The sequence below is a fragment of the Drosophila takahashii genome, chromosome 3L (assembly GCF_030179915.1).
Source record: "Drosophila takahashii strain IR98-3 E-12201 chromosome 3L, DtakHiC1v2, whole genome shotgun sequence".
In the NCBI taxonomy this organism is placed as follows: domain Eukaryota; kingdom Metazoa; phylum Arthropoda; class Insecta; order Diptera; family Drosophilidae; genus Drosophila; species Drosophila takahashii.
This window is the reverse complement of record NC_091680.1, coordinates 17,989,445-18,131,865: the sequence shown is the minus strand read 5'-3', so window position 1 is coordinate 18,131,865 and position 142,421 is coordinate 17,989,445. Positions and strand designations below refer to the sequence as shown.

The 142,421-nt window shown below is 40.1% G+C and overlaps 8 protein-coding genes, 7 long non-coding RNA genes and 6 other non-coding genes across 25 annotated transcripts; 9 read left to right on the top strand and 12 right to left on the bottom strand.

Moving 5' to 3' along the window:
- Positions 1–7,997: 7,997 nt before the first annotated feature.
- SP (Sex Peptide) lies at positions 7,998–8,331 on the bottom strand. The gene is made up of 2 exons (XM_017148945.3): positions 8,183–8,331; positions 7,998–8,126 (listed from the first exon to the last, which is right to left on the bottom strand). Exons 1-2 carry the CDS (start codon positions 8,310–8,312, stop codon positions 8,074–8,076), a joined length of 183 nt encoding a protein of 60 aa, XP_017004434.1. The 5' UTR covers positions 8,313–8,331; the 3' UTR covers positions 7,998–8,073.
- Positions 8,332–10,676: 2,345 nt separating this feature from the next.
- LOC108063480 (uncharacterized) lies at positions 10,677–10,979 on the top strand. Of its 2 annotated transcripts, none has more exons than XM_070215624.1 (2): positions 10,677–10,838; positions 10,885–10,979. In XM_070215624.1, exon 1 carries the CDS (start codon positions 10,700–10,702, stop codon positions 10,829–10,831), a length of 132 nt encoding a protein of 43 aa, XP_070071725.1. In that variant the 5' UTR covers positions 10,677–10,699; the 3' UTR covers positions 10,832–10,838; positions 10,885–10,979. The 2 variants fall into 2 exon arrangements, with proteins under 2 accessions (XP_070071725.1, XP_017006083.2); XM_017150594.3 differs by having other exon boundaries at positions 10,680–10,838; positions 10,895–10,979.
- A 1,698-nt stretch (positions 10,980–12,677) lies between these two features.
- Positions 12,678–14,581, bottom strand: LOC108059508 (putative nuclease HARBI1). Its single transcript, XM_017144836.3, has 3 exons — positions 14,196–14,581; positions 14,004–14,119; positions 12,678–13,532 (listed from the first exon to the last, which is right to left on the bottom strand). The coding sequence occupies exons 1-3, from the start codon at positions 14,530–14,532 to the stop codon at positions 12,717–12,719; spliced, it is 1,269 nt and encodes a 422-aa protein (XP_017000325.3). The 5' UTR covers positions 14,533–14,581; the 3' UTR covers positions 12,678–12,716.
- A 1,266-nt stretch (positions 14,582–15,847) lies between these two features.
- On the top strand, positions 15,848–16,090 carry Sfp70A4 (Seminal fluid protein 70A4). Its single transcript, XM_017150596.3, has one exon. The coding sequence runs from the start codon at positions 15,873–15,875 to the stop codon at positions 16,041–16,043; it is 171 nt and encodes a 56-aa protein (XP_017006085.1). The 5' UTR covers positions 15,848–15,872; the 3' UTR covers positions 16,044–16,090.
- A 1,964-nt stretch (positions 16,091–18,054) lies between these two features.
- LOC138913128 (uncharacterized) lies at positions 18,055–20,319 on the top strand. The gene is made up of 3 exons (XR_011418743.1): positions 18,055–18,069; positions 18,260–19,892; positions 19,978–20,319. It is a non-coding gene; the product is annotated as an uncharacterized lncRNA (long non-coding RNA).
- Positions 20,320–21,546: 1,227 nt separating this feature from the next.
- LOC138913129 (uncharacterized) lies at positions 21,547–22,089 on the bottom strand. The gene is made up of 2 exons (XR_011418744.1): positions 21,854–22,089; positions 21,547–21,766 (listed from the first exon to the last, which is right to left on the bottom strand). It is a non-coding gene; the product is annotated as an uncharacterized lncRNA (long non-coding RNA).
- Positions 22,090–29,373: 7,284 nt separating this feature from the next.
- On the bottom strand, positions 29,374–30,132 carry LOC138913110 (uncharacterized). The gene is made up of 3 exons (XR_011418701.1): positions 29,995–30,132; positions 29,603–29,801; positions 29,374–29,539 (listed from the first exon to the last, which is right to left on the bottom strand). It is a non-coding gene; the product is annotated as an uncharacterized lncRNA (long non-coding RNA).
- Positions 30,133–35,280: 5,148 nt separating this feature from the next.
- On the bottom strand, positions 35,281–35,592 carry LOC138913022 (uncharacterized). Its single transcript, XR_011418589.1, has 3 exons — positions 35,563–35,592; positions 35,390–35,501; positions 35,281–35,305 (listed from the first exon to the last, which is right to left on the bottom strand). It is a non-coding gene; the product is annotated as an uncharacterized lncRNA (long non-coding RNA).
- A 2,987-nt stretch (positions 35,593–38,579) lies between these two features.
- Positions 38,580–38,661, bottom strand: TRNAL-AAG (transfer RNA leucine (anticodon AAG)). Its single transcript has one exon. It is a non-coding gene; the product is annotated as a tRNA-Leu (tRNA).
- A 735-nt stretch (positions 38,662–39,396) lies between these two features.
- On the bottom strand, positions 39,397–92,185 carry caps (capricious). Its single transcript, XM_070215746.1, is given in 4 exon segments — positions 39,397–42,764; positions 68,123–68,180; positions 82,300–82,350; positions 91,766–92,185. A coding segment is annotated over 1 exon segment (2,397 nt). The 5' UTR covers positions 42,640–42,764; positions 68,123–68,180; positions 82,300–82,350; positions 91,766–92,185; the 3' UTR covers positions 39,397–40,242.
- TRNAD-GUC (transfer RNA aspartic acid (anticodon GUC)) lies at positions 70,274–70,345 on the bottom strand. The gene has a single exon. It is a non-coding gene; the product is annotated as a tRNA-Asp (tRNA).
- On the top strand, positions 72,317–74,042 carry LOC108063483 (uncharacterized). 2 transcript variants are annotated; one of them, XM_070215410.1, is made up of 2 exons: positions 72,317–73,074; positions 73,140–74,042. In XM_070215410.1, the coding sequence occupies exons 1-2, from the start codon at positions 72,422–72,424 to the stop codon at positions 73,954–73,956; spliced, it is 1,470 nt and encodes a 489-aa protein (XP_070071511.1). In that variant the 5' UTR covers positions 72,317–72,421; the 3' UTR covers positions 73,957–74,042. The 2 variants fall into 2 exon arrangements, with proteins under 2 accessions (XP_070071511.1, XP_017006087.3); XM_017150598.3 differs by having other exon boundaries at positions 72,319–73,074; positions 73,125–74,042.
- On the top strand, positions 83,477–87,549 carry LOC138913158 (uncharacterized). 3 transcript variants are annotated; one of them, XR_011418798.1, is made up of 5 exons: positions 83,486–83,588; positions 84,717–84,826; positions 85,746–86,175; positions 86,243–86,973; positions 87,027–87,547. It is a non-coding gene; the product is annotated as an uncharacterized lncRNA (long non-coding RNA). The 3 variants fall into 3 exon arrangements; XR_011418797.1 differs by having other exon boundaries at positions 86,243–87,548; XR_011418799.1 differs by lacking the exon at positions 84,717–84,826 and having other exon boundaries at positions 83,477–83,588; positions 86,243–87,549.
- A 14,225-nt stretch (positions 92,186–106,410) lies between the features above and the next one.
- On the top strand, positions 106,411–109,593 carry LOC138913065 (uncharacterized). The gene is made up of 3 exons (XR_011418639.1): positions 106,411–106,610; positions 106,829–107,759; positions 109,277–109,593. It is a non-coding gene; the product is annotated as an uncharacterized lncRNA (long non-coding RNA).
- TRNAL-CAA (transfer RNA leucine (anticodon CAA)) lies at positions 108,297–108,421 on the bottom strand. The gene is made up of 2 exons: positions 108,384–108,421; positions 108,297–108,341 (listed from the first exon to the last, which is right to left on the bottom strand). It is a non-coding gene; the product is annotated as a tRNA-Leu (tRNA).
- A 1,061-nt stretch (positions 109,594–110,654) lies between the features above and the next one.
- Positions 110,655–110,726, bottom strand: TRNAP-AGG (transfer RNA proline (anticodon AGG)). The gene has a single exon. It is a non-coding gene; the product is annotated as a tRNA-Pro (tRNA).
- A 776-nt stretch (positions 110,727–111,502) lies between these two features.
- TRNAP-AGG (transfer RNA proline (anticodon AGG)) lies at positions 111,503–111,574 on the bottom strand. The gene has a single exon. It is a non-coding gene; the product is annotated as a tRNA-Pro (tRNA).
- A 262-nt stretch (positions 111,575–111,836) lies between these two features.
- On the bottom strand, positions 111,837–111,908 carry TRNAP-AGG (transfer RNA proline (anticodon AGG)). The gene has a single exon. It is a non-coding gene; the product is annotated as a tRNA-Pro (tRNA).
- Positions 111,909–113,567: 1,659 nt separating this feature from the next.
- On the top strand, positions 113,568–114,621 carry LOC108063478 (phenoloxidase-activating factor 1-like). The gene is made up of 2 exons (XM_017150591.3): positions 113,568–113,655; positions 113,792–114,621. The coding sequence occupies exons 1-2, from the start codon at positions 113,610–113,612 to the stop codon at positions 114,619–114,621; spliced, it is 876 nt and encodes a 291-aa protein (XP_017006080.2). The 5' UTR covers positions 113,568–113,609.
- A 76-nt stretch (positions 114,622–114,697) lies between these two features.
- LOC108063477 (CLIP domain-containing serine protease HP8-like) lies at positions 114,698–115,914 on the top strand. The gene is made up of 2 exons (XM_017150590.3): positions 114,698–114,964; positions 115,074–115,914. The coding sequence occupies exons 1-2, from the start codon at positions 114,919–114,921 to the stop codon at positions 115,907–115,909; spliced, it is 882 nt and encodes a 293-aa protein (XP_017006079.2). The 5' UTR covers positions 114,698–114,918; the 3' UTR covers positions 115,910–115,914.
- Positions 115,915–131,505: 15,591 nt separating this feature from the next.
- Positions 131,506–132,462, top strand: LOC138913107 (uncharacterized). The gene is made up of 2 exons (XR_011418695.1): positions 131,506–131,811; positions 131,874–132,462. It is a non-coding gene; the product is annotated as an uncharacterized lncRNA (long non-coding RNA).
- Positions 132,463–142,421: the final 9,959 nt, after the last annotated feature.

The window sequence follows — 142,421 nt, the reverse complement described above, 5'->3', positions numbered from 1 at the left end:
GGCGCTTCGTTTAGGCCCTGTGTAAATTTCATCAAAATAAATACAATTTATAGCGCAATAAGCCAATTTATGCCCCATGTTCGTTCTCGTCTCACTCCACTCACAATTTGCATAAATTTAGCAAGTCAGTTGGAAGGAGGGAGGGTCAGAGGCGGTGGGCGAGGAAATGTTATATGTGTAAACAGCAAATAAATAATATTTGATTACTGTAACGGCGGGAGGAGCGAGGGTCGCCATAATTTAGCCTACTGAATTATTGTTTAACTTGCTGTTTAGAATTCTAATGTTCGTTGGTATTTTCTTTTGGCAGCTTGCAAATATCCTCTTTGTTTTAACATTAAAAATTGCTCTAAATTCCAATGGCAAATATTTGGCAAACTAATGAACTTCTTGGCATTTTGACCGTAAATAAATCGAATTCAATATAGAGCGATTCATCCGATCAATCTTAAGCGATTCCATCAAGGAAAATTGTCTTAAATGAAAGATAAAAGAGTGGAAAAACAAATGAGTGTTGAAGGAAACCAATAAAAGCAACTTGAAAATGGGAAAAATACCACAAAGTGAGAGAAAGAAAATGGAAATGAACCCGGAAAATGTAAAAATACGGAGAAAAATGGCGAGAAGCAAAGCAGAGCGAGAAAAAGTGTCACACAGTGCGTATGTGGAACATTTTTTAATTGCTCCACATATGTTCAAGTAATTGCTGCAACAGTTTAGCCGAAGAATTCCTAGGGGAGAAGAGTTCAACAGAGAGAAAAAATTCTTTATACCCGAAATATCTTGCAAGTATTCTCCTCCCTTTTAATAATAAAAAAATATCCACTGCCTATAGTAAATATTATGATGTTTAAAAAATTGTTCAATTTAAATCATAAGATTTCTTTCCAGAATTTCCTGTACCTTTTAGTATTCCGATCGAATGCTTTCAACCGTTCTTGGCATTGAACTTAAGTCCTATACCTCCGAGTTCAGCTCACAGTCATGTCCAACTTATAATCCTTTCACAAACGCTCCTTTCCCGGGCAGTGGCAATAAATTTTCAGGGAACAACTAGGCTCAGTTGAGAGTGTAACAAGCCCTAAGTGAAAAATAGAGAAAAATGACGGCTACACAAGATAAACAACACGGCCGAGTGCGAGCGAGCTACATAAAGTAAAACTGTATTTAATTAACCGACATTGCAATTACAAATTCTGTGCAGCGCGGCGAGTGGAAAACCCAGGACTGGGACCGGGGCTAAAACAGGACACAGGAGCAAAGGAGCAAGGGATCCAAGGAGCCAAGGAGTAGCAGCTGCTGTTCGGCATACTAAAAAGACGCCGGGTAAAAAGCGAAGCGCGGCCGGCGACGTAAAGCAAAACAATTTCATTTTGTGCACAGCCGGCTGACTGAACTTATGGTCTGGAATGGTGAAAGGAGTTGTTGGGATGTTGGGCTGCTGGGAGGCACAAGGCGCCATAAACGTGGCCGTCAGATGAGGGACATGGCACAGTGTATCTAGTATCAAAAGAAATAATCTTAAATGCCCCTTTCCTAACCAGATAAAACTAGAAAATCAATGTGAAGAATTTTAAATGGCAAACTGGTCCTTCAAGCCGGATATTGGGTATTATATTCTTCAACTATAAGAATGAGTTTAAGAGACTGCAGGACATGTTTCGTAGTACTCCCAACAATTTTCGGGCATTTCCGTTTAAAATACATTTTCGCATGATCCTTGCCCACTGTGGTGACCAATCGGGGCTAACTTCTGCACACAATGCAGCAGTTTCCAAGGCGGACAAACAAAAGCGCAGCAGTAGCAGCTGACTTGGAAGAAATGAAGGAAGATGTAGCCAGGACACAGCAATAGAAATCGAGGAAAGGACTGGCCGGGGCCCGAGGACGGGGCGAAGCAGCCTTTTGTTTATGGCTTTCAGAATTTACACCTTAAAGAACTGGCAGTGCGAGCAGCTTCCTTCTTTTTTAGGAGCCTGCTTTGGGACTCGGGGGCAGAAGGAAAATTAACGGTAGCCAGTTATCATCCGGCAGCAGAAGCCTTTTCCCCACCTCACCTCACCGCGCCCCCAGCCATCGGTCCTTATCGGTTTTGTCCTCCGGCAACAGACGGAGTTGCTACAGAAAAATAAAGGAAAGGAACGTAAAAACTTGTGCATAACTCAAAAAAGTCTTAATGAATTATGAGCCCAATGTTGCAGGGTCCTGTCTCGTCTGATGTCTCGTCTGTTGTCTGTGAACTGGCAGTTTCCAGGACCGAAGTTCCTTCAAGGACTCAAGGATTCACTCCGCCCGTGGGCGAGCGCATCTGTGTTGCGGCCGATGATGGCTGTGATTAAGGCGGTAAAGGTAAGCCAGTTGAAAGTCTTGATTGTGGTAAATGATTATATTGCCTGGCCTTCGGTTGGGCCTCGTTTTAATCGCTGCTCGTTGGAAATGGCTTTACATTTTAACGATTTAAAGGTAGAATTTTTTTAATAAAGATGTCAGGTCGGAAAAATATAATTTTTAGTCAACAACTAAGAAAAAAGGTTCTCCAAAATTCGGTGTTATTATAAAATAAAATCTAAAATGTGTGTTTTTTATATTTGGATTTGAATATACTATCCCATGTTTGCCTTCACTACAATGCCCATTCAAATTCATTGCTTTTGATCGCCTAACACTGGCGTACTCTGCTTACTCACCACTTCCTTCCCGCAGACTTTATAAACAATCGGATCCCCACACACGACACCGCATAGCAGTCCATTTATTTTAATTATTATTGCCATTATTGTCATGCTGACCAACTGAACAACAATGAGTTGGAGCGGAGCTGGCGAAGTATATACAAGCAACTACATGAACGTAAATAACACGAGTGCAAGTTGGCGAGGAGTCTGCGATAAATAAAACTGCAAAGCATAAAATCTAAACAACAGAAATGAATGTTGCCAGGCAACTGAAATGGCAACAGAAAATACCAACGGAACGGCAAGAACAAGCAAACAAATAATTTCATGTCACACAATGATGAAAGTTTTGTAATGTTTGACGCTCCTCCAGGAACCCCCATATCTCTCGGTTCCCGCTGCTTGCAGTTGCAGAAAATTAAGCAATTTAATTTAATAGGCACGGGGAGCGGGGGAAGTGCAACTGGAACTGGAACTGGAGCATATCCTCGGCGCTCTCTGCTGCTCCTGCTGTTGCAGGACAATAATTCAACACGTATTTAAATGCATATCCACCGCCCGCCCCATCCTCCCTCAAACACCACCAACTGTCTTGCAAATGAAAATTTACTGTGCATGTTGCCCCTGCCAGGACCAGAATCAGAACCAGAAATATATCCAAAGCCAGAGACACAACCGGAATCAGAGGCAGAAGAAGAAAGAAACCCCGACTTTGGGGACGGAATCTAGGAATACCCTGGCTAACCTGGTTTGTAATATTTTTTATATTCGGGGCGCCATATGATATAATGTCAGACATTCCTCAAGTAGCTAACTCCTTTTTTGTTTTTAATTTTTGTAATTATGTAATGCAGTATATAATATCTTTGGACTGCCTGTATCGACTCCATTTTGACGAGAACTATTAAAGCTTTTATATAAGGTTAATTTCGGAGAGCTCTATAAGCAACAATTTCGAAATATTGCAATGGCCATCTGAAAATGCAAAGTTTTCATACCTAATGGACTGATTTCTTTCATGTGAGGCAAACTTTTGCCTAAAAATATAGTACCCTCTATAGACCGACTTTTCCTTTCCCGTCCTAAAATATTGTTTGTGCCAGTTTTGGGTGTGTGTGTCTGTGAGCGTTTGGAAAAAGTTTGGCCAACAACTGGGAACTGAACTACAATTGCAGGCAAAGCGGCCAATCGAAAAGCTAAATCAAAAATGTTTGCCAGCTAGTCCGACTCTAAGCAACTAATTTCAGCTTAACCCAGTTTGGCCGCATTTCCAAAGCAATTACCGTGCTCGGGGCTTGATCTCTGATTTATGAGACCGACGACTGGCGCAACAATACAGCATTTTTGTCATTTAATGCAAGTGGAAGATAAATTATCGCAAACAATTCGGGTTGGCGGTGGGCCGGCCTATTGGAATATTGGGTTATTGGTTGGCCTGTCAACGGGGCGGAAATCAGGCAACATCCGCTCCATAAGCGGATATCCGGTTTGTTCGCACGTTCACGCTGTGCTGTTTCAGAGGTCCTGGTAAACGCAGGGGAATATGAGGGACTTTAATTTCGGCCACATTCCGCGCTCCGTTTGGCCCTTTGTACTCGGTTAAATGAAGTGAGAGATGAGCAGCAAAAGAGGGCTTAAAGCCAGCAAAAGGCTTGGCATTGGACTGGAATAAAGTTAACAAAATATTTAAAGATCAATCAAAACATATATATTTGCTGAAGGATAAAGAAAATCAGAAACATAATATGAATAGTATGTTTCTAAGGATTTTTTTTTATCATTGATATTTTTAATAAAGTTTCTTTAATTGAAGTTAATTTGAATTTTTTTATTCAAATAGTTGTCATTTACTACAATATAAAATGTAAATGGCTAAATCTTTTTTTTACCTTTTCTTAAATAAACTTATTACAGGATACTTTAAGGCAACTTTTCTAATGATTTCAAATCACTTGAGATTTGCTTGTCAGCGCAATTCAAAATTAATATCCAGTTATGTACAGAAACTTATTGCACGAGGGAGAAAAGTGTAGGAAAAGCACAAAAAAATCGACGAAAAAGGGTTTTCTTTCGAGGGATAAAATACCAAAAGCGAAGCATTCCTTTGCCTGTTTGCGCTTAAAGCAGCAAACCGCTTGTCTGTCACCCTCGCATGTCTAATTCAATTCCATTGCGATTCCTATTAAGCCCGACATCCTCGAGACGCCCATCGAAGTCACCATTCATTCAGCCATTCATTCAGATTTCGGCAAGGGAAACGCCCACTTCCCCTTTTTTTCACCCGGCCAAATGGCAAACAAGCGCAAATCGAGATTGCCGAAAGACGAGACGAGACGAAACAGGACAGGATCGGCTGAGTTATTACGCAAATTTAGCATCTGAATAGAAAATCGAATATTTCAAGTGGCTGGTAATGACATTTCAGCTCCTCGAGCATCTCGACGAAGCTGCGAGTTGTCAGTCGTCGGCATTTTTGAGGTAAGCATTGCCTTGGCCGGGCTGTGGTAATTGAAGCTGGCATGTGATTTATTAACTCAATAATGGCACAGATAGCTCAGCATCATCGCCCCACGCCCTGTTCGTTAATGCCAAGAAAAATTGATGCAAATTTTCGCCGAATTCCGGCTCACACCCCCAGCAGAATTCCACTTAAATTCCGCGCATAATTCGATTTGCATTCAAAGAGGGAAATAAGCAAATTTGTATTAATCGAAATGTATTCAACTCGAAGAAGGACAGGCCGCGAGCATATGCCTGCGGGCTTGGGCCTGGGTTCGATTCTTTTGTGGTTCGTTTTGGTTTGGGGCGTAATTGAAATATTCCACTAAGGGTGGTTGGGAAATTTTCGGGATGGAGACCCAGACTGTCCCCACAGCTCTTTGGAGTACACGGAAAATAAAAAAGGATGATCCAATACAAAACCTTTAATACTGTCGCGGGATCTCTACTTCATCTTACCAAAAGAAATAATATAAATGATTAAAAAAAATAAAATAATAACAATTTCTTTATAATATATTGTCCTGTACATTAAGGCTTGGCCTCCCTTTGTTACGATTAGCATGACCATTCCCTCCATCTAGACCCCGATAATTTATGGATCCTTTGGCGCATTGTCTTCTTTGTCACTGCCATTGGACAATTACGCAATAAGCTTTCGGCTTTCTCCCAGATTTGCTGTCTATCTGGGGTTAATTATTTCTTAATGCCCGTCTGGGCAAGAGGCAAAAACATTTCCGCTTCCGCTGTCAGCCGACGCCATCATCAATCTATATAAGTATAAGTAACCGAAAGTCCCCCACTGCCCATTTCCCCGAAATTTCTTGGGGCATTGTCCAATATCTCAAATGGAAAGGCTTTTAAGTAGCTGTTGGCATTTTCGATTTACGACAACCACTGCCCTCTATATTGTATTAGCTGCAATAACAACCATAACTAAGCAGCTCCCCACTCCAAACTGGAACAATTGGTTTGCATTGCCAACAACCAAATCTCCGCCTGCCTGCACTTGGGCAAACAAATTACAAATAATTACATGGCAAGGGCCATGGCACAGGTGAAACAGTGTAGTCCCCCGGTTTTCCCCTGTCACCGAAACACTAACTGCAGGTGTAAACTGGCCCACTTTGTTGCATGTGCCGTTTGTTGTTAACGTCTGCGGCTGCTCCTCCTCTCCTTGCGGACCTCCTGATGATGATGATGATGGTGATGGCGCTTGTTGTTGTGGCTAACTGGAACTGACTAACTGTCTCATTGGTTAAAAGGCCTTGGCCAACGTCCTCGGCCAGCCCACCGCCCACGCCCCTGTTTCCCTTCGGCATCTCCATTATCAGGAGCTCGAAAACTCGAAGGGACTGAGAGCCATCTAATCAGAAATGCAATTATAAGGGCAAATGACATTGCCCTCGGAGCTGCAGGAATGCAATGGTCCTGTAACAAAATTTTTACATATTATTACAATACTAAAGTCAAGGATAAAATGATTATAAATGATTAACAAATAACATTAACGATTAATGTAAATAGATTTATATTTTGTGATTGATTTACAAAGGCTTAAAATTGCTAAGAAAAAAAAAAAATATATCGGTAAATTTAAACCGATTGTTCTTATGGCAGCTATGGGATAAAATCGTAAGGTTTTCAAAAATTTTAAGTACTCTATTGGTCAGTCTTAACCTTTTTAGATTGAAGATATTCACCAGACAGGATATTGATATATATTACTTTCTTAAGCGCCTTCTTTAAGTTCCAGCAATCCAAGTGCGAGTTTAATGTCCTTTTGTGTGCCACATTTGCATTGTCTTCGTTTGTTTGCGCGGTGATGGTGATGGCGACATCACTGCTGTCGTAGTCTCCTTGTTGGGCCATTGTCCGGATTCCGGACCCCGGACTCATTGTTGGCCCTTTGTTTTTGCGCCTCGCGTGTCTAATAAAGGCGCATCACAATGTGGGTCATTGTACGACTACACAGGCCAGTCGCCATCATATGGCTTTGCATTTGTCAGCAGCATGCAACTGCTGCAACATCAACACATAAAGCGCTGCTAATTGCAAACACACACATGCAGCACAACGATAAGCTCCAGAGAACCAAATAAGAAACAAAATATAGGAATTAAAGATTTTTAATGGAGTTATTAAAAACTCGAATGTAGAAAATGTTAAAATCTTCAAAAATTTCATGGGTTCAAAAGATTGCCTTCATATCTAACAATCATTTTTCTACTTTTAAACTTGTACAATTTAATTAGAAATACAAGACAATACAACAAGTTGAGTCATAAAATAAACTTAAGAAAAGTATTAATTTGTTATGCTAACAGAAAATCTTTCAGTGTCGTCTCTCGTCAGACTCTTTGTCTGCAAAAGCTGCAAAAGGAGATAGGAAGGGAAAAACTATGGAAAGTATGTCAGCCAAGCAAATCGATATGGAATTCTGAATAATTAATTCTTGGATTAATTGTGATTTTCTTCAAAGATTTCCTACACCATAAAGTGCTTAAATGCAATTGAACGACATATACTTTTGGGCCGCTAGGAGTAATACAACTTTCGCTCCAAAAGTAGGCAATGAAAATATGCAGAGCAAATTATCTACGTTGTTGATGAGTAAGTAGATAAAATGCGATTAAATGTAGAGAATTCTAAAATTTAAATATTAATTAATAGTACTAGTATTATTTAAATACTAATGAATTATATGTAACATTTTTTATTTATGCTTTTTTTTTGCCTAAAATTTTTTTTAGGTGACATTCTATGTATATTATATGCATTTTTGAATGGCTAAAGACATTCTAAATGCTATACATAGAAATATTTGTATGTAAAACTTTTGTAACATAATTATTATCGGGACAATGAAGCTGTAATGTAATAGTATGTGAAATATATTCTAGCATCTACCGCCCCAAGCAGGACCCAGATTAAGACGGCACCATTTATCGCCTGGGAAATAGATCGGTTAGACTTAAACAGTCGATTCTAGTTAGTGAGGAACTTACGAGGATTAGGGTTTGGAATCGGGAACTGGGGTCTCTCCCAGGGCTTCTTTTGTGTTTGCCAAGGCCATTCCCAAGATTTGACCAACCCAACTATGCAAACCAGAACCAAAAGCAATGCAAATGTCTTCATTTCTGTACTGAAATTCAAGCTAATCATCTTTTTATAGGTCTGAAAGGTGACTAAATGATTTGCAAGGGTTATAATAAGATTACGGATGACACGGTTAAGTGTTGATACACTCTTATCATAATCACTATATCAAGGAACCTTTGACATTTTATATCTATTTCAATTTATTCCAATTATTTTTAATTAAATAAATATATTTATGAAAATATTGTAATTTAAAAATGATTCGTTATGGTGAATATTTAATTTTTTTTTTTTAATTAAATGTATTTAATCTATGAACCTATTTCAGAAAATTTGTAATGACATAATCACATTGGCTTGCTCAATCTATATTTTCTTTCCATACGGTTAAATTAAAATATTTTCCACATGACGAATATAGTAAACAAATTTAAACGTTACCTTTACCAACTCTACGCCTTATATAATGTAGGCGTATATGATTATGAAGGTGGCAAATAAATATTACAAATGTCAAGGTTTTTATTGTTTCGTTATTGCCACGTAATGCACAACGTTCGTTGATTTGTATGCCATCCTGCCATCGTGCCAGTATTAACCCAGAGCTAGGAGCCCCAGATAATCACCATTCAATGACCACAATATGTCTTCTTTGCCGGGCAACTGACATTAACATGCAGGGGTAATCACTTCGCTCCGGGCCATGGAAATCATGAAGGTTTGGTTGCAGTCCGATGGTCCGGCAACCGCAGCTCGAGGAGTGAAAGGCCGGCAACGAACTTGCAGCTGGTTTCTGCTCTGATCTGGTCTGGGATTTCTAACCTGATTCAATGAGCCTAAAAATCTATCACTTCCTCGGCATACCAATTCTTTTTCTTTTGCAGCATGTGGACCTTTCTTTTCGCCACATTTTTGCCCATCAAAATGCTAAAACTTGATTGACCAGCAGCCAACCTTTTCCTTGTGTGGGGATACTTTCTAAAGGCCAAAAGACAAATTGGAAATATGTTTCAAATGGGCCTGGGGCAAATTTTGTTTTGCATACACATTCTTAAGCTCGAGAAGCTCCATAGCATATTTACAAAGCTTCCCAAAAAACAATGCATCATATTTAAATGACGTGGTACTTTTAATGATCCTACCTTTAATATATTATATATTCTACATGCTTTAACCAAACTTACAATCCTTTATTCCTTATCTACGATATATATTTATTCTAACAGGATAAGGAGATTTTTCTCTCTTTTCTGTTTTAAATAATGTCTCTTAATGAAACAATTAACTTACTTATTCAGATTTAAAATAAAACGTTATGCATTTTAGACGTGACAAAACCAATAAACCTTTTCATTTGAGATGATGTAATGTATTCGGACTATAAAAAGAGATGAGGTCCAAAGTTAGCCCAAGAATGAAGCCCCAGCTGTCGATCGTACTAGTCCTTCTTTGCCTGGTGGGAATGGCCCCTGCACAGGAGCTTTGGATTAGGCCGAAGCCTTATCCCGACAGACCACCACCATATTAGCATCAGTGCTATAAATGGTTCCCAATCGAGTAAACAACGAAGGAGTATAATCAAAGTTACTCCAAAGTAGTGTCATCTTGATTGAAAGGAAATCGGCTTAAATGATGTATGGAACCTTTCACAATTTAAGGCCATATCATTATTAAAGAATAAATGACCAACCCATATTTACTACCATTTTGTTTAAGTATCGTTATCGTGGGAGTAAGGTTTTAGACAAATTCGAACACGCCTCCGTCCTAGCCAAAAAATAAATGTTTTTAAAAAACTATAGTTTTAATTGTCCAAAGGAAAAAAATCATGAATAGAAAGTTACCTTCTCAAAGAAAAAGGTTTATTTTTTGTTAAATGCTCATTTTAGAAAAGACTAGAAAGGCCTTTTTTCAGTGAAATGTAAAATATTTCGAAGAAAAAGCATTTGGAAATAAAATCATATACATATTTTAACATTAAAATAAGATACCATAAAACTCTATCGGTTCAACTCAAAATCGGCCAAAAATTGTTTTGAAAAAGACACACATAAATTGTGAGCTTAAACGAAGACGCCTCCGAATAAAAATGTTTCTAAAAAATCGATATTTTTGCTTAGTTGAGAAAATCTTTCCTCTATTTTATATTTCTATCAATTACTGAAGAGTAAAATATTTAGAAAAAAACATTTGGAGATAAAAGCATATACCTTCAGAATATATTTTTCATATTTCAATAGAAGTATTTATTTCAGCATCTTAATATTTGTGACGTTGACAGTTTTAAATAACCTAACATTTTCAAATCCAATTTAATTTTTAATGGGGATTAGGCGTGACAAAACTAATAGAAATATTAATTTTCGATTATATAATATCAACAACTATAAAAAGGGGTAGTAAGTGCAAATAAGAACCCAATAATGAAGCCACAGGTGTTGCTTGTAGTGGTCCTCTTTTGCCTGGTTGGATTGGCCCCGTCACGGAGACCGCCAAAGCAAAATATTGAGCTTTGGATAAGGCCGAAGCCTTACCCCGAAGCCAACCCTAATTAGAATCACTGTAAGTGCTTTTCAATCAAGTAAACAATGAAAGTTTCTTTTTAAAGTTATTCTCAGGTTGTGTCATCTTTATTGAAAGGATACGGTCTTTAATTATGTATGGAATCAATATATACAAATAAATGAGCTTGCATTTTGGTTACATTTTGTTTTATTATTTATATAATGTGGATGCACATTATATATTTTTTATTTATTTACAAGAGCCAAACAGAGCCTTGTAGTCTTGAATAATGAATTTTAATGATATTGCCGGGACGTTTACAGTTTTAAATAACCTAAACCTATACACATTTAAATAAAACTGAAAGCAGTTTAGACGTGACAAAACTAGTATTTATTTGCAGTTCTATAATATTTGACAAACTATTAAAAGTTGTAAGTCCTACTGGCAGCCCAATAATAAAGCCACCACAGTTGTTACCTATAGTCGTCCTCGTCTTATTTAGCCTGTTGGAGAGAGACCCCTCCTAATTGTTATTAAAGGACTTTTAGTGATGTGTGGAACAATTATAAACCAAATGAATAACTAAAAAATTAATGTTAAAAAATATATACTATTATGTTCTTATTCGTAAATTGTGTTTTTATACCCGTTACTCGTAGAGTAAAAGGAAAGTTGGGATTACCCACTCATATTCTTGGGCTTCCTACGCAGCGCAAGTTTATTTTAGTCGAGCGCCACGCCCCCTCTAACGCCTACAATCGCCCACAAACGATTTAGAAATGTGTCTGGCGACTACATTTTTAAAGATTTCGGAGAAGTATAACTGCAATTTTGTTGTGTTTATTTATACCTATCGAAATTTAAAATTTTTTTTCAAATTTGACCATTCGTTAAAAAGTTTTATATATTAATTTACCTCGCACTCCCTTTAGCTGACTAACAGGTATCTGATAGTCGGGGTTGTTAAAAATAAGAAAAAAAAACCTTTCTTACACAGGTATAGATAAGACATGATATTTATCTATCCTTTCTTGTTACCTTTAAGAGTAACTTTCTGGCATTTAACTTGTTTACTGCTGTAAATAATTATACCCGTTACTCGTAGAGTAAAAGGGTATATTAGATTCGTGCAAAAGTATGTAACAGGTAGAAGGAAGCGTTTCCGACCCTATAAACTATATATATTCTTGATCGGGATCACTAGCCGAGTCGATCTAGCCATGTCCGTCTGTCCGTCTGTCCGTCTGTCCGTCTGTCCGTCTGTCCGTCTGTCTGTCCGTCTGTCTGTCTGTATGAACGCTGAGATCTCGGAAACTATAAAGCTAAGTACACACGATGCAAACAATTTGCAGCAAGTTGATTGCTGCAATCAAATTTGCACGTATAAACACTAGTGCAACCATTTTGCTGCAAACAAAAAACTTGCAAATTTTGTTTGCTGCCATATTTTTTGCTTGTCGTCTGTATACTTTATTTTACAGTTATCTTGGTTGCGTCAGTTGCTTGCTTGTTTGCATGTGCTGTTTGCTAGTAGTCGCAATATTGCAGCAAGCAAGGCAACATGTGGGATCGCGAGAAAACAATAAAATTAATTGAATTGTACGAGAATTACTCTGTTTTATGGGATTTCTCGTCACCAGACTATAAAAATAAGCATAAGAAGCAAAATGCTTATCACGAAATTGCTGAAAAATTAGATAAAAGTGATGATGAAATAAAAACAAAAATTCATCATTTGCGCACTCAATTTTTGCAAGAGGTGCGCAGAGTGAAGCAAAAAAAGAGTGGTCAGGGTACATCGGACAACTATACCAGCAAATGGGAGTTTTACGATGCGCTTAAATTTATTAAAAATGACGACGGAAATAATTATAAAATTCAAAATTTGGTAAGTAGTACAATTTATTAAACATTTGGTAGTAATTACTTATTTTATATTTGTTTATATTGCCATGACACTTCACCATCAGGCGAAACAAAAAAATTTTTAAATTCTTCACGGATATCTTTTGCTTCAGTGGAGTTTTGCGTACTTCTTTGAATTGGTATGCAGTTTCCTTCTAACGTCAGATCGTTACGCCAAGTACCTGGTACCACTTCTCCATCAACTTCTTTGTCGAATGTTCCATTTGGAGCATATTTTTGTTTTGACTCTTTCTTGGCCATCAACCAGTTATGTAATGCGCAAATTGCAGAGACAACATCTATAGTCTTTTCTGGCCCAAGTTCCAATGGCTTTCTTAAAACCCGAAATCTATTTGCCATTATGCCAAAAACATTTTCTACCACTCTTCTTGCTCTGGAAAGACGGTAGTTAAAAACACGATTTGGAGCTGGTTGATTTCTAAATGGATATGGTTTCATTATGTATTTTTTCAATGCGAAAGCATCATCCGCTACAAGTACATATGGCACCTTTAGATCTCGACCTGAAAGTGGCTGCTCCTCAGGAACATTGAGCTGTTCATTTTGTAACGCATATGATAGGCTACATGCGTTAAAAATTCCACCATCAGAAATTCTTCCTTTGCCTCCTACATCGAAGTATATTATTTTATAGTTTGCATCTGCTAACACCATTAGCACAACGCTGTGCGTGCCCTTATAGTTGAAGTAGGTACTACCACTGTTAGACGGAGCTTTCATAACTACGTGTTTTCCGTCTAATGCACCGATACAATGAGGAAAGTTCCAAATACTTTCAAAATCGGATGCAATTTTAAGCCACTCGTTTGTAGAATTGGGAACCTAAAAAAATTCAAATAAATAATTAATATTTTGTTTACATTTTCATTTCACATATATTTAGTCTCTAACTGAAAGCCCCGGTAACACAATAGAAGAGGCACCATGTTCGTCAATAACAACAGATGACGTACCAAGTACATCGAAGGCAAAAAAAAGAAAACGTGACGAGATAGAATTTAAAGACGAAGATCTGCTTATTAAAAAGGCAAGTGCTTTACTTGATAAGCCAGCGGATGACCATCAGGTGTTCGGTGATTTCGTTGCATCTGAGCTCAGATTGTTGAAATCACACCAAAATAGACTTCTGCTTCGCAGAAAAATTCAAAGAGCTATTTTGGAAATATCGGAAATTGATAGCGAAGGCACTTTTACTTGTCCCACACCTAATACCGTGTACTCGTCTAACAATTCGCCAGTTCTTGGCTTTTCAGATGGTAAAAAATTAAATGCAACTATTATTTACATACTTACTTTAAGATATTCCCTTTTCAGGCATTTATATAGAGCTCGACAAGTCTCCGGCACAATGCTTGCAACCGTACTCACAGGAAAGCGAAAAAGAAACATGAGAGAATGATATGAATCACCTGTAAAAAATTGAATTACATAAATAAACATAATAATTAAAAGTTCATAAAAATGTTAATAATATTTATTACATACCCGTGGCTAAGAAACGCAATGTCAGGGCTAATCGCTCATTTGGTGGAATCGCAGGACGCATTGCAGTGTCTTGTTTAGTTATGTAGATTTTTACTTTTTCTAATAAAAAATTAAAATCACTGACTGTCATGCGAAAAAAATTGTAATATGTTGCTTCATCGCCATTTTGTAGCTCTTTTAAAAGGTTCTGATGCAGCCCTTTTTCATCTCTTTTGGAAATCCACTCTTTCACCCAACACTTTCTTTTTTTTGCAGATTCTAATCTTCTCACTTTTTTACGTTTAATTAAAGTTGCTATTATAGCTATAGCAGCAACTCTCGATTTTTTTGCCGACATAATAAAAACACGCCGTTATTCCTCGACATTCACAAAACAACTGAACTTGCAAATGAGTCTGTGTGTTAATGAACGAAATAGAAATAACGAAATAGAAACGTGTAGACGTTAACGAAAAAATACAGAACGAAATAGAAATAACACAGAAAATACAAAACAACGGAACTTGCAAATGAGTGTCACTCGCAAGCACTGCAAACAAAAATTGAAAATACGTGTAGACACTAACGCAATATATTGCACGAAATAGCAATGCAAAAGTTTGCATGCAAAAGAAAAATTTATTGAAGCAATAAATTTTCTTGCAATATTTGCATAGGTGTAAACATTTGTGCAAACTTTTGCTGCAAATTATTTTCCACTTGCTGCAAATTGTTTGCATCGTGTGTACTTAGCTTAAAAGCTAGAAGATTGACATTTTGCATGCAGATTCTAGGAGTTCCTACGCAGCGCAAGTTTGTTTCAAAAGGGTGCCACGCCCCCTCTAACGCCCACAATCGCTTATATACGATTTTAAAAATTTCAATATTTTGGAAAAGTAAAAATGCAGTTTTATTGTGTTTATCAGTACCTATCGAAATGTAGAAGAAATTTTTTAAATCGGACCATTCGTTAAAAAGTTACGGCGGATCAAAGTTTTTCTCCATCTCTTTCGCACTCCCTTTAGCTGAGTAACGGGTATCTGATAGTCGGGGCACCCGACTATAGCGTTCTCTCTTGTTTTAGTATTGGAAATTACCGGAGCATATTAAATGTTTTTGTTGCGTAACTAATACCTGCGATAAATAAATATATTGTAGGTTAAACAAAAATTTATTGATTCACTAATGAAGTCCGTGCTACTGCTGCTATTAGCTATATTTGTCTTCCTTTGCCTGGTGGAAGGACGGCGGAGGGGGAGAAGCAAGGGGGAACCTGAAGTTTGGATACGAACAGCTAAATACAATCCCCCACCAACACTAGAGTGTGAGGGCTGGGACCCAATGTGCAATTAAAATTAAAACTACAAAAAATATTTTCAACACTAACGGAATTTGCAATCGATTGCTGGGGAGCGCTTCATGAACTAGACAAAACCTTTCGTCTCCATAGGTGCTATTATAAATCCGGAATTTAAAAGTTCGGATCAGGAGGGATATTTATCTAAAAGATTTAGCTAACAAGCTGGTATAAATTAGTTTAAAGCTTTTAACGGGTTTTGGAAATTACCGAAGCAAATTAAATGTATTTGTTGTGTTGGCTTATCCAACTAATGCGTGGCATATCTAATACATTTCTCAACGGAATTAAATTAATATATATACCATATATTGGATTTTCTATAGATTATTGGCTCAGTAATGAAGTCACTGATATTGCCGTTGTTGGTATTGGTCCTCCTTTGCCTGGTTGAAGGACACAGGCGACCGAGGAGGCAACTTGAAGTTTGGGTACGACCAGAAAAAGGCCAACCGCCACCAACACGTGAATGTCAGCCGTGGGACAGGTTTTGCCGACCAGGAGGCTATTAAAATTAATACACCTTTAAATAAAAATTTTTCAAAATGTTTCCTTAAAATCGCTTAATTTTCAGAAAAGTTACTTAAGAGAGTAAATTAGTATCTTTACATACCAAAAATAGTGCAAGTCTTGGCATTATTTTGTATTACATATTATTATTTCATGTTTATTAAATCTAGAAAACGTCTTCAAATCGGAGGACTGCTACTAGGAGTGCGTTGCTAGAGATATATACTTTTTACAACTCTTTCGCCCCCCTCTTCCCAAATTTAGCATGCTACAGAACCGCAAAACTTTTCGTAAAAGTTGTCTGTGCAGTCGAAGAATAAGTTGCCGCCACGCCCAGTTATACTCTCATTATCTTGGCATGTAATTCCCAGCCCTTCCCCGCTGCCCTGCGAATATCCCCACATGTGTGTCAGTTTTGTCGCTCGCGGACAATGGCAGAAGTTTCTGTTTCGGCTCGATAAAGTATCTGTTAGATACAATTTACAATATTTTCCGCTCCGCATCGTCCTGCTCCTGCTGCTGCTCGCCAAGCGAAAGTTTCGGCAGCAAAGTATGGCTTTAATGATAATGACTTTAGCTTCGGCAGAAAGTAGCGCAAAGTTTAGAATACGCCAACGCAACGCTTTTGGGGATTTCGCCGGAGAACTCCAAGTGTTCTTGGTTTGAAGAAGTTTTCCCCTCGTCCACATACGCGAAATAGAAAGAGTTTGGTGGGTTGGGTGTGCTAACTTTTCCTACGTGTTGGCCGCATGAAAATGATAAGGAAAGGCAGCTAAGTGGGACAAGGCCAGGCTGTCTAATATGGAATTTGAATGGGATGTAATTTGATATCAATGATGCTGTAGTTGTAGCTTTAGTTGAAGCTAGTTAGCTAGGCCTGGAACTAGACTACCTTTAGGGCCTGCAGATCGTGTCCCAGCATTGCCAGCGATTTACTTTTATCACAATCGCCGCAACAACTTCGGACAATGTCGGCGATTTATTGCATCAGCTCCAACTAACAACACGGCGACCGACAGACACTTGGTTACGTTGTAATCGGCCAGAGCGGCAGATACAGATACCCGGCCACAACAACAACAAACAAGCATCCTCAGCAGCCCGTAGCTACCAAAAACCCAATTGCCCGTTCTCATTCCCCATCCCGATTCCGATCCCTTGGATCTCATCAACGCGACTAATCTGCACTGTGAGACTCGCTGATTCGGTTAGCTAGGTGAAGGTGCTAACTAACCATTGCTTAACCATTAAAAAATATGTATTTAAAAGCAAAAGCAAAACCATGCATAGTTAAACATTTTTATTTATTTCCAATACCAATTTTTCAAATAGAACCATTTATTAAGAAGGTTTGAGCAATTAATGGAATTCATTTACTTCATAAATATCCTTATCTCCCTCGCACTTGCTTTAGCTGAGTAATGCGTTTCTGATAGTTTCTTAATATTACCATTTGCAGTAACCAATCTATAGATGTTAGAAATAAAGGTTTTATAAATTCTGAAAGCTAGAAGCAAGATCATTTCACAAAAAATCGATATGGCTATGCTTTTGCCCCAGTGTATCTGCAGTTGCTGTTGTCAACTTCTTTGTTGTCGTCGTCGTCATCTCCTCCTCATCAACATCAGTGGACCGCAACCAAAGTCTTCTCCCAGCCGCGGCCAAAGTTTCGACTGCAGTCCCAGGCTGTTAAGAGTTCAACTCGTGATGTTTAAGTGGTTTAAGCCAAGGTAACGATTTCCTCATTGGTCTACAATTCTCCAGTTCAGCTCGCTTTTGCTGTTGTTGCCGGCGACATTCTGTCATGCCACGATCACGAACCATTCGTAACACATTTGTTGCAATTTTCGTCGCTATTTGTTAAGGTTCAGAGGAGGTTGCAACTAGCAACTTGCAACCAAAGGGACACTAGTCGTTGTAAAATATGTACTAAACGGCAGGATAAAACGGTTGAATGCGAAGTGCCTGCAACTTTAGGATCATTTTGCTGGCACTTGAATCTTAGTATAATTATTTACAAGCAATATCGTAGGTCTTTTTCGCATTGTTAAAGTAATAAAAAAGTTACCACATATTTTTGTTTGTGTTTCTCAAAATAAAAGGATACGGCTTTCTGGTTCGCTAAAGTCGTAAAAATGTTAAATTCTTTAAAATGTTTGGCATGCCCAATTAAATTATACACCTGTTATAACACCATATTTCTCATTTATATAAATAGGGGGATAGATTGTGATATAGCGACAACAATGAAGTTCCAACTATTACTAGTACTCGTAGCGGCCCTCGTGTCCCTGGCCCAAGGAGGAGGAATGGAAGTTTGGGTTCGACCAGATCAAGTCTATGGTGGAGGAGGTGGAGGTGGAGGTGGGCAATGGGGTTGAATACGTGCCAGCAATCAGCCTTTACAATAAATACTTACAATAAAGTTGGTACGATACATTATTTTCTTACTGTATGTATTAAAAATGGCTTTCTTATTCAAGAATGTTTTATTCTAACTATTTCTAACAATTGGAATTCTAACTGTTGGAATTAGTTATTCGGAGCCCATTATGAAAATCGGGAATGAACGGTGTTAATGGCCGCCAGCTTAAGCGTACTCGCATTAAATTCACTTCCGTTAGAGGAGCAACGTCTTCCGCTTTAGAAGGAGATGTCAACGGTGGGGATAACAGGTGTAAACTGTGACGCCGCCGACGGGCGACATCGGAACTAATTTGCAACTGGCAACCAAAGGGACACTCGTCGTTGTAAAATATGTACTAAACGGCAGGATAAAACGGTTGAATGCGAAGTGTCTGCACCTTTAGGATCATTTTGCCGGCACTTGATTCTTAGTATAATTATTTACAAGCAATATCATAGGTCTTTTTCGCATTGCAAAATTAATAAAAAAGTTACCACATATTTTTGTTTGTGTATCTCAAAATAAAAGGATACGGCTTTCTGGTTCGCTAAAGTCCAAGACATTTTACAATATTTAGCTTAAAAGGAAGAAAGTCCTTGGTTTCGTAAAAATGTTAAATTCTTTAAAATGTTTGGCGTGCCCAATTAAATTATACACCTGTTATAACACCATATTTCTCATTTATATAAATAGGGGGATAGATTGGGATATAGCGACAACAATGAAGTTCCAACTATTACTAGTACTCGTAGCGGCCCTCGTGTCCCTGGCCCAAGGAGGAGGAATGGAAGTTTGGGTTCGACCAGATCAAGTCGGTGGAGGAGGTGGAGGTGGCCAATGTCCATGGGGGGGTTGCGGTTGAATACGTGCCACAAATCAGCCTTTACAATAAATACTTACAATAAAGTTGCATAGGCAAAGAACACATCAATAAAATGGTGGGATACATTATTTTCTTACTGTATGTATTAAAAAATGGCTTTCTTAATGATGAATGTTTTATTCTAACTATTTCTAACTATTGGAATTCTAACTGTTGGAATTAATTGTTCGGAGCCCATTATAAAAATCGGTATCGAACGGTGTTAATGGCCGCCAGCTTGTACTCGCATTAAATTCACTTCCGTTAGAGGAGCAACGTCTTCCGCTTTAGAAGGAGATGCCAAAGGTGGGGATTACAGGTGTAAACTGTGACGCCGCCGACGGGCGACATCGGAACTAATTTGCAACTAGCAACTTGCAACAAAATATGTACTAAGCGGCAGGATGAAATGGTTGAATGCGAAGTGTCTGGCACTTGAATTTTAATATAATTATTTACAAGCAATAGCATAAGCCATTTTCTCATTGTAAAAGTAAGAAACAAATAAAATGACACGGCCTTACGCTTCTCTCATGTCCAAGACATTTCAGTTTGAAAGGCAGAAAGTCCTCGGTTTCGTTAGTATGTCAAATTCTTTAAAATGCTTGGCGTGTCCAATTAAATTATACACTTGTTACAACACCATATTTCTCAATTATATAAATAGTTGGAACTTTAATATCAGAGTCTATTGATATAGCGACCACAATGAAGTTACAACTACTTCTAGTTTTCGTAGCGGTCCTCATTTGCCTGGCCGAAGGAAGAAGAGGAAAGCGGGAGATCGAAGTTTGGGTTCGACCAGATCAAGTCAGTGGTGGAGGAGGCGGCAACCAGCAATGCCCATGGGGTGGTTGCAACGGATAAACTATTTTCCAAATGTATGTGTATAAAAAAGGGCTTTCTCAGTAGAGAATTCTAACTATTTCTAAGTACCAGGAAGGTATAACCTTCCCTAACTGTTAGAATTAATTATTCCGAGATATAAACCCATTATACTAATCGACAACGAACGGTGTTAATGGCCGCCTGCTTAAGCGGTTGTCCAAATTGCACTCGCATTAAATTCACTTCCGTTGGAGGAGCACCGACTTCCGCTTTAGAGCGAGATGCCAAAGGGGCAGGTGGGGATAACAGGTGTAAACTGTGACGCCGCCGACGGGCGACACATTTGGCAGCTATTCAAGTGTGATAACAACAATGTGCCAAGCCCGATAGAAAGGGACACGGCGAAGGATAACAAAGCGAGCGAGCGGGACGGGGTGAGGAGGAGTAAATCAAATTGAATAATTGTTACATGCCGAGCGAGGGAGATGGCCAGATGGGGAGAAAGAGACAGCTGGCAGGGCCATATGATCGAGGCGGCAGCAGCAGCAAAAACAAACGCAGCCTAACAAGCCTAGGCAACAATAACAATAACACTGAAAGGACATTCGCCCATACAATGGTCCTTTGCACTGAAAGAAATTAATATTTTGTATTGCTTTATTTCATTTAAAGCTCTATTGGATTGGCTATTTGCTCTCTAAAGCCATACACATAATTATTTTATGAAATGGAGAAAAGATATCTCCTTCAACGCATGAAATGAAAAATAGTACATTTTTCTCAGTGCTTCATTCCATTCCGCTGCGATGAGAAGCGCTGCTATGCGACTTCAATTCAATCAATTGAACGTGCCACGAATGGTTAGCAATAACAAAATACACTCCAGTGGTCTGAGTGGGTGGCGATGGGAAGGCAAGGGGCGCGAACGAGGACCAAGGACCAAGGATACCGACGAAAAGAGAGAGAGCAGACCAACTGGCGTGTGAAATTGACAATGCAGCTGCAAAAAGGAAGATCTGTGGGAGGACTGGTTGTGGAGGCAGTTGGAACCATTGGCCACTGAGAAAATCTATATCGTGTGTAACAAATAGGAACATTAACTAAATTAGCATAATCTTATTAACTAACGAAAGCAAGTATTTTGAGAGATATGAACAAAATCCATAGATAAATAAAGTAAATATAATATATGAGTTATTTGTTGTAAAACGTATCAAGAATAGCAAATTATTGTTTTATCTAGATTTTTTCATAATCAACAGAAAATATTAAAACAAAATTGTAAAACTTTTTTTAAGATTGACAAAATATTTTTGCAATAGTAGTTGAATTTTTAATATTATTTAATTATACCATATAAACGTAACGTATTATATTAAATATTTTTAAATTTAGAAAAATAGCTTCGCAGTGTATGGAAAATATTTTTGCACGCGACAAACGGCCAACGTGCGGGATTAAGAGCCATTTCCACCTGACACCCATCGACGACCGTGGTCCAGCCTTACCTCCTGAAAATGTCCTGTCCACCGTCCACCGTCCGCCGTTCCCGGACTACGTGTCCCATTGATTGACTGGGACACACACCTGCACACATCGGCGGCTGACATTTTTGCATAAAACTGAGCCTGGGAAAATGAAGCAAATAAAACTTATTTAGGTTGCAGGAACGGACCGACCGACCAGTGATTTTCAATATTTGCAGCGGGGCTTACCGGGCACTGGCCCGTGTGCCATAACAGGTGTTGATATGTTTATAGACTGCCTAATGGGCGGGATTGGGTTGACGGGGGAAGGTGAATGGGGGCCGTGAATGGTTTCGATGTGCGTGCAATTTGCACAAATTGCAGACAGACCGCATTGAGGATGCGAGACAAGTTTGTGGTGGGATTTGCCTGGTTATCAATTAAACAATTAGCGGACCATTATTTGAATAGACGCAGAGGTGGCGACGACGAGTGCTCTCTGCCCCCGAGAATCACGGTTCCCACTCGTTCGCTTGTCGAATAAACATTTCTCACCCATCGCGATTGTTTTGCCCCGACTGCCATTTACCGTTGGCTCCCGCCTGGAAAACCTCTGGAGCCCCTGATTGCCACGCCCACAAGATGCAATCAAGCTCTTGCCTCGAAGTATCTCAAAGATGCACCTATTTTTTATTAGTGGTGGGTAGGTTACAGTTACCTAAACAAGCACGATAATAACACTAGTTTACAGCCGAAATGCTCCCCAGCAATTGATGGCAAATTCTGTTAGATTTGGACCCCTAGATCACGAAAATAGCACTAAATTTTTTTTCGATGGCACAGTTTTTTTTTAAAGATTTTTTAAAGTTTGAAATGTTAAATTTCTGACTTTTTTCGAATTTCTTCTTATATCTCGGCAGATATCCACTCGGTTGGGCCAGTTTTAGTTTTATTTTAAAGTCAATAGATCAGAGCTTAACTTTGCCATACAGATCAATACGATTGGATGAGTAATGGCAGCGCAGAAGCTCGACAACGAGGTAAAAAGGGTTTTTTGGTCGTCTGTAAGTCGGCTGTATATTTCGTAAAAACTCGAAATAAATCCGTTGAAAAATCATAATGGGTACAAACTTAAAGTTTACATCCTACCGAATAAAACAAGCCGTATATGGCCCAAATCCATGGAAATCTGGATTTATGGTGGATTTTTAAAGTTCGGATTTTTCCACTTTTTTCGGTTGACAAAGTCCAAATTTAAGATTTATCATAGGCGGCGACATGTAAACAAAAATAATTGGTGTTGGCAGCCGGGTCACTAAATAGCTAAATCAGATATTTAAAAGCTAGAAAATTATTAAAGTGAATTTAATTTTTTAATTAAGGTTACTTTTTTCATAAGAATGAACTATCCAAATGGATAGTACTTAGTTAAAAATACTCACAGTCATAACGCAAGCAATTTTATATTTTTAAAAGAATTTTCAGAAATTAAATTTATTTTATAATTTTCTAGCTTTTAAATTTAGCTATTTTTTGACCCGGCTGCTGTCACCACTCATTTTTGTTTAAATGTCGCCGCCTATGATAAATCTTAAATTTGGACTCTGTCAACCGAAAAAAGTGGAAAAATCCGAACTTTAAAAATCCACCATAAATCCAGTTTTCCATGGATTTGGGCCATATCCGGCTTGTTTTATTCGGTAGAATGTAAACTTTAAGTTTGTACCCATTATGATTTTTCAACGGATTTATTTCGAGTTTTTACGATATATACAGCCGACTTACAGACGACCAAAAACCACATTTTTCATCTTTGTCGAGCTTCTGCGCTGCCATTACTCATCCAATCGTATTGATCTGTATGGCAAAGTTAAGCTCTGATCTATTGACTTTAAAATAAAATTAAAACTGGCCCAACCGAGTGGATATCTGCCGAGATATAAGAAGAAATTCGAAAAAAGTCCGAAATTTAACATTTCGAACTTTAAAAAATCTTAAAAAAAAAACTGTGCCATCGAAAAAAAAATAAGTGCTATTTTTGTGATCTAGGGGTCCAGCACTAACAGAATTTGCCATCAATTGCTGGGGAGCACACCAAGAATATTATTTTGTAAACTAGTGTAATTATTTCAAGTACTCATAAACTATGTTGTAAAATTACTAATTCATATCAATATTTTAATTTTTGTTTTTGGATATTATATTTACAATAGATAGTATTTATTTAATCTGTGTATTTTTTATATTTTTTATTCTTAAGACTTAACATTACATTTATCCTTAGCACTTAAGCTTTTTAAATAGCTTTTACCAAAAGAAAATAACACCTTCCCATCGCTAAGCTCAAGAGCACACATGTCAGGCCGAATTACAAGCGATCCCAGCAGAGGCGCGGTTTTTTAAATTAAAAACTAAAATCGATTGACATTCAATTTGGGCAGGCAGCTCCCCGACTAAAGTCAGCTCTTCCCTGCCCGATGTCGTATCTCAAGTCAACATTTGTCGCTATAAATTTGCCAGTGCCCAAGTTTTGCACATTTCCTTGACTCTGCCACGGATGTTGGATGCTGAGGAGCTGGGATGTTGGATGCTGGGATGTGGATGCCGAGATGCGATGCGTGTGCGTGCGTAAGATGCTCGGAGACAGATGGGAGCTGTGAGATGGAAACTGGGAGTGCTTCTGGCTTGGATGCCGTTTCCTTCCTAGCGACAACCTTGGCAGCTGATATAGCTAAGGCAGCCAGAGGCGACATTCAATACCCGCTGACATGTGCGCCACCCGATGGCTGAGGAGGGAGGGGCACTTGAATTCTAGTGATCACAGTGACTGGAGTTAATTACTCGCAAAAATAAATAGGAAATATTTGAAATAAAAAAAAATATTTAAGAGGAGAAAAAGGAATAAAATCCATTTTATAAACAGACATTTGCCAAATATATACGTTTCCAAGATTACGAATATAGTATATATAATCTTTAAGTGAGAGTACCATATTTTAAGAAAAGTCTTGTTAAAGTTGATCATTGTGTATTTAAAAACCCCTATGAATTATTGTCTAAAGCCAAATTAATGGATCTTTCTCAACAACCAAAAACCACCGACTCACAGCTGGCGTGACTGTCATCGCACTGCTATTTGCAGCCATCACTCGACTTGCGCTCCGTCGTCGCAGGTTCAACTCCGACTTCAACTTTGGCTCCTGTGTCGCATCTATGTATCTGTATCTGAATCAGTATCTGCGCTTCGGTATCCACATCCACACACACGACGTATCTGCTGCCATGTGGCTCTTCGCGTTTGCGTGCAAATTTTGTGACACCTCACCCACGGGAGCGTTTTTTGCAACTTTGGCAGCTGGGCGCTGATCTGAACTCCCTTCAGCTTTCTGCACTGCTCCTTCGCTCTATTAATCCTTGCTGACGCTGACAAAGTGAGACAGGTACACAGCGAAATAAAAAAAGCATATAAATACGGGGTTTTATTTTATTTACAGAGCTTGTTTTTAGTTCAAACTTGCTATTAAACACGCAGCAAGCAGATGCGAAAATTTCGCTTTAAAATTTCAAGATAAAAATCGTACATTTCAAACAAAAGAATTCTATCGAGTTAAAAAGACTCATCTATTTATTTTTTTCAGGAAATAACTAATTAAATTTCCAGCTTTGCTGGTAGTCAACCCTTCATTAAGTAATTCTCAAAAAGCAGAGGCGGCGGCACCGATGGCGTGTGCATAATTTCCTCGTCCGAGCGGAGAGAAGAAATACTGAAGAGTTGATGCAACAAGTTGCAGCCGCTTTTAATTGATATTAATTTAATTGACACTCCAGTTGAGTTGTGAACTCGAGTGGCGTTTTGGGCTCGTTCTGGTTCTATGTACCCACGGTCCTCCTTCCCTTTTCCTCCGACTAATCGCGTGGGCTTAGCCCGACTTGTCAGCCGGCAAAGTGGCGGCTTCAATGAGCTTGGCTGTAAACACAGTTCTGGGGGAGGGGAAAAAGAGGGGCTTTGGAGTGCATTTTATGAGTTTCCATTTAAGTTCAATTAGGTTTGCACTCGCGATTAGCATAATGAGCCAGTGGCGTGAAAGAGTTGCAAGGGCCCGTCAAGTAGTCATGCAAAAGCCTGAAGCAAGTAGATGGTGGCGTCCTTATCCCAATAAATGGTATATGGGTACCGACATGGTAACCGATTCTAAAAGAATGCTATACAATGTTGAGGAGAAATAAAGAAAAACTCTCAACGCTACATATATTGCTGATTCAGGAAGATCTTTTGCATACATAATAAATAAATATAAATATAAAAATATTTATTTTAAATCAATTTTAATAATACTTAAATAATATTAAAAAAGTAAAAAAAAAAACGTCCAACTACCAATTAACATATTATTTAAGGAATGGTTTCTAAAGAACATTTTATTGTGCGTACTTTGTTATTGGAGTAATCTTTAAATTAGGCTGGAGTCCACCCTTAATATATTTGCATTCAATCCGCTCCCAATCATAACGGTTCCACGGACTGCAGTCTGCATTGATCCTCTGTTTGTATCGTGCCTCCATGCCATCATCATCATCATAATCATTATCATCTTCATCATCCTGGTGCGCAGACGCTCTAATCGCTCATTAAACGTCCGCAATTTTCCCGGTCGGCGTTGCATTTAAATTACTTTCCCATTGACTTGGCCAGCGGAATTGGCTGAAATTTGTTTATGAGGGCCAGCGCAGACCTTTTAACTAAAACTAAAGCTCATAACTCTGGCAATCCGACTGGGGGTCTGTCTAGTCCGTTGGACAATCGAGTCGCGTGAATTTCAGCAATCAGGCAAGGCCCGTGGAAGTTCCGAAGTCGCAGCTGAAAACTCTGAAAACTCTTGCCTTTCCCCCCAAAAACCGCCTTGGACCCTCTTTGTTGTCGTCGCATTCATCAAAAAACGCTAAAGTCGTGCAGTTCGGTTTCTCAAATCTATGCCCCACCCGCATCCTCGAGTTCTGCAGTTTCCCCCAGCCCGTTCCCTTATTGCAATTGGCATGCCAAGCTTAAGTTTTTCCTAGTTTTTCTTTAGAATTTTCCATGCTCTTTAAGGGGAGAGAGAAGCCTGCTGACCGACGTGATATTATAAATTTAGTTTTGGCCCAGCTCGCTTCCTCTTCCTTGTCCACCCATGGGAAAGAGCTTTCTGCCTTGTTTTCGACTTTCTCTAATCTTTGAGAATCACCAGAACCACAGTTTCAGTTATTTCCTGGACTAAACTGATATATTTTCTGATATATCTGGGACATGGGAACTACGCAGATTTTTTAATATATTTTAATACGCAGAAAAATAATTAAAATAAATTATTTCTAAGTGAAAAAATAATTAGAACTAACATTTTATTACTACACTTTTTCTTACCGATGTCAAAAATCACACAATAATAAACACTCGAGTTTCCAGACCAATAGTTACATCTTTCTGATGTTCTGCTTGGATGCTGATTTGAGTGTTTGAATTAAATCGATTGAAATAGACAAAAATAAGTACATATCACAACAATCCTCTTTGGCTGCTGACTCACATTCCCCATTCCACCACTCGGGCACTTCAAAAGGAATTTCAAATATTTATTAACGCCCTGCTCTCGAGCAGGCTCATAACTGTTGTAAATTACTTGGCCAGGCTGTAAATATTAATAACCAAAGGGTGAAGCGCCGGAATCCCCGAAATAGAGGGTCCACCGAACGAAGGGGGAAGACTATTTCGAGCTGAGTTGAGGAACCAATTAAGCGGATTTCAAGTGCTACGAAAATAACGCCGCACAATCGAAAGGTGACGAAGCGAGCTCGCTGCCAAGGAGGAAAACTCCGGAAAAACTCGGGGGAAACTCCACTCGTCTATTACATAACGCAGATGCTGAAGAGGGTGATAGTGCGGGATAATATAGAATGGAAGAGCGGAATCGGGGGACTGACATTGAAATGTTGCGCGTGCAGCAGTGCAAACAAAGTTAAAAATAAAATAAGAAAAGTCGGAAGGAGGGAATACGGTGAGGAAAGTTGCGTCTGCAGCATAAATTAAACTGCATTGCTGCATTAAGAGATCAAACACGAGTGAGGAGGAAGGGGAAAGGCTTTCCCAGCAGGAGGCTGCATCTGCTCCTCGAGCATTTAAAATGCTGTAAATTTTAATTAGACGAGATGCTCGCACTCCGAATTCGAAGGGCGCAAGCCAAGCAATGCACTACAAGATTCCTCTGCTAAATATCTGAATAAAGATAGCGATAAATAATTGAGGCAAATTCAACAAGGAGATATTTACCTAGGTTGTTTTGAATCTAATAAATTAAGTAAGCGTGTGATTGCAAGGGGAATGATACAAATATTTTCAGAAGTAATAATATCTATTCAAATATTATTTTGGATATTTCAAGATTCTAGAATATTTCATACCAAATAAATGACACCAACCATTTTAATTTGAAGCTAAGGCTGCTTTTAACTTCCTGGTATCAACTGCTGAAGATCCCAGAACAGTCGCAGTTCCAACTCTCAGGCCTTCGTCAGAGTTGGCCATAAATAATAACACTGTGCAGCATTTTTAGTGCTTTTTAAATTTACCTCGATGGATGCTATATTTTTGGATTCGTTACGAATTCCCAAGTTAAACTGCGTTTTCCAAAAAGTTCCCCGACGCAAGGATTCTTAGCAAAAGGACCTCAGAGTTCGAAAAATGCTGAAATTGGCCAACTTTGCGGAGCTCTCAGAGGCAAATGGATTCATGGTTTGATTCGATGTTAAAGTTTTTTAAAAGATACACCCTTTATCTTTTAAACCCCATACTTAAAAAATTTTTAAGATTTTTTTTAAGGCAGAAACAAATTCTAGAAAACATAGTCAAAAAACATAAAAGTATACAGCTGCGGTCAAAATGGTAGTAGTGTTGCCGCCCTGTGTATTTAAAAGTTTGTTGTTGTAATTGATCTTTTCCTGGTAATATTGTATTGATTATAATTTTACTATTAGACTAATTGGATAAGAAAAAATTACAACATCAAACTTTTAAAAACACAAGGCGGCAACACTGCTACTATTTTGACCGCAGCTGTATGTTTTTCAGTTTTTTGACTATGTTTTTTGGAATTTATTTCTGCCTTAAAAAAAAATCCTAAAATTATTTTATGTATGGGGTTTGAAAGATAAAGGGTGTATCTTTTAAAAAACTTTAACTTCGAACCAAGCCATGCATCCATTTGCCTCTGAGAGCTCCGCAAAGTTGGTCAATTTCAGCATTTTTCGAACTTTGAGGTCCTTTTGCTAAGAATCCTCGCGTTGGGGAACTCTTTGGAAAACGCAGTTTAACTTGGGAATTCGTAACGAATCCAAAAATATAGCATTCATCGAGGTTAATTTTTGATGCTGCATAGTGTAATCATGACAATATTTCGCCCGGGGCAATATGAACTTTTCCGCAAAAGACCCCAGACTGCAGCCGAAAGTTGAGGGCAACTCAGCTCGATTTGATGCCAGGCGATTCGAAATGAATCGCGGCTCTCAAGGCCTCCTTTGTTTTTTGTTTGCCGCTTTCGGCAAACTACAGGGAATTCTGTTGACATTGGCTGGATGTTTGGGAGCTAGCTTATGGCTAGTATCTAGCTGGATTTACTTATAGTCAAAATAGATCTATAACAATCTAGCAGAATAAATTGTAAGATTGAAATATATAAATCAGAGAATATACAAATTTTGTTCTCAAGGGCTTTATTTTTGTAGTATATAGAGGGTTACTTATTTTACCATTAAAGTTATCTAAATTTGCTTTTATTATTATTGTAAATAAATTATTATATTTTATATATATCAGTACCTTTCTCATCACTGGCCCTTCTTGAAGTTCCATGCCTTTTAGTCGGCTTATCAAAAATTGCTTGGCATTGCAACAGGCTGGGAATGCTAGGTAAGAAACATTGTTCGACTACGCCTCGGCGGCAATAAACGAAACAAAATGAAACTTACACTTTTCAGTGGGTCCAGGTCCATCCCCCTCCGAGTTGTCGGCATAGCCACAATTCCTGACATTCGTTGGCTGAGATTAATGCGCCTTTGGTTGCAGCCGCCAAGTCGGCGAGGGCAGGTCAAGGGCCCGAGGTCTGAAGCGTCTGGGGCCGTAAAAAGTTCTGCCCTATACTCTAAACAGTCGAGAGTTCAAGGGCTGCTGGGAAACCACATAAATAGTGCTTAAGTTATGCCAAAGAATTGAACGAATTTATGATTTCGTAAACAAACATTAAGCAGGTTTAAAAATGTAAGGGAATTTCTTTGGGTTATAAAGGGGAAAGGGTAAATGTATTTACTAGGAAATTACAATAATGTTATATTTTTTGCGAGGATTTTTAAAAATTTCTTACCCAAGGGTATTCGAAATTCTCCACTTCCCACTCCTTCTCAGCTTTCTTGCTCTTTTTTTGGGCCTTTCTGTCGACCTCAGCCACAGTTTAAGTTCCAGTCTCGGATTGCGCAATAAGAGCCCTCGGAAAAAAGAGAATAGGACTGGAATGGCAGAGAAGGAGCCACACAGCAAATTGTTAAAAATAATTTATATTAAAACGCAGCACAAAAAGACATTGCAATGAAAATTGTGCAAACAATTCGAGACCGGAGAAAAAAGCAGCGAGGAGATGCCAGGCAGATCCAGCAATTGCGATAAGCTCAGAGCAGCCGGGAGGAGCTGGAGATCCGGGAGCATAGCCCAGAGCTGCAAACAAATGTCCAAATGATATTTTGTCATAATAAATGGCACAACTATGATTATTTATGACTCGAAATGCGATCGCTCCCTCCGCCAGCTCGCTCAATTTAAGTCCCATAATCAGAGACGAGACGAGGAGCTCTGGTCATGATTTCGATTTCTTGCCGGCCATGTAATTTATAGTGCCAAGAGTATTGAATACCGCTGGATTCTCTGGCTTTGTTTTGTTTTTTCTCTTATTTTTTTTCTGTGCCTTCCTGCCCCTTTTTGTGGCAATCAAAGCGAGACTTAGGCCACGAACTGACTGCGATAATGCCGTTTTTCTCCGATTCCCCGATGTTGATTTGCTGGCTTCGGCTTTAGCTTCTCTGCGGCTTCGATTTCCTCTGTTTATTGCTGGCCGAGGGTATTTCTGTTCTAGGTCTCAATTGTGGCTGATTGTTGTGAGGCATCATTAGAAGAACGTAAATCAAATAGTTTTTTCGCTTTATGACTTTTTCGCTGAGAGTTGAACCATTTATGGGTAGAAAAGGGGGACGGTTGTGAACTGCAAGACAGTTTTAGGGGGCAGATTAAGCCCGGAATGTTGCAGGCTAATTTGGAAACGCTTTATAGGCTGGCTCTTAAGTATAGTGATCATCGGCAATAATGTCGGTTTTTGTAAAATGCCACAGATGCCACGGGAGTCTATAGTTTTTAACGTCCAAGGGGAACTGCTTAAAAAAACACTCACCGAATAGCAGACTTCTTGATCACAATAAAAACCAACTAATTATAAAAAAATACAAGCTATGATATATTTCTATCTTTTAACAATCTTTAATATTGTATTTTCCGTGACATTGTCCTAATCCATTTTAATGTTTTTGACGTTTTTCCTAAAATCAAATGAATACAAATTAAAAAATTGCAGTTCTAAACGTTACCCAAATTAGAATCCGACCACTTTAAGCTTAGAAAATAAATGATTTCAATCTATTGATCATTTGTTTTTTTTTCTCCCAGGAAACGAAAGACCATTTTGTTGGCATTGCTTGACTTTAAAGGATTCTTGTGGCCATTTATTGCCACATATATATTTCGGTATTTTCGTAGAACTGCCAACTGTCAATAAGTCTTTACACTGTCGGCACACATGACACCCGTTCCCGTTCCCGGTTCCGCTGCCGCTGCCATCACTTAACCTCTTCCAACGCGCCCCGTCCGCATCCTCTGGTTTTTTGTGCTCTCGTTTTTTCCAGCGTTTTCAAATTAAACTTAAACTTTTTTCATTTCCATTCAGCACACATAGAAAAACTCCCGACCCACCGATTCTGCTGCGCACATGCGTTTCAATTCCACTTCTCTGGGTTTTTTTTTTGTAGCTGGTGGGTCTGATTCCTGGTATGCCGCGTGCTCAGCGTGTTGTTTGCTTATTTGAAGTTTCCGCAGGGAGCTGAGTTTTCGGTTCAGTCGAGTTGAGTTGAGAGTTGAGCTGTGCAGGGAGTTATCGGGGAGTTTCGGGGGCGTTACGGGAACCGGAGGGCCGCAGGGGCGGACGGAGCCAACGAGCGCGCAATATTAAATCGTCTGTATTGTTTACAATCAGAAAGCGTTTTATAGACTTTATATAGACGAACGAGTCAACAGAACGAGTCAAACGCAAGCAGGGGAAACATATCGATTCGAGCTCCTATTCTCCAGAATTCTATGGACGCGGCCACCAGGGAGTCACAGTTGAGCAACTTCTGCTTAGGGGTTTTGCCTTGGCGAATTTTTCGAGTCGGCAAAAGTCACGTTTTAATCGGCGTACGTATCGCAAAAATCATTAATCAAAATTAAACAATAATTATTTGCCCGAAATCACAGTCTCGGGTCGCGGGGAGATATGTCTGTGTGTATTTCTTCAGGTGTTTGTGGGTGCGGCGAAGGCTACAAAAATATACTTTGAGCGGTTTTAATTGAGCTTTAATTATGCCTAATTAAGCGTGGAAATAAGTTTTTTTCCCTTTGCTTTCTTAGTGGCTTTTTTGCATATCACTTTTTCTTTTTTCGGCAGCGTGTGAACACCATTAACATACTGAAGACTGTGGAAAATGATCCAAAGACTACCCATATTCGCAAAATAATGAAGACGTTTGCGATGATAATTAGTCATTCTGGGTTAATCCGAAAGGAATTATTTTAATTTACCCCTTGGAATAAATATAGATTTAATTATAAAGGGTCAATATAATTTTTGTTATTGTTAACCTTTAATATTTGAACGACTCAAGTAAAATCTCTGCTCTGATTCCCCACTGCCCCGAAACACTTCAACTTTTATCCCTGACTCGTCTGCTTTTCGTTCTCATTCAAAAGTTCTGAAACTGCGTCGATTGCCCCATAACTGTAATCCATATAGCACATATCAACTATGAAGACCAACAAGAACTCGATTTTGTTTGATAAACAGAAAGGGAATGCCAGCACAATCCCCGCGGGGACTAAAAACACTGAAGGAGAGTGTGGGGCCAACACAAAGTAATTGATTGTTTATGGTCATACAATTTATGTGTGCCACAACATCGGTGGAGATGGGGTAGTGGAAAATATTGACCATTTGCAAAACGATAATTCAAAATGTTAAATCGACAATTTCAATTTGAGTCGAGCTGCGGGGATGTGCGGCTCCCCAGAGAACTGAAACTACACTTCGCACATGACTCCCCGGCTGTAAATATAAACATAAACTCCCCACTTAATAAAGGCGAGTGCCCTGCCACGCCCCCCGTTAACCCCAGCTGGCCCCATCGCGCTGGAATCAATCGAACGTGTAATAAAATGCAATTTTTGCAACGCCGTCTCCAACTCGGCCGATAAAACTGACTGCCTGGGTTTTTCCTTGGCTCCTCTAGCTCCAAACGCATTTTATCGACCTCCGGGGGGCAGGGGCTCAGCCCTTTGGCACTTTAGGGTTCAATTGCTGTGTAAATGCTACTGCTGTCGATTCTCCGCCAAACGCCGAACCCCTCCTCACCTTTGGGGGGCCAGTAAAAATTGAAACAGTTACAAGTTTATCGAGCCAACGAGAAGAACAAAACCAAATTATACTCCCAACTGCCGGTCATTGTTGTTGCCACTTGTTTGTTGTTATTATTTACAAGCAATTTAACCAATCTGTTTGCTCTCTCGGGCTTTTCCCATATTTTTTCATAGTTAACAGCCATGTAAGACCTTGATTTTTATTGTTTTTAAAAAATACCATAGATTAAATAATTGTATTTTCTGCTTGGACAATCGATACTAACAACAACATACCAATATAAATCGGGAAAAGTTTCAGAACAATATAATGTCACTATATTACGCGAAAAAAATATTCACGATAAGAAATATTTGTGTTATTTTGTAAGGATATATTTAAATATTAATATTAATCTCCAAATAATCTTTTGTATACCTTTTAAAAAGCATCTACTTAAAAACCATCTTAACCATCGTTTAACAAAAATGCGTTTATAAATAATGGCTTTTAATTCTATACCTTTCGTTCCCTCCGTTCTCCGCATCGCAGCAAAAAATTCGCAATAATATTTTGGCACACTACTCCTGTAGCCGTCCCGGCTTGTCCGCTTATATAATCGATTAGTCACGGTCGATTTCATTAATTTTCATAAACAAATTTGTTCAAGCTCTCTGCCAGCACTCCCCAATTCTCCCGTCGACCCCTGATTCTTTTGGCAATGTATTGAAAAGTAAATAATGCAATTTGCTACGCAAAAAAAGAGAACTCAAGGAGAGACCTTTTGTGCCTGACTTCCGGATCTGCTGCAGTTGAGCAATTATGTAATTTTTAATAGTCGCCATCGGGGTCCAAAAGCGGTACGAATTTTACGAGCGCACAGAGGGGTTGCTTGTAAAAGTCAAAGTATAATTTATGATTGTCAGTAGGAGGAGAGCTATAAAATGATGGACAATGTCAGCAAATTTGTCAAAAATTTAATATTGTTGAAATTAAAATGGGCTACAGAATTTTCTATAATAACTTTACTCACTCAAGGATTTGAAAAAGTATTTTAGTAATTTTCTTAGCAAGAGAAAATATAGAAATAATTGCAAAAAAATCTAAACTGCTTCGAATCTCATTTTAGATTCAGCTTATATAAGATATCGGTTTTGAAAAGTCCAGAAAATAATGGGGATGGTAGTGAAGTATCTCTGATGTGACGCATGACACGTGCAGCACTTCACGGATTTCATTCCGCACTCACGTCCTTCGACTAACCCACTTCAGGACTTTTCCCGCTGCCCACCCTACGTGTTAATTGTGGCAACTGCTCTGCTGTGACTTCTGTCCATTCAACTTGGCCACTTGTACGTGGGGCGAGCGAAAAAACTGCAAAGAAAACTCGGAAATAAAATATGACTGACCCGAGCACATGGGACAGCGCACACATAAACTTCGGGTAGCTGGGGGTTAAGCATTTTCGGGAAAGCGTTTAGTGCTCGATGCGCCATAAACATGTGGATTTAACTGGCTGGCCAGAGAGGAAACAGTGCAAAAGGACCTGGCACAGATGCTTTTCTTCGCCTTTAGATTGGAACCTTTTTAAATCCGGTTTTAAAACATCTTAAAAAGTAACGAAAATAAAATATTTCACATAGAATTGTTTAAATTTGAAACAAGCAAATTTTTTTTATTTTACGGAATGGACAAAAATTGGAAATATACATTTGGAAAAAAAAAAAGAAACTCCAATAAATGGAATAACAAAAGTTATTGGAATATCCTTTTGACTAAAAATATAGAATATATTTGGAAAAGTCCTGATTTTACTTTTTCAGTTGTTACCGATTTTAAACACTTTTTTTCTGAATTCGTCTTTAATTAGCGAGGCTGTTCCTGCGGGTTATCCCTCCCACTTGAAGGACACTTGTCAGCACCTCCCCGATGGAATCCCCTTTAGTAACCAGTCGCAGTGAACCTCGGTCGTTGCCCCATATACGGGCTAAAAAATAAAAAATAAAAAGTGAGCAACGGAAAACAGGAGACCATCAGCGGGTCCGAAAACCGAAACCATTCCCGTTCTTACTGGGAGGCGGCTCCACTTGAGCTGCGCTTTTTCAACTTTGTTCGCGGACTCTTTTATGACGGCGATGAGGATGAACTGACCACCGACTGTTCCCCGGCTAGTTGGGTTCGCACTACTTGAAATGAAACCGCAACTTAATAATTTTCGCTTCTGCGGCAATTAAAAATTTTTACCTTATTTGCTCCAGTTTTTCAGCTCTGTTTTTACGGGGCCAGGACTCGCTATCTGCTATCTGTTTCAGCTGCCTCAGTGCAACATTTTGTGCATGGTCATTTACTTTTCGCCCTCGGCCGCTCCACTCCGCCAAGTTGCGATGTTACTAATTAAAAACGCAAATGGGTTTATGATGTTGCACAAGTTGTGGTTGCCCCGGGGGGCGGGGGTATTATTTTTTACTGCTGTCGCTGCAGAATTGTAACATGACAAAAAAGCTGAAAAGAAGTTATAAAGAAAAGCATAAAAAGAGCGTGGCATTAAAACAAATTTTTGCCCGCCTTTTTTTCGGGACAAATACAAAACAAGTCCTGGGTTTTCCAGTTTTCCCCCCATGCGGTTGCTTGCGGCTGCTCCTTTTGTTGGGTTTTCCGGCCCAACTCCCTCCTTGGCCGGAATGTCCTGGACCCTCCATGACTTTATCGCCATCCATCTCGGCGGTCTCCTTGCCGGCGAACTGCGGACCCCTCCGCGCTTTTCACGCTTTTCACATTGCTCTGGCATGTTTTGTGTTTTGTGTCAGCACTTTTTACGTTCTTGTTTTTCTTGTTTTAATTTTTTTGCTTGTTTTAAGCATTTCCCAGAAGTGGTTGACTTTATTTTTAATACCTTGCGAAATACATATTTGTCACAGCACAAATGAGATGTTAAGTGCCTCAAAGAAGAATTTTGGGTAGCCAGCTTTTCATTAAAAACTCCAGTTTCTAATTTCCAGCTTTGAATGTGCTATAAATTATTTTTGGCAACTCTTTCGTTAATCCCCAGCAAAAAGGGAATATTGCTAGCCGTTAGTTTCTCATTAAAGATTCCTCCATCGGCAATTCCCTTAATGGCCAGCAGCCCTAAGCCCCAAGGCCAAAACCAAACCCAAGCGAACCGAGCTGACCGGAAATCCCCAACAGCACGAGCCGCCCCCCAACCACGCCCCTAGGCTGCCATTGTGTAATATCCGTTGACTATTATTCTAATTCATGCTGAAAATTAAAAAGCTGCCTATGAGCCTCTGACCAACCCCAACCCCAATCCCAAATCCCCTTGCCGACGTGTTTTTGTGCCGGTTCAGCGAAAATTTCATGCAAAATAAAACCCAAAAAAAGGAAGAGCCAAACCGAAAACGCCTTTTTGAATAGACGATGGCATTATGTTGTTTTTCGGTGCGGGGCCTTTGGTCGGGAGCCATCCTTTCCCGTTTTTGTATTCAAAATAAAGCGACCACATCAACGAAATATGAAATAGCACAAAAATAATATTCGGTCTGTGTGTGGAAATATGAAATAAAAAAATTAACATATAAATTAGCAAAGCAGACAAAATGTTTGGGGTGAAGGTTTTTTGAGGGAAAGACTCCTTTTGTTTTGAAAACAATTTTCGTGGCATAAATTTACGGACGGCAATTAAAAATATTTTGTAATTCTTCTTAGCTGAATGCTCGGCTGAATAAAAATAGGGGGAACAACTTTAATTAAATGGGATACAATGTTTAAAACAAAGGAGTTGAATGCACTTTTGTTTTATCTAATAAGTACCTATATTTAACTTATATTTAATAAAAAAGTTCCATTATTTAGTTACATATTATCTAAAATGTTTTCAAAAGTTAAGGTTAGTTTTTCCAGGAAAATACATTTATTCGAATATTTTATTGAGTACATTCCACGAAATTTCGCAAATTTTGGCTTTATTCAAAACCATTTAACCCTGATCCTTTTGCACCTTAATTTTAAAGCGATAACCGCACATCCTTGGCAACTTTCTGGCTTCCCGTTGTCCTTAACTCGGTATCCACATATTTACGGCCGCAACAATGTGCGCCTTGTGAAACAATTTATAACTTTTGCGCTTTTGCCTAATAAGTTGGCATGTTGTGGCCAATAAGTTGCGGCAACAGCAGCGGACATGCAGCGGAACTCGTTTCGAAACTAAATTACAAGCACAGCAGCAACAACAGCCGCCGGCAGCGGGATAGATGCCACCCACTTTCCGCCCACTTACACCGCCCGCTCGTCCTTGCACACCGATGCACATCTTGCCAGCAAGTTGAGCGTGTTGTTGTTGCCTTAACTACTGTTAATTCTTCTAATTGTGTGTACGTTGTTTGCGTGCGCTAATGTCGCATATGCACAAGCAGCACAACATCAGCAACATCAGTTGAAGGCACACTGCGGCAGGAGGGGCAGGCAAATGTGCAACTGTTTATGCCAGAGCGAACTATATATGCTTCTCCCGCTGGAACCTCTGGCGATGGCAGCGTGAGGGAAACCCTATCAAAACCCTATAATAAAAAGTAAATGGGATTCAGCTTGCATAAATTAAACAACAAAAGGTTTCAGTTCAATACCAAAAAAATCGGAAATTAGTTTTAGAAAATCTTTTAATAATTTTCTGTCAAAAATAAATGAATAAATCTTAAAAAAAAACAATTTTAGTTATATATTGATTTAGAAAAAATTGTAAAAAGATGACTCATTTGTCAATATTTTAAAATCCCTGCAATAAAAAAGTAAATGATATCTTTTATTATCACAGTTCGTGTCACCACTTCAGCTCCACTAGTTCGCTTTAGATTTTTGCCGAGTGTCGCATCGCTTGACAACTTGCATGGCAGCAGCAGAAGGGGTTGGGGTGGCACAGGGCGTCGAAAGGGGGGCTGTGGGGCGAGGGTGACCCTGTCGCTTATTAGCGCAAAACGCTGCACGTTGGGAGCGTGTGTTGGGGCATGTGTGCGTGAGCCCGTGTTTTTGTTATTGTTAAATGTAATTAAATTATGCAGATGAGTGCCAGGCGCTCCCCCTGCAGCTTCAACTCTGTCGCTGCGGCATTAACTAAACTGCCATGGAAAAGTGTTTTTAGGTATTTGCATTTGACACCGACAAACACACTAGTTTCCCCAAGTGCCGGCGACCGGAATCGTTGGCAGACTGCTGAACAAGCTGCAAATTGTAGGAAACAAAAAAGAAAAAATAAAAATAATACCAGCTGGCAGCGGTGGGATTCGAACCCACGCCTCCGAGGAGACTGGTGCCTTAAACCAGCGCCTTAGACCGCTCGGCCACGCTACCCCTTAATTTAGAACGGGAAAATTGACGTACAAACGCAAACAGCAAGCGAGAAATCCACAGCGAACCTATATAATAAATTGGGCAGAAAAGAATTACATAAATGTATCTGAATCAGCCCCCAAAAATTAAATACAACAATTTTATTGTTAAGTTTGTTCTTTATTTGATTTTATCTTCTAGTTCTTGAACACTGTTGAATTTACCATTTCTTCGCATTTGTATTTTTCCATTACATTGAGAGAATTCCTTGCATGACTTGTTGATTTACTTCTGGTTTTAATGATACGATTAGACGCTGATCCACAAATGTAGTTGGTTTTCGGCTCAATCTATGATGCCTCGTTTATATTCTTAGCTTGTTTAACTATGCTTGTCCCTTGTAATTTGCTTAAATTGTAGTTCAAATTGATTTAATTTAATCATAGTTGCTTTGTTGTTGTCGTATAACTAGATGAAAGATCTGCTTCGTTATGAAATATGAATATGAAATTTGCGTTTGAATAAGTTTTCAATTACATATGGTAATCTTTGTTTTTCGTTTATTTGTAGGTTACTTTTAACTCCCTTGTATTGGTTTTGCAATTTGTTCCATTAAGTTGTTAAATATGTACAATCGATCAAAAGTGAGGCCGACTCGATGCAGTGAAAATCAAATCAAATTCTGAAATAAAAAAATACAAGTCTTCAGCCGAGGCTGGGAAAATGATAAATGCGAAATGAAAACAACGCAAAATGTATGTTTTTTCGAGCATAGTCACTTTTTTTTATTTACACGCATAATTCGTATATATATAGATTTACTTTGTGTTCGTTTATGTTGCATAAATTGCTTATTCATATTTGTGAATGCGGCGTAGATTCTACATGAATATTTCGGAGTTTTCAATAGTTCAGCTATTTCCATTTTACACTGCGTAAACATCTTCTCTGTTTATTATTCCGATGAGTAGTTTATTTTTTACTGAGTCTATTAACTATAAAAATCTGCTGTGTTCTATTTTAGTTTTTGCATATTTATTTCCCTTTTATTTTCGACTTTTCTCATTGTTTTTGGAATATTTTTTGTGATAGCTTTAGGCTAAATACATACATAGTTTTAATGACTGGTGCTTAAGCGCGTAGCTTATTTGTTATTTTATAAGGTAAAATTATTTGTTATTATTTTTTTTTATATTGTTTTGACGTTTTATTGATTTTTAGAGAAGCTTCTAATTATTTACATTAATTGAAATGCTTTAAAGCACAACTTAAATATTAAGATCACTGTATGCAAATGAAATGGCCGCACGGCGGGTTGGTTATTTAATATTTTTATTTTATTTTTTATTTTTTAGCCAACCTACCAACTGCCTGCCAAATTGTGCGCAAGATTTCCTTATATACACCTGCGTTTTTCCTGCGCTTTTCCTGGTCGGACGACAACCTCTCGAACTAAATTCTAATTTATACAAAATGCTTTCGCTTGAATACACGTAACGTAGGAATATACAACTAGAGTATGAATATTCGGGCCGCTTTTGATTATCGCGATAATCAAATGGAACCCGATTAAATTAGATCAATCAATCCCCTTTCCGTCTTTCAACCCTTGTAGAAGTAATGCAGCTCGATTTCCGGTTCCGGCCTGCTTTTGATGAAGTTGCGCCCCAAAGTGCCGCACGTCTTGGCCGAATATCAGTGGTACCGCCTCAGACTTCCATTGTTGTTGCCGCCGCCCACTGCCACACCCACTCCGCCCCCGTGATGATTGTTGTTGGTCAGGGTGGACAGATTATTATTGTTGTTGTTGAACGATCTGCGCCCAGTGGTGTTGCCGTGGATCAGGGCCATGCCCACCCCGTTTCGCAGCGGCAAGGCGGGGGGCGGTGGAGTGGGCGTGGGACTGGGTGGCAGATCGTGATCCAGGGGCAGCGAGTAGTGCGAGTTGTTGTGGATATATCCCGGCTCGGACATCGCATCGCAGGGTTTGGCATAGACGCCTCCATAGTGGTGATTGTGGTTCTGGTAACCCTGCTGTCCCTGCTGTCCTGGCTGATTGTGATTGAAGTGGTCCTGGGTGAGTCGAATCCCGTTGGCAAGTGGCTGGCTGTAGTGCGACAAGGTGCTCTCCTGCACCTGCAGCTGCACCACCGGCGGTCGGTGGCGTGGCAGCGAGGTGGCATTCATCGGCTTGCCCCCGTTGCAGGTGAGCAAACGCATGTCCTGCTGCGAGTGGTGCATCTTCGAGGAGGCAGACGACTGGCCGTTGTTGGTCATGTAGTGGATGTGGCTGAGCTGGGCGAGGGAGTTGGAGGCCTGGTCCACGGCACTGGGAACGGTGCCACCATTACCACCCCTACCCCGCACCTGAGGCGGGGGTGGTGCCTCCAGCTATAGCTCGGTCACGGGTATTGGCCGCGTGCTGCCCGCGAAGTAGGGATATCCACCGGCGGCAGGGTGAACTCCACCGCTACCAGGTGCCGGCCTGGACATGTACTCCTCGTCGGAGAATGTCTTCTGGTACTCGCGCTCCTTCCTGCCCAGCGCAGAGTGCCCTTTCAAGAGCTCTCGAATTCTCCTTCGGCAGGTGTAGAGCACCAGGGCCAAGGTGGTGATGAGGGCGGCACAGGCCACCACCAGAATGCCGATGATCGCCTGCTTGCTCGCCGCTCCATGGGCGCAGCCCAGCAGGGGTTCAGCCAGCTGGGCCAGGGGCAAATCCCTCAGAGCCGTCGGATAGGCGCACACAACCTGGGCAAACTGACCCGTGGCATTGCGGCTGACCAGCAGATGACGCAGCCACAGCAGCCGGCAGTCGCATTCGAAGGGATTCTCCGAGAGATCGAGGGTCTGCAGATCGGCCCAGGGCACCAGACCCTCGTCCAGGCTGCTCAGCTGATTGGCCTTCAGCACCACGGTGCTGAGATGGGGCAGGCCACCCAACGCGATGGCGGGCAGCTCACTCAGCTCCTTGTTACTCGAGAGGTTGAGGTGCTCCAGATTGGTATTTCCGCCAAAGGCACCGCTCTCCACGCGCCTCAGTCGCGGAGCTCCCGTGAGTTCCAAATGCCGCAGCTCCCGGAGACCAGCAAAGGCCCCCGATGCCACCACCTCAAAGTCATTCTGGCCAATATTCAGCTGCTCCAGGCGACCTAATCTTTGTAACGCTGCCGTGGGAATCGCAGGCAGGTGATTATCGGAGAGATCTAAATAGCGCAGGGTCTCCAGACCCCGCAGAGCCTCCGCCGAGATGTTGTGCAGGCCAGCTCCATGGAGATCTAGGCGGGTCAGTCCCTTGAGATCCTCGAAGGCGCCGCCGGGAATCGTCATGAAGGAGTTGGTGCCCAGGTAGAGTTCCGCCAGCGAGTGCAAAGCCTGGAAGGTCAGCTCGCCGGGAACTGTAGTCAAGGTATTATCATCTAGATACAAGACCCTCAGGTTGTCCAGCCCATCCAAAGCATGCGGATCGATGTGACTGATGCGATTCTGGCCGAGATTCAGCTCCGCCAGCTTGGTCATAGGAGAGAAGGTGCGGTACTCCAGTTCGGCAATCAGGTTGCCCCTCAGATTCAGGACGCTTATAGTAGATAGACCCTGGAAAGTCCTGTTCGACACCTGGCCAATCTTGTTGTGGTCCAGGTGCAGCTCCTGCAATTTGGCGTGATACGAAAACGATCGCTCCGGGATGGTCAGCATGTCGTTAAAAGACAGATCCAAAAAGGTTAGCTGCGCATAGAACTGCATGGAGGAGTCGATGGTCTTCAGCTTGTTGTTCTTGATCACCAGCCGCTGGATGGCGGGATTGAGGGCGATGGGCAGGACGTCCAAGGTGCCCTCGCCGCAGTTGACCATCAAAGTGTCGTCGTCGCACTCGCAGCCATTCGGGCAGTTGGCCAACCCCCGGGCCCCCTGCAATGTGGCCAAGACGAGAAAGAGGCCCAGACCGAGGCCAAAAGCCTGGCCGAGATGGGACATGGTAATTGCCCGTCGTCTGCTCATTACACGCTCGCTGTCTTCTGGCTTTTCGCCGCTCGTCTCTTCGTTTGCTGCTCTCCTTTTCTCCACGTTAACTGCGTTCTGGCCAAGTTCGCCAATGGCTCTGGAGTTTAAATTCCGGCATTCGCCTGCAAAAAGAGAAAAACAGAGGAGGAAAACGTGGTTAGCATCGCTTCAAATTGATTTTCCATTAGAGTTCAAAATTGCTTGGCTTTTCGATTTCCATTGGATTTGGCAGCTGCCGAGCAATCGCATTGCCCCCGTCGGGAGTTAATCGGTAGTTTTGTGGATTACTTCTAGCTATCTGTGCCCTGCACTCTGTACTCCCCCCAAGTTTGTCTGCCATCCGACTGGCGGGCAGTAAACAAATGAAGACAATTTAAATGGCCACGGCCTGGACATTAGGAGCGGAATTAGCGACTGGCTAAAAGCAAATGGAAGTTGTTGCAAGTTTCACTTTAACAGTTGCCCGCCAGTCTGCTGCAGACCTAATGGTCGTCAGCCAGTTGGCTCGAATCGGTTCGGAAGTCTGGGGTTGGGCTATCGATTGGATGGAAGCAGATTGCCCAGGAGTTACTGACCTTATAGGAAATATGTAGTAAGTCCATAGATTTCATATTCAGTTTTACAATTTTACGCTTTGATTTTAGCGCTTTATAAAAATGAAATAGTCAAGTTATTTTAAGGATTTTAAACTTTAATATTTTTAATGTTTTTTATATCTTATTCTGTTTCATTAAATTCAAAAAATTTAAAGTTAATCTTGCTAACACCTAATCTAATATATTTCATCTTAATTTAAGTATTTTTAAATTAAATCATGCTATTTATGGCTTTTATTTTTAGGTCAAATATATAATACGAAATTTTGTTGTTTTATATACAGGTTTTGTATTAGGAAGTTCTTTATTAAATCTGTTTGTGGTACTTTTGGATTTACTTTCTAGATAGATACTTTTTACATTTCTAATTTTCTAAGATTCCTATTTCCAAAAACTTTATATTAAGTGCTGCTAATTCATATAGAAATTGTAGGAACTAGAACTCATACTTTAATTTTCTTTTGAATCGCTTTAATTAGATATTTTGCTGCAGAATTTAGTCCTTCGTCGGCAGCAGCTTCCTTTGAAGACCCAACCCCTGAAACGTCGTCAAAGTCAGTTCTTCACCCCACATGTCAGACAATGGGCCAACCCCAGCAACCCTTTGTGTCAACTGGCAGGTCCCCAAAGTCAGAACCCCCGGCCCCGAAACCCAACCCTTATAGATACCACTCCCCAATGGATCTCCGGACAGGCCAAAGATATGCCGCATAGTTGGGGCCAAACTTAAAAAACAACTTGCACTTTGTTTGCTTTGGGGACATTTATCAGCTTCGGGGCTGATGGGCAAAAGAGGAGGAGGGGGTGGGGGGGGGGGGGGCTGGGATCTGGGGACAACTGGCAAAACAAAACTTAATTTAGCGCGGCAACTGCGAGAAGTTCAAGGATGGGGCCCAGAAAAAGGATATCGGCACTGGGCTCCCCAAACGGGCCATAAAATAAATAAAACAAAAGCGAAATTCTTTTTTCCTTTGTTGTTTTTTTCAAGCGGATGGGAAGGGGTGTAAAAGACAAAGGATGTATCGTCCCCTTTTTCATATTTTTCAACTTTACGCAGAGTGGGCGTGGCCTCCATCCCCAAGGCGCTATGAAAATAATCATAGATGTGGGTCAGAACTTCAGCGGGGAGGAGATCGGGGGAGAAGGATATAACTTCCATCCTTTGAACGGCGAAACTCTCGCTTTTTATTATGTAAATATCACATAAACACCCGGGAGCAGCCATCATATGAAACGAGGCCGCAAAAAATGGCGCTCGTGGAGGGTCCTTCCTGGCTTTATCCCAGAGTTCCGACTCCTCATCATTACCATGCATATGCCATAAAGCAACTTGTTGAGGCAGGGACCACCGCCTCGAAGAACAAACAACCGACAACATTTTCGGGCGAATAAAAACAAAAACTGTGAAGTTTTTCCTTTGTGCGCCAGCAGCTCCAGCTGCTTGGAATGCATATGGGGGATTGGGATGGGAAAAAATCATATTTAAATTGCTAAAATCCCGTTAAATGGCCAACGCGATACCGCAGGCCTGCTTTTCAATGAGCTCGCAGCCACGACCTGTCGAGGAGTTCAGAAGTTATCAGTTGGGTTAGGACGGGTCGGGGGTTCTCGAGCACCGAAGGCGATGATCTGGGGCGCAAAATGGTGAGTGAAATATGTAGGGATGGTAGGTTACACTTAAGAATTCAGAGTATAAGCTGGTTTTTATATTGTCTACTTGACATGCCATTTGGAAATACTTTAAAGTATGTTAAAGACATACAATTTCTTCTGTTAGACAAATTTATCTCTTAATATTCTTAAGATACTATTTTTTAAATATAATTATTTTTCTACGATATTCAAAAATCAGTGGACTAACTACCCTATTTAAATTGTCACTTGAAAATTTCTCTCATTCGGCCCTTTCTACCTTTCAATCCCCTTCCATTGAAAGTATGCTCTTAATATTTTATGGTCTGGCGCTGTGATTTAATTTGGTAGCCTTTGTTCCCTTTTTAGGACATTTTTATTTGGTTTGCTGCTGTTGCTGAACTCATTTATTAGTTCCGTTCGTGTCAGACTTGGACTTTGTGACCCCTCGTTCGGTCTCCATTCCCCTCCCACGACGATATCTTTTCGACCATTGTTGCAAAATGTTTGCCTGCCGGTTAAACTATATGCAGTGCAAAAAATATCTAGAAATGTTTGCCAATTAGACATGAAAATAATATAATTTTTACTAACAATAATACAAATTTTATTTAAACATTGAAATAGTTTCAATATTTTTTATCTCCGAGAAAGATATTTCCTTTTCTTCCCTTTAAGCTTTTATTTAAATTTAAAATATCTGAGTTAAAGTTTATAAATTAAAATTAGTAGGTTATTTGGCGAATTCAAAATGCTTATAAGGTAAAAATAGTCAAGGGTCTATTTGCAGACATTGATTTTTCTTTGTGTGATTGTGAGTCCAACAGCCTTGCGGCCATGGCCCAAAAAAAGAAGGGGGTTGGTCAGTTAGAGGGGGTGTTGGGGTGGGCAAACCTCTTTTTATTGTATCTGTCTGGTGCCGTTTTCTGTTCCGTCTTTTGTCGGTTTTTGGTCCCCGGATTTTGGTTTTGCTTTTGCTGTTTGCCCAGCGCTATGACTTCCGCTTCACCTCCCCTGCCCAAAACACCACTCCACCCACCACCTCCTTTTAACACTTTCTGTTGCTGCTTTTTGTTTAGTCTACAGTTCTTTTTTTGCTTTTTGAAAATTTGCCAGCACACAAAAAAGAATCATTTGCCACAACTTTTCTGTTGCAGTTGGTGGAAATTGCTAAATAAATGCATGTTTCTGATTTAATGGTAGACAAAAGAGTGCGGGGGAGGGGGTGGAAATGGGAAAGAGTTGGCAAGTACAGTTGTGCTCGTAGCGAACTCACTTTTCCCCGTTTTATCTGCGGCGGGCAAAAAGTTTGGCGGTGCTTAAAAATAGCATCGGAATCGACGGGTCCATAATGGTTTCCAGGTTTCAGTTGGCCTGGCCCAATTTCCCTCCAGTTTTTTCGAGGGACCCCTTCGCAAAAAACTTGCCCAACTCGAGCCATCAACGTCGGCAATAAACTTCAACTTTGCCTGTTTGCCAAATGTTTAATATTTCAAAGTAACGCCAGCCAATATCCTAAAACCTTAAACCAGAAACCCCGGGGCCCCCCAACCCCCTTCTGCACCCCCTTCCCTGGGCGTTATTTATATGACAATTTCGCTTGAGCGCGCGTTAAAATATCGCCGACAATATTTTATGCTCAATGCCTTGGCTCATGTTTTGCCAACAGCCCCCAAGTCCTGCCCCGCCCCCATCCGCACGCTATGATAAACTTGGCAAATTTATCCTGCTTTGTGCCATACGTCTTTTGGCACAGTTTCCGCTCGAGACATGTACTATTTGCACAGTTTACAGTTTCGACTTCCACTTGGATTTGGATTTGGAGAAGAGATACTTTTTGTGTGTGCAACTGCAAGATACGTTTTTTCTACCAAATATTTGCCATCGCAAGGAGACAAAACAAAGACATGACTGCCGCACGCACAGCCAGCTCCAAATTGGAAGCGGTATTTGGGGCACCACCAACCAAACTAAGCACCCACCACCCACTGAAGGCCATAAGCTGAAGGCTGTGTGCCAGTGAAAGTCGCCGCGGCAACAACCACTCGTCTGTGAAATAGAAAACGAAACAATAGACGGGTGGTTCCAATATTTGAGAGGGGGCGTAACAGCTTCCAGAGAGTGGCCGCCAGGGGGCGCTTGGCAATTGCGCATCGTCACACATGTTACTTCAATTTTCAGTAATGGTAATCGGGCACAAGTTCCCATTCCTCCTCTTCCAATCGTATCGGCAATTGAAACGGGCTTGGGCTGGGATTTCGATTCGGAATTTGGCTCACGAATCGAACGCTTTCTGGCTCTCTCCTTCTGCAGCTGATTTGTGTTTATGAACCGCAAAAGCTACATGGATATGGAGTCTATGTGATTGCGAGGGGGCACTATAATCAGTGCGAAGAGGCTAATTTCCGAGGGAGTCGTGGCGAATGGAAATACAAAATCACTTTCAAATAATGAAGAGAACTTGGAGGAGCGGCACTTGTTTGGGCTGGGAAATCGGATAGAAGGTGACCTCAATCTTGATTGTTAAAAAAACATAGGTACATGTGGTATTAAAACCTTGAGATGTGTAAAGGAAATATAGTAAAAATAATACTTTTGCACAAGTTAACTATTTAGGTTAGGATCTAGGTGCAAATATTATGTGATTTGCTTTGTTTCTTTGGTGACCCCAATTTTTAAAAAATGTGTAGCCCCTACAAGGATATATTTCAATGCTCGCTCGCTACTTTTAAAATTACCAAAAATTTCTTGTGGTAATTCCACTCCCAAAACGGGACTCCCCCACTTGGCATTCAGAATGAAATCCATTGCAAGTTCAACACCCCAAAATGAGCGGTTAAAGAGGAGCCCCAGTGAGCTGGCTCATTTGTTGGTTCTGTTCTGGAATAAAATGGAATGGAGTGGAGTGGAGGAAAAGTCCCTCGCCGGTAATCTCCTCCAGCCACCGTAATATCCGCCAAACAACAGGAGCAATGCGGTGCTTCGGATTCAAAAAGTATTTTATGGCTCCCTTGAACATTAAGACTAGGCGACGGCGACAGCGGAGGTCGGGAAAACAGAGGCTGATGATAAAGAGGATGATGTCGACGACAAGCCAAGAATTTGGCAAAGTTGGAACTACGACGATGCTTTTATGGCATAATTCCTAGCACCTCCTCCGCCATCCGCCATCTCGCTGCCCATTTTTGTTTGTTTTTACAGCCTGGCCAAAAAGTTGGCCCAAAGAGGAGGAGAGCGAGAATTGGCACTGCAAGAAAGTAAAGAGTAATACCCAAAGCAGTCATAAAGTAAACCAAATATTTTACATATAAACGACCGCAAGCCGACGTCGTCGTGGAGGTTTTTTCCTCGGCCCGCAGACGACGTCGCCATTTTAGCCATAATTTTCTAGCCATCTCATCTCTCTCTTTTCCCTTGGCTTTCTGCCCAGAAAGCGGCGACAGTCGAAAGTAGGTAAAAAAGTTTCGCCCATCGACCTTGCCATCCAGGCATCCAGTGGCCCGCCCTTTTAGCACTTCCGTGTCTGGAAGTTTAAAGCCAAGACAAAGTTATGTGTGGCAGACAATAAATCCCGAGCTATTGATCCTTGCTATATGTCTTAAACAAATTTATACGGCGAGCGCAAAACTAACCCATATATCCCCCGACTTATTCGGGATCTGGAGCAGAGTGGGGTGTGGCTTTTTTTGGTTTGATAAACGCGCATATGGCGCCATTACAGCATGTCGAACATAAACTTCGCCGGCGAATGCAGATGGCGAGGGGCTTTTCTGGGTTCGTTTCTAGGTTGCGCACCATTTAGCGTCGAGGGCTTTAAAATTAAGGCGCGATAGTGGAGATTTTACTACAAACACGGCTTAGGCAAGTTGAGACATAAATTCTGTGAATAGAGAATGCAAATGGGAGAAGGAAGATTAGGGAGGGAGGTTCTCTGAGGTTGCCAGAAAATTCCGAGTTAAAAAAGTGTTTTGGTCGTGTTGGAAATAATGCGAATAAAATAAGTACGTATACGCAGGTTTTTAGGAAAAAGGATGAGGTAAAATGAAAGATTTAAAAAAAATTGTATTATCTTAAAAAATTGTTTTAAATATTTAGTGAATTATTTTTGATTTTTATTTATGACATCTTTAAAAAGTTGTATCAAATGGAATTGTCTCTAATGTTTGTTTACAAATAACATTAGCTTAGACTCAGAGTTTCAGAGGTAAGTTAATGGATCCCATTCCACCTCCTCCTCCACTATAGCCCCCATTTCCTCACTGACTTTGTGTACTCAGAACTCAAGACCTTAAGTGGGCCTCGTAACTCTATACCCTAGATCCTTTCGGTCGAACTCCCATTTCAAGGGCCAAAAAGTTTGCCGAGCTTAAGCCAAAGCAAATTAAATTGCCATTGCCCAAGCAAATGATTTTTTCTACTGCTCGCTTTTGGCTTCTTTTCTTCTTCAGATGGGATTAAGTTGGCCAACTTTCGCCATCATTTCTGGTGCCGCTTATCGACAAAAGTCAGCAAACAGATCGGATTTGTATTTAAATTAAGCATTAAATAGTAAAAAGGTAAAGGGCGCTAAATGAAAACGAGCCAGCTTGATGGGGCCGAAAAAGTGTGCACTTGAAAATAATTTTTGCAACTTTAAGGTAAATTGAAGGATGATCCGAGTTCAGATGTTTGTTATAAATAATGGAATATCAAAATACTTTAAAATATTAAAAATCATTTGGTACATTTTAGATTGTTTATCGACTTGTATTCCATCTTTAATAATTTTTTTTAAATGTTTATTTTTTGTTTACTAAACTTATTTGGGGTTAAATAATTTTCTGAGTGTAAGAGATTGGTGATAACCGAGTGGAGGGACAGCATTAGAGCCTTACAACGGCATTTGCTGACAGGCATTAGGAGAGGACTCTTCGCGACAATGCCTCCCCCTCCTCAGCCCCTTTGTTGCTGACTCAACAAGCAGGTGGGTGGTTAGGTGGCGCCACATTGGGCGGTGGATTGTGGGCTGTGGGTGGTGCATACCTGCAGCTGGACTTAGTGGCCTGGACAGCAGCGCTTCCGTTTCCATGTCGGGGGCCATAAATCTTTCGCAAAATCGCGGCCAGGCGCAAAGTGCACCACAAAATGGTGAAAATTGCACGGCAAGGATATAACAAAAGGGAAAGGAAGTGGGGGAAGGACAGGGACAGGGACAGGGACAGAGACAGCCGGAGAAAGGAAAAGAGAGAGTGAGACAAGGATCTAAGCGGGCAGCTTACACTGCTCCACTCGGTTTGGGGTTAACTGGGGTTCAGGCTGGTTTCAGTTTCGCTCGGGTTTAGTTGGATGTGCGTAAATTTAGTGCCCTGGAAATTTAGTTTCACAGTTGCGGTGATTTACTTGGCCCGGTGCTGTCCCGTCTACAAAAAGGTACAGTGAAGCAAAGGTAATGAAATAGTCAGTGGAATGTTTTCTTCGGAATTCATCCAAAGTACTTGAAATTCTCTAACTGTTAGTTTTTCTAAAAATCGAAGATTACCAAGATATTGGGTAAATCAATTAGGGAGATGGGATTTATTTTAATTAGCCAGATAAAATCGTTACTTTTTGAATGAAAATGTTCTGTTGAATGCCAGATAAGAGTTGAGAAAATTACAAAGTTCGAACTTTTCACCTCTTTTATTCGTTTTCCATTCCACGGTGCATTTAAAATGTTCCATATTGTTTGCATTTGCTTTTAAATTTCCACGCTCAACATTGTACAACGATGAAGTACAAAAAAAGTATAAAATAAGTCTGAACTTTTTGCCTGCTGCCGCTGCCGCTGCCTCTGCTCTTCCGCTGCCCCGCTGAATTTTACATGAGGCAAGGCCGTTGGGGAGGGGGTCTCGGTGGGCGGCGTCACATGTGTGCAGAGTTCTACGTGGCTGAAAACCAAGGTAAAGGGAGTGGTCGGGGGGCAGGGGGCAGCGTGGTTTTTTGCTTTAAGCAGCACCATTGTTTATGCTCCGAGCTCAAACCGAGCGGGAACGAGAAGGAGATAAATTCACTCAAAGAAAAGTTTTTCCTTAATTAATTATCAATTTATTTGGTCTTAAATTGACCAAAAAAATGTTTTTTAATTTTTTTTAATTTGGCTGAGAATAAATTTGCAGCTAAAATATATAGGTAACTAATGAATTCAAAGTAGAATGTAAAAAACCTTCGCGTTTTCCATTTCAATTATACTTTGGAAAATACCAACTTGAACAATATTTCTTTCAGTGCAAGAATTGCGAGAGCTAACCAGACTCATTTAAAGAGAGACCCCGAGACATGAGTTAAGTGCGATGGCGAAATTTATGCGAAGAATGCAGCAGCAATATGTGCAACGGCAGCAGCAGCAACACTGCAACACGGCAGCAACATCAACTGAACCACATGGTCGGCAAGCATTTTTCTTCGTCCTGTTTGTTTTTGGCATCCCATGCTGGCTGCTGGCTGCTGGCAGCACCCAAAAAAGGACCAACAAGGGAGCAGAGCAGGACGATATTTTTCCTCATTTTTTCCTGGCCGTTGAATAATGTTTAACGTGTGTGTATGTTGGAGACAGGAAAAGTATTTGCGAGTGAAAAGTCTGCAGTTGCCTGTGTGATGTGTGAATAAGTAAGCTTTGTAAGAAGTTTTTCATTTCCCGCTTTTTCCTCTTTGTCTGCCGCTCATCCCTCATTCGCCACCATTCTGGCTCTCGTTCTCGGCAATTTTTCAGTTTCCCCCATTGTTCCAAAGGGAAAAGTGTATGGGGTAAGGGGGGCCTGGGCATACGGAAACTTAATAAGATTTTAATTGAAGCGCAAGAATTTAATTAATTTAATTATGAATACATAAGCCCAAGACGGCCAGAGGAATGATATATGTAAGTAATGGGGTGAGCAGTGCGAAAAAATGCTCGCCACCAAGGAATGCAATAAAATGGCAGATTTGATTACATCATAAGACATTTTTAGGAAAAGCTCAAAGGAGTAAATTGGCTAAGAAAATTGTTTCTTAAAAGGAAAATATTTATATAAGAGTTTGGGGTAATTAAGGAGATTACTTTTTAGTTTTTAAATACAAGAAAAACATTTACTTTCAAGATTTGCATTTAATATTTATTTCACACATAAATACGCCATAACTACTTATCGTGTTTTTAGTGCTATCGGCATTGTAAACACTTTTCAACAAAAGTCACGTTCTGAAACTGTTTTGTCAGCTAAATTCGCTGAGCGCGTTTCAGGCGCTGTTTTAAACGCGTTGCCATGGCTCAGTATATTTTTTTTGGCGCGTTTCAGGTTTCCCTACAAAAAATGAATTAACTTCCGCATTCTGAATGCAATGAGCGAGTGTGAGTGCGAGTTTGAGTGCGATTGCGAGTGCATTGGCCTGGGCCGAAGAATTGCGTGACAATTATGTTGCTCATGCCAGAGTGTCTACTGTTGTCTAGTTAGAGCGGCCAGCCCGTCATTCCTTGACTTAATTAAAGCCAGACTTTTCGCCGGAGTCGGGGAGTCATTAATTTAATTACTGCCTTCAATTAAATGCGTTCGATATGGCCGTCCTCAAAGGCAACTTCAGCTGCATAAATCAATTGATTTGGCTCGCATGTCTTCGATATCATCGTCATTGAGCTTGATTCATTCATTTGAACACTTGTACATCTGTTCGCCCATGTTCGTTTATCAATTATTGCTTTTCGGGGAGGGGAAATCGACAGCGTTTTCCCCTGCACAGTTGACCGACTTTGAGTTATTGTTGTTGCGCAGCTTGTTTTGTTTGATTTTCATTAAGTCTAGCCCCTTTGCAGTTTTCAGATCGCGTTGCAAGTTGCTGCTGGCAGTTGCTAGTTGCCTGCTGCTGCTGTTGCAATTACTTGCGTCATTAAACCGGCGACCATTCAGCCCCGAGTTCTCGAGTTCTTGAGTTCGGGCTCGAGTTCTCCCCGGGTCATTCCCCTGATCCCTTGGGTGATTTATATTACTTTGCCAAGTTTTCAGAGTCGCCAAAGATTTTCAATTGAGTTGCCCGCTCTGTTTGGCCAACATTAACAACTTGCAATTAGTGTGCATATGTTGTTGCTGTTGCTGGCTTCAAGTTGTTCTGGTTAACCCCAAAAAGTCTCGCAAAAGTTGCGTTTGATTGAACAAAATAAAGTACTGGGGACTGATTGCCTTTAAAAAGTATTAAATAAATCGCTAAATAAAGAAATTTATTATTTTATTTCCTAAGAATTGCTTTCGGATTTACTCAGATGTTTCATAATAATAGTTTACAAATTTGAATACCCATGTTAAACTTTTGAAATATAAATAAGTGCTTTCATTTAACTATTAATTAATTTCCTACAATAAATAATAATGTAAATAATTTAAATGTTTGTTTATTAATCTAGAAAAAAGTAATTCATTATTTCTGTAAATGATTAAAATACAAAAAATGAATCACCGAGACTGGTTTACCATTTGTATCATATTAATGTCATGGGCTTAATTCATAAGCCCCTTTAACATAACAAATCCTAACCGTAATCCTCAAATTTCAATGCAGTTGCTGAAAAAACAACCTGAAACCGAAACCAAAAAATTGCAAACGCAGTAGCGAGAAAAACCGCGTGCCAGCAAACCCGTCAGACGGCGCGTTTAAAACCGCAATGCGTCAGCAGGGGCGTAGAGGGGGGCTGGCAATCGTAAAGGGGTCTAAGGATTGACAGCCGACTGTCCCCAATTAATTGTTGTATTTAGCAGAAAATGAAATGAAATAAGTGACAACATCAATGCGAATTAAAATTATTGTCGCCGGTGTTGTAATGCAATCAGTTTCGATTTGATTACCTTTAATTGACTTTTCAGCACCGTTGAATCAGCGACAGCGGCGTCGGCAGAGGCAGCGTCATCAGCATTTAACACTTTTTGCCGATGCTCATTAACAATTCAAACTGTGTGTGTTTTTGACCCACTCCGCCCGGTGGCTTAATTTATTTTATTAAATTCAATTCCAATGCCGGAACTTGCCGTCAAACATATTGTTGATGGAGGGCCGCCTGCAACGAGAATAATGTGCAAAAAACCATAAATTATTTAATCCAGCTGCAGCATCGTAAATTTTTAATAATATGGCAAAGAGGTTTGTATGTCGGCAATTTATGATTTGCTTAAAATATTCATTTAAATGTATTTCGAGTGGAATCGCTCTGGGGACAGGCAATTTTTTCATAACATCCAATTTTTTTATCAAGCTTATTTTTTGCTCACACTTTTCCCTGGCCATTTTTCTTTTTAATTTCAATTTAAATTATTTATTTATGTTAATGCCTTAATAGTTCCATTGAACGGTGATATTCATTTTCCCTATTTCCCGAAGCACTTGATTCCATTTAATATCATGCATTAATTAGACTTTTTCTGACCTTGCCGGCCGATATCCGATTTTACCTAGATAAACTTTAGATAATTATTTAATATTCAATTACTCAAATGGCAATTTTGCATTTGAATAGGTTTCCTTTTGCCGTAAAAAAAGAGTTTAACAAATTGTCCGGGCTTAATTAATAAATTGTTTGCTCGGCAATTTGGTTGTGCAACTGTTTTCGCAGCTGAAATATTTCCGCAATTTAATATGCTGCAAAAGGAGCCACTGAGGTGAGGCAGCAGCAGCATCATAAAGCAAATGTGAGTCTGAGCCGCTGCTGGAAAATATATCTGAAAATGTGGAAAAGCGTATGAGGGAAAATGCAAAATGCCGGGCCTCGCCTATTGCCACTGGGAACTGTCCCTTGTCTGGGTCCCTGGGTCCCTTGGTCACGGAATTCCCCCGACCCACCTCCCCCACTTGATCCCAGCCAGTGTCCCTTGTCTTTTGGGGCTGCTGGCTCCATACATGGCAAGTGTTGTAAGTATGTGCTTAAATACGCATTTATTCATACAAATATGGCCAGAAGGCGTCTGCGGCAACCGCAGAAAGCATCAGCATCAGCAGCGGCAGCAGTTGGAGTAGCAGCCGGCAAAACAATAAAAGCATGTTGTGAATGCCAAACTAAAAAGGGGAGTCGAATGGGGAGTGTCCTGTAATTTGTTCACTTCGTTTAGAAGGTTTGATGACCAATATAAGTACGAAAAACTCAGGTGCCTTTAGGAGAGACTCGGAGAGGAGAAGTTTGCCCACACCTTCAGATTAGAAAATCCAAGTTTACAAAATATTCAAACTATTTATTTGTTTTTTAGAGAATTAAAGATTTGAATTGAATTTTTAATATAAAAATAAATTTAATTTAAAACATAGATAAATACAATATTATTATTATTTCCCTACAAACAAGTGATGCTAATAAATTACTAAAATATACCCTAGTTAATTTAATAGACTCACTTAACATTTAATTGCTTAAAAACTCTAGAAATTAAATTACTGAATTTAATAATTGTGTAAAAAGGTTTAATATTTATTGTTAAATCTCTTCTTTTCCACCATACCCTGTGATACCCTGTGGTCCACTCGGAATGGCAAAACGCAGAGCGAACGAATTTCCATGTCGTCGTCGTTGTCGTTGTCGTGGTTGTTGCTCGTTAGTTGCGCATCTGATTTGCCCGCCGAGGGAAGAGCCATGGAACAGGGTGGACCGGGCACCGGGGGTTACGAGTACTGGGGCCACAGGATGCGGACCCAATGCCGGACCCCTGGATGGTTGCCCCGCGGGCTCCTTGGCCACGCGAACATGGCGCAAATGTGACAAATATGGTCATGAAGTGTGCAAGTGACAAGTCCAACATACTTACAAATTTTCATGAGGACCCACAAAACCCGCTGGCTGATGGCAAGAGCGGAATTCCTCTGCGTTTTCAAATATATGTTAATGATGCCCGTGAAGGAGGTGGAGGTGGAGGCGATGGCAAGGGACTGGTGCGCAGCACAATGATTTCCAGTTTTTCTCCACGGCATTTTCCCTGTTTAGTTGGCCAAACGTATTTCCTGTCTTTCCGCCGCTTACCCAACACCTCTTCAACTGTTTTTATTTTAACGATTTTCCCCCGTTTCTTTTGCAGCCTTTGTTCGGCAAATAAAAAACTGATTTGAATATGTGCAAACTAATGCCGCCGTTGATGAGCTGGCGCTTTTTTTCGCCAGCTCGCTGCGCAAATTAAATTTCAATTTCAATTTTCAACGGAAGCGGTTGGAGCAGGGATTTCTTTCTTTCATTCTTTGGGACTAATGTGATTTAGATAGCTTTGGGGTTTTAATTGGCAAACGTCATCAGAAAAAGAGAAGAGCGATGATTCTTAAGTGTCATGGAAGTTTTGTAAAAAGAGCCATTGATTATGGGAAATTTTGGGAAGTTAAATGCATATCAGCAGTCATTTTTCAAAAGTTTTTTCTTCAGTGTGCAATCTCTATTTTTCAATTGAATTTACTTTCCCACAATGATTAATCGATTGACTTGTCGCAATCCTTAATAATCCCAGCAGGAAATGCGTGTCTCAGATCCAAACGAGAACGTCTTGAAAAGGGTTAGAATAAACGGCCAGAGAATCAGTCATCTCGCTGCATCCTCATGGCATTTGTCCATTTTCCAGCCTCGGACAGGAAATGACAACGAGCTGACTGAGCAAACAAGAAATCAAACAACTTGCGAGGCAGCAAAAACAAGGAGCAACACCAGCTAAGATTTCCAGCGATGGTCAACGGCAATCAACGTTGCATGCCACATGCAATGGGCTCCTAAAAATCAGACGGCCAAGTTTTCCGATCCGAAAACTCATTTAAAATAGGTACGCATGGGGAGAATTGGTGGGGGGTTTTAAAGTACTTTCGTACAGAGAAAATAAAGAAGTTAATTAATACAAAAAAAAAACAATATAACTTAAGATGTACCTTTCAAGTAGAGTGAAATTTAATTTTTTTGTTATTTTTACAAGAAGATAGAATTATTATTTTAAAGAATTATTTGAACATTTTTTTTAGCAGATGTAGAATATTGTTTTACAGTCAGTTAACTAATTTTTAAAAATAGTAGGAAAAAATAAAAAGTAGTCCGAATATTTACTACACTCTTCATATATTTCTCTCTGTGTACGCACGCACTTAGTTTTGTCTCCCCTCGTTGAAGCTCTAAACAACAAAATCCGTCACGAAAATTACATAATTACCTGCAATAAATTGTAATTACGGACTTTGGTAACATTTTGCTTAGATAAACGCTTTTTCATGTCGCTGTCTGGGGGCTCTGTTTGTTTTTGTTTCTGTTGCTGTGTCTCATGTTGTTGCTGTCTTTGTTTTGGTCTCTTTTCCATTTCGGTTTCATTTTGCCCATTACGACGACATTGACTTTGCTTCGTCCGCTGGCATAAATTAGACTAAGCAATTACAGCAGCAGACAGACTGAGGTGACAATGTCAAGGGGACGGGAAAAGGGGAGGGGAGCTGCACGTTTTGGGATCCACAAAATGGCTCTCTACATGTTATCCAACATCCAACATCCAACGCCCCCAGGCAATAAAGTCATTTATACCGATTTGTGGGTGGTCAGAGATTTGGTAAGCGGGCGAAATCATGCCCCGAGGACTTTGTAGAATAAATCTGTGTAAATTTATAATTTAATTTCCACGGCTGTGTCCTCAAAGTCGAAGTCTAGCTGTACAAAGCTCATTTGATCTGGAGCGCCTTTGGAATCACAGCATCAAAATTGTACACAGCCTCGAATGAATCATGCATCGGATCGAATGCCAAATTATACCACTAGCCCACCAGAGAGTGGCTGTGGAAAATATATAGTTGACAAATTGAGTTGGAATCGATAAATAATAATTGAAGCCGAGTGTGCCGGGGCCACAAAATGATTGTAGATTGTCGATTGAAGAGATACTATTTGGGGGACGAAAGCGAGGTAGACACTCTGTCTCGGGTTACCCATAAAAGCAATTTCAATAAATAAACAAATTGGGTCAATGCAACCGGCCGTCCAGAGAGAGAAAAACACTTGCACTCAAACAACAAATGTCTGCGAAAAATATTTGGGAGTGACCGAAATTTCGGACCTCATTAGGATGACCCACTAAAGCCATCCACCCACTTTGCTCTCATTTATTATGAGCATATAATGTGAGCTAAATAAAAAGTCATTTGGTCAGCCATTTCTGGGGAATTATGCATCCAAAAAACGTTGACCGTAAACTAGTTTTTGGCTCTTTGGCCAGAGACTGCATATTAAAGTTGTTCAAGCACCAGATTTGCATATTTTAACAAAAACATGTCGAGTAATCAACTTTGAACTATATAAATTAACGCTTAACATTTCCTACACACCAATCTATTTCATGCGGAGCTCTCAAATGAAATCACGAAGGAAATTTAAAATGCAAAATCAATGGGAAATAAATGCGCATAACGTTTAGCGTAATTACGGATCGGCAGCCAATGCAAATCCACCAAATGAATCCATGTAAACATGCATCTCTATATATGTAGTACTTGTATATAGCGAGGAATGTTTTGTTTCCCTTGATAAGCAGGCAATGTGAATTTTTATAAAAATTTATTGCTAAGGTTAATTGGGTGCTGATGTCTGTGCGAAGCGATGACATAACGATCTGGCTTTATATATAGACACTCATTTTAATCTTCATTCATTTCTGGTTTCACCTATCGCCGATTCCCCAGAAATCATGCATATTTTTTAGCATCCCAAGGTGTGCTCGTCGCTTAACAATGATTAATTTCAGCTTTGAACTTTTAATCAGGTGACAAAAAAACATTGCTAATTTGCATGGTGAAGTTTTCTTCAAAACCCTCTTTGCATATATTTTTGAGATTTTATTGGCAAGAGTTTATGCCCCGATAATCATTTTTTTAAAGAAATATTTTTCTGTTTTAAAAAATATTCTTATATATTTTCCTTATTTTTTAGCTAACTATTTACAAGTGTAACTATTTCTTGAATTCTGTTTTTTGTCCTTCGAAGTGCTGTTCATGTAGTGTTCAATGTTTTTGCAAGTCATATGTGATTTAGGCTCATTATACTAAGCCACAAATGAGTTGGGCTTATCAGCGGATTTCCATTTCCTCTGCCCGTTTTTTGCCACAGATATAATCTTCCGCTTCGTTAATGTCCGCAGCCTGCGATGGCATAACTTTTATTTGCAGGCCATTAAACATTTAGGACCACGCCCCTTAATGTCACTAAAAGCGCTGTTCTGTGGGCCGGCAGAGCTTTGCATAAATCGATCTGAGGTCTGAGTTCTGAGGTCTGAGGTCTGAGCCTGTCTCCGGCTATTTACTTATTTATCACAATGACCCAGCCCTATTCCCTAGACCACACACAGCGTAATAGTTCCCGGGCTCTTATAATTTTTTTTATTTTGCAGTCCTCAGGCTGGTCCTCCATTATGCCGCTGTTTGCCTTGATAATGTTTCCAGGGGGGAAATGGGAATGAAACTCCTCAAGTTGGTCAAGACATCGCTGCCTTTTTGTCATTTCAGTTGTGTTTACTAAGCGGAAACACGAAAAAATAAATATATATATGCGAGTGGGTATTTCTATACATATATATTTGCACACCTCCCCCAGGAGGCCTAGTTCTGACTCCCGACTCCTCCTCACCGACTGACTGCTGAGTCTGCTCCTAAGCAAATAATTTATTTATGGCCTTGTTTACTTGTTCCGGCTCGGGATCTGCGTCGGCTTCTTTTGTCATGTTTGCCAAGGGCTTAGTAGGTGGCAGCTCTCGAGTTCGCTTTATAAATAAGAAATCAATTGATTTTATTTACAACTCTTAAGGCGCTTAGCCATTCGGGCCTCGGCCTTTCGGAAATTGAAACACTCTATGATAAAGTCGATGCCACATAAATATTGTTTCTGGGAGCCAAGAATCACAAGCTGCTCTTTCGCTTTAATAAAACTGTTTATTTTTCCCCCTCCGATTCTGCTGCATTTGCAAACGCAGCAACCATTGAGTAATCAAATGTCGGCTGGGTGAAAATGTTTACGCCGGTTTTCTGGGAATAACTGTTGGGAAGTGCAAGTGTTGAAAATTTATCTGCAGGGCCATGCAAATTTCCCAGTTTTTATTTGCCACGTTTAGGTTCGCTGCAGAAACGGGGCCATCCCAGTTTTCCATTAGCAAATGCAACCACAAAAGCTCGGCTGGTTCTGTACACTCTATATCTACATCCCGCCTGTTCTCGGGGTCTCTCGCTCTACTAATTCCGAACCAATAATTTGCACTTAACTGCCAGAGTTTCTGGCTCTGGGTCCTCGTTCCGGGTTTTAGTTACTTTCATACAAAATTCCCTTTCATAAAACATTTTTTCCCTTCCTTTTTCCTCTCTTTTTTTCCTGTTCCACTGACAAATTCTGGCAAAAAGTTTGTGTTCGACGGGTTAACATTATGTGCCTGGCTCGGGATCGAGTTTAGTGCCTTCGATGGTTACAAATAACCGACTGATGAAAGCCCATCGAACTTAGAGTTGGGCTTTCCTTACATTTCCATCTGGCATTGATTGGGAGGGGGCGGGAAAAGCTGTGTGGATTTCCGTGGCCATCCTGCTCGATTTTGGCCCTGACACCACACATAAGTTATTATTTACTCAGACAATAGTGGAGTGTTCGGGGCGAACGGATGCGGAGGTCCTCCAGCTCCAGTTTGCCACTCAATTGACGCTCGATGCCCATTTCCCAATCCCCCAGAATTTCCCCCGGGCTGTTGTCGACCTGCCAAGTGTTGTCGTGTTGACTCCGCTCCCCAAACTGACTTGGTCCCTCACTCGCTCGATTCTCGCTCCTTTTCGTGTTCCTTCTCCTTTTCCATTTTAGTTTTCCACTTGATAGTTCCCTCAAGTCCAGAGGGCTACTCCTAGTTGTTTTCATGTTTAATTTTTACTTGCTGGGTGGAAACACCACAGAAATCGATAATTAAAGTGGCACTTGTTTTGTAAGCTAAACAAATAATTAAATATCTTTAGTTCTTAACATTTCCTAAATAATTTGTTTTATTTGGAATTTTATGGGATATATTTGATATTTTAAAATTGTAAATACCTACAATATGATTTTAGGAATTTCAAAATGTTTTTCTCTGTACAAAATCTATCATTTAGAACTTCTCAATTCCAGCAACTTTTTGCAGTTCCCTAGAATCTAGCTTTGTTTATTTTTTTCCAAGGGGCACTCCCCCTTTTTTAAGGTTTAAATAATGGTTACTTTTTGATTCCAACCCATAATTCAAAGGCAAAAGGCAGAAATCGAAGTAACTAAGCCAAGTGCCGTCCAAGGCCGGAGGGAAGTTGTATCTGCTAGTTGCCCGAACTATCTGTATCTGTCGGCTTCGTTCGCTCTTTCGAGTGGCGCTACGTTGACCATTTTTGGGTGGCCCGAGTTTCGTCTATAGATTCAATGGCATGAAAGCTGCCAGCACGCGTTGATGCCGTTTGTTGTCTGCTGGCCATAAAAAGTCAGACCAGTTCCATGGCGACGCGTTGCCATTGCAACTGCGGTGGGATGGCTTTTTGTGGCGTTCTGCCGCTCCGGCCTGTCAAACGTAGCTGTTAGATACAATTACAGTTAGCTGCAGATAGCCGGGGTAGCTATGCGAACGGCGGCACTTGTTTGAAGTCCGCTCCGCCGCCTCCAGGTATGTATCTTCATCTTCGTTCTCATCTTCATCTCGAATCTCTCATCTCGCATCTCCATCTTGGCCTTAGTCATGTGCGGTCGCCAAAGCTATCGGATGCCAGTCGAGACTTTCTGATCTCCATTGTCTCAAGTGCAGAGATTCCAGCTCTTCGCGTAGATATCTGCATCTGGGCATGCGGAATTCGCTACATATCCAAGTGGCCGGGAGGCGTGTGAATCATCGGATATGGTCGTTTGGCCACGGGCAACTGGCCATTAAAGTGCGACAAGTGTTCGGGGCCGGTGGAAAATTGCATAATTGCCATGTTGGGCATAATTGCCGCCGATGAATCATCCCACAGACCGCCCGATCTTGAAATCAAAAGACGTAGGGGGAAACTGGTCGGGGATTAATGGGCACCAATCAATGGGGAGGTTCAGATTTTTGGCATAATTATTGTATCGAATGTTTTGTGAAGACATAAGGATAGCTTGGGATTTATTTTTCATTTTAACTTTTATTATTTTAAACAGTTTATTTTTGTTTAAACTATTTTAAAGCATTCTCCTAAGCTTTTAATGTTTCTGTAGTTCTGGTTTAAATTCGTTCCCCTACTCTCCATTCTGTTCCCTCCTATCCATTCCATTTCTTTTTCCTTTTTGGGCTACCAAAATCGCTTGGGTAAACATAAACTAAGCTGAAACAAAACTCACATCCGAAAGGATACCGGATAGCCTCCCCCCAAAGCGCCCAGAAAAGCAATTAAAGATTAAAGTCCTGCAGAGAGGAAAATAAAAGCAAAGTCACTTGAAAGGGATGACCAGCACGTGTTAAGCTTATTAGGAGCCTTGATTTCTTTCCTTAGACCAAAATCAAGACATAAATCCCGGACTCAAAACACACACAGTTTGGCAGCAGAAATGGCAACAACTAATAACCAATAAAAAGTCTTAAGCCATCTTAAGCTCATAAATGTTATTTTCAAATACAGAAATAACCATGCCGGAGCTGTGGTCTGAGGTCAAAGGGCGGGGGTTTCGTTCTAGGGCCATAAAATAATCCAACTACGTGCGAGTGTAAGTGTGAGTTCCTCCGAAAAGGAAGCCATTCGAGTTGAAAAGCCCTTTTAATAAGCATTTTGGCCAGACTCGGGGAAAATGAAAATAAAAATAAAAATAAAAACTTGCATTCAAGCGAGCGGCAACAAGTGGAAAACGAGGGGCTGATGGAGTGTGGCAGGGTTAAGGAGAAGCCACTTCAGCTGATGTTTGAGTGAATGAAGTCGAAAGATGAGCAGCCCGAGCTTCAGCCAATGATTGGCAGGAGAAAGAGTCGGCTATAGCGGTGAGAGAAAGAAAGAGAGGGGGCTACAGAGGGAGACAGAGAGGGGAGAACGCCGCAGAACAGGCTGTAAAATAGAGCAACAGTCGGCGGCAACAGTTGTTGCCTCAGAGCTGCGGTCATGTTGCATGTTCAAGATGACAGCCTGGCTGCCAGGCAACGAGGGTTTGCTCATAAGTTCGAAAACATATGATATATTTTAAACATAAATTTAAGTAAATTGTTATAAATAGTTTATATAAGTTTAAGATGATAGAACGATCAACTAAGGTAGGTAAGAAAGACTCAAACATTTGGCTATAGTCACTAAAAATACTTTTTTTTAAATCTGTATTTTTAGAAGAATCTCAAGATAATAATGCGCAATAATAACTTGTAATTTTCAAACGTAAACATTTTTTTATTCGATAGACTACTACTAGGAAATTGCATTATTGAAAAAATTCATTCTACGATTTACATTTTTAAAGCTTTATTTTTCAGGAATTTTGTCGCGTTACTCGGTTTAAGATGTTGTCCTTCAAATGTATTATTTGTAATACAGTTTATAGTATTAGGTGGATTAAATTTTAAGATTTTCTTCTTCAAATTATAGCTGTAACTCCGATTTCCAGAACTTTTAGAACCACCAGCTTTTCAATTTAACTCACGGCTGGCAGACAGGCAGTCAGAGCTGAGGAGTCGGGCCAGGCCGGCTGGCAAAACGCTGCAATGCAGTTGAACTTTTAATTTGATGAATGATATACATTTGTCTCGAGTGCGAGGCCACCCCCCTGCGGCTGCCCCGCATATACAGAGCCTCTCTTCGGGACCCCTTTCGCAGGCCTTGGTCTGCCACAGAGATTGCCGCAAGTCGGCCGGTAATTGTTGTGGATTGCAGCTGGAGGAGGGGACAGAGGACAGAGTCCGTGGAGTCCGAAGACCGATCGCCTGGAAATATTTGCACAGACAAGCTGAGACCCTCATGTGGCCCACCCCTCTCCTCATACACATGCTGCTCTTTTCTCTCCCTGCTGATCTGGATCTCGACTTGACTTGGGCTATATAATTTTGCTTAGCTGCAATTATGAGATGTGGCGGCTGATCTTGAACCAAACGAGCCAGAAGAATCGGCCGAAGAGGGTTGCACACATGAGGAGAAGAAACCTGAACTTCACCGGAAGCTTCGTCTTCTGTGCGCCAGTCTTTTGTGAATCAAAAGCAGAGCAGTCAGGCAGCAAAAACTGAAGAAAAGAATAACTCGTTCTTACGGTTATCTGTTGGTTTTACAAGTGCCTCGAGTGCTGCAGAAGAATCTCCCTCCGCTGCACCGTTCTTCATGCGTCTGGCAGATGCCAACATTCAACATCCAACATCCTTAATTATGACAATCATCTCGGCTTGATGTTCATTTCTTGACTTGGTTTTGTTTTCCCTGGCTGCTGATCTCCGATCCAGATCGGTTATATCCGCGAGTGTGTGTGTTGGTATGGGGTCACTTCTCGATATAATCGACATGGGAGAGGGCAGGAGGAAGGCGAGAGATCGCAGTAAGACATCTTTGGCACAGTTTTTCGAAAACACTTCGGAATGCCGTGCACTGGGGGTTGATTTAGTGCCAGGATGGGAACCAAGTGGGGGAGATCGTTGCGTTGAAGGTAGGGAGCGTGAGAGCTTTGTTCTTTGGGAGAATTCTTATTCATATGACGATTCCGGGTGAAATTATGGCCGCATTGGGTTGATCGCGGAAGATATAATTATTGCCGAGGGATATTTTATTCATTGTGTATTTCCCTTTATTCGGTTGGGGTGTTATTAAATTATTTAACTTTAAAGTCTGTGAACCTTTTGGAAAATGTATTTTTAAATAATAATTCACTTATTATATATATATTTATTTTAATTTACAATAGAACCATGTAAAGATAATTTGAATGCCACTTAACCTTCAATCCCGCCCGATCTCTGACCCCTCTCACTCGACCAGAATTTTCTAACCGATCACTTTCGCTTTTGGGCCTGCCAGACCCCAATTACACAACCAGCTGATTGATTATGCGGCTTCTGCGGCGACAGCTGCGCAATTAAAAGCTCAGCTTTCACCCTAAGGCCGGTTTGCCAACAAGCAGTGAGCCACTAATTACTTTCACTGGTCCAGGGCCCGTCATCAAATCCAACTTGCAAATAAGCCAAGTCAGAGTCAGAGGCGCAGTTACAACTCGAGCACGCAGCCGGACTTTGGTTATCATCGTCATCATCATCATCGCAGGGGGCCAAAAGGTTAATATGGCAATTAGCCAACTTTACCAAAAGAAAGCCGAGGCAGAAAGAAAAAAGGCAGCAGAAAGGCCAAACTCTCTGACAATTAACAGAGCCATAGCTTTCGTGGCTCGCAGATGCGATAACTTTCAAATGCGATTAGGGTCGATGAGCTGCCAACTGAATCCAAATCGACAGGTTCTAACAAATGATGATTCTCTCTTCGGTTCTGTTGTGTTTTCCTCCGTTTTTATCCGCTGAGGATGAGCCGATGGAGCCGAGAATGGATGCCGGCATCCACAAGATACTTTTGAAAGTATCTCAACAGGTTCACGCCTCTATCGAAATCTCAGACACACATTAAATGTAATTTTCGGACGAAAAGGTGGAAGGAGATGAAAAGAAAACCTTTCAAGCCCGATCCACTTGTAAGTGGTACATCAAAAATTTCCAACAGTTTTTCAAGTGTTTATGATGCGGAGTGGGAAGGGGGCATTGGTTTTTTTTTTTGGCGTGATTACCGCAAGTAAACTATCTCTCGCAGCTGGATACTTTTGTGGGGAACGAGCTGCCGGTTTTTATAACCCTGTCTCTGTGTCGGTGTCTGTTTTTGTTTTCCCTTTTTTTTCCTTCATTTTTCGTTTTTATGAAGATGAATTTCTTTTTTATGAGTGATTTAGACGTGCCTGCCGCTCTGTGTATCCCCTGCTGCTTTGTAGCTCCAATTACCTCGGATCTCGGCTGATTGATTCAGCCGCGACGAACCGAGGCAAACCGAACCGAGTTCAATATCGAGGCAAGTTCAGCTCCAGTAAGCTTACGAGCTAATCCAAATTGGAGCCCTGACAATACGTCATCATCGTTTCACCTTCAATCGGATAAAGGGAAATAAAACAGATAGAGAACCAATGACAAATCCGTTCAACAAGAGCTGCTACACCTCTTGAGGGCTTCTGCTTACATCAATGCCAGCCAGATCCAAATCTTTATCTGCGAATCGCATTTGCATACAATTTCCATCGATGCGTATTTCCTATAAGCACATAAACAGTATAGCATAGTATATCATTTCCCCTATCGCCTGTGACAATCGGGTGGGCATAAATCAGGGGGCCGCATCTCGGCTTAGATCTCCAGTATATAAATTTAAATTAGCCAGTTCAACTTTTACCTCCAGCCTGGCGGGCAGGTGATTTAGCACTCGGAATATGCCAAGAATCGCCTTGCAGGTGTTTCAATGCCAAAACGAGTTTACATGCGACTTGACTTATTTGCCTGCTAATTTCTGGTTATTTATGCGACCGAAGCCGTTGGAAAAAAGTCAAACAATAGACGACTTTTGGGTGGGGCCCCAAGTCGGTTCGCGGATTTGTTTATTTTTCTCTGAGCGCGCTTTTCGGGCTGCCTTTTTGTGGGTCCATTGTTTGCCTGACAACACGACAATTACACGTTAAGAATTTCCGAAAAACAAATTGCGTTGTCAGCTTTCGGTTGGAAGTAATCAGCATGGCAAATTATGGAATTATTTCCACATGAAATCGAGCGCCTCAAGGTCGGCGCCATAATTCATTCACTTAGTCAAGTGCAGGTTTTTGAATTACGGCAAAGGTGATCTCAGCCAAAACAACGAATAAATAATTATTTTGGTAGGTAAACTCAAAATTTAGATTATTTACGGGTGTTGTTTGATGAAGATCCATTATAACTTAAATTTGCAAAAGTGCAATTATCTTTAGATGTGCTTTTATGAATATTTAAATTAAAATAAAGCTATTATTATGGAAATCTCAGACTCAGAAATATTTTACAAAAAGTTCCTAAAAAAAAGTTCCTTTTTACTTGGTTTAAATTTGAAGGCCTGTGCTGATATTTTCTGTTTGCAATCCATGGGATACTTCTTAGACTGAGTGGCTTTTAGCCCCGGGATTTCCAGCGATGGAATCCTCTCAACAGACGACAAAGGATACTCCAAAAGTTGACGGCGGCTGTTTCGGTATTTTTAAAGGAAAAAGTTGGACGAGAGGAAAGGCCTGTTTGTTATTTACCGACAACTTTATGGCCACATGTCGACGACAACAACAACGGCGAATTGTCATTATAAACAATGTGAGCGAGGCAAAAAAAAAGTCCACGAATTTGTTGCTTAAATGTGTGCCTCTCGTTTTTTTGTTGCCGCGCATGTGTGAAAATAAGCAAGTTTCCCGAGCTGAGCCCCGCATTCAAGTAATGTGGGGGGTGTGGTCGGTCGTCAGCGCCAGCGACATCCACGAATTTTTTCCATTTGGATTTTTCTTCGCTTTTTTCTGTTTGCGGGGAAAAGCGCCGCCACGGCGTCTATTTAATGAAGTGCCAGAGCACCGACGATTTTTGGGGACGGACGCGGCTCGACATTTTTTGTGTGCGGCGAGGAGAGTGTGAATTTTCACATCAAGTCTGCTGCAGTTTTGGACTGCCAGTTTGGCTGGCATAAAGCGATTGCACCAAGTTGAGCCGAGCTAAACCAAGTTGAGTTATCTCGTGTGCTGAAGGTGCCAACGGCCCGGTTGACAGGTGGGTGGAGGTTTACTTGATTTAAGTACGGATTGAATGGGGTTAGCGTTGGGTCTGTTTTCCAGGCAAGGCACATTTAGTGGTACTTATGAGACGGTTTTAAAGCACTTGTACACAAAGAAGATGGGCCACTAACACGGGCATTATGTCTTAATTGCTTGGGGTATTTTACAGTACTTAAAAATATTTATTTGGAGCTTTTAGCGAGCACTAAACTTAAAAAAATAATATACCTCTCCAAAGAAGAAACTGAACATAATATTTATTAAACAATAATATATTTTATTATATTTAATATATTAATATATTTATTAAATCATGGAAAATATATTTTTTAAATATTTCCCAACATTGCTAGATCTTCTCGTACCTCTGAGCTTTAAAATCTCTCGAAAATAGATCAAAATAAGCACCAATCGGCTGACACATGTGCCAGATCATGCCGACTTAACCTAAGCCCCCGCTTTAAAGCTCTTTAATCCAACATATCGCATCGACTCGAGGGCCATTCATCCGAGCACTTACCCGCTAACACATGTGTATCCAATCACTCTCTGCCCCACTGACGTTCTGCCGGTATAATCTGTAATGAAGAGCAAACATATAAATTTAATAAGCTGTCACATAAATTTTCCGCTCTCTCATGAGCACTTAAATCTATATACTAGACCCAGCCCCGAAAAATCATTCGAGCTGAACACTAAATTAGATAGAAAGCCAGCGAAAAAAAGTCGAGAGCCTAAAAATAGTGGGGCAACAAAAAAAACGAAACAGAAGCGGGGGGAATCTGTGAAACAAATTAAATCCACTTAAAAACTGCTGCCAATGGCAAAATGAAAATGTTTTGGCATCTGTTTCGGTTTAATAAAGGATTGAGTGGAAATTGAATACTTTCCCAAGAACCCTGACTAAGTGACAATTAATAGGCGAGAAAACCCAGTCGGAAAAAAAGGGGAAAACAGGAAAACTTTCACTGGAAACTGTAACAAGAAACTTGAAATGACTTTTTGAACTGTGAACCGTGAACATGGAGTTATCGAAGGGCCCTGAAGTGCCACGGATTGGAGTGTTTGGATTGTGTGTTCGGCTAGACGCATCATAAATATTTGAAATGTGTCTCCGTAACTGACACGATGATGGTTCCATCGGGGGATCTTCGGAAGAGCCAGCATGCCACATGGCAGCAACAACATTTTGACACACTTAAGTGTCGGACAGCCCCCATCATCAGCGGTCTGATCACCGACGATCCGAACCAAACCGAACCGAACCGAAGATGTGCGACAATAAATTTGGAAATTATGAACATAATTCTTCATTAACAGCGCCTCCGTGTGGCCATTGATAAATTGGAAAATGCGATAGAGCAGAGGCGTCTGTGCTCCCCAGCGATTTCCTTCCCTTCCGAGTGTGAATCCGAGTCCGAATTCGAAACGAAAGTGAAATGTGAGCTGCCCACATTTGCTTTCGCTTTATGCGGCCAGCTGGTGGGCTGGCGAACGGAACTCCGGGTTTTCTGGCTTTTGGGATTGGGTCCAATGGCCAGTGCAGTGATAAATTGGCGATATTACGGCAGCAGATTATTCAAATTTCTGCCCGTGGGCGTTAACCCACAAAAAGGCATTTGAAGAATGCCAAACTAGGCCAGAGATAGACCCATTTCTGATAGTGCTCGGCGATTGTTTGGCATTCAAATTGAAATAACGTGATTTTTGTGGTCCACTGGCCGTTGGTAGGTGGTTGACATAGATTTTCCCCCTCTCCATGACTATTGTTTTGCGGTTTTGCGCAGATTTCTGGGCTTGACTGAATCGAACGCACTTTTTTCCCTCTATTATTTAGTGGGCGTTGGCGCGACTTTCTGGCTTTTTTCAACGATGTTTGCCTGAGGGAATTTTATGGCTATAAGCACGGATTTTTGTTGCACGTTTTATAAAACTAGAGATAAATAATAAAAAATGTATCAAAGACCTGTTTAAACTAACCAAATATTTTCTTTTATTTATGCAGACTGGCTATAAATACGATTAGTTTTTTTCGTTTTTAGGAACTTTTAAGAATCTAATTTGTAATTAAAAACAAAAAAAATAAAATAAAATAAAATAAAACAAGAGAGAACGCTATAGTCGGGTGCCCCGACTATCAGATACCCGTTACTCAGCTAAAGGGAGTGCGAAGGAGATGGAGAAAAACTTTGATCCGTCGTAACTTTTTAACGAATGGTCCGATTCAAAAAATTTCTTCTACATTTCGATAGGTATTGATAAACACAATAAAACTGAATTTTTACTTTTCCAAAATATTGAAATTTTTAAAATCGTACATTAGCGATTGTGGGCGTTAGAGGGGGCGTGGCACCCTTTTGAAACAAACTTGCGCTGCGTAGGAACTCCTAGAATCTGCATGCAAAATGTCAATCTTCTAGCTTTTATAGTTTCCGAGATCTCAGCGTTCATACAGACAGACAGACAGACAGACAGACAGACAGACAGACAGACAGACGGACAGACAGACGGACAGACGGACATGGCTAGATCGACTCGGCTAGTGATCCCGATCAAGAATATATATAGTTTATAGGGTCGGAAACGCTTCCTTCTACCTGTTACATACTTTTGCACGAATCTAATATACCCTTTTACTCTACGAGTAACGGGTATAAAAACTTTTACATCTCTCCCCGACGGGGAATTGAACCCCGGTCTCCCGCGTGACAGGCGGGGATACTAACCACTATACTATCGAGGATGTTGAAATACGTTCGCCCAAATGTATTCATAGCTGTGAGCACAGTTCTTATCTGGGAGCAGTAAAAAATATAGAGAGAGCGAGAACAGAATTGAGATCTTATAATACTTAAATGCTTATAGAAAAACTGTCCAATTTATGTCGCGCGTTCGCAGGGGCAACTTTAAACAATTTAATTTACACATTTCTTTGTAATTACTGATCCGGATTTTTCACATATCTTATACATTTTTCACCGCAATCAATTGATTTTAATGCGTTTGCAGCATAGTTGCTCCACTTTGTGGGGCATACCGGATCGCGTTCTCTCTCTTTTTTCTGGGGCCCCAGAGACCAGCCGTGAAATGCAGCCGGTAGTGGGTCTGCCCCACAGCGGTTTCGAAATCATTCCCACCTCATAACAGCCGCCAGGTGAGCCAGCCCCCTCACTCCACCACCACCACTTCCACTGCACTCCAATCCAATCCGCATGCAACGCATTCGGCTTTCACAGCCCAATTCACTTGCCGCAAAAACCGCAAGGTGCGTTGTTATAGTTGCTCAAAAGCATTCAAAGCGAAAAATGCCAGCACAAAAAAACAAAGGAAAAGCAATTACGCAAGCAAAATGGATTGCAACGCGATCTATTTCGCTATCTCTGTAGAGTTACAAAAAAAAGGTGGATCAATAAAAAATACTCATTGAGTCAAAATCTGCCAAGTGGGCCACCCCTGTTCCGAAGGTCCGATTTTCATCGAACTTTTTTACTTTTCCGGTTCACAACGAAAATATAAGAACTTCATTTGAACGGTTTTGCGAAATTTTGAGTTTTACCGGAGTTATAGGGGTCAAAACATGGCATTTTTGACACTTTTTCGAAAAAGTTGCACTCAGTCAAAAATTCATAACTTCGGAACGGTAAGAGATATCTTTATGATGTTTTCACTAATCGCTCAAGAATTATTATGGCTTTCCATAAAAAAATTTAAAAAAAAATTAAAAATTTTTTTTCTTAAAAATAAATCAACATTTTTTTTTAGTTTTTATTTTTTTCAGTGTTCTTCACCAGCTATAGAGTTTAAAACCATTTGAAAATGAAGTTTGATTCATTACGAAAAAGATCAAAAAAAAAAAAGAGGGGCCCGGACAAAGGTTTTTCGCAATATCGATTTGAAGAAGGGCGCACAGCGGATTCCCATACAAAACGACAAAAAGTGCCTCATTGACAGCTGCAGTCGGCTGACGCTACGCGCGCAACGGCATCTGTTGACCAGCCAATTTTCACGAGCAAGCCGTTTTTGTATGGAAAACCGCTGTGCGCCCTTCTTCAAATCGATATTGCGAAAAACCTTTGTCCGGGCCCCTCTTTTTTTTTTTTTGATCTTTTTCGTAATGAATCAAACTTCATTTTCAAATGGTTTTAAACTCTATAGCTGGTGAAGAACACTGAAAAAAATAAAAACTAAAAAAAAATGTTGATTTATTTTTAAGAAAAAAAATTTTTAATTTTTTTTTAAATTTTTTTATGGAAAGCCATAATAATTCTTGAGCGATTAGTGAAAACATCATAAAGATATCTCTTACCGTTCCGAAGTTATGAATTTTTGACTGAGTGCAACTTTTTCGAAAAAGTGTCAAAAATGCCATGTTTTGACCCCTATAACTCCGGTAAAACTCAAAATTTCGCAAAACCGTTCAAATGAAGTTCTTATATTTTCGTTGTGAACCGGAAAAGTAAAAAAGTTCGATGAAAATCGGACCTTCGGAACAGGGGTGGCCCACTTGGCAGATTTTGACTCATTTCAATTCAACTATTTCTCCTTCTACAAATATGTATATTTTTGCTTTACAGAAATTCCTTAGCTTATTTTATCCAACTGAAATAAAATATCAAAGTTAAAATTCGGGGAAATTAGGAATGACTTTTTGATATTTTCTTGGTTAAAAAAAAATATAATAAATTAAGAACCTTTCTTAATTTCCTAATTATTTCTCCTTTGCTTCAAGCATCAGCCATTCACAAAAATTACACTAAAAATTCCCCTGTTTAAATTCCTTTTTGGTACACAAATCTTTAAATTCCGCAATTGTTAGAAAATGAAGAAACACCCTCACATGTCTGGGAGAAAATGTGTGATCTGTGGCGAGGAGCCGCCGGCGAAGGATGCGAAGGGCAACGAGCCGTATGCGTATCCCAAAACGGAGGAGGAGGCCAGGATCTGGCAGGCCAGCATGGCGGCCCAGAACTGCTGCGTGGAGAGCATCCAGAACCAGTGTTGCGTCTGCGTGGAGCACATTCCCGACTTTGTGAAGCGGGCCAAGAAGATCGGCAAGAGGCTGCGAAATATCGAGCGAGAAAAAGAGCAGCTCCGGGCCGAAAGGGAGGAGGCGGCCGCCGGCTGTCAGTGTCCCGATGACGGGGAGCCGGGTCCGGAACGAGCCTCGGTCAATGTCCTCCTCCTCAACGGAGCCTCGCTGCCCACGTATTGCGGCAAGGGACAGTCGTGCGTGAACCTGCGACCTCTGCCCTCTGAGGAAGGCGACTCCGAGCTGAGGATAACCAAGCGGCTGAATAACACCGACTCGGACACGGAGATCTTTGTGCAGGAGTCGGAGTTCAAGGACACCGGCGGCACCTTTCCCGACATCGATGGCACCGAGGTCACTGTACTCCGCACCCCCATGCAGGAGGAGGAGCAACTGCAGCAGCTGCAGGAGGAGGCGGAACAGGAGCAGGACCCGAGTGTCAGGTGGGTATAGCTTATATATCTAATATATCCACTCTAATTTCTGGATGTAGGAGACGCCGCGACAGCTGCCTGCCCGGCTGCACGGATGTCCTTCTCCTGGGCCGCGGTCCCCATCCCACGGACGAGTGTCCCTGCCAGTGTGAGCAGTGCTCGAAGCCCTCGGGGCCGCCCAAGGAGGAGCCCTGCTGCCAGCCGGAATGCTGCCCCGAGACGCACCAGGAGTACTTCACCCAACCGCCCTGCGGCTGCGAGTGCGAGCAGCAGGTGCGCCGCGAGCTGACCAAGGTCATCAAGACGCAGGGCAAGCGGATTCGGGAGCTGGAGGAGACGCTCTGCCGGCAGAACAATCTTCGCAATTGTCTGCAGCGGAAACTGGACGAGTTGTACTGCGAGTTCGGGCGTTTGGATGAGAACCAGGATGAGAACAGATCGCGACTCACTTGCCCGGGAAGTGAACGTGGGGCGCCCGATTGCGCGGGAGTTCTACATCCAGTTCCTCGGCCACCTCCGCCAGAAGCAGAGGAACCACTGCCCCCCAGGCGAACCCGACCCAATCGGCGGCTAACCCTGCTGAAGGCCAATCGGGAGATGCAACTGCCTGAGAAGAAGGAAGAGCCCAAGGTGCAGGTGCAGCGAGATGATGGGGAACGGGTTCATTGGTACGCCGAGAAGGATATGCAGTCCACCGACTTTACCCGTCGTCCTATGTGGATCCATGTGCCCGACATAGAAGAGGTTGACTCGGACACCAGGATTCGGTTTGGAAAGAGCAATACCTACTTGGTTTCCGATAAAAAGGCATCCCAAGCGCACACCCCTTCGACACCCGGGTTCTCCAACTCCAACTCCGACTACTCCATATCCAACAGATCCCGTACTTGATGTCCCCATGTCCATACTAAACCCCCTTTTCCATCTCCCCTGTCCTGCGCAATCATGCAAATAAAATATATTCTTTTTTCCGGCTCTGTGCAAATGTTTTTAACCCAAATATTTTGTAGACATGCAACATTTATGTAGACAGGCTGCAAACAATTTGCAGCTGAGTGAGCGACAGAGCACTGAAAAAATCCTGTTTTCGCTTGCACTGCCACAACAGTTCTATAAAAGTCATTTTCATAGTCCATTGCATTTTTTGTACATTTTAAAAATACAAGCTAAAATAACTGGTATGTCATTTCATTGCAAATCAATATTTTAAAAATGGTAAATAGTGATATTTATATAGCTGAATTTAAAATTAATTTTAATATAGATAAAAAACAAAACAGTTTTAAAGATTGGATTTAAAAAACTAGTCTCAGTAATAGTTTTAAAAATATATATTTTTAAGTACATACTTTTGGATTAATACATTTTTGTTATAAAAATAATTTTTTTTTCAGGTAAAACGCATTATTTTCAGTGAGGCGGAAGAAGAAACAATAGTGGAGAACCGAACTCAATGCGAACCACTCGAACACCCCTCGACAGCGACAGCTGCGTGCAAATTGTTGCAATTTTATGGCATTTCAGTGCAAACGAATGCAGCTGTCCTCCCCCTCCACCTCACCCTCAACCGCTTTACCCAACTCGAAATGCACCCCCTGCAATTTAGGGAGCAATTTTCGCTTACTATTCTAAATGTTCATAAACACATTAAAATGATAATTAAAAGAAAATTTCGCTCTCTTTTCATTTTTCGCACATCAGCGGCAAAGTTAATGCTGCAATGTTGCATCTGCATTATTTATTTATTATGTATGCAAATGCATTTAATTGCATGGTGGCGGAAGAGGGAAGGAGGGCAAAAGGGGGAGAGACAGAGATGGAGCTGCAGGCGAAGCACCGTCAAACAATTTGCATATTTTAGCATGTAATGAAATTTGTAATAATTCTGCAATTAATTGCGTACGTGTCCTTGTTTATAGTCCACGTAGCAGTTGGACGACGGGCGGAGTCCGGTTTCATATTCAGTCTGTGTGGGTTTTTGGGCTTTTCGCCCCCGGGGGCCATGAAAATACAGCGCAAAGTAGAGTGCCGGGCATTAACGTTTTCGGAGAATAAATAAAGTGCAATATGCATATACAGTCAGATATGACCAAATATGTGTGCTTTCTTTATTTAAGCTTTGGTGGCCTTCGTTGGTCCTGGCGGACTTTAATAGGCATATTTAAAGGATACTGAAAAGTTAATTAATTATTTTTAAGTATTATGACGTATTTAAAAATATTTTTATTTGATGGAATTTACTGCAAATAAAACTCATACTCATGCCTATCATAAACAATTTAAATATTTAAACTAATTTATAATTATAGTAAAAATCTATCTCATTTGTGAATATTTTATATAATCATATTTTATTATTGTTGTGACTAGTGAATAAAAAATAAGTAATAACTTTTAGCACTGGGATAAACCCAACAAATATTTAATAAATAATTCCTAATGGCCTAAAGAACAAAACAAAAATATTTCAAATAAACAATACAATTTTAATTGAACTCTGCGATGTTTCATTTGCTGAAGCTCTCTCCGAAAATTGCCACATTTTAGGACCGGAGCCCGACTTTGACCTGCACTTGAAACTGGGAAAACAAAGCAATCGCAATCGCCATCCGCATCCACCCCTGATATTCTCAAAAGTCCTTCATTGGCGGCGGCTGCTTTACAATTTGCATGTTTACAAGTAAATTTCCAACATGAATATTTATTTATTTTACCATTGCAACGCAGCAAATGGAGTTGTTGTGTGCCGTGTTGTGCTGTGTTGTGTTGTGGCAGTGCATTGTTGTTGTTAGCGGCTGTTGATGTTGATGGGTTGTATACCTTTGGCTAGGTGTTCGACATGGTCTTGTTGCTTTAATCCCCGCTCCGCCACCGCCCCCTTGAAATCCACCCACCCAGCAACCCCTTAACCCCCTTCGTGGATTTTCAATAACAAGCTGGCAGGGCCATTGTTGTTGTTATTGGTCATTTTGTTGTTTGTTTTTAATTGTTTTGCATGTTTTCATTTCATTTGCAGTCGTCGTTCCCCCGGCGAGAAGGGGGATCCATCGACACCGTCATTATGGCGAGAATAACAACAAATATTTATGCTGATTTTTATGCTACTTGGGCGCATAAAAGTGTATTTAAATTTTGGGAAGATGTCAGGCGCAGACAGCCGTGTTGCATTGCTGCCTATCTAGTAGATACATTCTTTGATTTTCATTTCGATTTGATGTTTTTCAATTATGTTAAGGGTCCTGCCACTCCGGGATTTCCATCCCCTCACTGGCATCATTTGTTGCCCCGATTTTGTTTTTACTTTTAGCTGTTTTTTCGGCAGTTTCCTTGTTTGTTTATTCTGCAATTGTCTGGACTGGCAGACAGACAATAGATTTCAAGGATGGTTTCATTTCAGCTGCGTCCATTTGTGTTTCATTTTCATTCTCCTTTTACGGCTTGCAATAATCATTTGGTGGGGAAAGGAAGCGGAAGTACAAAAGCGAGCAGCGAGAAAAGCGGAAGGCGGGCTAAAAAGGAAAAGTGCCAAAAGAAAAGTCTCATAAAATTAGTAGCAATGACTTTAAAATGCCATGTTTTCCAGAGCCCCACCCCTCGATTCATTGAATCCATTCTTGCCTTTTTTTCCCTCTGTCCTTTGATGATGATTTTTTCATTAGTTTCGCGCCGTTTGAGGCCGCCAATTAAAATAGAAAGAGACGGAGGCCAATATTGGAAAAATATCTCCACATTTCTATACACATTTATATAAAAAGTTATATATACTCGTGCAGAGAGAGAAATTGTGCTATAGTTTTAGGAAAAATAAAAAAATGTAAATAAATAAATTCCAATATAAAAATAAAAATTCATAATAAAAATTTCCCAATAGTGCTTTCTAAAAACATACCAAGTTTCGTTGTAAAAATGGCTCTTATATAAATATTTCTCTTTTTACTGTGTACAGATAGAAAAAGATAGACATGCCGTCATGATGATAAATGAGCTGTGTTGAACAGAAATGCGTGCTAAATGTTATAATTGCCGCCATTCATTGGGGCCTGCGAATCGAGGGGTGAATAAGGGAACGAGGCATGTGCAAAACATTTGAAACGCTTTGAATTAGCGGAAATTTCGTTAATTTAAAAGGTTAAACATATTGGTTGAATTCAGCGAGATATGGGAAACAGACGAGAGGCATGACAGACACTAAAGCCCTCGACATCTTAAAGTTGAAAGCAGGCCTTGCGAATAATTTAAATTCAGCCATAAATTTCCTCATAATTCGGCAATTTCCAGCACCCTTCCTATTGAGTTTCCTGCTCCGTTTGCACAGGCAAACTCAGCTCTAAGAAAATAAATGCCATTTTGAGTTTTTCCTCTCTCCGTTCGCCGCTCTTCATATTTATCTGGCAGTGCGAAATTGCGCAACAAAAATATTTGTATCAGAAAAAAAGCGAGCGAAAATAAACCCTTGAGAGGAAAATAGACGGAGACCCTGAAGGATTCGCACACAGAACAATAAGGACAAGGCCGGCCGAATGGAACTCAAGAGCAGGCAGGATAATAGTCAATAAAATATTTGCACGAACCAAAAATCATTCAAGCGCATCTCGGGACTTTTATTTCAATACAATCCCACAGATAGACGCAAAAAGCAAAAAAAAAACAGGGGACCAGGCATTGAAATAACATTTGGCGAGCACAAAAAGCTCCTGAAGTGCAGTGCATCCCAAAGAAAGATGACAGCCGAGGAGAATTCAGCAAAAATAAAAGCAAACACAGGCTGCCACAGGTTCTGCGTCGAGGGAAAAGTGGCAAAGAGAACAAAAAGGGAAAACAATTTTCAATGTTTTTGCTTCCAGCTGAAGACGCCCCATTCAATGCCAGGAGTGGGCGGCTGGGGAAAAAACTCTTTGGCCAAGTTACTTGAGACTTTCAGTCACAAAAATTTTTACCCATGACTGGACAACAGTGGCGGCAAAAAGTGTTCGACCTTTGCAGCAAAACAAAGCAGGAAATGGCTGCCAGGATATTGACAATGGCGGAGGCGGCATGGGAAGGGGCGTGGCCATGGCCTCTGAGCATCGAGCGTGAAACGCGACAACCCTGGCCGGCGAACAAAAGCGAGATAAAAAGAGTTGCCAGCCATTTAAAGCGCATCCTTAAGCCATGGAAAAGTTTCAAATTTACTTCTCCCACTTGTGGATCCTTCACTTAGCAAACCCACCCGTCCATTTCGAACCCCCTTTAAACACTTGAGCTACTTAAGGACATTTTAGTTAAATTTTATGTCCGTTCTCGCTGGTCTCAGATTTCAGTTTGCCAATCTATTGAAATTGCGGTCGAGCATCGAGCGAAAAAAGGTCAAACCCATTAAATTTATAATGCGATTGGGGGAGAGTAAGCCCAGCGAGGACGAAATGGGCGTGGCAGCTGTGTGTGCGTAGGAGAGAGCCTTAAGTAGGTCAGTTTTGTCTGTCATAAAATGCAATTGGAGCGCATTAAAGTGCCCCGCGACTCGCAAGTGAAATGTCAAGTTGTAAATAAGCAGGACGGCTGCGGAGGCGCAGGGCGGAGGAGGTTGAAGGGGCGTGGCAGGCCAAAGGATCCACCAAGTCCTGCCATTGGGCGTTGTCGTCAAGTGTCGAAATGACCCAAAAGGTTTGACGTTTGATATCTGCGATGATGTCACTTGAGATGTGCCAGCAGAAGGTTATTAAAGTGGAGAGGTTAAACTTGTATTTTATTTCGCATATTATTTTAAAAGATTGTACTGTAAAATGCTAGTTAATACATAAAGTGTTTGTACATTTATTTTAAAACACCAAAATATTTTTAATAATAAATATATTAAATATTATTACAAAATATTGTCAGAACATTTTGTTTCTTTTTAATTTATAAACATATTTTAAATATTTTTATATATTTCAAGAAATATAAAGAAAATTCTTTTCATCTATGAGAACCCTAAATTCTCCCTAGATATTTGCTGTAAACTCATTTGAATCGGTTATCTGCTCGCTGTCCGCACTATTTGCACTTACATTTCCCCGACATTTTCGGGCCTTTGTTACTATGCAAATGGCCAAACATTTTGGCTTAAAAGCTTTGTTACGACCACCGCCGAAAAGCATCGCGTCTCTGGTCTAGACGTCTGTTCAGCCACTTCAATTTGGCCCAAACCGAATGGCGAATGGAGGAGTGGCTGCCCCCTTGAGTTGCGATTACGGCCATGATACCACTCCTCCCATAATTGATATTCATATGCAGCGCGCGGATGCCGTTTGCTTGCATCTCATTAGTGGCAGTCGCTGGATCCCGCATTTATCCCTATATGTACCTGGATCTTATAAATAAGCACATAATCAGGCGACAAACGCCGCTGTGGCTGCCACGTGCATAAATAAATAAATAATTTGCAACAATTACCATAACTCGGGCTGACATCTCCACTAGGCAGAAGGAGACCTTCGGCCACATTGCGCCAAAGTGTTATGACTAACTTGGCTCTTTCCTACAGATGAAGATCCCAGCTCTCTGGCTCTTCAGCTACCCAGCTGATGATGATGATGTCAGTCGCCAGGCAGCAGCAGCAGCAGCAGTCAATAAACATAAATATCGGGCTGAAGATGCTCGTGGAGCATCGTTAAGTGTTTGGCTTTATGGCCGAAACGGGCGAAAGACTTGGCGGCCCGGCTTGGACTTTAATTAGCGCCTGGCCTGACAATTAAATAATATTTTCGCCAACTCACAGCTCGCTCATCCCCGCCGCCTCCTCCTCTGTGAAGCCGCCGACTTGTTAACTCGCTGCCTGACAGTCTGCCAACAAGTTTTAATTACAAGCCAAACGACAAAGCAGAAATGAAAATAAAAAAAAACCGTGGAAAAAGACGAGTAGGAAACGGGTAAATGATTAAGCTTAGGCTTAAAAATACCCTGTTTTTAGAAAAATATTTTAAATTTTAAAGAAATTATATTAAAAATTGGTCTTAATGACAAAAATGAAATATTACCGGAATTTTAGGACTAAACTGACCCATTTCAGGCTTTACTGAGTTTAATCTGATCCTAAATATTAATAGGAATTCAAGTAAATTATAGTAAACAAATTGTATTAATAAATACGACTCATTTAATATGGTCAATTCAGTTTAAATGCCATGTATACAATCATTATGCCCGCGGCTACCCATTTGATTATCGGGTCTAGAGCAAAAAGTGTCGCCCGGCCAGTTAGTTTTTGATAGTCGCTGGCTTGTTTTAATGACTCCTCCTGGCCTGCAGCAGCATTACCACTCTTTTTATGGCTGTATGCAAATATTTTTTCAACACAGTTTATGGTCTGTGATTGTTATCCGACTCTCGGTCGGTTGGTAGTCGGTTTTGCAAAGCTTTTGTTCAACTTTTATGGTTCTCTAGCCCTATCTGCACCCCCTCCCTTTTTGAACGACTGACCCTTCCTGGTCAGTCCATCTTCATTGCTGATGACACATTTTTGATTTGTCGCTAATTTGAATTCGAACGGCAAACAGCAGCCCTTTTATTTATTTATTTATTTATTAATGCCATCAAAAGAATTTATGACATTTCTGGCGTTGTAACATTTTCCGGTCTCGCTTTGATTTTGATTCTCGTTTCGGGTGTTGATTGGTCGCCTGACATATTGACTTGCATTTTGTCAATAGCGTTTTGTCTCGTTTGATTCGATTTGATGAAGGTCGTTTCTATTAGCGCCCATAAAACGACGGAAATTGGTATCACATTCGACCTTCCCTACTTTAATTTGGGCAGATATTCTATGGCTGAGAAAAGGTTCAAATTAAATGAAAAATTGTGAAACAAAATCAGTCTAAAGGGCTATCAAAAATGGTAAGTGTGGGAAATATATTCACAAGAAATTTAATATTCTACGAGGAGACCTTGAATTTTATACATGAAAACAATATGATAATATTTTTAAAGAATTGTAAAATAATTTTTTTTTTAACAAAATTTTTCGTTTTTAGGAATTATTTTAGCGGTTGTTGGAAATCCAACCATTTGTTATTTACCTTACTTTTATTCCTCCACCCTGGCCAATTATTTCAACCACCTTTTGCTGGCCCGCCAATTAGCTGACCGAACCTGAACCCAATACGAAGTTTGTTTTATCGAGTATCTGGAGTGGAAAACACTCAAACACTCGATGCAATTTAAACAAATATATGCAGACACTGCCTCAAAAAAGAGCACGCACGCCCCTTTTGGCTTGGCAGGGGGGCGTGGCCGGGAGGCGGTTAGCTGTAAGCTGTAAGCGATAGCCCAGACAGATACTTTATGCCGTACGTGCCAAACAAAACTCCACAGCCACTGACCCATCCAGTTATTGAAATGCAAAAGCCAAAAAGGAAAACTGCAGTAGCGAAGACAATTTCCCTGGCACGCAAGGAGGTGGAAAATGGCAATCGGGTTGGGGAAAAAGGAAAATGCAGACAGGAACATGGATGGACCCATGTGTGTGCATGACTTGGGAGACCCGCGATCGCAGGACTGGACTCGAGTGGACTAAACCTGGACCAGGATTGGATTTCTAATGTGCATTCGTTGTCTGCCGTCAATCCATTAAAAATCGCACCGGCGACAACAACAAATGCGGCACGTACGGTTTTATTTCTCGGTTTTATTTCTGGACCTCTCGGTTCTCGCTTCTCGGTAGATAACATTTGTATTTAAAAGACACTTTACGGATTGCTTTTGAGCGCCGGTGAACCGGTTGGACTCTCTATACGAGTACTGTGCAACCATTTGTAGTTTATCGGAGGCGAATCTTGAAGTACCGCCCGGTACAAGCCGCATGTCAAAATGTCAATTTTCGTTTCGCTCTCTTTTTCCCCGGCGCTGTGTGGCACGTCCTCTGTGGCCTCTTGTGGCATGCAAAATTGCCACATGTTGCGTAAACTAGTTTCGTGAGTCGTGAGATATATCACCTGAGTCGCCGGCAACCCAGAGTCTAACTGCACTTGCAGAATTCGCATTTGTGTACATGGATATGTATTTTGCAGCGATCTCAGTCAGGCATTCGGCCTGTCATGTCCCCACTTTTCCAAATGTGTTTGCTATGATCGGTGGCTCGAATGGCTTGAATGGCTCGAATGGCCGGGAATATGTAGTTTATCCCCCGGCAAACGTGTTCGACAACAGCCTTGGACGGCTGAGATGCCATTAGATGGCTGGGAATCGGTATGCAATTGAGTTTCTGTCGGAACTTACCCTTTATTTATGCGGCAGGTTTTTTGGATAATGTGGCAAGAATTTTGTAACCTGTAAAAATGGGAAATTAAATGAGAATTAAAATTTAGAAATATTTTTTTAAACGATCTAGGGTCAAATAATAATTTGTATTCTTAATTAATATGGCAAGATATAAATCTTAGAGAAAACTTAGGACCATCCCAACCCATTCGGATTGGTTTAAATGCCATGTTCCCAATTTCTTTCTGAGAATACCACCCACCTAGATTACTTTTCCATGCCAAATCCGTTGAAGACTTCGTTGATTACCCCAGAAGCAAAGGCAAATAAACTTTATTACCCAATGGCCGTGTGCCGTTTGAGAATTTCTGGCAGTTTTTTGGCATTAATGCTGAGTTTATTTCTTCTTCGTTTTTGCGGGCATAATTAAGCGCACTTTTAAATATTTCAACCTATGTTGTGTGTGTTTTGTTGACTCGTAAAAGGAACTGGAGTACCGTCGAGGTCGTAAAACCGACGACTTTTGGACCACCCAAGATGGGCTGGGAAACTTTTGCATGAGTTACCCGATGCGTGTGCCAAAAAAGAGAAAAGTATGATGAGCGGAGAAAAAAAAGGTCAACGATTTTATAGCCATTTCCCGCTTAGGTTTCTAGGTGTTAAATAATAAATACGCCCAGGAATCGCTCCTTCCCAGTCGATAAAAACGGGCGCCTGGGAGGCCCAGGAATAGCGTGCGCTGACTTATCGTGCTCACGGTTCACTTGGTCTATAGAGAACTCCCACTTTTCCATCCGGCCCGCTGCATGATGACATTTTAATAGCTAGCCCAATCCTCAAGGAAGCAAAAGGAGAAAAAAGCACAAACCCCGAAAGCAATAAGAGTATTTTCCGTCCTTTTACGAGGCCTCATAAAACATTGAAACAATGACGAAAGCCCAACACTTTTCCTGTCGGGTTTTTCCTTATGTGTTACTTATGTGAGGACCAGAACAGAGCCCTCTGAAACCATAAACAAATTTTCCATTAATTGCTTCATTTTCTTAGTTTCCCCTATCGACCGAGTTCAGCTTTAAAGATTCATCGCAAAAGCAATTAAAGGCCGACCAACAACTGCCGCCACTAGAAAAACCTTTTTCTGCAGACTAAACTAATTTAATTAGTTCAGGTTGGGGCGGTAGTAAGCTATTTAGTCCCTGTGTCTGGGTTCCTTCAGTTAGTTAGACGCGCCAAATGAAATCTGACTTCAAGCGATACAATGTTTAATAATGCCCTGCACAGCCAGGCACGCACAAGCAAACCAAAAGGTACGCGAAATATATTTTGAAATATAAATGTTGGAAAAGACTTTTTTGTTGTGTAAAATATTTTTTAGATTAAATTGAAATTTTTTTAAGAATTTTGGAAATAATCGTCTGAATATAGTAATTATTTATAAGATTAAATATGAATTTCCCATTTATAATATTTGTATTCCCTTAAATACAAACAATACCTAATAGACTATGGTTTATGTCGCACACCTTAGCCCCTGAGAACCCATGAGGAAGTTAGTTTTTTTCGTACATGTCATTGACTCACACCCGTAGACAGAGACAGGGAGTCCGTATTCCGGAATGAAACAGAAACATAAAATTTGCGGCAATTTCTAGGGCGTCGTCATCGTCGTTGTCGTCTCGTTTTGTAGGTGACTTTGGCTGTGCGGCATATAAATAAATATTATATTACCCTCGGCGCGGAGGAAACCTTAGACCCGCGTCGCAAAACCGACAGACATTCCCCCTCGTCGTGTGTCGCCCTTTTGTTTGCCTGCTGAGTTGTTAATTAAATATTTACTCTGCTTATTTGCAAAATGAATAATTTTAGCATTTTATTTCATATGGCGCAGTGTGTGTGCGTATCTCACTCCTTCTAGCTCCTACCGATTTCCTGCCCGAACTCTAACCTTTTAGCACATTTATGCTTGACTTCAGAGACACTTAAAGTTCGCCATTGGCTTCAGCTTTAATTGGCTTTATTGCGGAGTTTAAGTACAGGGAGAGAAATGTCTTAGCAATGGAAAATAAAATTGGTCTGTCTGATCTATTTACTAAATTATTTACTTGGTATTAAAATTGAGTTAAGTCCATTATAAAAAAGAAATTAAAATTAATTGTGGAAATTTATTTCATTATTTTGAAATGAGGTGTCAAGTAAAGTGGCAATATAACTGTTAGAAAAACCAGTCTAACTAACTTAAGTCACCTCACAAGTTGAGCTCACCCATCCACGAATTACATCATTCAAATTCTCTCACAACCTTCTAGCGAAAAAAAGCGCCAGTCGCATTTGCATTTAACTTTTCGTTTTTTCTTCTCACATATTTATATTTATTTATTTACTTTTTTTAAGCATTTTGTTACGCTTCACATTTACGTGTTGATTGCTCGTTCCAGCACACAAAGCGAAACTTGTTTTGCAAAATGCCATTCAAATGCTCGCAGTCTGAATCTTGGCCCAACTAATGACTTCATAGTGCTGTTGTGTTTCTCCTCTGTCAGTCAAGGTGAGTCGGAGGAATCTCGAATATCTCAGCAGCTGAAGTTCCGCGCCGGATTCGGAGTTTACCCCAGAGAACTTTGCATAATTGATTAATAATTTTGCCGGACAGGTGGCGCCCCCCGAGCGACCACGCCCCCTGGGAGACCACTGCCCGACAATCGTTAAATATTCAAATGAACTATACAGACCGCCCTAACCCATTAATTAGCCGGACTTGAGCACACATTAGATAAATGTTGTGAAACTTGATTAAAAGCAAACAGTTCGGGCTTCGGATTGGAAAAAATTTCACTCTCTCTCGGTTTAAAGGGTTCCACAATCCAGAGACCCCCGATAGATAAAGATAGTTAGGGCTGGGGGGAAATATATAGAAAAGGAGGCGTCACCCCTCTCGCACACAAACCTATTATTGATTTTACTTACATTCGAGTTTTTGCTGATTTGTTGTTCATTTTGTTTGTTTGGCTTGGGTCTGAATGTTTGTTTGTTTGTTTGTTGATTTTCTGTTTGCTTGACTCGAAAATTATTTGGGTTAAGCCAACAGCAACAAGCAATCAATGCAATAGTCAAAGCTCACAGACAAGACTTCAAATTGATGTGCGGGTATTTTCAGAAATTGCTTCCTGGTACGAAAGTTTAATTCATAAAATTATGAAATTCAAAGTTATATTGAGGAAGTGTAAAGTTGAAAACTTGGATCACTGACTATATGCAAATTATGTACAAATAGGGTGCTTAATATTAATGTGCTTAAGTTTCATTCTTTAAAAATATTACAAAAAATTATTTACTCTGTTCTTTAAATTCTACACAACTATAGGCCCCACTTTTTTTGGTTAGTTAGTTTTCTCTTAACTTTCTAATAATCCCATTAATTCCCCTTCAAACACCTGACTAATCCAATAAGTTGTTCAACTTTTCAGAGCCAACTTTAACCAAAGAAACTTTAACACGAAGCAACTTAATTTGTCGCAGCTAGCAAACTAGCTTATGGGTAAACAACGAACATGTCAACAAAACTTAACAGAAATTAACTGGGTAAACACGAAAAGAACCGGAAAATACTTGCTTAATTAACTGGCAAAAACTTTCGGGACAAAGGACACACAGACGGGGGAAATGTGAGCGTGGGAACCCTTTTATTAAAAGGATAAATTCTCGCAACGTGGCGTATGCGCAATTAACATTTATGGCAATTAATTATACGATTATGCATACGCCGTGTGGCACACCGCCTGGCATCAACATAATCAGGCGATGTATTCTATTCTGCCCCCTAATGAAGGCATCAAATCCGAAGGCGACAAAATGTTTACCACCACCGTTTTTTTTTTGTTGTTGCCCCCACTTTCGGTAAGCTATAATTATGGGTAATCAAACAGTTTTATTTGATGCTCTAACTAATGATCTTTTTGTCTAGGCTTCAGCAAGGTCGAAACCCTAAACGAGCCATTCAGAGACTTGAGACTTTAATTAATCGTTGTATCGCTGCCATCGACTCTGATTAACCGAACAGACCGAAAATACTGCCCCCGAGGCAGCTCAATCTCGTTAATTGATATGCAAAATCAAATGGCCACTAAATGGTGCGAACCGAGGAATTACTCCGAAGTGCTAGTGCTTGAGCAGGTGAAGGTTTCGGTGATTTTCCAAGAAAGCAGGCCAGAGTTCGTTGAACTAAAAGTTGGGCGTGTCAAAAGGCAGGAATGAAATTCAGATCAAATTGCCACTTGTATTAAAAACGCTATTAGATAAACGATAGTATAATTCTGGCATACTTCTGCATTGCACATTTCTAGAAACACAGAAGCGAAAATACATGAGTTTTCATTATCACATATATTTTCTAGCACCCATTCCTCACCTTGCAGCCCCATTTCAACCAATTTGTTTTGACATATTTTTGCTCGACTAGGCAGAATTGTTCAAAACACCGAGCCAAAGCACAATGAAAATAGGAGAGAGACGACACAGGGCAAACAGAGATTCAGATAAAAAGCTAAATCATTTCGTTGAGAACATTTTTACAGATTGCGGTTGGGGCTTTCTTGCTCGCCATCTGACATGCTGATAAAGCAAATTTCGGACTCCCGCCGCCCCCGAGAGTATCAATAAACCCATAAATTTAAAAGAGCACCACACAAAACAAATGTAAATATATATAAATTTGTTGTTGTCAGCCCATTTTCATATTTATTTCCCAGCTCTGCCTCACATTTCATGTGACGTTTGCTCTTATTTATGCCCAGACTTTTTTGTGGGCGTCTCCACTGCGGCCACAACACAATCTATCCATCCATCCATCTATTGGTTCGTCGTATCTCTTGCCTTCTAACTTTAAAATTTTGCATATTTGTCGTAAATTGCTCGCTTCTGGCCCGCCCGATCTTAATTTTATGGATCATGTTCGGTTTGTCGTCATGCTAGTTTTTTGGGGCTATTAAATGGTTCCGCATTATATTAATGGATTTTTGCTGTTGCTCTTGTGCGAGTCGTCATATGTGTATTTTTCTGTTTACATTTTGACACTTGGCGCAGATGTTTCTGGCGGAACTTGGCTCTCTGGCCATGAAAATTTAAAAAAAAACATGTGAGTTTAGTTAATGCGAAATTAGCTGAACGATTATCTTTTGAGCAATGAGTTCATTAATCAGTTATGGAAGCTTATTTCGGGGTACTAAACTGTACTGTGGAAAATATGTTTATTTGTCCTACTAAAATGTTTAAACTTTTGGACTATAAAAATAGGAATATACTTTTCGAAATAATTTAACGTTTGAATATTCTTTTACTAACAATATTTATAATATTATTATGAAATTGCTGCTTTCACAATAGAAAATATATAGTAATGCTTGAATCATCAGCTCACTTCATAGGAAGAACTGTCAATCAACTAATTTTTTCTCTGTAGGCTTATCCTATCTATAAATTATTTCCACATTATGTACCCCAACCCCCAGAAGCGACCATCAAGAACGGTAAGTAAGCTTTGGCGTCTTTTCATTCAGCTCCTCTCAGTGAGCTGCCTTTGTTCCCTTTTGGCCCCTCGACACCAAGGGAAACCACAAATATTGACCAACATTCAGGGCCCATAAATAAGTAAACAGTCCATTAGTTCCACAACTCCCCCAGAGCCGTTCCATTTCCATGGCAGCAGCGGCTTGCACAACAGCATGAATGCAGCGAATTACTTTGTGTGGAAAATCAGAAATCGAAGCCAAGTCACACCCTATCGAGGCATAGATCCAGAGTGGCCCCTTATCTTATCGAGTTGGCGCCTTATCGCCCAAAGGTAAACACCAGATAGCCGGCGACTCAACTCATTTGCCAAATGACGCATAGAATATCACTGGGCCAGAGGAAGTGAAAATGGAAAATGGAATTCTGTTTATGTGGTTCATCAACCGAGGGTAGGCCAAATATAAACATGAACGAATAGAGAACATTTCAGAACTACGTAAAAATGAGGCAAGTTTATTTTGATTTTAGGCAAATCGAAAGACAAGTAATGGGATTATTTATGAACTCTCTCGCTCTCTCACGAAAGTGTCAATGGCACGTTCCACCAGCTGTTGCCAGTGGATTCTCACACCTTTCTCCTCGCATTTCCCACACCTGATCTTGAATTTATTTCGGGGAATGGGAAGAGAACCCGGGCATATGGCCACCAAAGGCTGCCAGCCCATTTTTAATTGCAAGTACGTGAGCGAAATTTTGAAGCCACAAATCGAAAAAGAACATCCGTTCACAGAGTCAATTATGCTAATTAAATTTATGATTGAGCCGATAGTTATGGGCAGGCAGATAATGCCCATATAATGGAGCAGGTTCTCTCGAATTCGATTCGGTTCATTTGCAGTTTGTTGTTGATTTAATTGCAAAATATAGAGATATTTATTTTTAATGGACCTGCCTTGGGTCTGGTTATTAAAATAGAAATTGCTTTGACTTTGGCTCTGATCGCTCGAAAAAAATCACATAATTGCTGTTGTAAAATGTTTTGATTTTAAGCCTAATGGTGGTCATTCGTAGGAACTTATTTTCGGGCCTGTAATTTGGGGTGATTTTCCTGCTGGGGTTATTAGAGTTTCAAGTATTTGCTTGGCATAATAAATGTCAAGGCAGCAAAATGTTTTTTTGCCAGATGATAGGGTTGGGAGATAAAATGTTTGTGTTTGGTGGTTGAAAACAAACAGGGGTTATACAAATTCTGATGGTTGCTTACAGATATGATAACATTAATTAAACAAAGATTATTGAGATTTTAAAGTTTTTTGGATTTATTTGTGGTAGATTATACTGGTGATACAAAATATACTAATTACATTGACCACCATTTAATACAAATTAAACATCGTTTATCAGAATCATGAATTTTTCAACACACAAATACTTCGTTCATCAATCAATATTTTCACTCTTCATTATTCTCTGTCCAATTAGCTTGCTTTTTATGTACTCCATTACAATTACCTCATCGCACAAAGCTTCCGAAAATATTATCCAATATTAGCCAACATAATTTGCCCAATCCTTGCATAACTTTTCCTAATCGCATTAAACGGAAAATTCTTACCGAATTTCAGCCATCGCAATATGTTTTTGTTTATGTCTATCGTGGAAGACATCGTCGGCGTCAATAATTACAGCATCGAGCGGGTCGAAATCGAAGATATATATATACCCCACCGAGAGGGAGATAGCATCTCCCGCATCTCTCGAGTTTTCCCCGATTTTTGGGGCAGGCACGCCACATGCTTTTTAACCTTGATTAAGTTGACGTTCTAATGATGCTGCTAATGGCGGCAATGATGTTCCTAATGATGATGCCACTGATGATGATGATGATGCGGATGGGAATGGGACTGGGGCTGCTGAAGATGCTGCCGCAACATCATTAACAACATTATCAACAACAGAACGGCGGAGCAGCAGAGCAGGAGGAGGAAAACTTCACGAGTATTTTTTGTTTTTAATTGCCGCCTGGCACTTAGCTAATGTAATTTATATTACATCTTGCTGCCGCTCTAAAAGCTTTAAGTAGCTGAAAAAGAAGAACCAAAACAACAGCGAAGTGCAGCATCGCCGGAAGGTTGTAAAAAGAAGTGTGGGGACCTGAAGACGTAAAGTTTTGTTTATATTTACCTAACATTGTACTTGAAAGATATTTTCGTTACGTTTCTTTCCTTCTCCTATCTCCCTGCCCCTTCTGTTTGTTTATCTAATGGCTAAAAAATATTTAAGCCGTAAAATTTGTAGCTCTGAGATGGCTAAAAGCTGCTGCTGCTTCTTTCCCTTGGTTTTCTTATTTACGAAAGCCATAAATACTTTTGGGTCAGTGAGAGAGAAGAAAAAGGTTCGATTTCGGCTCGGACTCTTCGCAGACACATCTGAAGCAGATAAGTCTCGTGCCTAAAAAGTTGCTATATTTTCAATTTATGTAAAAAAGCGGCCGGCCCACCGCACCTGCCCCCATCTTACCTGCCTGTTATCTTAAATGTTTTTTCCTGTTGGTAATTAAAAAGTTTTCTGGCTCAGTGCTGCTCAGATGTCTGCTTAGCTAATGCAGGTTGGAAGTTCCCCGCTTTGGCCTTGGCGTTTTCGGTGGCGATTCGTGGGCCTGATAACAACAGAAGCTGCGAGCTTTAATGAGGGGGCTTTTCTTAAAGATTTCGTTTCGAGGTAATTCTCAGAGGAGATAATAAAGGTCAGTGGTGGAGGGGAGCAACAGAAAGATAAGCATCACTGTGATAATAACTTTCGTGGAATATAATAATCTCCATCAGTTTCAGAATCAAAATATAAATATTCCGTTTTCACAAAAAAAAAAAAAATTTTATATTATAATATGATTCTTAAGTATCTTAAACAATATAGTTTTCGACAAGAATTTTTTTTATAACATGTTAGAAGCAATGAAAGCCTATAAAAAACTCCTTCTGTTCTTTCAATGGAAATTCCCTCCCGATTCTTCCCTCAAATTTTATACCCATTTAAGATTCTTCGAACTTTGGAACATCCCGGCATCTTTAGGCGTATGCCAGCTCACGTCTAACCCATTCCCAGTTGGCCATCTAGACGAGCCTAGTTGACATTCCTCAAAAGTGTCAACGAGAAAGGCCCACAACACCAGACATTTGGACCGCCTAAGCCTCCGAACGGAGCCTCACCTCGTTCATTCATAAAGATTCACATCTCCATAAAGAGGGGCGAACAAACACGAGTCCAGGCAGCACCTAACAAGTTCTCGGAATCGCACAAACCTCAAAAGTTCTTGAAGTTTTTCGCTCTAACGAAACCTGTTCCCCAGACAGAAACCCCAAAAAGAGACGACTTGGGACTGGGACGGAAACTCCGACCGAGTCTGCGGCCCGAGACATAATTAATGATTTCAAAATTTCACAACGAAAACTCATAAAACTTATCGATCGAACATGAGACAACAGACGAGGAAAAAAGAATGTCATGCTGCTGTCAAGGCAATTTCAGGTCTTTAAACTTACTCTCTCTGGAGTATATAAAACTGCATTATCTAAGGAAATAAAATCTTTTTTTGGGAAAATTATCTAAATTTCATAGGAAAACTCTTTCCAATGGTCGTACTAAAAACTATATTTTTTTAAAATATTTTGCATAATAAACAAAATGTATGGATTACAAATAATTTTCAATTCAGTTAAATTGAAAAATAAAAGAATATTTTTCTGTTTATCAAATACACATTTTGATCATTATTCTGGGTAATGCCAAAAATATTTTATGCTTAAATGTTGGGATCGCTTAGAATAAGTTAAGTCTTAAAATACCAAAAACAAAAAAGCACCAAAAATCAACAAACTAATAAGATAAACTAATTAGCTTGCTTAGAATAATCAATATTAATGCTAATCTTAGTAACAAATCAACATCAAAGAATTAGGCACCAAATTGGAAGACTTACCGCGATTAAATTGGCAATTCGGGGCTTCTTCGTTGTTACCACGCACTGGTTGTCAAACAAAAATGTTGGCCTAAACACAACGTGAACCGAATGCACAGCTACGAAGCAATCTTTGAGATACTATTTGGCGTGCAGTCTTCTCTATTTTATTTTCATTGATGAAGCGGCGCGAGTATTTCATTAATTCTGCACACACGTTTCGCCGATGACGATTAACGATTTTGCTATTTGCGATTTGCGATGACCCGCGTGCCCCGCCCCCAAAAAAGGCGAGTTGCCCGCACAAGAACAACAACACGTCGCCGGAGGGAGAGAGGGTGAGAATTTCCACGCGCGAATCTGCTGCCTGCGAATCTGCTATAGGAAATAACGGTGCGCTCGTGTATGGACACGTTCACGTTTTTAAGCGAACTGGGCTTTGCGCCTGTATTGCCAAGTGAATTTCAGAAAAACGAATGTCGGAGAGCGATATTTCTCCTCACAGATACTCTGTGCTGCCTGTATTGTATCTGTGTGCGCCACGAACTTCAAAATCGTCCGCTCTCCGCCGCTGTTAATGGCCGACGAGGGCTAACAGTACTCTGAAAACGAGAGCGGAGAGCAAATCCACGAGACTGCCGCCGTGAGCCGAGACACGAGCAGACTCTTCGGCTTTTTTGGCAAAAACCATGTGCAATTCTCTCGCCAGAGAACACCAAACCCCAGAGAGATCCCAGATAACGGGAGAGTTTTCCAAGTTATCTGAGCTAACATGGACTCAAATTGGATTCTCATTGAGTCAGATAAGTTGCGACTCGTTGGTTCGAGTCCCGGCTAACTGAAATGCTCGCCCACAAATGAGACCCGTGGGCGTTGAATGCGGTTTTTTTCACTTTGTGTGCCAAAGCAATTTGACAATAGTGTGTGGCTGCCGCATAGGGCGCACAGGTGTGCTAATGGGTTGGGAAGCTCAAATAGGGACATACCTTCTAGGATAATGTAAGGATATACTCTTTAAGAGAACTGAAAAGAATTATCAACTAGGCTGCATTTTTTTAACTTTTATTAAAGAAGTCGGCTAGAAAAATTTAAAATAATTTTAGATAATTTTTTTAAGATTTAGAAATGACTTTTAAGAATATTGCTCATACGCACTGTTGCCTTTGCTCACATATCTTTGCTCCCTAGCTTGAATCTTAATCTAGCGGGTCCAATAATATACCAAGTTAGGAACGGAATAAATCTATTTTTTAACCAAATTTAAACTGGCTTATGTGTCGTATGAGTAATTTTTACTACGACTAGGTATGTTGCGGTATGCCCAAAATAAAAATGTTTAGTATCCGCATTAATAAATTGGGCACAATAATCTAACATTTTAGATAATGACAGCTATTAAAAACAATATAGCAGTAAAGAAATTTTAAATAAATAAAATAATTTGTTCATCTAAAAATCTTCAAAAAAAAACAATACCTACAAAATACTGAGAAACATTTTAAATCTCTTATCAATTCTTAAACAAAAGGAAATCTTAGAATTTCCATTAGTCCTATCTCCCCACGTTCAATCCAATAAGATGTCGTACTTCCGCCGCCCACAGCTAATTAGCCGGCATTGACCCGTCCCAATTAGAACTGCCCACAGTCTCTCCAATAAGTTCATTGCTCGCCCAGCACACATAACATTCTTATCAGATTCGATGCTAAGTAAAATAAATAAATAAAAAACCAACCAACAACAACGACATGGAAATCTGATTTTTTGGGAGCGGTCGCAGCAGTAGCAACAACAAAGCCGAAAAATAATGCAAATGCAGCAGTGAAAGATAAACAGAGAGGAAAATCGTGGAGAGAGCCGGTCTCTATCTCTCTCTCTGCTCTCTCGTAGATAAAAATGCAAGCTAGATGGTTTTTCCACCAATTTTCTCTCTCGGGAAAACGCTCTCATTATCTCAATCTCCGTTGTAGTTCGCCTAAATGCGGCTAGATGGCGCCCGTGTGCCGTAGAAGTGAGAATTGCATTTCAGATGCTTTTTGTTTACCAACGAAAAAGTGGGTGGTGTTTCGGGGTGGGTGAGGGGGAAAATGCGGTTGCATTCTTGGAAATGTTTGCAAAAACCGTCGCCGGTTTGCTGCTGCCACAAATGCCGCGTAATCACTTTTTGCGACTACGTCGACGTCACCGGAAGTTGCAACACGTCGCCGTCTACGCACACAAACGTAAGAACACACACACACACGGTGCATATGCCGTTAATGCCGAACTGCCACACCCCAGCAATTGCAAATTTCACCCAACCCAAACCAACGCCTTGCAAATTTTCAAAAAAGAAAATCGAGGGGGAAAGAAAGTTGGAAACCTTCGGTGGAGTTAAGTTATTGCTCGCATTTCCATTGTCCGCCCCACCACCCCCAATATTTGCACTCTTTTTGTGAACATGTGTGAACAACTGCAGTCGGCGAACCACCCCCTTGGATACACTCAGAAAAATAATCTGTTGGGTCCTGTAATTTAGTCTAGCAATATATTATGTAGCTAGTTTTTTTTTTTTTCCTTAACTAAAAAAATAATTTGGAAGAATACTTTAAAGCTAACATTATAACTAAACATAATAAATTGTTGGAAGTATAAACATAAATCTTCTTTAAAAAAAAAAAAAAAAAATTTAAACAGTAGCCAAAATCGAAGAAAAATAATTTTAAAATATCTCTTACATTTTTTCTCACAATTCATACTTAGTTTAAAGTAATTTTATTTTTATTTAACGGACTTGTTTTTCGGCAAATGTAGAAGGATTTCTAATTCTGTTGCAGTGTGACTACTGTCCCTCTTGCACCCTCGGGCGGCGATTAATCATGAAAATTCACACAGAAAATATCCATTAGATACGAATTAAGACATAATTGAGAGTGCAGGCCTCGTACACGTTTCAAGAACCTGCACCGAAAAGGGACTGGAACGGGGTGGCACGGGGTTGGTTTTCCTCCGTGTGCAGCGACACAAATGCGAGAGGCTGCCTCAAGTGCCTGCGACATATTTATTATCCCTGTTCGGGCACAAAAAATGATTATGCGTTGAAAATGCCCCAGGCGAGCATTAAACTCCCATTGTTGAGCAAGCGGATTGCAAAGGCTTCAAGAGTCGATGAGCAGCGTTGGCTTTAATTACAGTTTGAGTGGCACTGGAGAAGGTCCTTGAAGGGGCTTGCGATACGGTGGCTTTGTACTGCAACTCAATGCCACATTTTTGGGGGATGCACTCCACCGATCACACAAGCAAATAGCTTAGAAAATGACGCATTCACACCACTTCACGATGCTCATGCTTCTAAACTCAACCCCTTTATATTTAAATAAAAATACCTAATTTGAAAATAATATTTTTTTAATTAAAATATAGGAAAGACAAAGCATTAACAAAAAATGAGAGAAAAATATAAAAATAAATATTTATCTTACCAACTTCCAGTTAACTACAAACCTTTTTAAATATTTAGGTTTAAATAAAAAAAATATAAATTCATTTTTAACTTGACAATAAATAAATAAATATTCCTTTAATAGGTAATCAAAATGCACTTATGTTGGCAAAGAAAAAATATTATATTTAATAACTGTTAATTAAAGGTGTAAAGTCTCTGCACGAAAACTTCACAAAAGCTGTTAGGGAGCATAAACCTTTGATTATATACCAATAAAGTTCAGCAAAGGTCCCGAAAAGGCCTCGAGGCGCCTACAGTGTTGGTTAATGCAAGGTAATCCGGACACCTGTTGGAAGCACCGACCCGCCCACCCACTCCACTGCCCACATCAATGCCAATTTGTCGCTACACGCGACAGCTACAAGAATTTGGTAAATGCCAAAAAAATGCACACAAAAAATTAAACAAAAATGAAAATGTGGAATAGCAAATAACAAACAATCTCTGTGGTTTGTGTTCGGCTATGCAGGCAAGAAAATGCCCAACAAGTGAGGCGAACAACAAGTGTTATATGACAGGTCTCCGACATCCAACTGTGATTTTCAGATTTTTTCCCCTGCCCCATTGTTTGTTGTTCGGTTACAAAAAGCTTCGTCTGTTTGTTGGGTTGTAATGTGGAATGTAAGTTTTGTATGTTAATTTGATTTCGGTGTCAAATGGGATACATTTTTTTTTCGGTCTTTTGTGTTTTTCCCAATTTTTTATGGTCTGCACTTGGGCTGCGCTTTTATGGTCCCATTGTTGTTGTTGCAGCTGTGATACCACATAGCATATAGCATATAGTAATTGCTCGGCCCGATTCCCCCGAGCAATTTGATCCCCCGCTCGATGTCAATCCGCTTTGGGTTTCGCTTTTGATTGTGCGCACTTATGTCTTTATTGACATCGCCGCAATAACATAAATAATTTATTACAGCCAGACATTAAGCAATTTGTAAATGGCCAAAAGAAATCTCGGCCCGAACACACGGCAACCTCAAAGATACTCGAGAGTGTGTGTATCCATCGGTTTGGTATGCACAAGTATTTCTATGGTGTTTCAGTTCTGCTCGCTACTGATTTGCATTTATCAAGTGCATTTGAGGTAAATGAAATCAAACGAGCTGGGCAAAAAATCGAATGGGATCTGGCAAAGCTCAAAGCTCTTTCAAGGACTCTCCGGGTAATTGATGCACTTCAATGCAAGCGAATTTAATTGAGTTAGGTTCCGTTCACATGTGCGATTATTTGTGTCTGTCAGGATTCGTCTATTCATTCCGCAAATAAATCGTTTTAATTGCTGTAAATATTTGCATTTAAAATATGCAAAGCAAATGCATTGACCGGCTCTTTGTACCTATGAAGTGCATAGGTCATAAATGTTGAATTCAATATTAATACTTGAACGTTTTTCTTTGTTTGCACTGAAGGAGGATTGCCCTGGGCTGAGACATTTGATTGAAAAATGAGACTTATTAGTTTTATTTTAGGTCTAAGAAACTAATAATACAAAGGGCAAACGATTTTATATTTTAATATGCATTTTAAGGGACTATAAAGTAAATATTTTTGAATTTTACCCCACACAAGTATTCCAATTATGACCTTGAAGATTGTATCCCACCTCCTCCATTGAAGCCCCCTCTCCTAATAAATGGCTCCACATCTTTCACCTCTTTCACCTAGTTTTGTGCATGGCATAATCAATTATTTCGAATGGACAGGCCAAAAAACAAAGTCATTTATTATGCTGGCCAAAAAAATTTGTCACTATTCTGCACTGGTTTTGTTCGCTGCTCGGTGTTCTTGTTGCTGTTGCTTATCAGTCCAGAACCGAGTTTGGGGCCATAATTAATTTGGCCAAACAACAACGGCCAAAAGATATACACACAAACGGCCCCAAACAATGGCAAACAAATTGATTAATGACAGCGTATTAAACAATAATCGAGATAGGCCGCCGGTCAGATCAGCGGGGAGGAGCTGCCTCCGAATCTCTGATGGTGTAACCCATCGAATTTTGTGCGCCCACGCAGAAAGAGAACTTTTTTCGCCATGGCATGCAGGGAAAAAAGTGTTTTTATCAACGTTGTTTGTTGTTTTTCGCCATCGTTGCCGGCTAAAAACAATTCATTTAAATAATATCTGAACCACTTTGCCAGAACAGGAGGAAACAAATCATTTTTCATATCCTTCGTGTTCATCTCGCTACGTCCGCAAAAGCTGGCAAATTAATAATGTGTAATTAATATTTTTTGGGGCCGGTACGAGTGGACTGAGCTGGGTTAAGGGATTTTGGTCAATGGAATCACACTAATCAGAAGTAGGGATATGAGTCAATAAGATATTTTGATAAAAACAGCTTTCATTTCTAAAAATAAATATTTAAATATTTCTTACAAGTAAACTGTAATATCAAAAGTGATATTACAATGAATGACAAACTTTGTTTAAAACACATTAAAAATCACCCTAAATCAAACCAAAAATTCTTATGACACCAGACATACCCATCAATCAATAACCCATTTTCAGGCAAAATCAAGCTTAACTTCTGTCAGTCTGTCATCTAGCAAAATATTTAATTAAGCCCCGACAAAGGGGAACCCAAAACTGGAAAGACTTTCAAGCGAAGCGAGGGAGTGTGGAAAACTATTTCGCTTCCAACGTAACATACCATAACACAACGTAACGCAACGCTTAACGTAATAGCCTTTCATGTTTGCTTAGTAACCCACATCAATTCTAATCGCCTGAAGCCTGAACCAGTGCCACCCCCTCAACACCACGCCCCCCTTTCCACTTCCCCCAAACACTATCACACTGCCCAACACACACACAAGCACACACACTCCCCCACAACAAGGCGAGCGATTTATGGCATGCTTTCACATACTTTCACCTGGGGAATATTCTCCTGCGGTTGCTGGATGGATCCTGCTCTTTCCTTCTCTTCGCACACGCAGAGAAAATTACTACTATAAGATCAGCACATTTTAATAGATTGTTGTGTTTGATATTACTATTAAAAAGTATTTTAATATAATACAAAAAAAAAAAAATGTTCAATGGGGTTTCCCCCCAGATCATTAAAGTATTTAGTTTTTTCAAATACTTTCTTATAAGAAAATCAGGAATGAAAATATTTTTCTCAGTGCATCATTGTGGAGCATGTATAGTGCACAGTCCGCCCCATTCATGTAGTTTATGGGAGCATATTAATTTTGGCATTGAAATGGACTCCAAATGCATTCACAATTGTTTTAATGTTGAGTGGCTTTCGCTGCTATTACGAGGAGGGCTTAGCCAGAACTGGCGATTTAATGGGATTTTTCAATCAACAGAAGCAAACACTTACGCCAGCCAACGAATAGCGACAGTAAATTAGATGAATTGTAAATATTTAAATGTTACTTGAAAACGAAATAATTCCGAACAGATTTGTAAATAAGAGTAATAAAAATGTGGTTTTAAAATGTATTTTCTGTGACTTCTATAATTAACTTACTCGATTACAATTGTAACCTTTTTTCCAATCAGTTAACAACACAGTAACATTGACATTAAATTCTATCATCTGCTTTTTTATGATTATCTTTAAATGAAAGTTTGCATCTTTGCTGCCCCCACCTTTCCGACTATCCTTTTAAATTAGTCCCTTAAATTTTAAACAACATTGTTCCTGTTTAGTTTCAATGGGAGAACGGCTGCACCTGCTGCCCGAAAAGTTCTCGATTCCCAACATGTATGCAACTTTTATGCGTTCCTGTGCTTTGCGTCGAGTGCATTCCATATGGATTAGCCCGAACAACCTGACAATCTTTATACTTTTGTCATTAGCAAGCATCTTTTTTACGGCAGCTTTACGCAGCTCCAAACTACCAGAATTTCCCTTTCTCTCCACGGCGGAAACTTTCCCATATGAAACTATTAGAAATAAAAAATTGCTGCTGCTCCGCAAACTTTAATTTCTAAATCATAACTTTTTTCTGCTCCACTTTGGCCGAGAGTTTTTAAAGGGTTGGGAGCAATCAGAGTTACGATGCCGGGGAAGCTGTTAACAGTTGAGGGGGAACCATCACAGATGGGCTAAGGGAGTGTCCTCCCCTTTCGACTTGCACTAACTTACAATCTTTTCTGCATGGAAAGCGAAAGCCCTTTACATCATATTTGAAGGGTATTTCAAAAGCCACAAGTACTGTCTATTTAAGAGGGTTTTTTGATTCACAAAATTATAACAAAAAATCAATTAAAAAACACATTTATTTTAAATATTAGAAATAAAGTAGATATGGTCTCGGATTGTTTGGATTTATTTCGATACATTTTTCTGAATAGTGTACTTTAAGCTCATTGAAAAAAATGTAAATTAAATTAAATTATTGAGAGCAATATTAAATTTGTATTATTACCTATCTCAATTTTGAGGACATATTTAAATATCGTTAAGTTTCATGGTTTTAAATATTATAACTAACTAATAATATCAAGGGACTTTTGTATAAGGGTATTTTGCGGAGCTAACCGGCTTTCTTGCTCTAAGTAAATTTCTGTTTTATTATATTTGGGTCAAAGTTTTTAATAGTTTGCCATGCACTCGCCGGTGGCCTCCTCCCTCGCCGCACGGAAGACTTTATGGATGGCCGGACTCCGACCTCTGCTGACCCACAGAAGGCACGTGTTTGCACGTGCTACTCTCATGCGAGCTGCCCAGCCAGATAATGGAAAAGATTTGTTTATAAGAAATTTAAATGTCGGCCTGCCGGCAGCTTCACTTCTGTTCGGACAGCCTTTGGTCAGAGGCTGAATCAATATTTAATTCAATTTTGGGCAGCTCTTATTTGCCCACCTACATGGCAAATCAATTACAAAGAAGTGGCCTAGAAACTAATCCCACTTAGCGAAAAGTATTCAAAGCTTTGCCATGACTGTACTATTTATCTTGTTCTTTAAAACATAATATATGTAAGGTAAAAAATCTTAAAATTTTCTAGAACAACTATCAAAGTATTTCAATAGAAGAGTAATTTTTATAAAGATATTTTTCCCTGTGCAGTCTCAGTTTCAGCTCTGATCGAAGTTCACTGGGTTGGCTTCAACTGCTTCTAATTGCAATGGAACCGCACGAAATGTCAACGCTTTTGGCATATTTCTGTTGGCCTGGTTGTTGGCCGCAGGTGCCTTTGCCTTTCCCTTTTCCCCCTCAACTCTGCCAATCCATGTGGCTAACCTAGAAAAAGGAGGCAAAAAACCTCGGCCGACTGGAGTCTTTTTGGCCACGTACTCCATTCAGGTTTCTTTTTCGGCTTTTTCGACTTTTCGTTTGTGAAAGGCAGCACAGAAAAAAGGCCAAAATACCGAGTGGATGTCGCTTGGAGATTAGTTACACTTGTGCTCCATTTAAATGGCAAAGCGACTAAATTATGCGAAGTTCTTTTTTATGCTTTCGGCTTTTTGTCTTTGGAAAGTGAAAGACCGAGAGCACACGAAAAATAATTGCAATCACAGCCGCCCTTTCCCTGGGTGAATGTTGAATGTTGGATGTTGAATGTCGCTCGATCTAGGCCCGGCGAAAGTTTGACTCCAAGTTGAGGCCACTTTTCTGGGTGGGTCAGTCGCCCAATGGGAGGGTATGGCGAATTATCATGCTGTTCGATGGAAATTGCAAATTTCAAAGGAGCTTCGAAGGGAAACGAGAGCCTCAAAATATATCTAAATGGCGAAATGGAAAGGCTTTGATTTAATACTGAAAATAAAAGAGGTAGGTACTAAGTGTAAAAGTAAATATTTTATAGATTCTACTTATGTTTTAAAATTCCAAAGGGATAATAAGAAATAATGGATTTTCTATAAAATAACCTTTTCTTCATCACTTTGGTCCCATAAATATTTGATAAATACAGGAATGGATAGCGTCCCCTTGGGACTATCTTTTTTCCCTTATTACTTATTAGGCACCATAAGAGAACACCCTCTTATAATACCGATTTTACCCAACTAACTCTCGCTTTTCTTGTTCCAGTACACCATAATTTAATTTATGACGCAGGCAGCCAGCCAAGCACAACTCTCTGGGTCTTCCAAGGGTTTATAGTTTCGCTCGGAACATGCTTCATTAACATATCTGCATATTTTGCCATTGTCTTCACTGCCATCGAGAACTGGAAATATCAATGGATATTGGCAATCTCGGGGCACACGTGCGTTCAGCTGGGCTCACATCAAAAGCTCGGATGGGAAATGCTGCTAATAGCAACCGTTTCATAAACTTTTGATGTGAGCGAAGACCTTTTGCTGTGTTTTTTTATTTTTTTTGTGTTTTATCTTAAAGCTGAAACTCATTAAAATACCAGAAGTAACGAAACGAAATCAAAAAGATAAACCCGCACGCCAAATACTTTTGGTTCCTGGAAGTCGGGGCGACAGAAGGGAATTAGCAAAATGAAAAACAGAAAAAAAGGCTCCCACAGAGGCACTTTTTCGTCTCGAGGAATGCCACTTCTCGTGTCTGTCCCCTGATTTTCCCGGCTTTCCACCTCCCCACCCACTTTTGGCGGCATTGATTACAGCGAGGCAGCCCGGCGGAATGGCAAACAAATTATTACAAGTGCAGTTGGAAAATATGTGGCGGCCACTTATCAACATAATCAACAACAAATACCTGGACACGCCTGAGTGCCGGCGGTTCGCGTTTGCGAGGGAAACCTATTGACAGCACCCTAGGCGGTTTTTTGAAGGGATAAGGGGTCGACCTATCAAGTACCTCTGAAAGGTTGGGGATGCTTGGAAAAGAATTTACAAAAACAATTGAATAATTTTAAAATATAAAGAAGAATATGGTTAACGAAAGAATATATCCTTGTAAAAGAAACTTTGTCAGGTTCATTGTAAAATCTATTATCTATTTTAAAAACCTACATAAGACTAGAATCTAAAATATAAGTTTTCGCTTTATAAAGATCTTGATAAAACTAAATTCTTAACCGAAATATTGAAATGCTTAGATTAGACTGGCAAAAAACTAAACTAGAGAGTTCATTACTAAAATTCTTATTATAATTATTTTATAATCTAAAATTTCTGATTATTCTAGTTATCTACAAAAAAGCCTCTTACACCCTTCATTCCAGGGTAGCAGTCCCAGCAAAAAGCGAGACCCGAGAGGTCCAGACCCAGAGAAATCCCAGAGGTAGACTCGAATGACAGCGGCATAGACGAAGACGTCGCCTCCGATTCTGAGAGCCCGACAACCGCTGAAAGACAGACTGTGGGGTCTCCGGTCTTCCTCTGAGCCAAACCAGAAGTGAGTTGTTGTCCGGGGCTGGTACTCAGATTGGGATTGGGAGCTTTGCAGTTCAAACTGTAGAATTGCGAAAGGGAAAAGATATAGGAAGAGATATTTGTAGAGAGATGCGAAGGGGCGGGCAGGTAGACCCAGTGGCTCCCATCCTGTGGCCGTTCCATTGCCGCTCTGTCAAATGTTTGGCTTAATGATGGCAGTGATGGATGGATCACACGTAAGCGACAGTCATTTGGTAATTTATCTCAGACCATTTCAAATTAATAGACTGCGGTCCGAAGGAAGCGCTCCTCTAGCCTTTGATTTCGCGATTTTTATCTCACATTAGAAATTATGTGCGATTTTTCTCTTCGTTTTTGTTTTGTCAAATTACATAAATTTATGAGCGAGAAACTTTCGACTTTTGACTGTGAGAGTCCAGCTAATTAAGCCAGCTGCCTTCAATTTGACGAGAGTGGTGCTTTCTTAGCTGCAGTTTCAAGCTCGATTAAGTATTTAATTAGGCGCAGTTTAGTTAATTGGTTGGCTGACTCTTCACTCAAGGCCCATGCAGATCGAGCCGAGGGAAAGGCCAAACGATCTCATGTCATGTGTGCAACGACACTTGTTCGTCGAGGGTCGGTGACCTCAAAAGGGGCAGAGTGGAAGGTCAAGGGACTTAAACAATGTGTGATGTTGAAAAATAAATTTTAAAAAATGAGAAAGAAAGGTACAAAAACCCTATCGAAAATTGAACTGCAGGTTTTTTAATTTAGTGTTTCATTTATATACATTTTGTTTATATTTTCTCCTTTTATCTTAATCTAAGTTTTTTAGAACTGTTTTGTGTACTATTTAATTTTCTAAAATATTAAAAAAGTGCAACAATAATATTTTCCTTTCTAAGATTTTTACTATTATTTCCAAACTGTCTTTCCCCTCGACCACGCAAATTCCCGCGAGCTCTATCAATATTTAACCCAAAAATGTTTCCACAAACATACATAGAAAAATGCCTGCTACTCTTTGTCTGTGCCACAAAACTCAAGTAAATAGAGCGCGGAGCATATGAAAAAAATTGGCGCTGACACTGACAAGTCGTGTGAAGCACACCTGCAAGAGTCAAGCGCCAAACGACGGATTTCGAGATTTCGAGAGACCGCAAACCGAAAACCAGATCGGTGAAGGGGCATGCAGGTGGGGAATTGCGACTGGGGGCATGGCATTGCATTCGGCGCACCGAAACATGTTGCAAACTGCAGCTCAGCTGTGCGTCGTGGCCTTAAAACTAGTGCAGCACACATTGGCCTCCTCCGCCGACTCTGGAAATAGAAGCCCCGCTCAAACCACCGGCATGTCTTCTTTCTTGAAGCCTGGCAAAGCGCCAAACTAGCCGACTTGAAGTAGCAAAGGGGTCTCGACTATCCGCTGGGGATCCAAAAGAAATAAGAGAATAAATATAAGGTGGTCTATCGAAACTGAAATACCCTTCTAGACTGATCAACGCAATAATATTTGGGGGCTTGCAAAAGATTATAATACCGAAAATGATTATAATTCTTTAAATATACCTATAAAACATATTAGAAGGAATATATTGTTTTATGTTAAATGAAAATACCTTTTCTTACCTTCTCCGTCTGATATAATTCTTATACCCTATCCAAAAGTACTACCGCAAAATGGGAAAAACAAATGTTGCACCGCTTGATTTTCTTGCCGGGGGCCTTTCGCTACTTGAGCACACACACGCGTAAGTGGAACGAGAGCGGCTGCAGCAGTTGCACTGCCCCGCCCCCCGACGCCCACTACACTGAGAGGGGGGAGGGGAGGGGCATTGTCCTTAGCCTCACCGCAGGCTGAAAAGCGGAGCGTGCACAACAACAACCGGCTGACAGACGCTGCAATAAGGCAACAAAAAAGAGATGGTAATAGACAGGGACTTGGACTTGATTGCAACAATGTTGCACACTCAAGATGCGCCAGGTATTCGGCTAAGGCGATAATGTGGCAAGGATAACAAGGCATTCGGACAGCGGAGTGTTGCACTGGGGAATAAGAGTCATTTGTAAGGGCAAACTTTTAATTTAAGACGTTCGATTTTGGAATTGTAGCATTTCAATGTCAAAGGCTTTGCTTGCCATGGCAGTCCTGTCTTTAATATGAAATTAAAATTAATTGAAATATTTAATTTACTTAGAATGGTTTTTAAAAAAATTATCACATTTTTATATGCCTCATTTAGAAATATTAAACTTCATGAACCCTTTTCAGGAACTTTAAGCTGCAAGTAACTCTTGAACAAAGTAATAACCATTGTATTCTAATTTTGAGTAGGTAGTTAAGTAGTTAACTACGAAATTCTTAAGAAAATAATTCAAAAAATAATTTGTTAGAATTTTATCTCGCACACAATCTCAACCTTTTCCCCAAGCCTTTAAAAACGCTCTAATAAACGTATTTTTCTCCGAGTGAAAACAGCGAATGCTGCAGGTTGCAAGGGCTGGCTTGTTATCAGGCTGCTCCTGTCCTTTCTCCTCTTCTCCCCTCGACCGCCTCGAAGTGCGTAATGCGCTCATTACGTGCCGGCATCAACATCGCATCCACATGCCACACCAGTGGCAACTCGGGCCCCAACGCCATGCCCGAACTATTCCATCTGCACCACCTCATAGCTATGGTCCCGCTCCTTGGCTTTCATTTCGGTTTTCGGGCTTTGTACCAGCTCGAACACGGCAATGTCATGCCAATTGCATGCCTTTCCCAGCGCCGTCTTCTCTGAAGGTCTGTCGAGGATTGGGGGATTGGGTGGATTGGTTGAATGGGTTGGATCGGGGATGACCAGTCGGGGGACGTCTGGGAGTCGGGCAGTCAGCAGCTAATTAGAGAACCGCCTTTTGTGCCGGGTGATAAGGCAAAAATTGGAATTGGAGGCGAGATTGCGGGCTGGCTTTGATTCATTCCCCGATCGAATGGTATGATGGCATGGCTGAGTCGTGTCTGGCAATTTGATGAAATTGTCAGCGATCCGGCGGTCACTGGGATGGGAAAATAGACAAGGGCCTTGGTGAAGCGTTCACATAGGACAGCACAGAGGTTGAGATTAATTGGAATGGAATCTGTGATATTTAAACAAATTTTATTGATGAGGTTTAGTGATCTGCTTGGTTATATTACAGTTTATCCATTAATCTTTTTTGGTTAAAAATTAAATTTTTAATATATAACACCTAAGACGGATTAATTTCGTTTATCTTTAAATTCACCCTCTTTGCTGCAAAATCTCTTATAAGCCACAAAGCTTAACATGACCCCACCTCCCATTATTTAACCTTGCCAAAAGTTCATCAACCCAAACCGCAACAGCTACAATTCAGTTGAGTGGAGTTTTAGTCCAGGCAGGAAATCAGCGATGATAAGGTACTACTTCAGTACCCCTTAAAATAAAAGTTATGCCAATTTAAGACATAAAATAATAATTAACTTGTTCGAAAAATTGAAATAGATTTAAAATTAATTTTAAGGAAAAATATAAGGGGAGTAAATATTTTTTGTACATGTTCAACTCAAGAACAAGTACTGAATATGCAATTCTAGGTACCCAACAGAACATTCCCTTCGCTGCGATGCAACAACATTGCCAACAGCAGCGCATCAAAATTAATGATGCAGTGAAAACCACTAAATACCCTGAACTGCAACAGGGATCGCCGCCTCCTTTGCCCCCCTTCCATGGCCATGGCCTTCAAATTGAGGTGCGAGGCAGGTGTTTTTGGCCCTCTGCTGTTTTTAGATGAGTCCGGACACGTGCGACGATGTCCGGCGTTCGATGGAAGCGGAACAAAAGGCTGCGGTCGCTGGCTGTTGGTAACATGCCGCCGGTCATGTCGGTTATGGCCGGTGCTGTACTGTGGTGGCCGTCAATGAAAGTCCATATGTCAGGCGACTTAACGGCAACAACAGCTCAAACGAGACAAAATCAATTTCCCTGCTCAGTTAACCAAGCAACAACTGCAACACGAGTCACATTTAAAACGGATTTGTAACGCCAGCCAATTATTTACGCTAGGAAAAAAGATGGAGGAATGAAGGCGACTGCAGGTGGCAAACAAAAAATCCGGAAGGTAAGTGAAGTTTTGAGAAAGGGCAGATCCGAATACTCTTTAAAAAAATATTTAGAAAAAACTATCGAAAATCGAAACAAGATCTCAATTTATGTCGTTCCTTGAGTTAATATATACAATTTGATTTATTATCATTAAATGTTGGGATTGTATTTGTTTGATATTTATATTTCCCAGATTTTTAAATTTTTTGGTTTTGTTTTTTATTTTTTTGAAAGTAATAATGCCTTTAGAAAGGGTACTTGAAAAACCAAGGCCAAGAAGTAGAACAGGAAAAGTCGAGCTCGAGAACGATAGAACGCGTAGGCGACGCTCAAGATGTAGATTACAAGGCTAAAGAAGAGGAGGGAGAGGAAGTGAAACACTTGGCCAGAGGAAGGAGAAAACTGGGTAACAAACGACGAAGCCTAGGAAGTGGGCTAACTCAATTGGTCTCTTGGCAAACGCATTATGGGTCACTAAGCCGCACGGCCATTGTCAGACGTTGGCTTTGTCACTTCCCCCTATACCGTTCCAAATCCTCCTCTCGATTCCCTGGTCCCAACAAGTGCATTCCGCGATTGACATGCAACACGCGCTCGGGCGCCCACTTTCCCGGACTTTCAGGGGGCACTCTTGCCGCAGGGGGCGTGGCACGCACCGTTGTCGCTTGGCTTAGTTTATAAAACTTGTTATCTCCGAGGGAGAACGAGAAAAAATATTTTTCTCTTCAATTCCCAATGGAACACTAAAGGAAAAGTCTATAACCATTTAAATAACCTTATTTAAAAAGCGTGTTCTTCTGAAAAAATTCTGAAAGTATCCAGAATATCATGTATGAATACTTTATAGTTATAAGATATTATGATAAGATCTAATGATTTAATGATATTGCATCTCTCTTGTTAGAAATCAAAATTCTTTTCTATATTTTAATTACCGCACTTTTTTATTAGTGTATCTGCATATTTTTTTCCCTGCGCAACTGTCTATGTCTTTGAAGCTGTGTAATTGAAATTACGTGACACTTTGCATATGCACTGGATTTAAATCGAGTTTCCAGTTGGCCATCAAAGAGAACGGGGGTGTGCGGTGGGGCCTGCCTATTGTGGCACGCGTGGCTTACGGGTCGCACTCCCCCGTCGTTCGATGTTGTCTGTGGCTGGGAAAGTAAGAATAATGCATCGGGCCAACGTGGGCGACGGCTCAGAACTTTGACAAGTGCATTCGAGTGCAGTCAGCGGGTAGGGGAAATTAAGGGCATGAAAAACAAGGAAGGAGACCCAAACACGTGTTGGAAAAACCATAAAGAAAAGTATAAAAACGAAAACCTAATTAGCAGCAGACTTGCTGCAAGAGGGAAGGAGAGGGAAGAACGCAGTCGGGAGTTTTATGAGGTGCAGAATCAGATTTAAGGTTTAGTGGTGATATCCAGCGACAGCTGAATAAAATCAGGCGAGATAAACCCAGACTAAATAAGGAAGAGATATTTTAAAATGGGGAAAAAAGCATAATTGTCATTATAATTAAGCACTGAAACCAGGGTTGAGAAGGATTTATGAAATAATACAGAAAAAACATTTTATATCTTGAGGCGGAAATATTTTAAGCTACCAAAGACTTAATAAATTAATATATATGAAAATAGATATTGCAAGGTGTTAGAAAAAAACATTTAAAACACAATACAAACAGAAAAAAAAACTTTGTCAGAAGTGGGATTCGAACCCACGCCCTCAGAGAGGACCAGAACGCTCGATCGAACCCTGCTGCGAAGGGTAAGAGATATTAGCTCTTGAGTCTGGCGCCTTAGACCGCTCGGCCATCCTGACATTGGTGCTCGGTCGCCAATTTATCCCCTTGGGCTGCGGGCTATTTATAGAACAGCAATTAGATAAGCAAAGTTGAAAGAGAAGTGTTGTGATGCCACAAACAAAAATATACACAAGTGCGGTGATATGGGAAATGCGGCCCACACACTCGCCCCAAAAAAAGGTGATAAAAGCTCGGCGGCATCTGGTGTTTGTGCTGGTGTCACCGTTGCCGGTTGCTATGTGGTTAAGTGCTGCAGTTGCCATTTCACGCTCGGCTAAATCGCTGCTAAATCGTAACCTGAGCACCGTTTCCGGCAGGGCAATCAAAACCGAATCGAGCCTTGTCCTCCGTTGCCCGGGGGCCTCATCATAAAAATCACCCAAACCGCAGCCCAGCAACAACAGAAGTACCACACACAACAAACCCAATGCACATGGAGAAAAATCGATTTATTTTAATTGCTCATAATATTAATTTAATTATTTTTTAGTTAAAAAATTATAGTAACGATTGTTAATTTATGTAATGGAGCAAAAATAGTAATTCCAATATATTTTAAAGGAATATTTCACATTTATTTGAAGATTCTTTCGTTTGTCTGGTATTAAGAAAATTGTTTTTAGATGGAAGATTATTTTATGAAATTATCGCATAGCTGAAATGGTACCTACCTACCTACCGTACATTTGTTGTAAATATTTTATTTTATTCACAAATGTTTGTATCTATTTTTTTTATTCATAAACTTTTAGGAATTGATTATAATCAATTTGTATACAAATCCAATTTGTATACAATTTGTATACAAAATTGTATAAAAATCGGAGGCGCAAATGAAAGGGTATTTAATTTGACCTAAAATTTTTTCTCAGTGGACTCACCCAATATATACACACCCAATTGATGCGCCACGAGTTCAAGTCAATTGCAGAGCCTTCAGGCTGCTGTTGAGGAGTGAAGCGAGTTGTTCCTCTTTGTCGCCGAGTGCCGAAACCGCAGGCTTTATTTAACCCCCCGCCAGCTGCTGTGATGTATTTGTCAGTGAAAAAATCATATAAGAAATGTTTAAAGCGGCTTGGCAGCGAATACGAAAATACCGATTACATTAAATATGAACGAAATTAAAATATATAAAGTTACAAAAATTAAGATTTAAATATAAAGCTTTTCATAATTTCTTAAGATTAATTAATGTTATGAAATGAAATAAATACATTGTTTCGATATTAAAGAAAATTTAACTGTATTTAAAGTTTAGATTTTCCGTTTAAAGATTAACCCAACCACAAGACCTCTCATCCTCAATGGGTATCGCAATATGCATTACGAAAAGTATCTCCTCATGCGGAGAGTCAGGCTATCAAATGCAGCCTTCTTGGGGCAGGGGAATTGGGATGCTAAGGGGCGGGGGAGGCACAGGATTGGGGCAGACGCCGGCATTGAAATCGAAATCGGAATCGACAACCAGACACTTCAAACGCATGCAAAACGCATCGAAACAATGAGATTTACGTGCTTCCAGCTGTTATGGACTGCAATCGGATACATGGACTGGAATGGGTGAGGGTGGGGGTGGGGGTGCCGGGTTGAGGGCCGTATTATTACAATGCGAAAGAGATCTGCCTGCCAAGCCCCCTGGAGCCCCGGGGGGCGGCAAATGGATTTCGGGTAATGACAGCCATGAGCTCTTGGTCTGCCGGTGTCTGCTTGGTCAGCCAAGCCAAAAAGTTTGTTGTGTTAATTTCCAATGCATAAAATTCATTCACCGGAGCTACACAGAGAAAAGTTAGTACAGAGAAGCTTTTAATTTATTATCCTTAGTGGGAACGGGCTGGCTAAAATCTGACACAGAATCATCTATGTGCCCTGGGAAAAGAGGAAGAAACCCTTTTTATCGGATCACCGCTAATGGGCATCGAAGTGGTGGATGGGAAACCCTGGAACTTCTACCTAGTTGGTTTACCACCTTGGAACTACTTGGTGTCCCTTCCTATCTCAGCTTTCACTTTTTCACGAGCATTTTTCCTTTCAGAAAGTGGATTTTAGAAAACATGGTCCTCGATTAGTTTTTAACTTTCAATTTAATCCGAGAAATTACAGTTTTCATACAATCGGGCGGCAAATTAAATCATCTCCATCATCATACCTTATTTAAGTATATTTAAAAATGTTTAAGATATATTGAAATTATCAACAATAAGTGTTAGGTAATAAACCAAAAATTGTAAAACTAAAAAATCTACACTGCTTGGGCTCGTCCGGGATTTGAACCCGGGACCTCCCGCACCCTAAGCGGAAATCATACCCCTAGACCAACGAGCCAGGTGAACAACGGTCGCTCAAGTACCTCTTATCAAAAAAGAGTTCGAAATTCCAATTCGAGTATAAGACTGGTCAAAACGTGAGATGCATGTGGCTTTGAATTAATGGATGTTGTATTTGTTGATGTCTTCAAACGGGTTTACTTTTAAAAGCATGAAAACTTTGAATCGCCAGTTTACCTTTGAAATATGATAGTTTTTATAAATTTATAAAGATTTTACTGACCAAAAAAAACGTACTTAAATGTTACTTATCTAAAAAAAAATTAATGATATATTGAGATCATTATTTAATTTATTTATGTTTCTTAAAAACAATTAAACCGTCTAATATAGAGGATAAACTACATTTTCAGTGTATCTTACACCCTTTTTCCATGGGTCGTCGGCTTTCAATTGGGAGTTGCCCCAAAGAGTCACAGACACATGCAGTTGAATGCTCCTGTCGGCGGTGTCTGCGACTCCCGTCTGACAATCCGTCTGCTGCATTGTCTCCTCTCCTTCTCGGATGGATTTGTAATTGAGCCGACTCGGCTTACCCTTGGCCAATTTGGCCTGGAACTGAATAATTGTTATTACTTGAACGATCGAATATCATTGAAACACGGTTGACTCTGCTTGTTACTCATTGGCTTGTTAAATGTGTATTAAAGCAAGCTTTTTTCCAGCAATATGAGTAAACATCACATCGGCGTGGCATGAATAAATGATACAACAGACAAATGTTGTAATAATAATAAATTCTCAATAAAAATGTATAAAAAATATATCTTCCTTGGGCTCGTCCGGGATTTGAACCCGGGACCTCCCGCACCCTAAGCGGAAATCATACCCCTAGACCAACGAGCCAGTTGTAAAATGTTGACCAAGCTACTATTTTTTTTTAAAGAGAAATACGATGAATTTTAAATAATAATATTGTCCAATATGTATGCGCATCATTAAACAACAAGGCCAAATATATTTACATCAGCATATTTACACACGAAAAGACATAAATACTTAAACCAGATAAGCAATGATAGGCAAGGAACTTATTAAGGTACAGTAACAACATTTACCATAATCTTAAATAAAAAAAAATAAAATTAAAAAAAAATGTATTTTACTTGGGCTCGTCCGGGATTTGAACCCGGGACCTCCCGCACCCTAAGCGGAAATCATACCCCTAGACCAACGAGCCAGTTGAACATCGGCCGCCAAACTACTTCTTATCAATGGAATGTTCGAAATTCGATGTCGGTGTATAAGACTGGTCAAAACGTGAGATGCATGTGGCTTTAAATTTAGAAATCGAAAGTTTTTAATAGCTCTTGTATTTGATGTTGTCTTCAAACTGGTTTAGTTTATAATAATGTCAACTTTTGGAGGGCCCATTAATAGCCAGCTAGCAAATCCCCTATTGTCACTCACAAGCACCCAGTTTATAGTGGCTTTTAGCTGGCTATAAATGTACTCAATTAACTGTTAATGGCTCTGGTTCCCCTCCCCTCCGATTTATTAGAAAACCCTTGCCTCAATGCACTTTATTCAACATATGCCCAAGTACATTTTCGTTGATTGCTTATGTCCATATGGTGGTGGACCCTGGAAAAAAGAAATCCGCCAACGGGTCAGGGACTGGACTTTGCAAATCGCTCTCTGGGTTTTTGGGAGATTAGATCGTATTCGGGGTTGGGTTTGCCTTCTGTCACTGATTGTAATCGCCCGAACCGCGGGCTCGTTAACATTATTTGTTGTGGTCCTCACTCACAAAGTGCATTGGTCTTTTATTTTTTAGGGATAGCTGTTGCTTTTTTATTTTTCAAATCACAGGGGTGACCCGCATTGAGTTTTAGGATTTTTCTGCGTCTTTTGGCAGCCCTTTAAAGTTTCCAATTTGTGCCTTGAGAACCACCCTGAATGGATTGGTTCCTTGGGCAAATATTTGCGAAAATGCTTAGGCAACATCAAAAGCCCCTTCTCGTTATCCTTATATGGTCAAAAACACACTCGCAGGCAGCGAGGGAAGAAACTTTCGGTGGCAACTGTGGCGAGTTACGTGAGTTCCGTGAGTTGATGGCTTCATTAGGGGTTGACGGGGTCTCCGGAAACCCAAGCCCGCACACGGGAATGTTTTATGTCTCAATTCTGGCTGGCATAAAAAAGAATTTCAAGTGGTTGATTTCTGGGCTGCCTGGCACCCCCCGTCGCTGCCATTTGTTACGTCACAGCTGTTATGATTTTAGCGCTGCCTTGTTTTAACTGCGAGCCATCAGAAACGATGTAAGTGGTTCCCCTAATTAATGCGGCACGAAATCCTCAATCGCAGTAAGTGAAAGCCTTGGGCCCTGAACTTTGGTGGCTCATTTGAATTCATTAGGTCTTTGAGAGCCTTGCTCTACGGCTATTTCACTCTTCAATGAATCGCTTTCTTGGGAAACTGTGAATTTTCCATTCAAAGAAAACTGCGCATTTAGTTTAAGGGTTGATCTTCCCGGTTGCCCTGTAGGTGACAGCTCCATGGCATTGTTAATGGTTCAAGTCACTGGGGGATTTCCGTCCAGGACCCCGAAGAGACTTAATAATGATGGTGTAATTATATATAAAATGTTTAAATGGTCTATGCCAGGCCCAGAACTAATGGATTTATCATGGGATTTGACTTGCTGAAGTTTGTGAGAAGGATAAATGATTCAAAAAGTGGCTATTCATTTGTTGGGCTTTTAATTTATTGTATATTTTCATGAGAAGCAATTTAAAAAGCGATCGTACCGACTTTCTTAACCAGTAAAGTTGTGCTTTTAAAATTTGAATTCTAGTTACAAATGTGCAAAGCTTAACTAGTATGGAAAGCATTGACTAGACCGATCGAACCTCAGTTCGGATTACCTCTCGGTAGAATATGATTCTCTATTTTACACTCGGAGTATTGTTCGCAATCCTATTGCGTAAGTTACACGTTCAACTAGATTTTTATGTTAATTATTATTTGTTAGACGGGTCGTTTAATAGTTCAAAAATATCTAAGTAAAATATAAGTTTGAAAAATGTCACAGTTTGTTATTTGGATATCCTATTTTTTAGCCATTCGTGGACATCACTGCGGAAAACTACGGGAAAGCCATCTTTACAACCGGAATGAGATCACCGCCCCCGATGAGTACACCTGGATTGGTCGTGTCGGCTATATCTACGAAAATAGAACAGAGTTTAAGTGCTTTTCGGTGCTGATCCACCAGCGATATGCAGTTCTTAACGCCCATTGTATACGGGGTGGCACTGCAGCGCTCATTCTTTTCGGCGATTGGCGCGAAAACGAGGACATTACAGTGGGTGACTGCCTCGTGGAGGGAATGACCGCCCAGTGCTCGCCACGACCGCAGATGGTGGACATCGAGGAGCTAGTCGTGCACCCCAAATACGATGGACAATATGACTATAATATCGGACTGGCCAAACTGGAGAAGAACGTAGAGTTATCGGACTTTGTGCAGCCCATTTGCTTGCCGCCCGCCGGGGAATCCGAGGGCAACCACATCGCCCAGAGACTGGAGATGGCGGGATTCCGGAGACCTTTGAGGGAGGGAGATCCGGTGGATAAGGATGGCGAGTGGCGGAGGAAGGTGCAGGTGCACACGACCAGTATGGACTTCTGCCGCTCGCTAGGCAAAAATGGCTGGCCAAATCTGACACAGAATTATCTGTGTGCCCTCGGCAAAGAGGAGAAAACCCTTTACTTCGGATCCCCGCTAATGGGCATCGAAGTGGTGGATGGGAAACCCCGGAACTTCTACTTAGTTGGTTTACCAGCTACCATTCAACTACTTGGACACCCTTCCTATCTCAGCTTGCACTTATTCACGAGCATCTTGCCATTCAGGAACTGGATTTTAAAAAACATGGACCTCGATTAGTTTTGAAACTTTTGATTTAATCCGAATAATTACAAATGGATTTAAATGGATCCAAATGGAATAATGGCGGCAAATGGATTTCGGGTAATGACAGCCAAGATGAAGCTTTTATTTATTATCTCTGTGTAATTTCAATGAGAAGCAATTTTAAAACGAGATCGTCACGACTTTCTCACCTTGTTAAGTTGTGCTTTTATTCTGGGAATTCTAGTTACAAAAGTTCAAAGCTTAAAAACCAGTATGAAAAGCATTGATTAAACCGATCGAACCTCAGTTCGGATTACAGCTCGCTAGAATATGATTCTCTATTTTATACTCGGAGTATTTCCCGCTTTCTTATTGCGTAAGTTACACGTTTAACTAGATGCTCATGTTAATGAATATTTAATAGCTAAGTAAAATATAAATTTTAAAAAGGTCACATTTCGTTTTATGGATCTCCTATTTTTTAGCCATTTATGGACACCACTGCGGAAAACTACGAGAAAGCCAGCTTTACAACCGGAAAGAGATCACTGCACCGGATGAGTACACCTGGATTGGTCGTGTCGGCTATGTCTACGGAAATAGAACAGAGTTTAGTTGCTTTTCGGTGCTAATCCACCGGCGATATGCAATTATTAACGCGTTTTGCATACTGGATAACCTTGCATCGTTCATTGTGTTCGGGGATTGGCGCGAAAACAAGGACATTACAGTGGGTGACTGCCTCGTGGAGGGAATAACCGCCCAGTGCTCTCCACCACCGCAGAGGGTGGACATCGAGGAGCTAGTGGTGCACCCCGGGTACAATAGATTGGATGACTACAATTTCGGACTGGCCAAACTGGTTGAGAACGTAATATTCTCGGACTTTGTGCAGCCACTTTGCTTGCCGCCCGCCGGGGAAACCGAGAGCAACCACATCGCCCAGAGGCTGGAGATGGCGGGATTCCGGAGGCCCTTGAGGAAGGGTGATACGGTGGATAAGGAGGGCGAGTGGCGGAGGAAGGTGCAGGTGCACACGGCAAGTATGGAGTTCTGCCGCTCTTTAGGGGGAAATAACTGGCCAAATCGGACGCAGCATCACATTTGTGCCCTTGGGAAAGAGGAGAATACCCTTTATTTCGGATCACCGCTAATGGGCATCGAAGTGGTGGATGGAAAACCCCGGAACTTCTACCTTGTCGGTTTACCAGGCAGCGTGGAACTACTTGGTCACCCTTCCAATCTCAGCATGCTGTTATTCACGAGCATCTTTCCATTTAGGAACTGGATTGTAAAAAACATGGAGCTCGATTACAATTGAATTTTTTTATTTAATCCATTTTTAGAAAAATGTTTTGTTTTTTCGATTTTAAAAATGTTTATTGCTAAGTGAATAAATACATTTTTTTAAGCTGTGACTGAAATTGTTTTTATTGTTATTTTAGTTCGTGAACTTCCTCTGTTACCGACCTGCATTTCAAACTAATTTTTTGCCCTCCTCCGGATTCCAGCTCGCTGTCATGCATGACTCAGCCCCCTTTCCATCCCCCTCGTTTTCCAAGGCATCTGCCACTTTCTGCTCCCCGTGGCCAAAAGCCACCAGAGTGGCGGCTTCTAAGGCAAACATGTCTTACACGTTGCACAACGATGGCAAATGCAAAGACCACAACCACTGCAGAATGCGAGTCAACAAAGGCTCGCAATCTATAAAGTACAATCACTTTCAACAACAGAGCCAACAGACAGGACTGAGGACTGGGCCGTCTGCCCTTTAAATCATGCTCGGATCTGCCAGAAAACGTGGCTAGATCTCCGCACGCCTGCCCTCAACAATTTTCTATATACACCTATACGTATCTATATGTATATATTTGCGCACACAGGCCGGTAATTATGGGTTCGAAAAATCTACACCGGCATCTTGGACCCGATGATCGACATTGGTGGCTGGCGAATGGAAATATATGGCCGAAAACGCGATGAAAGGCCAGTTTACTTAGTGCAGCGCAGCACAGCCTCTTCTACCGGTCGTGCATTAATTTTAAGACAATTTTTTCTTATTTTCATAATACATTTTTCTCTTACCTTTTGTGGCACGCCCACTAAAGTGGCATGCCGCCTCGGTTATGTAAACAGCCAGCAGAGGAGGCCCACTGAAGGAACAATCCACCAGAAGAAGGTGAATTGATAAAGGCCGCAGATGATGCCGGGCGTTGATGATGCCGATGATGATGATGATGATGGAGGAGCTGGAGCTGGCTCATATCACAATGTGTGGTGCTGGAGGGCAAAGGTTGCCGACGGTGGTTCAGAGGAGGGTGGCGGGAGTGCTGGTCGAGGACGTGTGCAGTAAGTGTTAATGCTGCAATCTTTTTCGAGGAGCCAAGACAACAAGAGTGGCTCAATGGGTGGCTTTGTGGGTAAAACGGCGGTGGAGAAGTGGTGCTGATCTCTCGAGAATCTCGTTTCAGCGAAAGTGAAAAGAGATTATGACATACTCGGGGAATTTTCTTCGATTGATAGAAACAATTTATAGCCCATGGCATATAGTATCTTTTAAATATTAATAAATTTTATTCTTCCCTAAAAATAATAAATAATAATAATAAAACCTTTCCTTTTAAAACACAATATCTGGAGTGACAAAAAAATCGAAGAATAAAATCATATACATTTGAATGGGTGCTTAAATTGGTTTTTTTTGGTTTATAAGTTAACAAAATTATTAATAATTGTTAAAGTGTTTGCTAAACATTTTAAAACCATTTAAATCATCATAAAAATCTATTTATTTCTTTAGTCAGCTATAAACCGCACCTTAAAACTGTCCAGCTGTGTCGTTTTTACTTCTGCCGTCGTTTAACCCTTTGCACCGTCAACTGTTTTGGGTTTCAAGGACCCTTCAGCATCCCATTCCGCAACCATCCAGTGCAAAGTCCAGCAAATCCCGCACATTAAGCGGCAACACGTTGAGCCACGAAGCCGGGCACAAATGAGCGCCAATCCACACACACATATCATCAAAATTTATAAAGCTTTACCCCCAGCCGAAGCGTAAAATGGCCAGGAAAGCTTAACGCTCATAATGCCAATGTCTCCCCTCGGCGAGCGGTAAATATATGAATTGGATTTTGAGCTGCCGGGGATTAGGGAGCCGAGAATGGAGAACGGAGCCGGGAGAAGTCGGCCAAATGGCTTTATGTGCGTCAGTAAATTTACACCTCGTAATCGAGATGAGTGGACACAGGACACTCGCTGAGGGCGAAATGACCCCTAGCAGCTGTTGTCCAAGATTAGTCCCTCGCAAAAAATCTGTCGCACAAATTTTCATTTTTATGAGCCGGAGCCTCGATGGCATTAGGGTCCGGTATTTGTTTGTCCTTGAGTTATGGCCTGGAAAAAGGACTATGGGATGAGGCCCCGAGGCTTAGCAAATTATATAATAACAGCAAGCTTCGTATTTCATCGGGCCAGAAGACCCATAGTGATACACCAGTCATATCTGTAAAATCAATGGACAATTTCGATTTCAAATTTAAAATTTTTCATTGTGAAATTAATATTATTATTTTCTTATAAAAAGCTACACAAATTATTTGTGGTGTATACACATGTCATACTTTTGTTGTTGTTGATAAAATAATTCTTAAAAAATTGTATAAGTAAAACAGAAATAGTTATAAAAACAAAAGTGACTAACATTTGGCAAAAATCATAAACAACTTGATTTTATTTTTAAAGCGAAAATCAGTGTTCATTTTATGATTGTACAAAATGTAAAAACAAATGGTTTAGGATCGGCTTTCTTTTCTATGGTTATGATGACCAAGTCATGACTCAGATTCCAAAGAAGTTTGTATTTGTTTAAAAACATCAAAACATAAATTTTGCATATAAAACGGGGTAAGTTTGGGAAAAAGCGAGCAGTATAAATTCGCGCTCTGAGTCTTCCAGTCGCTCTATTAGTCCGGATCAACAAGTCACTTTACAGCAGTTTAAACAACATGGGACTTTTACAAAAAATTGTTATAGGCTCTATTAGCCAAAGCTTGCTGGCAGCTCTGGTTGCCTTTATTGTAACATTATTGTAACAGCATCGAAAACAACTCCTGAGTCAATGGATTATCTAATGGCTAAAACACCTGATGGACAGGACGGACCTGGTAGAGACCCAGAAAACGAGAAAAATCTTTTCTTGGCTTTATAATAAAATGTATTAGTGAAATTAACCCACGAAAATAGTTATTCTTGTTTATATATATTTTTATTAGTTACATATTTTCTACGTCAAGCTGACATTTTGAACATTTGGTCGTAGTGCAGCCTACAAAGGGCACATTTACTCGGCTCCACTCGCCAAGGATTTCTGAGTGGCCCCAGAAACATTAACTGATTTGCATTTCAATCTTGGCGGCATGTGTTTAGTTTCGGCGCAGGGAAACCTGTTTGCTAAAAGGGGGAAGCCACCGCAGAAACAGCTGCTGTTGCTGATGTTGCAGTTGCAGTTGCTGTTGCCAGTTGGCAGCAACAACATCACTTGCCAAGTGAGATCTCGACCCCTCTGACTTCTTATGCCTTGCTTTGCTTTGCTTGCACCGTGACTTAAAATGCAAATGAAAATGCAATCATTGTTTAATCTCGAACAGCACCACAGCAACAACAGCAGCAACCTCAAGCAGCAACAGTTGTGGATTTTGCAGTTGTCATACCCATTAATAAAGTATTTTTACTATCCCATGAACCAAAGGTATATGGCAAATTTTGATTTACAATTTAAAAATAATTTAATACTATTGTTTTTTTTAAATCTGTAAAGTAAAGATCATTAGTTGAGGTTGAAACATAAAAGATGGATTTAAATTTTGAATGCTGTATACTTAGTCTTTGTAATTCCCTGTATTTATTTCTAAAATATCATATATTAACATTTCTATAATTTTTGAATCTTTAATAATAAATCATCTCAGGTGTCCGCACTGTTAGGAATTAATATAAATTATTATCTATTGTATTATGTTCGATGAAAATCACAGCAGTGTATCTAAAACTTCGGAGTATCTTGGGCTTAAAGTTCTCCTTTCTTGTTCCTACGATCGCCAGTCAAGCGTCCCTGCGGCAACAACTGCGAGCATGTTTGCTATGCCCAGCCGATCCAACAAGCCCCGACAGAATCAGGAAGCTTCCGAGCCCCGAGATACACAATTTTTGATAATATTTAAACAGGCAAGAGTGTCGGAGGCCGGAGACTGCAACATCGAATGTCGAGGGAGTGCAGATGCCTGATGCAACCACCGTTCCTTCTTCAGCGCTGTGTGATAAATTCCTGCCTTGTAGCGACTGCAAAACAAGACTTTTCTATCAAACAACATGAAAATTAGATCGGGTTACGCTGTCATAAGGAAGAAGAAGCAGCGAAGCTATTGTAAATCTGCGGGGGGAATTTGGGAGTGGAGATGGAGCAGTTGATCGATGTGGTTCCGTTTGCTTGGTATTGCTAAAACCAATCTCCTAGATTACACAGAAATCCAAACCAGGAAGAAGGCTTTGATTTTTTTTACTACTTCTTTAAAATAATAAAAAATCCCAATCATTTATTGTGCTTTTTATGCCGGAATAAAGCAATTAAACTCTGGGTCTTAGGAACCTGAAACTCAAAGAGAACTAAACTTTTTAGAAATGTACCCCACTTTAAAGCGGATTTCATTAGCCACGAGCTGACACACATCTTGGCCCAAACTCTGGTTCGGCACGCTTTTAATTTCCAGCTCATTTGGAGGCCCCGGGTCCTCGCACACACAGCGAAAACTCCCCGAGCCAATCGACAGCGCCAAGGTCAAAGCTGTCTGTCCGCAGAAGCAGCGAGACCTAATTGGCAACGCCTTTTGCCACTGCAAGTGACAGGAAACTTTCAGGCCAAGTGGCACCGGCGAACTAATTAGCCTTAAAATAAAACCAACACAGGATAAAATGGCAAAAAAAAGATGTTTTTTTCCGAGGAAATGATACAATTTCGCGCGCTCAAAAATGGGCCTTGGCGAGGGAAAGGAAGAAGGCCGGACAGGAGGAAACCCAACACAACACACAACTGAAAAAACAAAATTTTTAATTTAAAGGAGAATAGCTGGAAAAAACCTGCAGAAAATAGCAGCAACAGCGAACGAAGGTCTGCAAATCTAGAGATGGAGCAAGGCCAAAGTAGGCGTTAATTAACAAGAATACCAGATATTTGGATATATTTGGAAGTTCAAAAATATTATTTAATAAAAACCATATTATTTATCAGCCTCACCCTAAATACAGAATAATATCATATTGCATTGTGTTAGACTTTCAATTAAAAGGTATTCCCTTTAAAGACAACGTTCATTCAACATACAGCGTAAAACTATAAAAATGTAATAAACATTTCTAAGGGGCCAACGAAGAAACTTAGCTTATTGTGATAACCATCTCAGGTGTCCAAGCTAAAGTGGCTTTCTCATCCCTTTGTCCTTTTCCTATTCAAGGCCGCTTGAGATGAGTAGAAAACAAGAGAGAACGCTATAGTCGGGTTTGTGTCCCGACTATCTAATACCCGTCACTCAGCTAATGGGAGTGCGAACGCTGTGCTCGGGTTGGTGTCCCGACTAATAATCGTAACTCAGCTAAAGGGAGTGCGAGGGAAATTTTGATTGCGTATAACTTTTTAATGAATGGTCCGATTTGAAAAATGTCTTCTACATTTCGATAGGTATAAATATACACAACAAAATTGCATTTATACTTCTCGGAAATCTTTAAAGGTGTGACCGCCAGGCACATTTTAAAATCGTTAGTGGGCGATTGTGGGCGTTAGAGGGGGCGTGGCGCTCGTCTGAAATAAACTTGCGCTGCGTAGGAAGCCCAAGAATATGTGTGGAAAATCTCAACCTTCTAGCTTTTGTAGTTTCTGAGATCTCAGCGTTCATACGGACAGACAGACAGACAGACAGACAGACGGACAGACAGACGGACAGACGGACATGGCTAGATCGACTCGGCTAGTGACCCTGATCAAGAATATATATACTTTATGGGGTCGGAAACGCATCCTTCTAGCTGTTACATACTTTTGCACGAATACAATATACACTCAAAATAAAATTAACCCTAAAGTCAAGGAAATCGCCCTACTTTTGTCTTCAAGACAAGCTCGCCCTAAATTTTAGGGTCAAATTTTTCTATATTTTTGATTTTTTTTGACGTCATATTTCTAAATTTTAGGGTAATTTTACTAAATTTAAGGGCAAAAATTTCTAAAAAGTAGGAAATTTTCCTAAAAAATAGAAATTAAAAACAAAACAAAAAAACATGTTCAATCATGATTTTTTTTGTATATACGTTTATATTATGGACTCCTCCCTATATACATATGCAGGCGTTGTGTGTCTTGTATATTGTGAATGTTAAAGGTTATGTATTTATTATTATGTATTTGCGCTTGGATTTCTTATCTAACCAAAGCCAAATGTTGCTGTAAATGTGGACTACGGGACTGCGGAAGATTGGGAATGTAGAAATTATGATTAGTTAATATTTTATCTTCATGAAAAAAACTTACATTTTTACTTGTCCGTCGGTGAGAATCGAACCCGGGTCTCCCGCGCGAAGAGCGAACGGCCTACATACTGGGCCATTGTAGCACTTAAATTTGCTGTGGCAAACCGAGCATTGTATGTAAAGGGTCAAGCGGAGAATATATTTGAAAACTAATTGCATAATTTTGACCATTCGCGTTTTACTTATTTACATACATATATACTTATGTATATATTTATGCTATCGCAATTTATATTTTGTGTAGTATATAGTAAATAGCTAAATATAAACCAAATTAATTTCGGTTTACCGCTTGCCATCAATAAAAAAAAGGAATAAAAAAAAGAGTCAAAAAACAAATTTTAAAAAAACTTAAAAAAAAAATAAAAAAAAACAAAAAAAAAGTAAAAATAGTTTGCTCTGGGACTCGAACCAGGGTCGATTCGATTTCTAACCAAGCGCTTTAACCGTCTGCGCTACGAGTACAGCCGCCCGGGAGCTGACAAGTTCTGGCATTGAACATTTTGGTGTGCCAGAGCATGTGAAAACAACTATTTCTATTTTTTAGAAAAACTTTCTAATTTTTAGAAAATGTTTCTATTATTTAGGGTTAGCTTAATTTTAGGGTTAGGGCACTCATTTTTAGAAAAAGTGTTGCCAAAATATTTTATTAGTTTCGTTTGCCTTTCTATTTTTCAGAAAATTATTTCTAATTTTAAGGGCATTTTTCTAGATTTTAGGGTGATTTTAGTTCATGGTAACCATTTTCTACATTTAAGAAATACTTCCTGGATTTAAGGAAAACTTTCTTGACTTAAGAAAAATTTCCTTAGATTTAGAAATAACTTTCTTGTATTTAGAAAAAAGAAATTTTAATGGCGATTTTCTAAAATTTAGGGTTAAATTTATTTTGAGTGTACCCTTTTACTCTACGAGTAACGGGTATAAAGACGATGTCGTCCAAAAATTAATAATTTTGTTTTATATTTTTGTTTAATTTTATTCGATTACACTAGTTTACAAAATAATATTCTTGGTGTGCTTCCCAGCAATTGATGGCAAATTCTGTTAGTGTTGGGCCTCTAGACCATGAAAATAGCATTAAATTTTTTTTCGATGGCACAGTTTTTTTTTAAAGATTTTTTAAAGTTTGAAATGTTAAATTTCTGACTTTTTTCGAATTTCTTCTTATATTTCGGCAGATATCCACCCGATTGGGCCAGTTTTAGTTTTATTTTAAAGTCAATAGATCAAAGCTTAACTTTGCCATGCAGATCAATATGATTGGATAAGTAATGGCAGCGCAGAAACTTGACAAAGATGAAAAATGTGTTTTTTGGTCGACTGTAAGTCGGCTGTATATATCGTAAAAACTCAAAATAAATCCGTTGAAAAATCATAATGGTTACAATCTTAAAGTTTACATCCTACCGAATAAAACAAGCCGGATATGGCCCAAATCCATGGAAAACTGGATTTATGGTGGATTTTTAAAGTTCGGATTTTTCCACTTTTTTCGGTTGACAGAGTCCAAATTTAAGTTTTATCATAGGCGGCGACATGTAAACAAAAATGAGTGGTGACGACAGCCGGGTCAAAAAATAGCTAAATTTAAAAGCTAGAAAATTATAAAATAAATTCAATTTCTGAAAATTCCTTTAAAAAAATAAAATTGCTTGCGTTATGACTGTAAGTATTTTTAATTAAGTACTATCCATTTGAATAGTTCATTCTTATGAAAAAAGTAACCTTAATTTCAAAAATTAAATTCACTTTAATAATTTTCTAGCTTTTAAATATCTGATTTAGCTATTTACTGACCCGGCTGCCAACACCAATTATTTTTGTTTACATGTCGCCGCCTATGATAAATCTTAAATTTGGACTCTGTCAACCGACAAAAGTGGAAAAATCCGAACTTTAAAGATCCACCATTAATCCAGTTTTCCATGGATTTGGGGCATATCCGGCTTGTTTTATTCGGTAGGATGTAAACTTTAAGTTTGCAACCATTATGATTTTTCAACGGATTTATTTTGAGTTTTTACGATATATACAGCCGACTTACAGTCGACCAAAAAACACATTTTTCATCTTTGTCAAGTTTCTGCGCTGCCATTACTTATCCTATCATATTGATCTGCATGGCAAAGTTAAGCTTTGATCTATTGACTTTAAAATAAAACTAAAACTGGCCCAATCGGGTGGATATCTCCCGAGATATAAGAAGAAATTCGAAAAAAGTCCGAAATTAAACATTTCGAACTTTAAAAAATCTTTAAAAAAAAACTGTGCCATCGAAAAAAAAATTAGTGCTATTTTCGTGATCTAGGGGTCCAAAACTAACAGAATTTTCCATCAATTGCTGGGGAGCATTTCGGCTGTAAACTAGTGTTATTAAAGTAAAACTAAATCATTTTAGCAAAAAGGTTAAACATTAATTTGCAAATCTAACATGATTTACCAATATTTGTATATTATTAATTAATTTTATTTATCTTATAAGCGGCTAAAAATTTATAGATTTGCTCTCGATACCTACGGTATTTAGGTTGGGGAACTTCCGCCTCCATTCCTCTGAAACAAGAGTGCCAACACTGGGCGTCATCATCGTGTTCGTCGACTCGTTTGTCGTTTATCTTGGCTTCATTATCGCTTCATTAATTGCTAATTAACCATGTTCTACATGGCCGCCAGTTGCCAGTTTCATAAAAATGTGCATGGCGTGGAAAATATAAGCAAGCGTCGGGGGTTTTAGCCACTTTGCTTGGCCTTTTTGTAAGTGCAAATAAGTCGAAATCATGCCAAGTGAACGCGCCCCGCGTTTATCGCGCTTTAATCTAATGCAATTTGTAAATGGAAACGAAAACGGGCCCACAAAGGATGGGATGGCACTACCAGAATGGTGTCTCCTCCCCTCCCTGTCGCTCCTCAGGCTTCTCTCTCTTTCCCACCGCGTACTTGTAAATTAAAGCAAATATTTTGCTTATTTATTTTGGCTCTTTCTGGCTGCTGCTGCCTCTGTTGTTGACTAGCCGCAAGGCAATTAATTAATTTATTAACGCAAATAAACAAAGGCACAAGGCGAACGAACAAACGAAAGCACAATCAAAGCGCATATGAAATGAAGAAGGCCCATAAGAATTTCATAGAACCGAAGAAGGGCGAAAATCATGAAAGTAGAGTACTAGTCTTTAGCATAACGATCGTTATAGGTTACCTTACATTTTAATATAAATATTTAAGTGATGAAATACTAAGCCAGATCTCTTTAATCTAGAATTATTTGGTTAATCTGGTGACGCCATTTAAAGCATCCAACATCCTGCTAGTCATTTCGCTTTCTAGCCCAACTCAAAGACAACTCTTTCCCGTTTAGCTGGGCTACATGGTATGTTGACTTGTTAAGGCCACGTAAATAGGCGAAAGGATTTTCCACTTGAGGAGTGCCAAGCTGCAGCTCCAAGGAAAAAGAGCAGTCGCTGGCGTTCCGTCTTTTGAGACTGCTCTTCCAGTTGGCTGCCTTGGGTGGTGCGAAATCGGCGGCGCCAAGCCGCAAAAGGAGCCAAAACCACCACGACGTCGGGTTAAGAGATTAACAAACTGGAAGGGGGATGGCGGGGGATGGGGGCTCACAGCCAAGTCAAGTCAAGTGAGGCAGGCTGACACGGAAAGTGACCAAGGTCCCGACTGGTTTGATGTCTGGCCCTGACTCGGTGGCTCGTTTAATTAAATCAAAGTTAATTAATGCTAACGTATTCATAAACAGGGTCATCAAACACCCAAAATCGCCGGGGAGCGAGCTGGGGTCGCCTCCTTGGCTGAATAATTATGTAATATTTTTGACTCAAGGATCCTGCTGCCTGCCTGCTGAATATGCATCAACAGTCGCGTTGCCGCAAGGAGTGCCTGTCAGTGGCAGGAAGTCAACGCACAGGAGCTGCTTCAAGGATCCAAGGAAGAGGACCTGTTCCAGGAGCCAAGGAACAGGAGCAGACCTCCATTATTGGCATTCCCTTGTCGTTGGTAATTATGCCAGAAAAGGCTTAGCGAAACTTTTTGACTTTGTGCAATTAAAAATACATTTTTCAAATATTTGTATACAACGCACACAAATACGAGGAGGGAAAATTGTGTCAACGGTTCGAGAATTGACTGAGTTATGATGTTACAGATTGACCGAGCTTCTCCCTGGGTTGGGGCCTGAATTTCCAAGAATTTAATTATAAATTTTTGGGGCGGGCAACAGCCCAGTTCGGGATTAAAGTCCTGACGACGACAGACGGATGATGAAATCGCTGGGGTTTAAGAAGGGTTCAAAGTTCGAGCGCGGGAAAACATGGCTGCGTGAAAATTACCCACTTTTCTGATAGTTTTATTTACCCTTTCGGATTTCAGGGAAATAAACGAATTGCTCGCATTGGTTTGAGTGCCTTAAGCCGTGTGGATTTTCCAACACAGCATGCGATAGCTGACATGAAATGCATTTAAAAATGCTCCACTCCACTCCGCACATAAATACGAGTAATGCTGATGATATTTTCGATTTTCATATTTTGACACGAACGCCGAATGAGTTTCGGTTTATTTTTATGTGCGTGCTGGCCGCCTTTAAATATTCAACACCGAGCGTGGAACAAGTGTGCCATTAAAAATCATAAAATATTAAAAACATAATCCCATAGACGAGTATATTTTAAGCTTAATTATCGACAGGGAAAAATCGCGCCTGAAAACGTAAATGCTGCGGATAACATCGTGTAATGCCAGTCGAGACAGGAATTTATGTGTGGAACAGTTGGACGGGGGATTACGTCCCCAAATATGTGCGAGTGGATAAGATCTCTTTGCCAGATTGAACATAATTGATGCCGGCCACTTGTGGAGCTCGCTCTGCCCTTCAACCCTTTAAGGCCTTCGCTCTTTAAGCAAAACTATTTCCTATCCCCAAATATTTTACAAAGCAGACATGTTTGGTATGCCGAAAACAAATCCCATCCCAAACTCCATCCCCTATCCCCTATCATCCCCAACCCCAAAACAAAAGCGGAGAAAACATGACAATGAACAAGTTTTTAAACGACGCATTGAAAATTTGTTCCGTTGTATCAAATTTATTATTTAGAGATTTCCACTTTTGTTTGCTCTGCTTTATGCGATTGTTGAAACTATGCGCGAGGGTATTACATGGTATCTATCGTGTAAATAGTTTATTTTGGCAGTCAGCGCCGTAAAAAAATTAAACTTGCAATGATATTCCCCGAATCCTTGTTTCCCGCCCCTCCTCGCAAGCAATAAAACATTCAAAGGATTAAATAGAAGCTGAAAAAATAGATGTGTTCCAAAAATAGTTTTGGCTCAGAAGCCCCCGAAATGGCTGAATGGCAATAACCAGTGCTGCCATTTTGTCCTCTTTCCGGACAGATCTGTCCTTTTTTTAACGGCTTTATCCGGAAAAAATTTCAAACATCCCCTATCCAGAAATCTATCCTTTTTTCAAAAAAAAAGGTTTTGAGTGTTATTTTTGCTAGTCGAAAGTGTATAAACCAGTTTTTATTTGCTAAAATGCCTTTTTAACCATCATTCTTACAGTTCGGCACTTAAAAAATAATTCTTTTTACAAATTATCAAAGAGACGTAAAGCAGTCGATGGATTTTCTTTATAGTACGATTTTTTCTGTAGCCAAAAAAAGAGGCAAGCACTTTTAAAATTTCTTAATTTTTACTCTCTGCTTTTTTTTCAGAAAAAAAATTCAGATTTGAACGACTCTTTTTCGGGTTTGACGCAGATATTTAATTTTTTTGTATTACGAATATAGTTACTTGAAATGCATTAATTATTATAATAATTTTAGATTATTACGTATACGCACAAAAATGTACCATGGTAAAATGATCAAACAAAGAAGGTTGTGAATCGGGCGCAGTAGATCATTACATAATTAAATTTTATTTAAAATCAATTTATATTAAGTAAATATATAACCCATTGGTAAAAACAGAAAAATGTAGGCACATTTACTTCTGTCCTTTTTTTTGTCTTTTTCTTAAATTTTTTGTCCTTTTTTTCCCTGTTTTCTGTGGATTATCTGTCCTGTTTTTCAAGCTGAGTGATGGCAGCACTGGCAATAACAAGAAAAACTGACAACAAATTGTGCAACTTTTTCGGGGGTTGAATTGGGGCTTTGGAGTTTGGTTATTTTTTTGTTTTTGGGAACTTGTTGATACGGTTAAGGGGTTTAGTCGGACGCCGAAATTGGGTTGTGTGTGAAATGTTTGGAGAATAAAATTTGCAAGCTTTAAAAGAGGTTTAAATGAGGCTGGGCACTCTTTTTAAGTACAGTTTTCGAAAGTATTCAAAAGGTATTCTTCAGACGTGTTAAAAATTATTCATCCGCAGTAAAGATTGCAATACTTCCATAATTTAATATAACTTTTTAGTAACATCTACATTATATTTCAGGAAAAACGAAATTAGCTTCCTTTAAGTTTTAGTTATGTGACAAAAGCATTGATGACTTTTTTCACGATTTAATTATAGCAAAACTAAGGAGAACTTGGAATATTTTTTTATTAAAAGCCATTCCTGCTCCTCTATTGACCCAATGTGGATAGACCAATTGCAATTCCCGCTTTTGGCCATTTCGCTTGGAGTGTTGGTGGAAATTCACACCAGGAATTGTTCAAACGGAAAACACCATCAAAAATACTAATAACCCCAGACGGAGCAATGGGGAAATGCTTGGGAAGCTGAGAAAAAGCGGGAAAGGGGGGAAGCTCCATTGCGAAAAATGTTTGCAGGCCTCGCTGCCATTCGTCTTTTTTTGTGTGAGCGCTTTGAAGCGTGGCTGCATATGCAATTACATTTTACAGCAACAAAGTTGATAACAAACAAACGGGAACCAAAAAGTGGAGAGTGATTGTGGGGGGGAAATGAGGAAGTGGGGAAAATGGGGGGGTTGTGTGCAAGGCATTCAGCAAATTTTCAGCGTCAGGTTTCATTTCGGCTGCTCCTTCTCCCTATCTGCCTTGTTTTACTGCTCCCTTCCTTACCCTTTTTTTTGTTTTTAACATTTTGTTTGTTTTGTGTTTGTTTTCTAAGCTTGCATAACAAATCGCTGCGAAAGCTTTTCAATTCAAATGAATGAAAAACGAAGGCAAAAATGTTTTATGCATGTCGATGGTTGGAGGGTGTTGGGGTTTTTCAAGGAGGGGACAGCAAACAAAGTGTGAATGATGCGCTGGGGCCAAGTTGGGAAAATGAAGGCTGAGAGGAAGGCAAAGCCTTCCATATAATGCTCACTTCCAGCCAAGAAAAAGGGTTAAAAGTGGTCCATATAACAAAAAATTCGTAAAAAAAATACTGAGTTTTAAATGTAATGGTAATAAATTAGTTGGTTTTTAAATAAAACAAAAAGAAATAAGTACAATCTTTCTTGTAATTTATATTCCCAACAAGTAACTTACTAATTAAAAACGAATTTTTCGAGCTCCTTATTTATTGAGTTCTAAGATCTTCAACGAACGAAAAACTAACGTTGGTGTCATATTGAAGCCTCTGGTTATAGAACCATCTTATGGATAACATATAATCGCCTGTTGGAAGTGGGAGTACTAATAGTTCAGGCTTCAGATAAAAATCCTTCAGAATTGTTGGGCCCTGTTAATAAAAATAAATTATGTTTTTTCACACTAAACGGTTAAAGGAAATACTTACCTCATAGGGACACGAGTGGTTAAGATTGGAAAACGGTTTAAAGAAACTATTGAGTATTTTATAAACTGGGTCATCATTTCTGCGAAGGAACTTGCAGCAATCAATTTTTTTGTCTACTAACCAGGGTTTGTAGCCACTTTCTCTTTTGAACATTTTGTAGTGAGCGTGAATCATATTAACCTTATGCAGTATAGTTCCGTTTAAATTCAGAAAGACTCTGCTTCTACTTACGGCCTTTAGACGGCAGTTGTGAAACACAAACCAGGATTCATTATAGCTCATGCAGATTACGTTTGTAAACTTGAAAGTAACTGTCATCTAAGAAAACTGGATTAGTTATATTAGATATAATTTTTTATTTAACTTACAGCGAAATTTGATAAACATACACCGAGAACTGTTCCAATGAGCAAACTAAACCTCATATTGTTGCCTCTGGATGTTTAACTAACGTGTGCCAAATAAGTCATAGAAACACAAATCAAAAGTTTTTAAATAATATAGATATTTCGTTAAATAGTGGATAATTTTTCGCACGATCGATTTCAAATTTGCGTATTGAATACAACTTTTATTTGAGATATTATTTGTGGCTTAGTTAATAGCTGATTTTTTTTTGCTTAATAGATTATAATTTATACTACATATTTATTTAACAACAATCTTTTTGATCTCAGACAATTTTTGCAACAATTCTAAAACTTTTTTTTTTTAAAGATGGACATACCCAAATTATATACACTCACCGCTTTAATACACATTTTTAAATCGTTTTTTGCTACTTTCCAGTTCTAAGATCTTCGACGAACGAAAAACTAACGTTGGTGTCATATTGAAGCCTCTGGTTATAGAACCATCTAATGGATAACATATAATCTCCTGTTGGAAGGGGGAGAAGTAATAGTTCAGGCTTCAGATAAAAATCCTTAAGAATTGTTGGGCCCTGTAAGTAAATGATAAATTATATTTTGTTAAAGTAAATGGCTAAGGAAAATACTTACCTCGTAGGGACACGAGTGGTTGAGATTGGAGAACGGTTTAAAGAAACTATTTATTATTTTATAAAACGGGTCATAGTTTCTGCGAAAAAACTGACAGCAATCAATTTTGTTGTCTATCAGCCAGGGTTTGTAGCCACTTTCTCTTTTGAACATTTTGTAGTGGGCGTGAATCATATTGACCTTATGCAGTATAGTTCCGTTTAAATTTAGAAACACTCTGCTTCTGCTTACGGCCTTCAGCCGGCAGGTGTGAAACACATACCAGGATTCATTATAGCTCAAACAGATTACGTTTGTAAACTTGAAAGTAACTGTCACCTAAAAATACTGGATTAGTTATATTATTTAATGACTTATTTTATCAATTAACTTACTGCGAAATTTGATAAACATATACCGATCACTGTTCCAATGAGCAAACTAAATCTCATATTGTTGCCTCTGGAAGCTTAACTAATGTGTGCCAAATAAGTCATAAAAACTCAAATCAAAAGTTATTTAATAATCTAGATATTTCGTTAAATAGTGGATAATTTTTCGCACGATCGATTTTAAAATTTCGTAAAAAAATTTTAAATGAATTTTAAAATATTATTTGTAGCTGTAGCGCTTGTAGTTAGCTAAATGTAAAATAGGGTTAGCGCCATCTAGGAGTCGCTCGGCGGTATGGGGTGTGGCAAAAGAAAAGCGGCAAGGAGAGCAACAGACCTTTCTGTCAACTTTCCCTTTCTCTATCTAATCTACCCGGCTAGAGGTTACCGCCATAATTGTGGCGTCTGAATCTGTCTGTTCTAATCGTGGCGTCAGAGGTACAAGTTGTGCTGGACAAAAGTTAAAATCATACAGTCTAAATTACATTTTTTTTGTGCGGAAGTAATCCCCGGCAGCTTGGCGAACTGAGAAACGCAAAAGCGTTAAAATATCCAGCGCAGCGCTAAATCCTAGCTGGTGAGTTTCCAAAGCGTAGGGTTTGGGTGAAGTATAATTTAGAACGGAATTTATTTCATTAGGCTTGGCGCTAAAAAAAATCACAATTATCAATTGGGAAATAGGCGCACCAAAATTGAGTGCATATTGGCCCGAAGAAAGACGAAGGCTTGCAACAACAAGAAATCTCCAAATCGCTGCCCCTGCTTGAGTTTTTCTGGATTCGCGCAGTTGTCGCGCAGCCGCCTTCGAGGGCGAGTTATTTTACGCCGGGAAGAGGATGACCGAAAGTCGCTAAACTTTCTTCGGGAAAATTCAGTTTTAGTGGGAAAAATAGAGGAAAAATTTCCAATCATGAGTGCCCCGACCGAGTGACGTGAAAAATTGTCAAAGCCCAATTTAGATCCCCCACAGCCAACAAATAAATGGCGCACATATAGTTGTTGAAATGTCGGAACGAATCCGAGTGCCCAATGATAAAAAAATATAAAAAAAATCAGGCAGCAGAAAATTTTTAGTTAAGTCTTAATTTAAAAAAAAAAAAAAAAAGGAAAAAATATATTAGTTTAGTTGCTTAACCTAATTTAATTATATAATATCCATGCGGTAAAAAAAAAAACGAAACCCGATCAAAGTGCGAAAATGATGAGAAAAAGGCAAAGGTCGATTTGAGTGGTTTTAAAAATTGAGTGGTTTTTTTTTGGTGATTTCTGCCCGGCGACTCAATCGCATTTTTTTTGTGTGATTTTTTTTTTCTTAAATGTATAAAAAAAAAATATATATATATTTAAATCCCGTGGTATGTTTGTGCCGGAAAAAAAGAATATTTTCTGAAGTTTCAGGTTCATCCCGAGAAAGCGCTTTCGTCGAGGAGGACCCCAGCAGAAATTGTGGTGAGCGAACAAAAGTTCCGTATTAATTATAAACCATGACTTATAGAGGATAATCCAACAAAGAAAAAGTCACAAGTTAAAATATGCGATACTGAGAATTTATACAATTTTTTTCCTTAAAGTAAAATTAACCAAAAAAATCCCACGGGAAGATGAAAGCCGAAAATAAGAAATAAAGAAAACAAATGAGCGGTGGAAAATCAAAAAAAATATAATTCAAATAATTTGCGTTTTGCTGCTCAAATCATGGCTATGTGTTTACACTTGGTTGCCAAAATAATCTGATTCGCTTTCTAAATTTTGTCCTTTTTATTTTTGATATCCAAGATATTTAAATCCGATCTCATCGCATAAAGGCCCGCATGAATATTTAACCTTTTATATAAACAATATTTTTATTCCATATTTTTATCGCAATTTTATTTATATATATTTTTATATTGTCCCATTTATTATATTTTTACTGTTCTCTAATTTATTATGATGTATAGCTGTCCCCATGAATTGCTCGTATTTGTCTTTTAGTTTTTAAATAAAATATTATAATGTTTTAAAATCCCCAATTTTTGACTCGGCATAAATGACCCCCTGACACCCCTGAACACCAAGGGACCGCTTCATAGAATATGGGTTTTTTTAATAAGGAAAGAAACGGTCAAAGGAAGGGAGGGCGAAGTAAAATCTCCACAACATCTGAGGTTTTAAAGTGTTCACAAAATAGGCGAAGTGCAATAGACACCCCCTAGTCATAGATTTCCGTATTGTCTGATTAAAAATATGTAGTATCTCGTCCCTTTTTCATAGCTTGTCCTGTCACGCGAATATTGTTTAGAATTAATAATGAAAATAGGCCAGTCAAGAGAAGTAGCTAAAACCTACACCAATGTCGACGAGCCAAGCCGGAAGATAATTTCGCGTGAGCTCTTCTCTTAGTCAACATCTTGGCCTGAGAATTATGAATGTTCGTTACATTTATAATTATATCTAATTATCATTATTATTTTATGGCGCCCAACTTCATGGCCACGTTTTTACGTTGCTCACGAGATACAATTCTATATTTTAGCCAGATTATAAATATTTGATTTTACTTAGTCAAAAAATCGAGCAAATAATTCTCGTATTGCTATTGGAGACTTTCAGATATTTTCACTCAATTCAGCTTCGAGCCTCGCTTAGAATTCCACTCAAACGCTTCGGAAACGAAGAGACAGAGTCCAGAGAGATGAGTCATTCGTCCACGCTTGACCAAAAATTTTAGGAAGAGGAAGAAGGCCCCACTAGTATACCCTTACATTTTTTAAGTCAATAGGTTTGGTTATTAAACGCTTAGGAACTACAGGTTTTGAGATTTGTAGCTATAATTTCGCTACCTGACCACGGTTAATTAACCAAAATTCAAAGTTTAAATTTTACAGGAGTAACCTAATTACTTATCAGACAGATCAGCTTGCCATAATTCGCATTGGATATGCAGTGGATTTTATTTACATAAAGATTCGCTGACCACGATGAAAGGCATAGCTAACATGCCCCGCAATTGTAAAGTGCGAAGCAGACGGCTCGGATTATAGGCATTGTCGCGAAAGTCGTACGATCGGCTAGCCGCTGTCTGCGAGTGGCGCTTATTGTTGTTGTTGCAGTTTTTGGCAAAGCGATAAGCGCAATGCACATGCAATTGCATTTTATGTTTTTCTCTATGCACTTGTCTTATTTTCGTTAGGTTTGTCAGAGGGGAAATATTTATGTCCGACGTCAAATTATTTTATGATATTCATTTCTTTTCTTTACGAATTAATTTCATTTTAATTATTCTAATTTTTACTTTATTTTTTTTAAATTTTATTATATTATTATTATATGTTCATATTTTTTTGCTGTCAATCAATATTTGATTTTTCTCTGTGTATTCGAGCAGTTCGATTAGATTTTGGTTTGAGTTCGAGGCTTGAGTAATTTTGTACAGAGATTTGGACAGCTGATTGTTCAGCGGAGGTCATCGACCTCGCAAACAAAAGGAGATAAGGAGACCAATATTTCTGGTTTATGTAACGTGTTGTAATTTCGCACTCGTTTTATGCAATTTTCTCGTTCTATATATCTCGTATTTATATGTTATTTTGAGTTTAGTTTTCACATTAGAATTTCTTTTATATATTAGCTTATATTTTTTTATAATTAGACTAGGATTTGTTTTTTTATCTATTCAATATGGCTGATGGCGAAGATGCCGAAACCCGCCAGTGTTCGCTGTGCGAGTGTTATTTAGACTCCGCCAAGACATATAAAACTAAATGTAAGCATGAGTTTCATCAATCTTGTATCGCAAATTATTCCAAGACCCACACTACATGTCCCATTTGCCAAACTGTCTGTTTTGAGAAACCAGCAACTCCTTCTCAAAATACACGACAGCAGAAGACTCAGGTGCTAGCTGCGAGTGGCAATACGCCAATAGGAGCTCGAGGTTCAGCAGGGTTGGGAACTTCTCAAACAGCATTAATTGAGAACACAGTCAAAAGCGCTATACAAGGCATGCAAAATGAATTACTAACCCTGTTGTCAGATAAAATGGCCCAGCTTATAGAAACCAACCTCGCGGCTCGCTTTCAGCCAACGGGTATAAATATCTCTGAGCATGAAGAAGAGGTAAATGTGGAGCGACAAATGTCAGTGGATCACACGGGTGTTCGAGCAGGCTCGGGACGAGGAACTCCTAGAAGCTTCACATCCGATCTAAGCCAGAGGCCGGATAAGGTAGGCCACATCATAAATAGCTGGAAATTGCGTTTTAGTGGTAGTTCGGATGGCATTAGCGTAGATAACTTTATATATCGGGTTCAGGCTCTCACAGAACAGACTCTGGAGGGGAACTACTCGATCCTTAGTAGCAATGCGAATCTCTTGTTTGAAGGAAAGGCTAGGGAATTTTATTGGAGGTGCCATAGGAGAACAAGAAATCTTCAATGGGAATTCCTTTGCAATGCTTTGAGAAAACAATTTCGAGATGCTCGGACGGACATGGACGTAAGGGAGGCCATACGCGATAGGAAACAGCGAGAAAAAGAAGGATTCGACTCCTTTTACGATGCTGTGGTTGAAATGATGGACAGTTTGGAAGTGCCGTTGTCGGAAATGGAGATTGTTGAAATTTTAAAGCGGAATTTAAGGCCAGAAATTAGGCATGAGATTTTAAATCTGCAGGTTCTAACTGTCGAAAGATTGCGAGAAATTTGTCGTCGTAGGGAAGACTTTTTGGAAGATGTGCGAAAGACTCAGGGCTACCAAAAGGTCGTACCGTTCAAAAAACAAGTCTCAGAATTGGTCGAAGAGGTCAAGTGGGAAGATGCCGAGGAATTTTCCGACGCCGATCTCAGTTGGGAAGTCGGGGCAGTGGCGCTTATCTGCTTTAACTGCCATAAAGAAGGCCACCGATACCAAGATTGTAAGGCTAAGAGAAAAGTTTTCTGTTATAAATGTGGCCTAATGAATGCCTACAGTCATACCTGTGTTAGGTGCCAAAAAAACGGAAGGACGAACACAGGCAGCTATCGCCAATCGACCTGTGTTCCACCAAACAAGGCAACCAACGAAGAGTCGAATCCCCCATAAAAGGTCCAAATGTTTGGGAGTCTGAGTCCAATGAAGGTCCAAAACTTTCAATTGGTTGGTCTAATATAGTTAGTAATAGTGTTAGTTTAAACAGTCCGAATTCACCTAGAAAAATGTCGAGAAATACTAAAAGATTAAGATCGTTTTGGAATTCGATTAAAACCATTAATTGTATACGTTTTAAAAAACATGATAGTCGTCCGTACGCCGAAGTCAAGTTATTGAATAGGGTAGTAACAGGATTATTGGATACCGGTGCAGCTATAAATGTCATCGGCGGTAAATTAGCAGAGCAAATCATACTTAGTAGGGTTAAATTCAAAAGTGTTTCAATGGTAGCACACACAGCCGATGGAGCGAAACAGGATGTCATAGGTAAATTGAAAACCGAAGTGACTTTTAAGGACGTATCCAAGGAGCTGGAGTTTCACATCGTGCCGTCCTTAGGTCAGGATCTATATCTAGGGATACATTTTTGGAATACCTTTGACTTATTACCACCATCCATGCAAGTCTCTGAAATAGTGTCAGGCAATCATATGCTGTCCGATATACAACGAAATACTCTCAGTCAGGTTGTGGCCAAATTTCCCTCTTTTGCAGTGTCTGGGTTGGGAAAAACTACATTGATTTCTCATGAGATCGATATCGGCGATGCTAAACCGGTCAAACAGCGCCATTTTCCCGTATCTCCCGCTGTAGAAAAACTTCTATATGCCGAAGTCGATAGAATGTTGGAAATGGGAGTGATAGAGGAGTCCCAGAGCGCTTGGTCGTCACCAGTTGTTCTTGTTCAAAAGCCAGGAAAAGTCCGTCTGTGTTTAGATAGTCGCAAAGTCAATGCTGTGACGAAAAAGGATGCATATCCGTTGCCGCAAATCGATGGTATTTTGTCACGACTACCTAAGGCAATGTTTATCTCCAGTTTGGATCTGAAAGATGCCTATTGGCAGATCCCTCTAGATCCAAAATCGCGCGATAAGACGGCTTTTACCATTCCGGGAAAGCCTCTTTATCAGTATAAAGTGATGCCATTCGGGCTTACAAACGCCTCGCAAACTATGACGCGCCTAATGGACAAGGTCATACCAGCCAATCTGCGCAATGAGGTTTTCGTTTATTTGGATGATCTGCTGGTGGTGTCGGAGAGCTTTGAAAACTCATCTAAAAGTGCTAGGCTTAGTAGCTGAGCAGATAAAGATTGCTGGTCTAACTCTTAACGTGGAGAAAAGCCATTTTTGTATGCGATCAGTGAAATATTTAGGTCATATAGTGGGAGAAGGAGTCATACGGACTGATCCAGAAAAAATATCGGCAATGTCAGAATTCCCTCTTCCGAAAAACTTGAAATCTCTCAGAAGTTTCCTAGGGATGGTAGGCTGGTATCGCAAGTTTATTAGCAATTTTGCCTCGGTAGCAGCCCCACTAACTGACTTGCTTAAGCCCAAGAAAAAATTCCAGATGACTCCAGAAGGCGAAACAGCATTTAATCAGCTGAAAACTATGCTTTGTTCTGCTCCTGTATTACGCAGCGCAGATTTCAATAAGCCCTTTTTCGTGCAGTGTGACGCGAGTAAGTCTGGAGTAGGTGGAGTCTTGGTACAAAAAACCGAGGAAGGTGACGAATATCCAATCGCATTCGTGTCCAAAAAACTTAACAAGGCACAACGCAACTATTCAGTCACTGAGCAGGAATGTCTAGCGGCTATAGTGTGCATAAAACGGTTCAGGCCATACATTGAAGGACATGAATTTACGGTCATAACAGACCATGCATCCCTCAAATGGCTCATGTCCCAGACTGATTTGCATTCTCGTCTAGCTCGGTGGGCTTTAAAGCTGCAAGGCTTCAATTTTAAAATAGAGCATCGTAGTGGCAGGCTGAATGTTGTACCAGATGCCCTATCAAGGGTAAACGAGGCCGAATTAGCATCTATTGACTCAAGTCATGGATTATTAATCGATCTTCAGTCGCCACAGTTCAAATCGGATGAATATGTGAAGCGTGCAAAAAGAGTAGAAGCAAATCAAGATAAGTTGCCAGACCTGAAGGTAGTAGATGGACTGGTGTACAGGAGATCAGATCATGCCACGGGCGACCCATTGCATGATACCTTTATTTGGAAGCTTTGGATTCCCGATGAGTTAGTCTCAGAGGTGTTAAAGAAATCCCACGATGACCCACTGGCTTCACATGGAGGCGTACATAAAACTTTGGAAAGGATTCGTAGATATTATTATTGGCCTGGTCTGATTAATGATGTCAAGTCATATATTCAATCCTGCGAAACATGCAAGACCACCAAGTATCCGAATAGAATACAGCGGCCACCGATGGGCGTGGCACCAGAGTCACAGCGTTTCTTTCAGCGGTTGTATGTTGATTTCTTAGGCCCATATCCCAGATCTCGCTCTGGCAATGTAGGAATTTTCATTGTGTTGGACCATTACTCCAAGTTTGTGTTCCTAAAAGCGGTCAAGAAGCTCACAGCAGACGTTGTGATTAAGTATATGCAACAGGAATTATTCCATACGTTCGGATTCCCAGAGACTATAGTATCTGACAATGGTTCCCAGTTTAAGGCTGAAGCCTTTCAGAAGTTTCTAAGGGAATACCAAATATCTCATACCCTTACCGCGTCTTACTCGCCTCAGGCGAATGCTTCCGAAAGGGTAAATCGATCAGTGATCGCCGCTATCCGGTCGTACGTAAGGGCTGACCAAAAAGATTGGGATGAGCAGCTTAGTAGTATATGCTGTGCTCTACGTTCTGCAGTCCATTCAGCCATAGGGACCACACCGTACTACATGGTATTTGGGCAACATTTCCTCTCGTCCGGATCTTCCTATAAACTGTTGAGAGCGTTGGGGATTTTGGAGGACAGATCTGCGGTGTTTACGCGAGAGGACTCGCTGGAATTGGTCAGGAAAAAGGCTCAGGAAGTTATGAGTAGGCAAAACGCCAAAAATGAGCGTCAATACAATTTGCGGACAAGAGAGGTTGCATACAGCGAAGGGCAAGAAGTTTACCGAAAGAATTTTAAACAGAGTAGTTTTCCAGCCGGATACAGTTCAAAATTAGGACCGACGTATGTTAAAGCCAGAGTCCGAAAGAAGTTAGGAAATTCATGTTATGAGCTTGAAGATTTACAGGGGAATTTGGTAGGACGGTTCCACGCCAAGGACCTGAAGCAGTAGACTGAATGAACTACAAGCTTGGTGGTGATCATCCTTCGGGTTTGTAAACCCTAAGTCTGCTCTTAGGAGGGGGGCTTTTTTGTAGCGCTTGTAGTTAGCTAAATGTAAAATAGGGTTAGCGCCATCTAGGAGTCGCTCGGCGGTATGGGGTGTGGCAAAAGAAAAGCGGCAAGGAGAGCAACAGACCTTTCTGTCAACTTTCCCTTTCTCTATCTAATCTACCCGGCTAGAGGTTACCGCCATAATTGTGGCGTCTGAATCTGTCTGTTCTAATCGTGGCGTCAGAGGTACAAGTTGTGCTGGACAAAAGTTAAAATCATACAGTCTAAATTACATTTTTTTTGTGCGGAAGTAATCCCCGGCAGCTTGGCGAACTGAGAAACGCAAAAGCGTTAAAATATCCAGCGCAGCGCTAAATCCTAGCTGGTGAGTTTCCAAAGCGTAGGGTTTGGGTGAAGTATAATTTAGAACGGAATTTATTTCATTAGGCTTGGCGCTAAAAAAAATCACAATTATCAATTGGGAAATAGGCGCACCAAAATTGAGTGCATATTGGCCCGAAGAAAGACGAAGGCTTGCAACAACAAGAAATCTCCAAATCGCTGCCCCTGCTTGAGTTTTTCTGGATTCGCGCAGTTGTCGCGCAGCCGCCTTCGAGGGCGAGTTATTTTACGCCGGGAAGAGGATGACCGAAAGTCGCTAAACTTTCTTCGGGAAAATTCAGTTTTAGTGGGAAAAATAGAGGAAAAATTTCCAATCATGAGTGCCCCGACCGAGTGACGTGAAAAATTGTCAAAGCCCAATTTAGATCCCCCACAGCCAACAAATAAATGGCGCACATATAGTTGTTGAAATGTCGGAACGAATCCGAGTGCCCAATGATAAAAAAATATAAAAAAAATCAGGAAGCATAAAATTTTTAGTTAATTCTTAATTTAAAAAAAAAAAAAAAAAAAGGAAAAAATATATTAGTTTAGTTGCTTAACCTAATTTAATTATATAATATCCATGCGGTAAAAAAAAAAACGAAACCCGATCAAAGTGCGAAAATGATGAGAAAAAGGCAAAGGTCGATTTGAGTGGTTTTAAAAATTGAGTGGTTTTTTTTTTGGTGATTTCTGCCCGGCGACTCAATCGCATTTTTTTTGTGTGATTTTTTTTTTCTTAAATGTATAAAAAAAAAAATATATATATATTTAAATCCCGTGGTATGTTTGTGCCGGAAAAAAAGAATATTTTCTGAAGTTTCAGGTTCATCCCGAGAAAGCGCTTTCGTCGAGGAGGACCCCAGCAGAAATTGTGGTGAGCGAACAAAAGTTCCGTATTAATTATAAACCATGACTTATAGAGGATAATCCAACAAAGAAAAAGTCACAAGTTAAAATATGCGATACTGAGAATTTATACAATTTTTTTCCTTAAAGTAAAATTAACCAAAAAAATCCCACGGGAAGATGAAAGCCGAAAATAAGAAATAAAGAAAACAAATGAGCGGTGGAAAATCAAAAAAAATATAATTCAAATAATTTGCGTTTTGCTGCTCAAATCATGGCTATGTGTTTACACTTGGTTGCCAAAATAATCTGATTCGCTTTCTAAATTTTGTCCTTTTTATTTTTGATATCCAAGATATTTAAATCCGATCTCATCGCATAAAGGCCCGCATGAATATTTAACCTTTTATATAAACAATATTTTTATTCCATATTTTTATCGCAATTTTATTTATATATATTTTTATATTGTCCCATTTATTATATTTTTACTGTTCTCTAATTTATTATGATGTATAGCTGTCCCCATGAATTGCTCGTATTTGTCTTTTAGTTTTTAAATAAAATATTATAATGTTTTAAAATCCCCAATTTTTGACTCGGCATAAATGACCCCCTGACACCCCTGAACACCAAGGGACCGCTTCATAGAATATGGGTTTTTTTAATAAGGAAAGAAACGGTCAAAGGAAGGGAGGGCGAAGTAAAATCTCCACAACATCTGAGGTTTTAAAGTGTTCACAAAATAGGCGAAGTGCAATAGACACCCCCTAGTCATAGATTTCCGTATTGTCTGATTAAAAATATGTAGTATCTCGTCCCTTTTTCATAGCTTGTCCTGTCACGCGAATATTGTTTAGAATTAATAATGAAAATAGGCCAGTCAAGAGAAGTAGCTAAAACCTACACCAATGTCGACGAGCCAAGCCGGAAGATAATTTCGCGTGAGCTCTTCTCTTAGTCAACATCTTGGCCTGAGAATTATGAATGTTCGTTACATAGCTTAGTCAATAGCTGATATTTTTTAGCTTAATGGATTATTAATGGTGCTTTGATAATTAAGCTCGTGCACCAATGTCAAAAAGGGCAGTATATAGAATTTTAATTTGAATTTTATTCAATAAGTTACAATGTTAAGCGCTTGTCACAATAAAATACAGGTAAGTTGTGAATAAATGCGTGCATTTATGTTAATCTTTAAAAAATCTATGATCTACGCCGTGTTCCCTAATTGCGGTAACCAATAGAACATTTGTAAAAAAACCTAAATGAAGAAAAATTATTGTTATGAAAAAGCAATTAATGCCGAAGGATAACGGCTGTGCCAGGGGGCGGTGGAGGTGTGGTCATCGGTCGGAATTGGGAACACAAGATGGCAGCACCTTGATAGAGCGCGTGACTAATGGACGGCAGTGCCAAAAACCAAAAGTCGAGGGTTGGAAATTAGAAAAACGACAAACTTAATGCACAAACACGGAAACCCCGAAAACAAGGGAAGTATGGAGGGGGTTTGGGTTTGTTCCTTGGGTGTGTGGAATGCATTAAAACAAAAGGCAGCGTGAAAATTTCATTAGAGCCCCGAGCACAAGGGATCCAGGACCCAGAACTAGGCCAGAGTCATATGGCCATAAACACATGCTACACGCAAGGGGTT

Coding starts and splice junctions, on each gene's coding strand:
- LOC108063478 (XM_017150591.3), top strand. CDS start 113,610: ATGATTCTCTATTTTACACTCGGAGTATTGTTCGCAATCCTATTGC. Junction 113,656..113,791: donor ATTGTTCGCAATCCTATTGC/GTAAGTTACACG, acceptor CCTATTTTTTAG/CCATTCGTGGACATCACTGC.
- SP (XM_017148945.3), bottom strand. CDS start 8,312: ATGAAGACATTTGCATTGCTTTTGGTTCTGGTTTGCATAGTTGGGTTG. Junction 8,127..8,182: donor GATTCCAAACCCTAATCCTC/GTAAGTTCCTCA, acceptor TCTATTTCCCAG/GCGATAAATGGTGCCGTCTT.
- LOC108063477 (XM_017150590.3), top strand. CDS start 114,919: ATGATTCTCTATTTTATACTCGGAGTATTTCCCGCTTTCTTATTGC. Junction 114,965..115,073: donor ATTTCCCGCTTTCTTATTGC/GTAAGTTACACG, acceptor CCTATTTTTTAG/CCATTTATGGACACCACTGC.
- LOC108063480 (XM_070215624.1), top strand. CDS start 10,700: ATGAAGCCACAGGTGTTGCTTGTAGTGGTCCTCTTTTGCCTGGTTGGA.
- LOC108063483 (XM_017150598.3), top strand. CDS start 72,422: ATGAAGAAACACCCTCACATGTCTGGGAGAAAATGTGTGATCTGTGGC. Junction 73,075..73,124: donor GAGCAGGACCCGAGTGTCAG/GTGGGTATAGCT, acceptor TTCTGGATGTAG/GAGACGCCGCGACAGCTGCC.
- LOC108059508 (XM_017144836.3), bottom strand. CDS start 14,532: ATGTCGGCAAAAAAATCGAGAGTTGCTGCTATAGCTATAATAGCAACT. Junction 14,120..14,195: donor ATTGCGTTTCTTAGCCACGG/GTATGTAATAAA, acceptor AATTTTTTACAG/GTGATTCATATCATTCTCTC. Junction 13,533..14,003: donor TGAAAAGGGAATATCTTAAA/GTAAGTATGTAA, acceptor GAATTTTTTTAG/GTTCCCAATTCTACAAACGA.
- Sfp70A4 (XM_017150596.3), top strand. CDS start 15,873: ATGAAGTCACTGATATTGCCGTTGTTGGTATTGGTCCTCCTTTGCCTG.